This window comes from Leucopleurus acutus, assembly GCF_964270905.1.
Source record: "Leucopleurus acutus genome assembly, chromosome: 14".
NCBI lineage: Eukaryota > Metazoa > Chordata > Mammalia > Artiodactyla > Delphinidae > Leucopleurus > Leucopleurus acutus.
Window position 1 is genome coordinate 53,238,244 of NC_139156.1, and position 116,994 is coordinate 53,355,237.

The following is a 116,994-nucleotide window of genomic DNA, read 5'->3' on the forward strand; positions in this document are numbered from 1 at the left end:
AAGCCAAAAGCTAGTTCTTTGAATAAATTAACAACATAGACCTTTGGCAAGACTGATCAAGATAAAAGGGGGAAAATTAAAATAAACAACAGAATGAAATAGGAACTACCAACAGACACAATATAAATGAAATGATAATAAATTGAACAACTATACAGTAAAAAGTCTAAAAACCTAGATAAAAGGAGTAGATTTCTTACCGATGCTTCTGGCAGGGGCAGAGCGTGGCCCTGACCCAGTGAGCAGCATAGTCCCCCCCCCCCCAAACCCCTGCCCCACAGACTAATGATCTGAGGCCAGATACCAGCAGATACCCTGAGACCCATCTCTAAGAGGGCACCCACCTTCCATCACTCTAGAGCCAGAGTTTCCCAAAAGCCAAATCTGACCAGATTTTAAAATAATTTTTAGGGCAGATAGTAACGTGTGAACACCCTGTCCTTAATATTTTATTCAGCACTCTAAATAAATTTCACAATCCAAAAAAAAAAAATTCTGACCAGATAACACCCCTATTTAAAAGCCTTTGGTGGGTCTGAGAAACTCTCACAGCCAAGGGCAGCCAATGGAGACATGGCGACTAAATGTAGTGTGATATCCCTGATGGGATCCTGAAACAGATCGGGGACATGAGATAAAAACGCAAGCAGTCTGAATAAAGTATGGACTTTTAGTTAATAATGATATATCAGTATTGGTTCATTCACTGTGACAAATGTACCATACTATTGTATGATGTTAATGATAGGGGAAATTGGGTGTGGGGTTCACCCAATGAATCCTCTGTTCTATCTTGTCAATTTTTCTGTAAATCTAAAAACTATTATAAAATTAAAAGTTATTGAATTATGAAGAAGCTAATAGAGGAGAAAAAACCTCAGTGGTTCTCCATCACTTCTAAACCCAAATTCCTTATCTTGGGAAACGCAGCCCTTTGTGAACTGGCATTCCCAGGGGGGCAGAGACCAGTGACCAAACCAGCAAGAATGGAGAGAGACGGGAAGCCTGCTTCTTATCAGGCTGTGGAATAGGATGGAACATTAAACAAGACAGGGCCCAGCAGAGGCAGAAAAGAGAATTCTGAGAAACGGCTTGAGCTTGGGAGGGCCCTGGTTTTGATCAGCACAACAGCAAACATTCTACAAGGTTCCCCAAAAGTAGCTTTGGCATGCCTTGGGGACTTGTCACCGCTGGAGGGACCCCTGCTGCCCTGCTCCCTAATCTTGAGACCTAAGGAGGTGCAGCAGCCCTGGCTGGAACCCCAACATTGGCCTAACGGGGGTGCCCCCACCAACCAAACCATCTAGATATGGTCAGTCATGGTTCAGTCAGATCTAAATGGCCTGCCTGGATTCCTCATCATTGCAGCCACAGATCATTTTCAGATGTCACCCTCAACCCTTGGGTCTTACCAAGCACTGGACAGTAGCCTCAGGGGTCCTTGCCCAAGCTTGCCCCTTCCAGGTCAAGTTCCCAGGGCTCAGTCCAAACTAACTCAAAGATTGCCACAATGTTATAAGGGAAGGCTGGAGTAGAATTGATGACTTCTAAGAACATTTCCAGCTCTAAAAATATTCTCTGAATTTCTCCACCAAATCTGCACAGCTGGACTCTTAAATCCTCTTGTCCTTCCTTCTCCAGACTCCTTATCTTCAATTCCTCCATAGCCCTGCTGCAGATAAATAAAATCCCCTAAGAGCCTCCAGCTTTCTTACCACCCAGACCCCCATGAGAAGAGGATGTCTGTGCTTGAATACCCAGTGTGGGCTACAGAGGAAAAGCCAGGTGGTCACACACAGAAGCTACTTTGCAGGTTACAGACTACATTTCCATCCATATCCCCCCATTCATCTTTTGGCAAAATGCAGAGAGAAGGTTAAGAATGAGGAGGAGGGCTTCCCTGGTGGCACAGTGGTTGAGAGTCCGCCTGCCGATGCAGGGGACACGGGTTTGTGCCCCGGTCCGGGAGGATCCCACATGCCGCGGAGCGGCTGGGCCCGTGAGCCATGGCCGCTGAGCCTGCGCATCTGGAGCCTGTGCTCCGCAACAGGAGAGGCCACAACAGTGAGAGGCCCGCATATCGCAAAAAAAAAAAAAAAAAAAAAAAGAATGAGGAGGATTCCATCAAGTCAGGCAAAATTAATTAGCTGCAATTTCACTGTTGAGCTGCCAGGTAAATTTCACAGTGTGAGCACTCTGAGCTTCTGCATTAACGCGACAATAACTTCTTCTAAGCATTCAATATCCCATTTTACTCCATGCATGGGCAAGTCTAAGAATTAGGTACTAGTCCAGTTGCCATGCTTCGTTTGGAGCTGGGGATAATCAAATTTTATAGGCTGTTTCTCAAAGAGAAACACAGTAGCTGCTGTCGCTGTTTTTTCTCCTCCCACCTTTAAATGGGAATGATAATGTCTACCTCATTGGATTGTTGAGATACTTCTAACACAGCACCTGGCACATAATTAGTGCTCAGTATAGCTCTATGTGGCAACAACCTCATGGCACGCACCCAACTGCAGTGAAGACATCAGAAGAAAAACTTTAGAGGAGTGAGGGATGGTGGTATTTGGGTTACACTTAATGATTCAGAAAGCATGGAAGGAAACAAAGCTTGGACCCCACATATGAGGAGCAGCAGGGTGAACTGGAGAAAGGACACACGTCCACGCTCTGTGAGCATAGCTCACCAGCAAGCACATGTCCCACACCACCTGAGCCTGACTCAGAGATCCCTAGCCGCCGGGAAGTCTTCTCTGTGTCAAATGCAATCTTCTCAGTAAACCCAGGTGGACCCTAGCTCTTCCCTCTGCTGCTACATAGAGCAGTTTTACATCTACTTTCAAATGGTGGCCCTGCAAGAAAGCACCTCGTGTCCTCACTAAGGACCCCTCATTCCTTCCTCAGTCCCCAGTGCCCAGACTGAAGCTGTGTTGCCTTGTGCTTAACTGCAAGGGCTCTGAAGTCAGACAGATGTGGAGAGAATCGAGCTTGACGCTGGTCCAGTCATTTTACATTCGTAAGACTTAATGCCTCTTCTGTAAAATGGAGAATTAATAGAGAAGATACCTCATAGAGTCTTGTGCATAACTGAACACCAGTCTTAACTCATATTAAGCGCTTACTAAATGTTAGCAATTTTCATAAAATGGAGAATTTAAAGAAGATAAAGAGTTTTGTGCACAGTGCTAGCATAAGTCTTAATGCATATTAAGCATTCCATTAAATACTAGTAATTTATTCTTCCTTTAAACTCTCTTGTATCTATGATTCTGACACCTTTAACCGTTTTGCTAGGTAGGTAAGTAGGTAGATAGGTAGATAGATAGATAGATAATAGAGAGATAGCTATACCAGAGGCTCTCTGAAAGTGTCTAGTTTTCTCCTACCTCACTGGCTGATACCAATTGGTGTCCTTTGTTAATTCAGGCTCTTTGGATACTTCCAAATGGTGGGTGCCCAGGCTCTGTTCAAGGCCCTCAAATTTCCCATATCTACCCCTGGCTTTTAATAGCATCCCTGTGCTGAAGACCACCTCCCAACCATTTCAGCTCTAGCTCAGATATTTCTGTTGAGCTCCAGATTTGTACATCCAACTGTTTACTTCACATTTCTCTTTGGATGTTGTGAAGTAAAGAATTTAACCTTGCCCAGAAAGAGGTCTAGTCTCTGCCCTTTGCTTCTGGGAGGTTATCTCTAAGCCTTTGAAATGTCACGCCTGACACGAGTGTCTTTATTTGCCTGAGAGTCTTGGATCATGCAGAATAGTCTAAGCATGTGATTTAGGGCAGGGGATTTGAGTTCCATGGTATCAGTGAACCCCAGAGACTGGAAGTTAAGATCGGCCACATGAGCAATCGATCATGCCTACACAGTTGATGCCAGTAGAGACTCCAAACACTGAGGCTCAGATGAGCTTCCCTGGTTGGCGAAACTCGGTGCATATCGTTACACATTAATACCGGGAGAGTAATGCTCTCCTGACTGCGTGAGGAGAGGACAATGAAAGTTCCATGTCTGGTAGTTCTGGGCTCTGCTAGGAGCTGCTTCTCTTGGCTGATCTTAATCTGTATCCTTTCCTTGTAACAAACCATAAATATGAGTATAACAGCTTTCAGTGAATTCTGTGAGTCCTTTTAGTGAATTATCAAACAAGGCAGTTTTTGTTTCTTGTGGGGTTTTTTTGCGGTACGCGGGCCTCTCACTGTTGTGGCCTCTCCCATTGCGGAGCACAGGCTCCGGACGCGCAGGCTCAGCGGCCATGGCTCACGGGCCCAGCCGCTCCGCGGCATGTGGGATCCTCCCGGACCGGGGCACGAACCCGTGTCCCCTGCATCGGCAGGCGGACTCTCAACCACTGCGCCACCAGGGAAGCCCCCCACCAAACAAGGCAGTTTTTAAAGTCGCTGAGCTTGCAATTGGTGTCAGGGTGAAGGTGGTCTTATAGACTGTGCCTTCTAACTTCACAGTGGGCAGATTCTTGTGGAAGTCTAAATGGCCTCTCAAACCTAATGTATCCAAAAGGAATCTCGATCTGCCCTTCTAAAAAGTAAACTAAGTATATTTTTTAAACCTTCAAAACATGGCTCCTAATGTCACCCACCTTGCTCATTTCCATCAAACCAGCGGAAGGGACAAGGACATGGAGCAGGCATGGGGGATTTTCAGAGGCCAGGACTGGGCGGGGCGTCTGTTGCTTGCACTCACATTCTGTTGGCTGAAATGTAATCAGACAGTCACACCTAATGTCACGGGTGGCTAGAAAATATACAAGACTTGGGCACCCAGAAGAAGCAAACAGCTTGGTGAGTAGTTAGCCATCCCTGCCATATGTCACACTAATAGGACTAAAGCTCAGTTCCTTATTTCTGTTCTTCAAACACACTAGGTTGATTCCTGCCTCAGGCTCTCCACTGCTGCTCCCTTTGCCTGGACCTCCGCGCCTGGCTCCTTCTTGCCATTCAGATGTCAGCTCAAATGTCACCTTCTCAAAGAGGGCTTTCCTGGCCACCCAATCAAAAGTAGCCTCCACCCACCAGTTACTTTCTGGCATAGCCCCTGTTTCAATTTGGTCACAGACTTAGGCCAGCATCTGAATCAGTCTTGTCATTTCTGCATTTGTTTATTATCCGTCTCTACATTAGGAAATCCATGAATGCCTGACCCTGGCAGGTGCACACTAATATTTCTGAACGAATGAATGAATGAATGAATGCTTCTGTATGCATATTCCAATTGACCAAACATCATCTCAGCCATGCAGATGAGATCTCCACAGAGCAAAAACACCCATCTTTTCTCTGGTTCTGCTGTTTCTCCGAGTAGAAACCATGCTGTCATGAGCCCTAAGACTAAAACCCTCCAGCCTTTCTGAGGCGGGTCCTAAAGCTCCGCCCCTCTGACTTGTACTTGTCTACCTGATATTACGGTCCTAGTGGTGAACTCAGGAGTTATTCCGGTTAAAACTCATTTTATTTTATCCAAATGATACAGTTTGTCTCTGGGAGTCTATTTAATGCCCCACTGTATTTGTTCTTTCATCCAAATTGCATCGATACATGAATGGATGCCCCCCATAGAGAATGGGAAGGTAAACAGTGTTCTTTCATCTCCATCTATTAGCCTTGCCCCAAACTTCACATTTCAGATGCTGCCCTTGTCCAACTGCCTGCAGAAAAAATGAATGAGCCCTTGAGCCCACCTGTCCTTATTCACTGTGAGTCTCAGGCTCTCAGCAGCTTTGTTCCTCCTGACACTGCCTGGCAAGGTCGGCGTGCTGCCTGCGCACCCCTCCTCCCACCTCTTATGTACACATGTGCCCTGAAGAGCCTCAGGAATTTCTTCAGAGCCTTTGGGTGTCAGCCACTGGGCTTTGCATCAGACACGCCAAGATCTTAAGCACGGCTCCTTCACTTACTAGCTGTATGAGTCTGGGCCTCTATTTCCTCTTCTCTAAGATGGGGTGATCGTGCTCATTTGCAGGGCTGTTGTGAGGATTAAAGAAAATAAAATGTGTAAAGCACCGAGCCTAGCACAGAGCAGGACTCCGACAGAGAAAGTTCACAAAATAAGATGCCCCGGGCTTCCCTGGTGGCGCAGTGGTTGGGAGTCCGCCTGCCGATGCAGGGGACGCGGGTTCGTGCCCCGGTCCGGGAAGATCCCACATGCCGCGGAACGGCTGGGCCCGTGAGCCATGGCCGCTGAGCCTGTGCGTCCGGAGCCTGTGCTCCGCAACGGGAGAGGCCCCAACAGTGAGAGGCCCCCGCGTACCACAAAAAAATAAAAAATAAGTTGCCCCTTATGGGTTCACTGGGTCCTTTATGGTCCTAGCATCCAGCACAGCGTGTGTTGAGGAAGGACGGTTGACTGCCCCCTTCCTTAGAAAGGTTCCACGTTGGGCACACCTCAGCCATCATCTGGTGCACTCACTGCCTCAAACAGGGGCAGAGCACTTACACCCCATCAGGCACGGGCTTACGGTTCATGACAACGTCTAAAACCAGGGTTCAGTAGCCTCAGTCCCTGCCTGGGCGAGGGCCAGGGGTAAGGGCGCGGAACAGACTGCCTACCCACGCGTTCCTACTGAACTCTTCACCCCTCTGTCCTAAGGCCTGACCAAAATCAGGTTCCGAAGGCTCCCATAGAGCAAACGAGAACCCGCCAGCCGCCCAAGGCATGGTCCTACAGACAGGCCCATAGCCACCATCCCTGGCTGGAGGGGGCCTGCCCTGCAGGAACATGAACTGCTTTCTCCTCACTGACTAGAAGAGAGGTGAGAAGCCTGCAGGTGTGCGGGCTGCTTAGGCACAGCCGGGGTGAAACCAGCTCAGGCCAGGAGTTGGCATACAGCCACCTCACATCCATGTCCCCCCCAGCTCAAGGTGTCTCTGTCCTGGGGGATTCCCTTCTGTACAGGTTGCAGAGAAAAGACCAACACAATAGTGAAAGAAAAGGCAGCTCAAAGGTACTCCCTCCAGGAATAAAAGGAGCTGGAGAAGAATGAAAGAAATCTTACTCTTTTCACTGTGGCATTTTTTTTCTTATAAATCCTTGTATGGGAAGGATCACTCTTCGAGGTTGATGGCTTTCATCACAATGCGCTTTCTTAGCAGCCGCATAGCACAGGGAGGTCAGCTCGCTGCTTTGTGACCACCTAGAGGGGTGGGATAGGGAGGGTGGGAGGGAGAGGCGAGAGGGAGGAGATATGGGGATATATGTATACGTATAGCTGATTCACTTTGTTATACAGCAGAAACTATAAAAAAAAAAAGCTGTAAAGCAATTATACTCCAATAAAGATGTTAAAAAAAAGAATGCACTTTCTTCCCACTCAGTCGTGGGATCTGCAGGTCACAAGGTAGAGAGGCTGACAAGGTGGCTACTCTTCTAAAATCTTAAGCTGCAGCCATGTGAATAGCTAAAATAAAGCCTTCCGGGGCTCTGAGGTTCTGGCCTTTTTAAAAGTTGAATTTATAGGCTGCTCTGCTTCCAGATGTCCCTTGCCAATTCTAGCTTGCGCAAAGAACCATAAACCTTGAGTGAGAGGCTGGTATTCCAGAGCCTCTCAGGAGGCAGCGATTCCGGTTCATCCGTCCATGTACTCATCGTGTATCCACGCACCCATCCATCCATCCATCTAGGCATTCATCTGCTCTTGCAACAGTGCTTGGCTGAGTGCCAGCCTCTGGCCTGTAAAGTATCAGTATAGCAGGAAACTCACAGCCGTGGTCCCTGGTCCTGTGGAACTGGCATTGAAGGTAGATGGACAAGTAAACCAGTGTAGCAGGATGATTTGTTAGAAATACACTGTAACCTCGTTTAGAAATAACTGCGTCTTATCCCCCTGAAGAGATAGCCAGGGCTTTCATTCCTGAAGTTTTGGGCTTCCTTTACCTGTGGCTGGCTATGTACATGAATAAGCTTTTATTTTAAAAATTCTGGGTGAATGGTCCCTCACTGGCCACTGAGGGCCACCCTGCAGCCACTGTTTGCAGCCTGCACAGGGCTTTTAAAGACACTGGATCTGGGCAGGTGGGAGACCCCAGATAATCCTGTGTTGATGTTAACCACTCAGCCTCTCTGCAGGCAGCTGGGTCTGTGCATCTTCTCTACACGCAGTAAAGAGAATTGGGCTGGCAGTACTTCTCGATCTTGGCTGCAAGTCAGAGTCACCTGGAACTTTTAAAAATCACTATGCCCAGATTTTATCCAGACCAATTAAGTCAGAGAATCTGGAGGTGAGAGCCAGGCATCAGTTTTTACAGTTCCCCAGAGGCATCCAATGAGAGCAGCTAGTCTTAGGTGAGGCGTTTTCTGCCTTGAACATTGGGGATTGAAAGGAGTCTCGTTTCAGCCCCTCAGGATGGGCTGCAGAAGGGGACAGTCTGGGTTTCTGTTCCTAGTGGGAACCAGACCATCATCACAGGGTCCTCCCCAGGGAAGCAGTGACAGCCATTAACAGAAGGAGCAGAGAAAAGGAAACGGGCAGCCGCCGTGGTTCATGGAAGCATCAGGGCGCTTGTCTGAGGAGAACGCAGGAATGGCTGGGTGAGCAGAAGCTCAGAGCTGGATTTTATATTGTTTAGAAAAACTAGGAAATGTGTCACTTTTTGTACCTCAAGTATCACGGAAGTAATTCCTCCCTTTAGCCCACTCAGTGGTCACGCAGGGTAGCAAGCGCTAAGAGCGAGACAGACCCCTGCTTGTGGTGGCAGAGGGTCGCCAAGCTGGTTGGTGCTTCTCTCCTTTTACCAGCACCCCTCAGCCACCCACACCTGCCCCACCCGGCTCCCAGCCACGCCTCACTGGGTCATGTCCTCTGGGCACTTTAACTCCAAGGTAGAGGGAGGTGGTAGGTCGGGGACCTTAGGCTCCAGGCAGCCAAGTCCTTCTCAGACTGTGTTCGCCTTGTACCTATGAATCTCAAGCCTGATGCTCTTCCTTAGGCTCCCATTCTCCTGCTCACCTGCCTGCTGTCCCACCCCCCACCCCATGCTCCAGCCTCCTACCCCAAACAAGGAAGGTGAAAGCATCTGAAATGATTGCCCAGCCCCTTTCCCGTGTGCAAAAAGACCTCTCTTCCACCCCTTTGACTTTCTCCTGACGCATGTGGCTTTAAGAACCTTCCCTTGCATACTGTTGAGATTATTTACTGTATTTCATAGAAATAAAAAACGGTAAGCTTGTTCTCTCTGTTGGCACAGCCAACAAGGAACAGCTGGCAGCTTTGTAAATGACTCCGTTAAATCCCAGCTCTGTAGTGGGCCAAAGATTTCCACAGCCCAGTGCCTCTCAGCCTCGGCTGCAACTGGAATCACCTCGATGGATTTTTGAAAATAAGGTGCCTGGGTCCACACCCCATCCCCACAGATTTTGTTTTAATGAGTCTTCAAGGGATGAGCAGGGCTGTACATGAGGATCGACTTTTCAGCACCCCAGGGGATTCTACAGTGTGCCCCGGGGTGAGAACCCCTGCGGTGGAGCAGACCAATGTCTTGCCTGCCAGGACTCCCACCTCATCATCCAAGAGAGCATCTCTGAAGTGCTGTGATCGGGGATGGGACATGATGAAATAAAACCACATCCCTCATCCTCCAGGGGTCCTGCAGGTTCCCATCTGGTACTCTCACTGCCTCCAAACTCACCTCCAGTTGTTAAGGCACTAATGGGGGCACCCCATCTCTATGCAGATATACTTTCCAGGATAAAATATCTTTGCCTGGTGTGCTTTTCAGTAGCAAACCTTTTCTGAGCATGTAGAATAAGATGGGTGCAGCACACATGAGGCCCAAGTCTGGCCAACGGGGGAGATAAGCAGGTGACCAAAGGTGACCTGTACACTAATGCTTGTAAATTCAAGGTGTACAGTGGACTTTCAGAGAAGGGACAACAGTGGGTGCTGTGGTGGAGACAGCTTCCGGGAGCAGGCAGGTCAAAGGTAGGGTAGAGTATAGAGAAGGGTAAGGCCAAAAGGAGGGCTTCCTAAGAAGAGGCAACGAAGTAAAGCCCGAGGACAAGAAAAGGTGTAACAATGGGAGGAGATGATGGGAGAAACTGGGCAGAGAAAAATGGTTCTGTGGTTCATCCCTTCCCGCTAACCTACCACCACCCCATGGACTGAGGCCACTGCCATTTCGTCTTTGGATTTTTGCACCTGCCTCCTCCTTCCCCGTAGATCCCTCACGGTTGGGGACATGGGTCGTAGGAGAGGACCATGTGCTGAACCATAATCCAAACTATCGCTCGCTCGCACCCAACCAATTAACAAAAATTCCTTAGTATCAGCTGATTTCCAGACCACGTTCAAACGTCCCTACATGTTTCACAAATGTTCTTTTTATAGGTGATTGGTTCAAATGGAGATCCAAACAGTGTCCACACATGGCATGTGGTTGATATGTCTCTTAAGTTTCCTTTCATCCAGAAGTTTCTTTCCCACCCCTATTATTTTGTTCATGCCTTTTCTTTTTCAAAGAAGTCAGGTCATTTGTCCTATAGAGTTTCCCTCATTCTGAATTTGGCTCTCTACATCCTCATTTGAGGTTTAATTTAAAAACACAGACAAACAAAAACTTAGGCGGAGAATTACCAGCACAGGCAAGAGGCAGGGAAGCCTACCTAAGGAATACTCTCTAGAAAAAAACAGGAATAACCAAGCCATTAGCTTCCATTTAGGTTAATGTCTCAATTTGTGGTTTGAAGTGAGAAGGAAAAGTAGGATTCAGCTATTGAAGCCTACTCATAATTCCAGACTTTCGGAACGTGGTGAGAAAAACAGTGAATGGAAAGAAAGGACGCATCAGATAGGAGGAAAATGGCACTGAGGTTTGAACCAGCTCAGAAGAGGTGAAGAAAAATTAACAGCAGTGAAAGAAGTTTTTCTAGTCGCCCCATCCTCCACGGACACATTTCCGGGGCAGATGGGAGCAAAGCCTTGCCCAGCCATAGCCCGTGGCCTGCATCACTCCCACCCCCTGGCATGTTAAAATCCTTCAACAGCAGGGATGGGATCTCACCCCCAATGGAATCTCAGCCCCAGTTTCCTCCAGAGCTTTGGATAAAGCAGGAGTGCAGGAACGGCTTCCAGGAATACTCTGCACGGTGACTCGTTAGGCAACCTGTCATGAAAGTATAAGACCCCCAGGTCTGTCACCCCAGGAACATGTCCTACTGCACCTGGCACCAGAAGTAAATGGAGAACGGAGGAGATGCAAGGTTTAAGATGTACTGAGCCAGAAGTCAACCCGTGAAGAAGTCTTCAAGTCATCAAAGGTATACAATTGATGGTGGAGGCCAGAATTCTCACTGACGTTTAGTCAAAATGCAAGTTCTCTCCTCTCAAGAATAGACTCAAGAATACAGCGTATAAGTTATAAATGCACCATATATTTTCTCTGGGTTGACGGGTATTGGGTGAAATACAGTTTCTTCTGTTTTCCTGTTTGTATAGCACAATCCTGTAGCGAGACTACAGTATGTCTGTGTCTGAAGACGTATGGTTTACACATCCCAAATATCAAGATTAAAACATAAATTTTGACCAACTCTGTTAGAGGAAACAATAGCTTATCTTTTTAATTCTTTGCTTGCAAAATATTATCAAATGACAATTTTACAGAGATATGATCAAAGAGTATGAAGCCAAAAAATGTAGGAATTTGAAAGCACTATAGAGATGTGTTAGAGAGTTATTTAGTGAAAATATTATACCGTCTTTCTGAATTTGAGGCTGTTTGTGGTATTTGGCAACTTATTCAAATTTGTGTTTTGTCGTGATTTCTTTTCATATTTTAAATATTCACTTCTGTACCAGAAAAAAAAAAATCTTAGGCAGAATAAAAGTGAAAGTTATAAAATAGATGAATTAAGGAGTGATAATTAGCTTTGCACAGTTTGATTTAACAAAATAATTCTTTTAAATAGAGAGTGTTCTCGTGGGGCGTTTTAATTATGACTTAACAGAATGTTGCAGCTTGAATTGACCCGAGGTGATCTTATGCACCTTATTCCTCAGATAGCTGAGGGAACTGAGGCTGAGAAAAGGAATCCAGGCCGAAAATCACACTGGGAGTTCGTGGCAAAGGCAAAATTAGAACCCAGACCCCCACCCCCGACCCCCAAGCCCTGGCCACATGCTCCTGCATCCATGCGCATGTTTACAGGCTGCGGAGAGGTGCGTGGGCTTTTCCAAGGGGTTAGTGCCATCACTTACCCCGAAACGCACACGTTGAGAAAAGCTGCCTCCACCTCTGGACCACAGAGCTAGGTCCCCCAGGCTAAGCAAGCAGAGAGTAAGGCTTTTTCGCCGTAGTATGCCTACATTACACCCTTCCTATTGCCATGGTCTGAGCTTCCCACCCGTTTTTTCCTGCTGCCGGGGACGCTGCCTAGGCAGATACTGCAGGTGCCCCCTGCTGGCCAAACCGAATATCACAGGCCAGTCCGCCCTCCCTTTTACAGATTTCTGGCGCTGTCTCCAGCGGTTTAAAACCTGTTCATGGATATGGGGCTGAAGTAGAGCAATTCTCTACATAGAGGGCAAGGAAGATGCTCCATGAGACTTTGTCCTGTTCATGCTCAGTTGAGACTATGGCAATCAGAACTGCACCCACAAGATCCTGAAAATATGAAGCCCAGGTAGTGAAGCCCAGAGCAGTGCCTTGAAATTTAATGTGAACAGACATCACCTGGGAATCTTGTTCAAATGCAAATTCTGATTAGCCGGGTCTAGGATGGAGCCTGGGATGCTGCATTACTAACAAGATCCCAGGTCATGCCAGTGCTGCTGGTCCAAGGACCACACTTTGAGTAGCAAGATTGTAGATGGAAGTGCTTGGACTTTGGAGTCAGACAGAATGGTCTGAACCCCAGGTTTTCCACTTACCAGCTGTATGATCTCAGACAAATGTGGTTAAGTCATCTTGAACCTTGAATTCTATGTCTGTAAAATGGGCATGCCCACGCCTACCTCACTGGGTCTTGCGTGGATTGTATAAGTGCCATATACACCTACCTAGGATGGTATGCAGGACGTCATGGATGTTCAGTAAATAGTGTCTATTACCATAACGTGGGTTTTCTCCCAATAGGTTCACGTCCTCAGCAGCTTACTGCTCGTGGATACTGCTAAAAGGCTTTGATTTACTCAAACATGTAAACCATAGCATCTCAAACTTATGGACATCACAGTTTCATTTATTAGACCCTCACTGCCAAGGTTAGATCTACTTATAATTGTAAACCCTGAGGCTTTTGGTCAGTTAGAGCTGAATCCTTAACAGTCGTCTCAGGCGTCCCTGATGAATGTACATCTCTCACATCCAAACTGGAAAGATACAGAAGAAGTAAGATTGATGCCTCATCGCGATACTGGAGGTGAGCCGTATTTCACATGTGCTCTAGGCAGACACTGGAACGTGACCTGCAGATAAAATCTTAAGAGAAGTGCGTAGGAAGAGACTTAGTGCTGTGAGCTGGAGGGTCTTGATTCACACACTAGCATCAGTGTTCTGTCACTGAGCCACCTCAAAAAACCCTCTAAGTTATATGAGCCTTAGTTTCTTCATCTGTAAAATGAGGTGATGAAAATAATGCATCCAGATTAAACGCAGAATGTGAACTGCTTTGAAAAGGATTATCCCCCTTACCTTGGTTCCCCTTACGTGAGGGGAGTTAGAATTCAAGATAAATTGGGACCCTTTCTCCACAGTTAGTTCTGGACCCAAGGACCCAGGAATTTAGAAGCAGCAGATGTTACAGAAATATTTGTTTGTAATTAAAATGTACTATGGTTTATTTTACATCAAAGAGTTTAGGTCACGAAGCGTCAAAAGCCCATTCCCCCCATCTGGGTTACATTTTGAAGCAAAGAGTGATTGAACCAATGTAACCCCATCTCCGTAGCAGAGCCTGTGAAAGCCTTCTGCCCTGGCCCTCTCCATCCCGTCCCTGACTCCATCCCCAGGAACTCCAGACTCCCAGCTCCTGGTGCCCTTTTACCCCTCTGCACCTTTTCACATGCCCCTCCCTTGTCCTTTGCCTCAATCCTCCCCAAACTTCTGACTCAAGAACCAGTCAAGGATCTTGGTTTCAACAGAATCTTTCCCAAGTGACGTAAGCAGTGAAATCACATATCAGAGGCTATCAGGGAGCTGACAGAACCAGCTAGAAGGCGGGAGAGAACAGCTGGGCAGGTGGGGGGAAATTGAGGAAATCACAGTCAGAACCACAGCCAAGACTTCAGAGCAAAACAGCCAAGGGACGACCCCTCTGCTGCCACCAGCAAGCACTGGAAGCCGTAGGTGTGTGCATCACCCACGCCACCACCCTGGAAGGCTGGCCCTGCCCTGCACTGCCACCATCACCGACCCAGGAAATGAAACTCAGCAGCCGCAGTGCAAGTCCCAGACAGATCTGTCCAGTTGAGGGACTTTGCCCTTCTTACCAGGAGGGCAGGAAATGGGGGTATTGGGCTTTTCAACTTCTGTGGTGGAATCCTGTATTCCAGCCAGACACACTCAGGTAAAGGGCTCAGAAGCCAGGCAGCCAGATGGATGACAGATACAAGGCTACAAGTCTGGCATCACAGTGGTGCCGAAACTTCCCCGACACACTTTTCTCCATGTCCCCGAGCTGTGCTCCCAGCACCCCTTAAACTTGATCGTGTGGTTTTATATTTTTCTAACTAGGTTTCTGTGACTGCCTTAGGACAGACTCCCCAAAAAAGCAGACCTTGGGAGGGGAAATCACATACAAGTAATTTATGAAGAAAGCTCTCCAGGGAAGATATGTGAGGGAGTGGGGAAACAGGACAGGAGGAAGAGAAAGCCAAGCAAGGGGGAGATCTTGGGTGAAAGTGAAGCAGAGGTGCCTTCAAGCTGACCCCCACAGGGGACCTCAAGAGCACAAACTACACCTCAGAATTGCCTCAAACCAAGGCAAGGGGCTGGGTTCCCACACTTGATGCCCAACAGGCATGAGTTAAAGGCAGCCAGGGTTGAAGAAGGAAGGTATCAATATAAATCCAAGGCACATCCTGCAAAGTGGCTTCAGTTGCCCTAGCACAGCCCTCCAAGAAGAGCGGCAGGTGCGAGCTATTGAAAGCACGATGTTGACAGCAGCGACAGTAAAATGGGGTCTGAGGGGATGGGACGGAGCTCTGACGCCGTCTGCTCCAGTGACCCCACTAGACTGGGAGCCCCCTCGACGGTGCTGCCTGTGTCTGATTTGTCCCTACATTCCCAGCACCCAACACAGGCAGGAGCTTAGGAGGCGCCGAGGGAGTGTTCGAGAAGTGAATAAATGCTGGCTAGAAGGGGCATCTTGCTTTCGGGCTGCAAAATGAAGCAAAGGGACGAGTGCAGACCCTGATGGGAGGCAAGCAGGCAAGGGCCCGGGAATTCCAATCTGGGATTTATAATCCCTTCGTTATCTTGCAAGTCCTGGCCGCACAGTCTCAGACAAAGGAGAGAAAGAATTCATGGAGTTCGCAAGGTCAGAGGGCTTTGGTCGTCAGAAAGGATTCAATGTCGGGTGAGCACTTGTCTCCAGAAGGGGAACAAGCATTTGGAGTTCTCAGACACTGTGGCCCACAGCTACCCATCCCCTTGGGAAGAGGCTAGAAGCTGGAGCTGACACAGATGGCTTCTGAAGTCATGTGTGATACCCAGAGGACATGGGCGATTTGCCATAGCAGCTCACTTCTTGTCGCCTACTAGCAGGGGGAAGGCAGGACTGGACAGGCCTGTAAGCCCCTGACGAATGCGCTTTCACAGTAGAGTCCCCAGAAGAATTCATCCAGGCTGACTCTGGAGAGAGGGCTATTTTTAATCGTATGCATTTGAATTGGCCAACCTCAGAGAAAGAGGGCAGAGCCAGTGGGGCGGGGGGAAGGGGCAGTCTCCCTCTCCCATTTTAGGATAAGAAGAGGGTGGAGTGATTTAGCAAAGGCTTGATTTGTGATGCTAGAGAGATCTGGGTCCTTCCAGTCTGAGGCATAGATGGTAGCCCCGGGAATGTGGCAGGGCACCAAGAGAAGGGACCACCAAGTAAGGCCCTGCTTAGGGTCACCATGGCCCAGGTCGTGTCATCAGCAGGCCAGTGCTTAACACCACCATTGGCCTCTGGAGCTAAGGGCCACCGGGGTGGTTAATTTTATGTCAACTTGGCTGGGCCACAGTGCCCAGATATGTGGCCAAAGATTATTCTGGACCTTTTTGTCAGGGTGTGTTTGGATGAGATTAACATTTAAATTGGTGGACCTTGAATAAAACTGGTTGTCCATGATGTGGAGGGGCCTCATCCAATCAGTTGAAGGCCTGGATGGAATTAAAGCCTGACTTCCCCTGAGCAAGAGGGAATTCTGCAGCAGACGGCCTTTGGACTTGAACTGCAACATCAGTTCTTCCCTGGGTCTCCAGCCTGATGGCCCACCTTGCAGATTCACATATATAAGTATAAAGGCTACATGGAAGTGCCCAGAAGGATGGGGTCAGGCAGTGTCACAGAGTGTCCACAGACCTGGATAGAGAGAGTTCAGAAAGCAGGCAAACGTCTTCCTGTGTGGCTTACCTAGAGGGGCTCTGAAGCCAGGGCAAGACTCTCAGCAGGTACAGTGTGAACCTTATGGCTGGGAACTCAATGGAAATTTCTGCCAGGGTCCAGCAGGAAGACAGGACAGACCTAGATACACCAGTGGGTATTGACTAGGTCTAGATACACCAGTGGGTCTAGATACACCAGTGGGTCTAGATACACCAGTGGGTCTAGATACACCAGTGGGTATTGACTAGGATGGAACATCTCCTGAATGGTAGACCCCCAGCAGCCCCATCACACACCAGGGTAAGTCACAAATCCCCCAGTGCTGTAAATCCATCCTGGGAAGAAAAGGGACTGTGAATTGACTGACTTTAACCTGAAATAACCACGTTTTATTCAGAAAATGGGAACTTGATATAAATTAGGTTCAATTACAGAAAATTAAAGTGGCATCTCTTGCACAGCTACCTGAATTATGAAGGTTGTAAGTGTCATCCATCATCACAAAGACAGCACGTCCACACTGTCCTGTGCCCCACAGGGGGTGGGGGGTGGGGTGGGGACACTTAACCTCAGCAACGTAGACTCCATTTCCTTAAAATAGACTAATGCAGAGGCCCCAGCCCAGACCCAGGTGTCAGCATCTCTAGAATAGAAATATTACTGTCTATTTGTTTGTTTGTTTTTAAGATCCCTGGAAACTGCTTTAGATCTTCCTGTTCATTCCCAGCATGTAATTCTGTGCATAGACAATTTACTGGCTGGGCAGACATAAGAAGACAATTGAGGTCCTTTCCTCTCTTTGCTAGTTTGTTTCCTTTTTGTTGTTGCAAAGTTTCAAATACAGTCAAATTAGACTCTGCCTCAAGTCCAAACTGTAGTTGGGCTTCACTTCTTCCTTCTAATCTGCCAGAAATTACACTAGAAATTTCATCCCATACTCAGATTAACCAGTGAGGAAATGACAGCAGTCATTTTGAACGGCCATCCCCTCGTTCTGCCAAAACCATAAAATAACTACACAGAGAAACTGGACGGAGCTGCCTGGTGGGTGGGACCCAAAGTCTCCACAGTGTCCCAGCAGCAGACCCCTGGCTTCCAGCCCCAGAAGGACCCGTGCAGGAATGCTGAGCCACAGGTCCAGGTGAAGAACCCCTAGGGATGCTCAGAGTGTACTGACTCCAAGTGTGTGCTTTTCTGATGAATCTCCCATGTCACCTACTGTTACTTTGTCTTTGGAGACCCAAAAAAGGAGAAACTCTACACTGTGGGAAAAGTGAAGAAAGTTAGAAGAAGTGAAATAAACCTTTAACTAGAGACTTCAAATGATCACAGACAGAAATGTACCAAGAATGGGCTCATTGCTAAAAATGAAACTGAGATGCTGGAAAGTCCATCAAAAGCAGCATAACCAAGGAATGTCAGGACGTAGAGGATGTCGAGGTCCGCCATCCTGGGGTCCAGTGACCACCACCAGGCTGTCTACCTCCTCGGGCACGGAGGGAAATGTGAGGGTCACCTCGTGGTGGAGGCACTGAAACACTACAGCCAAGTTTAAAAGCTGGAGGTTGGGTAATGAGATGTGGCTTCTGTCTTCAAAGGAAGATAAAGAGGTCCATTAACAGACTTTGCAAATGGACCTAGAAAGGTGCCAGTGGTGGATGGAACAGGAGAGCAGGCAGAGACACTACCTCTGAATACGTGAGAGGACCCATGGCTGGCAAGAAGAGCTGGGACACCCTCGGACTAACTTTGCCCCCAACCCAATACACCCTTGGCCCTTCCACCCTGGGGGACTGACTTGTGTAGATTTCACCAAGCGTTTCAGACCCTCTGGATGTAGGCTGGTTCAGCCACTGGGGTGCCCAGCAGAGATTAGAAGGAGGGAGGAGGGTGAAGGTATTTATTTCTTGCCCCAGCTGCCTCCCTGCAAGGTCACCTGAGGCTGGCTCTGTCCCTGGACACAGTCCTGACCTGCTCAAAACGGCCATCTGTATGCGTATCTCCCTCCTCATGCCGTAACTGCTCTCCCACACACCCCACCATCCTGAGGGGCTGTGGGGTAACAGCTGGGACGCCACCAAGCCACACACAAGTCACTGCACTTTCCACTGTGGGTACCCTACGCCCCCCACTTTGTGAATGAAACCGCATCAAATGGCCCTTTGTTGAGGCCCCCTCTTCTTTCCTAGTGGGGCCCCAGCTAATATAGACACCAACAGCCCCTCAATCTTTTCTTGGCCATTCTCAAGTGTCTGTGGCAAAAGACAAATTACATATGCAATGGAACCAAAAAAAAAATGATTCCATCTGAAGAAGAAAAAGACAAGACAAAAAGCTTGTGAGAACCTATGAAATGTGTCTCTAACTTTTTATCCCTTTTAAGTTACCATTGTACTTTTGAGTACAATTGGTTAAAAATTAGTGTTAAGAGGCTTTTTAAATTGCTGGGAGAAATGGTACCTCCCTTAAACCAATAATTGAATTGCTTAATTGAGAACATAAATCTCATTGTGAATACTGATCGTTTCTCTTAAGGGCTCTGTGTGCTACACCTACCAGCCTGGGCTCCGTTGTTTTATAGACGTGTCAGGTAAGTGCTTTTAACACAAAGTATTCCTCCCTTGGTATTACTAAGTAATGAAAGTTAAGTTGTTCCTAAAATGATTTTTGCGTTTCTGTTTCAGCTATGAGTTAGCGTCTGCTTTCTAAGGTTAAGAATGTTTCTAATGCAGTTAACTAGTTTTCCAATGGTGCACATGTTCAGGGAGCCCATGCCTCTTGAACAAATTGCTGAGCGATTAATGGAAAATGATATTTTGTTAGGCAGACTTGGGGAAGTGTTAGAGTCAGGCTCCGGGCTACTAAATCACAGACGTTTTTATGGATTTTAGTTATTTGTTCGAATACTAATTTTTGTATTCAGCGTACTATTTTGGTTGTTCTGTTTGTTTTTGTTTGCTTGTAAGCCATAAATGGTCTTTACTTTTCAAGAGTCCTTAGAAACTGGAAATGAGGAGAGAGGTTCCATTAGCTCAAAGAACTTTCCGTAGTTCTGTTCAACAACCAGCTACCAGTAGAAACACGAGGCTGGAAACAATACACATGCCACATATAGAGGGGGGGCCCCCCCTTATTAAATTGCCCAGCAGCTGCTCAGAGGGAAAAGAATCACTAAAGGACGGCGAAATGAAAGGCGATAATTACAGCCAATCAGAACAAGCCAAAAGGAGAAACCCACCAAAAATCCATGAAGATGCGAGACTAAAAAGAAATTAACCAGAGTCATGCCAGCACAAACAGCAAGGTGTAATATCGATGAAAAGAGTCGAGAAAAGATAGATGAGGAACAAAACAAGTTATGGAAAGTCCAGGCAGAATTTTTGGGCAACACCCAAGTTATCGGTACAGATTGCTCTTGCCCCGTAGGCTCGCAGGAGTGTCCAAGACGCTTGGCGGATGACTGAGAATCTGGGCAGAATGTGTCCCTTATGATGAATTTGGTTGTGCAAATGTTCAGTTTGTGTGATAAGGGAGGGGTAGATTACCGTATGCTAGAGAGCCCCCCCCCCCCCCCGCCGCCATACACACACAGCCCCGAGTTTGGTTCTGAAGGACCCGGTGGATCATAGGGGCTTTTAAGGCTTTTTCCCTAGAACACACACACACACACACACACACTTTCATGCCTCCATACCTTGGCTTGTGCGAGTTTTTCCTCTCCCTGGAAGCCTCTTCTGTTCTTCTACCATTATTGGTGATCCCCAATGAGTTCCCCTTCCCTCTACACTCTGCTGCCACGTCCTGCCTGGGTGGGGGATGAAAGAGGGGGTGTCCACAGAGGGGAGAAGCCCCTTGGTGAATGGGTTAAGGGTCCACCATAGACCAGCTTGGCCATCTCCTCCTTCTACAGACCATGGGTGCCCTTGAGGCCTTTTCTCCTTCAGCTCCCCTCTAGGGGGTCCCTTTGATTGCTGGGCCTCTGACACTGGTGCCCCCAGGATAACAAATTTCCCTTCAGAAGAGTAGCTGGCACAACCATTTTTGAGTCTGGCTCTGGCTCTGCAACCTCACCATCCTCCACTTTACACAGTTTCCTGGAGTAAGAGCTCATAGCCCAGCAAGTCCACGAGCTTATCCTGTGGGATGACGTTATAAATGCACACGGAATATTGCCCACAACAGGGACTCACACAGCTGCTCTTAGCATGGTCAATGGAAAGGAGACATTCACCTCTTATTAAGTGTTTATTGTGGACCCCACGCTTTACAGGTATCATCTTTTTAAAGCCCACCAGCTAAAGCCCTCTTGGAACACACATATAATCAAAGTTAGATTTATTAGCTGGTTGCAGCAAGGGGGAGCACATACCAGGTAATCGTGGGAGCTAGGAAAGGTCACTTGTTGAGATGGGGGAGCTGAAGTTGATCACAGAATGACCTTGGCAGGGATTGGTCAGAATCTGTAAACTAGAGAGTTCCCGGAGCACCAAGGAGTTCTTCAGAACACGAGTCATGCAGATATGCACCCATGTTCATAGCAGCGTTACAACAGCCAGAACAGGTGTCCATCAACAGAAGAATGGATAAACAAAATGTATATGCATACAATGGAATATTATTCAGCCTTAAACAGGAAAAAATTCTGACACATGCCACAACATGCACGAACCTTGACGAAATTATGCTAAGTGGAATAAGCCAGGGACAAAAAGGCAAATATGATATGATTCCACTTACATGAGGTACCTAGAGTCATCACATTAATTCAGACAGAAAGTAGAATGGCGGTTGCCAGGGGCTGGAGGGAGGGGAGAATGGGGAGTTATTGTTTAATTGGTTCAGCTTATCTGTTTTGCAAGTTACAGAACAGTTTTGCCAAGATGGGATTTTTTTTTTTTCTTTTCCATTGTTTTATTACAGGATATTGAATATAGTTCCCTGTGCTATACAGACCTTGTTGTTCATCCATTCTATATATAATAGTTTGCATCTGCTAATTCCATCCCTCCCCCATACACCCTCTCCCTTGGCAACCACAAATCTGTTCTCTATGTCTGTGAGTCTGTTTCTACTTTGTGGATAAGTTCATTTACGTAATATTTTAGATTCCACATATAAGTGATATCATATGGTATTTGGCTTTCTTTCTGACTTCCTTCACTTAGTATGATAATTTCTCGGTCCATCCATGTTGCTGCAAATGGCATTATTTCATTCTTTTTTATGGCTGAGTAGTATTCCATTGTATAAAGAAGTTTTAGTATTATTATTTTCAATTTTATTTATTTATTTATTTTTGGTTGTGTTGGGTCTTCGTTGCTGCATGCTGGCTTTCTCTAGTTGCGTTGAGCGGGGGCTACTCTTCGTTGCGGTGTGCGGGCTTCTCATTGTGGTGGCTTATCTTGTTGTGGAGCATGGGCTCTAGGTGCGTGGGCTTCAGTAGCTGGGGCTCGCAGGCTCAGTAGTTGTGGCTCACAGGCTCTAGAGCGCAGGCTCAGTAGTTGTGGTGCACGGGCTTAGTTGCTCCGCGGCATGTGGGATCTTCCTGGACCAGGGCTCGAACCCATGTCCCATGCATTGGCAGGTGGCTTCTTAACCACTGCGCCTCCAAGGAAGTTCCTCTCCGGAGCGTCCGAAAGCCACATACCTCCCATTTTCCAAGATGGGATTTTTGTTTAAATTCTCAGTTCCCCCACTTCAGACTAGCTGTTAGCAGAGCTTTTTTGACTTTATCAGTCTCATTTGTTTGTTTGTTTATTCCTTGTTAACAACTGAAAGTAGTGGATTCAGGATTCCAACCCAAAGTAGTCACGATGCCCAGCCTGGGTCTGGGTTTTTCAACCGTAGGGCTCCCCTAAAGGTGAAAGCAGCCCTTTGAAATTCACACAGCCCATTTGTCCCCAACCCATAGCAAATGCAATTCGACAACATTGACTATTCCAGGCACCATAAAACACATAGGTAAATGGCATGACCTGGCCTCCAGGACCTCACAGGCTGAAGGGCAAAACAAATACATACACAGTTAAGTGCAGGGAAGTATGGTACATTCTAGAAAGCAAAAGATCCTGCGCCCTTGTAAAGTATCTGTATAACCGTGATAGTACTTGTTTACATTTGGTTAAAATTCTTTGACAAAGAAACCAGCCTCCTTTTTAACTACTAGAGATGAGATGAGTTTCAAATTTAAAATGTAACACATTTACTTAGGTTTCTCTGACATATAAATGATGGTGTCAAAATCTTTCCTAAGGGTAGAATTTAGATAAAGCAGAGAAAGAAAGCAAAAGAATTCCTCACCTATGCACCATAATTTAAAGCCAGGGTCGGCAAACTTTTTCTGTAAAGGGCCAGATAGTAAATATTTTAGGCTTTGCCGGCCGTATGCAGCCAAAGACTACGTAAACAAATAGCAAAGCTGTATTCCAATAAAACTTTATTGGTGAATGCTGAAATTTGAATTTAATGTAATTTTCACAGGTCATAAAATATTATTCTTTTTAATTTTTTCCAACCATCTGAAAATGTTAAAACCACTCTTGGCTCTCAGGCTGGAGAAACACAGGCAGAGAGGCCGGATTCGGCCTGCAGCTCTAATCTGCAAGGCTTGCTCCTCGGCTTGTGGCTGACAGTCACGCAGCGTCACAAGCACCCAGGAGCTTGTTAGAAATGCACAACTTCAAGCCCCACCCCAGAGCCGCTGAAGGACATTTTAAGAACATCAGCTGTGTTCGTTTGCACACCTCGGTGTGAAAAGCACTGGTGTAAGTTCTCTGCAGACTCCAAAGCCAGCCTGATGAATCCCAGTGCTGTAATACAACTTCCCAGAGAATTAAGTGGCCCTGGGAAAGTTCTGGACTTCTCCCTGCCTCACTTTCCCCAAAGGCAAGATGGGGATGATAGCATTGTCTCCCTCATGATAGTTGTGAGAATCACACACATGAGCCCGCGCGCACACACAGAACTGAAACAACATTTGTAGTTTAATCTCAATCATGTTATGTTATTTTCCCAGCCACGCTCTGAGACAGGCATTGTGGAGAAACTGTGGCCCAGAGAATTGGAGACACACGCTTAGCATCACAAAACAAGAGTCTTTCTGCCTCCAAATTTATGCTGAGGGTACAGGAGGGGGCATACTCCCCAGGCACTCAGGTCTTCCTGCCCCTGTGTCCCTTCTAAGGATCCCCTCTCAGTAGCCCTTTTCAGCCCGTGCTTCTTAGATATCCCCCCCACTCCCCAAGTGTGCAGGCCCAACTCTACCACACAGGGACCTCCCCGAATCTATACCCCAAGATACCCTTTCAGCCCTTGAAATTTATCTTCCATTAAGTTGCACAGTGTTTTTTGCACCTCCTCTTTCTGGTTATAGATTGTAAATGTTCCCTCTGCTGAGCCTTGTAGCTGCTGACTGTTTTTCGTTATATTTGTAGGGCCCAGGGAAAAAAAAAAAAAGACAATTCCTTTATTTGAGTATCCTGACATTTATTAGCATAATAAAACTCTCAAGATGAGATTGCAGTTTTTCCAGACAGTAATTTCATTTGCAGGACAACTTACAAGGAATTTATTTTAAAGCCAGGTAAAACCTAAAATCTGTGAGACGTGCAGAAAGTGCAGGCCCCAAATAAAAGGAAATAAATGTATTAGGCGTGGAAAAGCTCAGCTGTTGTCTCTCACATATTAATTAGGGGTGACAGGAACAGCGGCTTGGGGAATCAGGTTCTCAACCCATCTCAGTCTACTTTCAAAGCTGCTTTGGAGTGAGAACTTTCTTCTTGTTAGTTTCTTCTAACACCTAGAAAATCATCACATCACATCCCCCTGACACGTCCCTGCTAAGCATGAAACTGTTGCTGTTGTTAAAGCGGTCGTCATCAGCGATACCCTCCATTTGACGGAGCTTTCGTATTTATCATTTAACTGACCTGCCAAAAGGCCTAGTGTTGGCCATATAGAAAATTCTCTCCTCAGTTATACTGAACTTTAGTGAGGTTAAGTAACAGGAACAAAGTCACATGGTTGGTAAGTAGCAGCCAAAGCTCTAATTTGATTCCTCTGAGTCTAATGGAAAGAAGGTAATTTTAATAATAATAATCAGGTTTTAAAGCACTTTACAGTTCAGAAAGCAGGTTCCCTCCATCACTTTATTGCATTCATCCAGGGGCCCTGTGACGCAGGTAGATAGGAGAGAGGACATGGAGTCAGCATGCAAATTTGATAGTATTGAGCACGTTTGTATGATGGGTCCTTACCCTGGCTTCCCCAAAAGGCTGAGCCTGCAGCAGGTGCTTATGTGCTGCTGCTTCACTCAGGAGCATAGTCCCAGGGGAGCAGGAGAGGGAGAAAGGGGAGTGAAGCAGAGAGGGAGGAAGAGCACACAGGAGGGGGTGGTACTGATCTGCCCACTGCTTGGTTTCATCGTGACTAGTTGCTCAGTCTTGCAGGACTGTCTTGATACGTCTTGCATGTGAAGAACTGCCTCTCAGAACAGTCCCTCCAGAGGGAAGAGGAAGGGAGAAGAATTGATCACCATCCTCTGTCTCCCATTGATCAAAGGTTCCCCTCATGGGGAGTTAACCTCCAGGCTCTCCTTGGCTGCATGGCGTCTTAATGCCTCTGCAGTAACAGAAGAGAGGCCCATAGCACCACACGAGGCAAGGCACCATTGGCCGATCAACACGGTGGGAGAGCCGTGCAGATCTGGTTTCAGCGGTGGCAACTGGAGTGAAACAAGTGGCCAAGGTGATCTGAGGAACAGGTGAGGCAAGGAGTGGAGTAGAACATAAGAGATGCCTGATACAACTATCAAGTAAGGTAACCAGTTCATTGATGGCCACAGAGTCCATTCATCCTTTTACTCCCACCAAATACAATGCTGCCAGCATTATTATACTAGTCAGTTTCAGGGTGAGATTTGAACCCAAGTCTTCTTGATTCTAGAGCCTAAAATAATCCCATGATAACATGCCATATACAAATATATATTTTATATATATATATATATATAAAATCCATAAATATAAAATACGAGTATGCACAAATAGACACCATCGCTGAAAGTTACTGAGTTACTGGGAGAGTCTTCTTGTTAATATGAAGAACACACTCAGTATAAATGGACAGTAGAATCAAAATCAAAAGAAGTAGGAAGGCAGAGGTAATCATTTGAGTAACCTGCATAAACAGGACCACATCCTAGAAAGCAAAGGCCTTATCAGATGTCTACAAGCCATTCTTGAATTTATAATTCCCCCTGGGGCTTAGGCATATCTGTAGGAATACATGAAACCACTGCCTCAATATTGCAAAACCAGGGCCAAGATATGATTCCAAGACAGAAGAGGAATGGCAGAAGAGGGAAATACGAAGGCAGGGCAGTATCAGTCATCTCTTCTGGAAGCTGGGGCTCAGACACCTTAGGTAATTCCACTGATAATATCAATGAGAGTGACAATGAGTATCATTTAAAACACAGTATCTATGCCTTCCATATAAATCCTTTACAGTATTTCTTCTCTAATCCCCATGACTTTATAAACAGTGACAAATAGAAAATAACTTACTAGAAATCGTTGCTGATGAGTGTTGGAAAACTTTCAGAAGAAGTGCAGTCATTCAACAAACATTTATTGAATGTCTACCATATGTTAAACTCAGAGTTCGGCACTGGAATTATTTGTATAATTAGAACATGATCCTTGTATTCTAGGAATTCAGTTTAGGGCAGCCATGACAAAAAGGCTTCATCTTCTGAGGTTGTATCTAAATTTTTCAGGAAAGGGTTGCACCAGCTGTTAGCAATTTCTGTCCTGGGCACTGGGTCAGGAACCAGCAGCACGTACACCATATATTTCGTATTCCTTGAAATATGCTAATCTACTTGTCCCTGTGGATGGTGGTGGATCTTCCAGAAGGCCATAAGAATTTGAGCTGGGAAGTTCTTGAGTTCAAAAATAGGATGCCCCACGGAGTCCAATTGAGAAGGGGGAAAATATCATTCAAACAACAGATGGTAGTCTGGTGGGCTGTCCCTCTGTCCACAGGGTTCCTGCAGCAACTCTCCCCCTGAAACAGTGATAATTTCCTCCTAAAAGGAAAAAAACCCGGAAAATTCACTTATAATCAGAAAAAGGAAATAAAGGTCCACCAGAGAGAGACCAGTTCGAGATAGAAAGACTAAGAATATGTATCTGCCTCCTCTGCATTCAAATTTATAGAAATGGCAGGGAAAAATCTGCTTTTAAAAAGAAATAAATCCATAAAAGCATGGGAAAATAAGAAGGAGGACCACCAACAGAACAAAAATGTTGGAGAACACTTGAAAACCAAAGGCAATACAGGATGAGATTGTCAGAGGAGTGAATGTGGGGCAGGGGCAAGAACAAGTGTCAGTGGGACAGGCTGGGGAACTCCAGGTGGCAGAGGGCTCTGCCTCAGGCAGGTCAGGAAGTGAGGAGAGGCACGCAGTTCCTTGGGAAACCAAAGAGATCCAACTAGTTCAGACATCTCCACGCCCAAGGATGAACTACTCACCGTCAGTTCCGTCCCTCACTTCATGAACAGATTGGATTTGGGAAACAGGGACTATATCCACGGATGAATAAACAGGAATTTCAAAGTTCAAAGATCCCCTCAAAGCCCCAAATTTATAAACATTTAAGGAAGATCATAACCATAAAAGAAAGATGCCAAACTCAACAATCGAAATGACTCCCAAGAAAATATCAGGTTTATAAAGCAAACAGAAAGAGTCTTTAAGAGATGCGTATTAATCTCCTCACTGGAATAAGAAGATAAATCGTCCGTGAAACAAGAATGGACTATTATAAAATAGAAGAACCAGTTAAAAAACCTGGAAATGAAAGGGATGCCCATTTAAGTTAAAAAATTTTTTTCAGTGGAAGACCTGGAGAGCAGAATGGACGTAACTAAAGAGCAATTTAGTCGCCAGAAGAATTGACACATCAATAAGAAAGAGACATCTAAGTAGAAAAATGGACAAAAGACATTAACACAACTCACAGAAGAAATCCAAGTGGCCATTAAACATATGAAAAAATCCTCAGCATCAGTGGTAATCAGAGGAATACAAGCTAAACAACAGTGAGATACACTGCCCATCTTATGGGAAAACATTAAAATGACTGATAATCCCCAGTATTGGCAGCAGTGTGGGGAAACAGCCTCATATAGTTTGGGAAGAAGCATGAATTGGCGCTACATTTCTGGAGGGCAATCTGGCAGATCTTTTCAAAACAAAATGTGTTTAGTCTTCTATCCAGCAATTCCAGTTTGAGGGATCCATCCCAGAGAAAGATTTGCACATGTGCCCAAAGTGACACATGCAAGCAAGTCTCTGCAGCACTGTTTGTGATCACGAAAACCTGGAAGCTACATAAGTGACAAGCAAGAGGAGGATGGAGCACGAAACTGAAAGATACATCCACACCAAGGATGCGGTGCCTGCACGGACATGAAAAGATCCCACAGGTGTATGTCAATAAGAGCCAGCACGTCCTGACAGCTTACAAATGTCAGGTGTGTTGTTCTAGTGCTTTACACAGTGATATCTTATTGAAGCCTCCCAGTGACCCTGAGAGGTGAGTCCTATTCTTAAACCTACCTTACTGAGGAGGAGACTAAGGTCCCAAATTTGAATAGTTGCCCAAAGTCACACACAATAATGAAGTTGGGATTTAAAACTTGGCAGCCCGATTTCGGGGACCATGCTTTCAAAAAATACATTCTGTGAAATATTAAGCAAGTTTTAAAAACTCCAGTTGCTAAGCTCTTGGTAAAGGATTATCCAATTTGTGTGAAAAATAACAAAACTATGGACATACATTTTGTTATATGCATAACAAAAAAATTCATGTACATAAATCTCTACATTAATGCCCAGGAAATACCTGGAGAGGGAAGCAGCAGACTGGCAATTCAAGACGGAGGGTAAAAATGGGGGCTTGAAATGAACACGGCTTCCGCTTCGTGCTGCATTCGATTTTCCTTAGAATGAGATCAGAAGCTAATTGTGTAATTACAATGTTAATTTATAAAAGCTGACCACCAGATCTACACAGGGGCACAGACAAGACCTCTCTTCAGTGTTAGAAACTCAGCTGCCAGCCTCAGACCCTACATCTGGGAGAGGGCAAAGACCTCCCAGGACATCTGGTCTAGCCTTCCTGTGCAGGAACCTGTCCATAGCATCTCTGAGAGACGGACACTCACCCTTCCAGGGACAAGGGGATCATCACTGCTCAAAGCAGCTTGTATTGGACAGAGAGAGCACACAACGTGGCTTAGAGGAACAAGCATAAGCTTTAGACGCAGACAGCCTGGGGCTTGTCTCCTGGATCTAGCTGGCACCAGCCATGAAAACGTAGACAAGTTACTCAAACTCCCTGACCTTGGTTTCCTGATCTACGAAATGGGACTAATATGCCTCCCTCCCAGAGCCATGGTGAAGATTAAATGAGAACATGGATGAGAGCAACAGGCACAGCGATCGACACAGAGAAGGTACCAGTATCCACGCACCCCTCCTTCCTCTTTCCTATAGTTGTTAGAAGGCTCTTCCTGATGCAAGTAGAAATCTGCTTTGATCCTGGTTAGCCTAGTTTTCTGAGCAGTCCTCTCCTCCCAGCATCTAGGTATTTGTAATTGGGTGGTTTTCTATGTGCTTTACTTATAAGTTCAAGTTAAGAGCTGCCCTAGAGCCCTGGGGACATCCATGAAGAAAAAGTAATACAAATCCAAGAGTCTCTGTTATAGCAAAAGCCCAGTGAGGCGGTCAAGTAATGCTGTGAACACTTCTACGCCTGCAAAGGTCAGGGAGATGGGGGACCCCTGAGCTGCCACAGCTCTGTCTCCCGGAATCCTGAACCGCCCCCCCTTTCCGGGTCACTGAGCTTCACCTCTGGCTTTCTCCCAGTTACTACTAATGCCAACAGCCACGTTAACACAAAAGTTGTTTCTTTTTATATACATCGTTTGGAAGAAAACATCTTTCACAATGTGAGGTCCACGACAGGGGACCAAATAAGAAAAAGAGTTGTGGGAAACAAGAACACGCATACATACCACTTCACAGTTGGCGCCGTTATGTACATCCCCCCATTTAACACTCACAGGATCTGAGTTAAGTATTATTTACATCCATTTGCCCGGTTAGCAAACTAAAGCTCAGTGAGACTAAGGAAGCTGCCTGAGGTCACACACACACTAAGTGGCAAAGCTATCGTTGGAACAAGAGGCATTGTAACTGAAAAGCTTCTCTAACCACAGGGTTGCCTGCCCAGCTAACTTGACGAAGCTGTTGAAGGCCTGCCTAGAATGTCCTCAAGAGGGACACCCTGGAAAAAGCTGGGGGTGAGACATGGGCTGGGACAGAAGGCAGGTCAACCAGCCCCTAAGTGTTGACAGCAGGCAGCACTCAGGTACTCAAGGTGAGAAGCGGCTTGGAGACGGGCGTTTGAGGTGCCCGCATGCGTAGAGGGTCAGCCAGAGAAGAGCAGTGGCCCCAGAGCCTGGTCTAGACAACCTCTTGTCTCTTCTACCAGCATGGTCTAGATCCCTGTGACCCTGAGGGCCTTCTGGGGCTGCCTGCTCACTCTCCATCCCCATCTCTTAGAATGCCCACAGCCTGCCTCTCCCTGCCCACCCCCATCAGCACCCCTAAGAGGGATACCTTGTGGAAATCAATGAGATCCGTGAGCGTTGCATGGCGATTGGGGTCCACTCCCAAGAAGCTGTAAAAATCCCCAGAGGCATCCACAAGAAAATGCTTGAACCCTTTCTGCAGGCGGTAGGAGAGGGTGTAACCCCAGATTTTCTCACTGACCCGGACCAGAAACGCGCCCTCAGTCATATTCTCAAGGAGATCTTCAGCATCTTCTCGGCTGATAATTCCTGGTTTTTTAGAAAAAAGAAAAAAGTCAGCAGATTCTGCAACCCCTTCCCCAGCCAGCTACCCTCCCCAGATCATTCCTGCCCCTCAGCCTTGGTCAAAGGTCTAGAGAAGGGAGGGGCCTCAGGAGCTGTCCAGCACTTGACTTATTCTACTGGGGAGACAGCTTGGCCCGGAGCAACTAGCAGTGAGCCTGGGGGCAGAGCTGCTACTCGGACCCCAACTTAGCAAGCTTTCCCCCAAATTAAGCCACACTAATTTGGATTAATTGGGTAAAACTGGGTAAGCAAAGAATTAGTAATGAGCTGGAATTATAGCATCTATCGATTACAAATACAAGTCAACAAGAATTGCCCTGTGGAGAGCCTTAAGAGTACTGCTTTAATGACCAGACCGGAATGACTTACGATTAATGCCTCGGTTATCTCTCTGGTACCCATGAGTGAGCACCTGAAAACAGTATTTTCTCTTAAGAAGTAAAAAGACTTCCTCTGTCTACCTGTGGACACCAGGCAAACAGTTTCTTAATAGGGGCACATAATTAAGCTCCACTTGGGCTCAAAGAACAAAACGTCCTCAGGTTCTGCAGTCCTACACAATGTGATTTCACCACAGTTAGGAGAGTCAGGTCTGGCCTTGGAGGTGTTTGTACATCAGGGTCAATCCCTCAAAAGGCTCTTCAGGAGCTGCTCTCCTCTAGGGAGTGAACGAGAGGCCATGTGTCTGGTAGGTCAGGCTCTAGAGGGGGCGGCGGTGGGAAGAGGAGGGGTGTCAGGAGACCTAGATGACCTGCCCACCTCTGCCCTCACCTGCACATGGGACTTCAGCCAAGCCCTCAACTTCCCCAGTGTCCTTTGACGTTTACGTGGCAATCTTAATCTACCTACTTCAAGGGCGCATTACGACTTTCAAGTGAGACCAAGAATTGAAAATAATTTCATAAACAGAAGAGCTGTAGAAATGTGGGCTCCTGCTCTCAGCTGTTATTTGGGGGAAAGGTAAATTGCAACACAATGTCCTCTTACACACCTACTTGTTTACCATCTGCATTCATTCAGCGGGATTATTTATCGCCAGTCACATAGCAGAGGGCAGAGGGTAGATGGGCTGCTCATCATCATGACCCTGAAGGCACTGCACGCTGTGACTCCCCCGCACTGCACCCCTGGTGCCATTGCCATGCTTCACTGTAGGGACACTCCCTTCCCATATCCTTCCTACTTAACAGGAGGTGTGGCAGAACTTCCTTGTGCCCAAAGCAGAGGACACAGAAGCAACCACACTGTCACATGTCCCCCTTTTAAGACAGCCAACACAAATGGGGGCCACCTCTTTCCTCCTTGCCCAGGACTTACCAAGAGGCAATCAAGCCAGCCACCCGCTCCCCAACCAGGCTGTATAAGCAGAAAACCAGGGAGAGAGAAGGAGAGAAGAGGGTGGGAAGCACTCCCACCGCGGGGTGCCCGAAGAATCACACATACATGCCATGCAGGAGGGAGGATGCTCCTTGGATGGCCTCGGTGGGTTCAGCCAGAGAGGCAGGGACAGCCAAAAGAGGACCAACCGAAAGGGCACGCCCAGGGTTTGTCAGAAGACTCAGCACTGTCCCCCACCCACCTCCCTGGCCCAATACCCGAGGACCTAGACCCTAAAGGTGTCTAGGGCAAGGAGGTAAGTAAGGGGAAACAGAGATGGAGCCAAGGGCTGCGAGGAAGAAGGACCAGAAGATGTCACCTCTGTCCCAACTCCAAGTACCTCAAGCTGAAGCCCAGCCTAGACTTGGGAGCTGGAGAGGAGGGGAGTGTTACAGTGGGCGGGGGACCGAACAAACTTAAATATGACCTGACTTTTTAATATGCAAAAGTGACCAGTAACCCCAAAATGACAATGCCATGCATCTCTGCCATCTGAAACCCTTGAAGGGCTTCCCACTGACCTCCGTCTGGCAGAGTCTGGCTCAGGAACAACGGACACCAGGCTCTGAATGCCCGATTTGTCCCAGCTGACCCTGAATCCTCATTGAAGGATTCCTCTTTTCTCCCAGGAATCACAGGCTGCTGGTCACCTACACTCTACCTTTGTGTGGGTTAGAAAAAGATGTCCCTCTGGGTGACTGAACTAGAAAAAGGTGCCTCCCTGGGCCAAAATGGCTAAGCTCACTTTTCTGTATTTCAATCCATTCTCCCCCAAACTAGCCCCCTTGGCGTCCCTTTATTCAGTGTACAACTTGCTTAACCCCGTCAGGAAATCATTTTTATCCCAGGAGGCTCCTAGAACGTCCCACCTTTGGACTTTTATAACCTTCTGTCCAAACTCTACGGTATATTAGTAAAGTGGCTGGGAACAGCTCAAGGACAGAGCCTGTGATGGCCGTGGGAGTGTTCTGTTCAGCCTCCCTTACAGAGAGACCCTGCTTCAAGGAGCAGCAATGCTGGTGAGCTGACAGCCTCCAGCTGCTAGTCCTTCAGGATCCACTGTGCACAGGGGGTACTATGTGCCTGACTCGGACAAGGGGTACTATGACGGAGCCCAAGGGGTACCAGAGCTGCCATGCCTACCCAATGTGGGACTCCTCTAGCAAGCAGTCTTTCCTCAAGAGCTTCCCATCAGCCTGACCAAGATGTTCTCTGAGCTGCACTCCCATATCAGGTTCTTCCTCTCAATAATCTGTCCTTCCTTCCCTCTGCTCCTTCACAGGTGTCAGACCTGTACCATGTTCAGAAGACTCTCCCCATCTGTCCTGCTCTGTCTCCCCTTTATCCTTCACAGATATTTCCTCCAATAAAGCTCTTGGACTTCTGCTTCTGGAAGACCTGAACAGACACAGAAATCTTATCTTTGTATGCCAAGTGCCTGGAATGTTGGGGGCTTGTTTGGAGCAGTGATCGTGCACATGGACTAAAATCACAGCTCAAGGACTTGATCAATAGGTGGCTTTGGGAAGGTCACTTAAGCCCCTCTGAAACCCAGTTCAGTGACCTCATCTATTAAGTGGTACTGATTATAACACCTACATCATACGGTTGTTTGAGAATTCACTACGTTAAGGCATAAATGTGCTTATCACACGTGAATGTGCCTGAGAACATAATGACTACCCAATACAAGGTAACTCATTTGCACTGGATACACTGAGTACACTACACACATGCTAGTGTTGGATGTCACCTTGAGCTGGTAGCAGCAATGCCCATAGTACTGCCAAGCTGTGCTGCCCACTACCCGCACACACAGTCCTCTCAAACAGAGGCTGCTGAAGGTGACTTCCTCTGAAGGGGACCACTTGGGTCCCTGGGCCCCAGCCTGGGATATTCCTGGGAGACTCTCCAGGTATCTCAAATAGTAAGCATCTGTGAACTCTGCCCCCTGTTTGATACCTACCTGGGGATCAGAATTGTAATTTGGCCCAAGACCAAAGGTGATACAGCCTCATAGTTCAGGATGGCAAAGAAGTTCACAGAAAACCTGACTCCTAAGAGAATTAATTGGTGGCTGAGGGCCGTGTAGGATGATGGTGAGGAGAGGCTGTTAGGTTTTCCTGCCCCGTTCACTCTGCTCTCCATCGCTCTCTCTCTTCTGGATCACCTCGAAGCCAAGTGTACTAGGAATTAGCATTAATCATATCCCATCCCATCCCACCTCCTCTCTGAAATACTCTACAACCTCCTGGCCAAGGAAAGAGGGGAGGGCCTCACCTCACCACTTCTGGCTGGGGAGTGAGCTTACCGTTGGGATCATGGAAACTTTCTAACTCTGCTTGTGACTAGGATCTTCTGCTGAGGGGGATGGCCTTACCAGACGATGTTCCAGGGTAAGCTGCTCTGGAATGATTATTGGAGTATGCAGCTACACGTTCTTTCTGAGCCAATTCTCACCCCCAGACAATAGGAAATGTAGTTTTTCCAGAAACACTTTCTCTCCTTCCTTCCTTCCTTCCTTTTTTCCTTTTTCCTTCCTCCCTTCAATAAACATTCATCAAGAACTCTCTAGGAACCAGGTCCCATGCTGGGCACCTGAGAGTCAGTATTAAATGAGAAACAATTCCTGCCTTCCAGAATCTCTGACTCTGGACTGAAATCAAGATGAGCAAAATTTTTTTAAGAGCGGGCAGGGGAGGGGTGGTGCTCGCTGTAACTAGTGGCGATAAAGGCTACAGGGCGTGGGCTCAGGGAGGCGACCCACCCAGCCCTGGAGCCCAGGGATGGAAGCTCCAGTTAGACTGAAAACAGAAAGGTTAAAACAGAGAGGCAAGGAGAGGAGGGCAGTTTGCAAAAGGAACGAGCAGGCGATTCTTTGTGGCTGGAGGGAAGGCTAAAGTAGGAGCTGGGGGGAGTTCCCTGGCGGTCCAGTGGTCAGGTCTCTGCACTTTCACTGCTGAGGGCGCCGGTTCAATCCCTGGTTGGGGAACTAAGATCCCGCAAGCTGCGCAGCGCAGCCAAAAATTAATGAATTGTTTTAAAAAGGAGGAGCTGGGCAGTGGCCAGATGTGTAGAGGCTGGCAAGGGTCAGGCCCCAAAGTGCTCTCCATACCATTAAAAAGGATTATGGACTTAATTCTGAGGGCAATGGGGAGCTACTGATCTTCCCTAAACAGAAGAATGTGAGAATGTTCAAGGGTGGAAAATGGATTGAAAGGTACGGATTGGAGTCATACAAGCCAGGGATTTCAACTCACTGAGGGCTTTTTCACCTAAGTGTTGCTTCACAGCTCCATTTCCACAGTTGTGACATTGGTATCCAGCTCCCAAGCCACTAGGCTACCAGAAACGGTTTCTGTTTTGAAGCAGAAAGGCAAAAGGATACACCAAGGGTCACATGAGAGGCCTTCTATCAAAGCCAGCACTGGGCAGTATCTGGGGACTCAGCGGCCCTCATCTCATTTAGCCTTCCTAACAACCCTACCGTCGTCAGTTCATAACTGAGGACACTGAAGGTCAGCAAGAGAAGTGACTTACCCAAGGTCACAGAGCTATTAAGTGGTGGAGCCAGAATTTGAACTCAAGTCCTCGGACTCCAAGTCCAGTGCTCTTTGCTCTACACCAAGTTATCTCATGCAGAGGACAGCAAGTGCTGTGAAAGACACAAGAAGGAGGAAATTAATGAGGCCTGTAGAAGTCAGGGCAGGATTTATAGAGGCAATGAAGGGGGATGGGAAGTGCACCTTGAAGGCTGGGTAGATGCTAGGTGAGCAGAAAGGAGTGACGATGAGGTGAAAGGAGAGAAGAAGGGGTAAGTGAGTGAAGCGTCACAGTGAAGACCAAGAATGACACAACCATGGGACATTTATATAAATGTGACATAAGTTTAATCTACGTCTCAGGAGGTTAAGAGACATGGAGAATGGAATGAAAGGTCTAACACATGTATAAGCTGAATCCCAAAAAAGAGAGAGGAGAATGAAGAGGAGGGAATATTAGTCAAAGACACATAACAGTGAAATGGCACAAAGCCACTCAACGTCTCATTTTGTCAACCGGAGAGAAAAGGCAGATTACCTGCAAAGAATAAAAAATTAAACTGATGGTTGACTTCTCCGCTGCAACAATAGAAGCCAGAGGACAATGAGATAATATTTTCAGAGTGCAGAGAAAAAAATAATGGTGTTTAATGAAACTCTTTCAAGGTGAAGGGAAAAATAAAGACGTCTTCAGAAAAAAAAAAATTTGAGATTTGACTAAGAAAATTCTAGAGGATATACTTCAATTAGAAGAAATATAATCCTACATAGAGAATCTGAGATGCTAGAAGGAATGATGAGCATGGCTACTGTAGGTCAATTTAAAAATATATATTGACTTACATTAAAATTGTAAGTTCAACATTAGTGTATCTATAATTATAATTGGTAAAGTCAAGATTATACATGGTGTGAACAGAATGCTGTATAGAAACTATATGTAAATTATTTGTCAGCATTTCATGCAAGTGTGATTATTTTCTAAGGCCCTTATAGCTCTGGTTTTATGAAATATGTGAATGTAGTATTTTCATCAATAAAGTTTAATACGCTAAGCATTAGTTTAAAATTTGAATGAGAACAGTGTTAGGTAGATATGAAGTTATTTACCACATGTTGTAATGATCATGTTTTGAATTGATTTCAATATGCAGTATTTGAAAAATGTCAATACATAAAGAAAAGGAAATGAGTGCAATTAAGTCAATATATTTTTAAAGCAATTTTTATAATTTAGCAGACATTGCATCTTAATATAAGTAACTATTAAAATCGTGTCCTTGTGAAAAAATAAATAAAAATATATATTGACTTACAAAATAATAATAATCGGTAATTTGAGAGTTTGAATAAGATAGAACTATAATACTGGACAACATCTTATCAGTTGAGAGAAGGGTGCTTGGAGTTTAAAAAATCTGTTTGTTTAGGAAGAGGGTAAAGATGTATATTAACTTTATAATATATTAAGTATGCATGTTAAATCACCTGAATTAACCACTAAAAGATAGGCATTGTTGTTCTGTTGTTCTCCAACAACAGAAGTGGGAAAATGCAATGAGAAAAAGAAATTTTTTTTTCAATGAAGTGTGAAACAAGCCAATAACTGAAAAATAAATACACTATAGTTCCGTTTATATTAAATTGAAAAACTCACAAAGCTAAACAGTCTAGTGTTTGGAGATCAATATATAAACAACACATGAAGCAAAGAAATGATGGACAAAATACTGAGGACAGGGATCGTATCTGGTGGAAGGAAGAGGGCTGCCCTGGTGAGAAGCACACAGGGGCTTCCAAGGATTGGGATGTTTCCACTCCGTAAGTTTTCATTCTGCCCTGCTTTTCACCAGGGTCAGCGGCAGAAGCAAACAGAGGTGTAACCTGGAAACTGAGGCAGAATCCCAGCATACAGATGGAGGCCCTTGATGGGGACTAAGGGGAACAGGGCACTGGACCCGAGCGGGCCCACAGGTCCCTGATGTGCCCAAGGCTTCTCGGGAGGTCAGAGGCAATCCGACTAACTGCAGAGCCCTCTGTGGGGACACTGCCCAAAAAGACAGGGCCAAGGTCAGGGGACAGAGGCCCTTCAGGGCAGCAGCCCCCTTCCCCACGGTTGCATCAGGTGAGGGTGAAAAGGTGGGGCAGGCAGATGGGAGCATGTACGCCAGCACAGCAAAGAAGCCCAGGTTCCCATCACCCCCACATTAACATCACAGGCAGGAGTTTGCAGCCAGCACACCTGTGAAGTGCAGCCAGTGCTCCTGACTTCTGTCTGTTACTGCACCTCGAGCACAATTCCCGAGCATTCTTCCTGCCACCTCGCCTAATCATCTCCCTGGATTCCACGCACATGCTCTCAAACACCAACTACTCCACGTTCACTATCAAAATACTCAATATTTGCTCCATCAGTGCTAACCGGTGGCAGCCCCAGGAAAGGAAAGGCACTTTAAGCATACTTGCAAAAGACCCTCTGCTCTAATGGACCCATAAATCCACATGTTAGCAAATCCTAAAGCAGACCCGGGATTCAGTTCCCAACCCCTCTGCCACCTCCGTACCTCCGTCCCTGAAATCGTTAGCTTGGAATTGAACCTCAGTAACCAAATGAGCTCCTTTTATTTCTGTTAGCGCTTCTCCCTGAAAAGAAAGGCAGGCAGGCCAGACAGGACGTTTTACTTTTTATGGGCCTCAATTTATCTGACATGCGTATTTCTTAAAGCTTTCACCAAAGCTACACCTCACCGGCCAACAACTCCTCCATTACCTTTCTCATTCATTTTTGTGACTTTCCTTCCCCTTTCTTATTGCCGTACTTTCCAGATGGTATCATTAAGGGGGCTGGAATTATTAATCGCTTCATTCTCAACAGTTTCTCAGAGCATCCTAAAGCCACACAGATTGCGATGAATGAGTTCAAATGCCTCCATTTTTTATAACTCCAAATGAAATTTAGCCACAGTTAACAGCTGAGACGAGTGTTTCTCTGGACAAGCATCTTGGTTCCAGATATATTATGCACAAGAGGCACCATTCCACGCCCATGACTGCCTGCTCCAAGCTGACATGCCAGGTTCAAATCACTGATGCCGCTGTTCATGACATGGTTGCAACCACCCAGCAAAACGACTTCTGAAACTGGCTACACAAGGATCCTGTGTAGCACTAACCTCAACTGGAAGCATAAATTCATTATTTGATTCATGCCAGTCTCACTGTGAGTTCCACTAGGCCAGTTATTTTCCTCAATATGGTGGACATAATTGGTCTTGCCCACTCAGGACCATTTGCCCTTCTTCTGGCAAGGGAATGGTGAGCTTCCTTTGTGAGGCCACACCATCCCACTCGGTCTATACAGTTGCAATGGGATAGACTCTTCCCTGCTCTGGGGATGGTCATGTGACTCAAGCCTAGCCAATCAGAGAGCTCATCCCTCTGGCCATGGTGATTGGTTCAGGAGTGGGCATGTGACCAAACCAGAGCCAACAGGCAGAATAATGGGACTAATACCAGAAATTATTTGAGAGAAAAGTATGCCCTATCTTCTGTTGGATTCGAACCTAGGAGAATGAACGCACGCATGCAACCACAGGCTGATGCATTGCTTGAGAATAAAAACAACATGGAGAGCAACAGAGCTGAGCGATGGAGAGAGGCCAGTTGCTAACAACTTAAGCTCCCTGGATCAAGCAAAGCCTGAAGCTGGCCTGATGTTTGGGTTTTTCCAGTCACATAAGCCAATAAATTCTATTTTGAGGATACCAGCACGATTATTTTTCTGTTAATTGCAAGTGAATGTAAGCCATGAGGGGAGGGAAGTTGTCAGTTTTGTTCACCACCACATGCCCTGTACTTAGTACAGTGTCTCACAGACAACAGAAGCGTAATATTAATAATCAACAAATGATTTAACTGCCTTACACAGGGAGCCTGCTCCCTGGTGCCCCTGCCCAGGGCATTCAACAACCCCAAACTCTGACAACTCCCTGTTTTACTCCATTTACTGCATTTACTCCATGAGGACTCCATTTATTGCATTTATTGTGGAGACTGCGATAGCATCCCTCAGGAAGTCTATGGGAGGCGGCCCCAGCTGCACGAGGAGCAGACACTTGCCCCAGCCAAGAATAAGGCATGGCAGCTGAAACAGCTGTCCCCACGGCCCAGAGATGGCTGGATGTCTCCTAAAGGAACAGCCATCTCTTCATCCTCAAGGAGACATCCTGGACTGGAAAGGAACTGACTCTCCTGGGCACTGCGTGCCCCAGGGCAGTTTCTTAACCTTTGGAGCCTCTAGTTCCTTACCTTGAGATGGCAGCAAGGCTACAGTGCGTCACAGATAGGAGCGTGGACTGTGGAGCCAGACCACCAGGGTTTGAATCCCACCACCCCCACTTACTAACAGTGAACCGCAGGCAAGTGGCATCACTTCTCTATGCCTCAGTTTCCTCATCTGTGAAACGGGGCTAATGCTAGTAGCAAGCACGCAGTGTTAGTATGAGCATCAAAGAAGTTAAAGTATGTGATGTGCTTAGAAGAGGGCCCCACATACTGTAAGCACCATGGACCTAACTGCTAGTATTATTACCTCTTCCAGAAAGTTGTGCAAAGGGTAAATGAGACACTGGATGTTCGATATTTACTGGACACAAAGCTAGCACAAAGGAAATGGTCACTGAATTACCAGGTAAAACATAAAAGCCAGTGTGAGCCCACACGAGGCCAACCAACCACACTTCGTGGATACAGACCAGTGCACACCTGACGGAAGAGTGGTACCAGGTCAGGTACCCCCTGCCCAGGGATGCCACCAGTCCAAGTGGTGCCTCTGGGCACCTCCACAGCCCCACGCAGGGGACAGGGCCTGGAAGCAGGGAAGAAGGGGTTGGTGATAACTTCATAAGATCAGAGAAATTATAGAAAAATAAAAGTGCATTTTCTTTGTACACTTAACTAAACTTGAAATGTGGCTACACAAATGTTGGTAATGCCTTAACTGTCTGCAGGGGGCTGACAGCATATTTGTGCCGATTACAGGAGAAAACACACTTAATTGCAAGCCATGTTGATCCCCTGCAGGAAGTGTTTCCAGGAGGTTGAATCCTAAAGCAGGGGACACCCTCCTGCCCCGTGCAGTCCTGGGGGGCTGATGAGGGGGAGTGTGAATCACAACACCCAAAAGCAGCATCACTATTTTAAACGAAAGCTGTAAGCAAATGACGCTGACACGTGAATGTATAAAGAACTTAAGTACTAAACAGAAGGTAATTTGGGTCTAATAAACTTTTAATAATTAAGCATAAGTGTTACATAAGTCATTTCCAGAAAGCTTCTCAACTACTCTAGTGACCATACTTTATTCTCTAGCAAGTGTCAAAGCCGCCATATTCGTTTCTCAGATAAACAGAGAAAGCAGAGCTCACAGTAGGAAGGGGTGGGAGAGAAAAGTCGTGTCATCTGATCTGATCCCCATCATACTGGACAACTCACGCTTTCACTGTCTTGACTGAAGAGCCATCTGGCCTCTGTTTACACATCCCAGCAGTGGGTGCTCCCAGCTCCTGGAGGTAGTTTATCCCGTCTCAGGACAGCTAACTGCTAAAAAGATGATCAGACCGAACCAAAGCCAGCACCTTGTGATTTTCACCCAGTGTTTCATTGCTTGAGGCCGCTGACCTTGAGGACATTAGTGGTTTGAAGACACAGCAGCTGTGCCACCCACCCCAAGTCTTCCACCTCAACCCCATGCCTGTCGTCACAGAAATGTGAGGCCAAGGGCTCTGACATGAGCTGGAGCCCTGGGTGCCAGGGCTGGGATGAGCTTGGGGCTGGGGACTGGTGGGAAACTAGACTACAGGTCCCAGAGCCAAAGAAACCTAACGGCAGTTTTCCTGGGTCTAACCTATGATAGAAACTTCCCGGAGTTAGCAAGGTAGGAGGAATCTCTTGTAGCCACCAGAAATACGATGATACTGTCAGAAGTATATTAAATCAATTACATCAACAGAAATCAAGTTTATTGTCACTCTGTGCTTCTATTTAATCCCGATAGAAAATAAAAAATCAGTTCTATCAAATCCAAGCCATCTAGGTCCCCCAACCCCTGTCCCATCCCACACATTTTAGTTACCCACACCTGTGCATCAGGAAACAATCTCAGCAAAACATCCAAACTAAAAGTGTTAGGTAGACAAGGCACCAAGGGTCTGAAATCAGAAACACGGAATTATAGAGAGCAGAAAGGAAAGAGTTACAATCTTGGGAACACCATTACAGTCGATGCTTTCCTAAAGCAAAAAATAATTTCGCTCTCTTTGTAATCTTTTTTTTGATACCCTATAGCCAGTGCACAATTCTTTTAAAAAGAAAGAAAAAGATTCCTTTATTTCTTAGTTGAAACAGCTTAAGCAAGAACTTAAGAGAAAAGTAGGTCAACTGACCTACTTCTTTTCTTCTTTAGAAATGTTTGCATTTGGGATCAGAGTTGGTGGAAATTTTCCATTCCAAATTCTGCTCAGGAAAGGAAAATGAGCAATCTGACTTGACGAGATGGATCATGACATGCTAATCATCCTTCCAAATGACCCACGTGTTACCCCTCACAGCTTTTTAAAAAATTTCAAGATGGGTATCATATTTAGAATGAAAAAAAATTCAGACTTTTACTTTTTGTGGGGAAGGTTAAATATGTACCATCTTCCTTTTGTGCACAGTCGTTTGATGTCATCATTCTCTTTACTTCCAAGTGAGAGCAGTGGCATACTCTAAGGGTACGAAGCCACATTTACATGCTTCAAACCCCGATATGCGTCTCCAAAGGCTACCGTGTTGATTTATTCCATGTAACAAGTGGAAGCATTTAGTGCAAGTCCTGAACACTTTATAAATACCATACATGTAATCCTTATAACACCACCACTACTTTCTCTACCCCTGGTTTCTTCAGCCAGTCCTTGCTTCACATGGATGTGGTGCCTGGGTCCACACCACCCGGGTCCCCCATTCCGGCTGCCACCTCTCAACAGGTTCCAAAGCCTCACGTAGTTTCCTATCCTTCCACTGATCTTGAAAGCCGAGGACAAGAGCCTAGCTGGCTCACTCTCTCCATCTCAGCCCCAGACACTCTAGCCCCTGAGAATGACCCCAAAGACCAAACAGGGCGCTCCCAGATTTCCCCTCAAGCTGGGCCAGGAGACCAGTGGCAGCTCTGCTCTGGAAGGCCCACCGACTGAGGAGGGGTGAGATTTAAGAGAAAGAACTCGGGCCGTGCGTAACAGAAGTTCAAGTGAATATACAGTAAGGGATTGTGGATCCAGAGGAGGCGCTTTTTCGCCCCAAGCTCCCTGCCTGGCTAGCAGCATATTCCAGGGGCCACCAGAGTGGAGGAAGAAAACCTGGGGTCCAGAGGCCCTACATCTTGTCCCAGCTCCCATGCTTACTGCTGGGTGAATAAGGGTGACTTCTCAAGCTCTCTGGTCATCAGCGTCTTCATCTGTAAAGGGCTAACCATGACCAGCTCGAGGAGAAGTTGAGAGCACCTGTGAGACGGTGCACGTCAAACCACTCTGCACGTCTACACAGCCAGGCAAACACACAAGACCAGGGCAGCAGCCAGTGATGAACACTGATCAGCCAGTTCAAGCCTCTCCTGCTCTGTGCAGCTCAGAGAGGATGTGCTGTCCCGGTGCATGCAGTTGCGGGGAACCGGGGCCGGGGGCAGCGGGCGAGACCCCATTCCCACTCAGCCCCGGCCTCCCCAGGCACAATCCTTCCCACCTCCTAGGGGCTGCCGCCCTGCAGGACTCCTGGAAGGGTCATCCAGACGGGGTGCCCACTGCTGTGCCTCAGTTCCTGGACCGCAAACAACATCAGTAATAGGGACACAAATAAGGAGAAGAAGCACAACAGTCGCTGGGAGAAGAACACCTCGCTCCACAGCCCGCAGACTCCCGCCCGGGCGCCTGCTCTGCGGCCAGCCTCACGCCCTGGCCAGCCTTCCCCATTCTCCTGACCGCCTGAGAAAACTTTGGAGATCCTGGGGCAATGCCAGCAGAATCACACTGCATCCCAGATGCTAAGGAGAGAAAGCTCTCAAGGGCCCTCGGGCCACCCATCTGAGGAGTCCAGTAGCCATCCTGCTGCCCAATAGTGGCTGCAACCACCTTTCTTCTATTGAAGTGAAATGTGTCTCTTTAGAACTCCCAGCCCCCGAGCCCCTTTAATAATCTCCCTTTCTCCAGACAGGACTCCAGAGATTGGGGAGTAGTGGCTCTGTTCTCCCCTTCTGCAACACAAACATTGCCCCAAATAATCACTAACAATGCTATGACTTCTACATTCTCCCCACTCCCCCCTTCAAAGACATTCGGATGCGCTGTGGTCAAGAGCAAGGTGGACAAGGAACCTGAAGGGAGGGACCCAGCCTAGAACCCTGCAGCCCTGGGACCTTCAACAGTCCTCTCCTCCACGTGTGCCCTGAAGTCGCAGCATGGGCAGGTAGGAAGCAGTGCCCATTCCACTTAGGAGCTCTGCTTTGCACGGAAAGCCACCCCCGGCTGCTGGACCCCCGCAGGTTGCACCATCCACATGGTGCTTGTCAGAAAAGGCGTGATGGGAACACCGCACCCGAATGCAGGACAGGCCATCAGGAGATCCACTCCGGGGCCCCAGCTCCACCATCCACTGCGCAGCCGGGAATCTGCCCCATCCACTCCCCGCCAAGCCCTAACTAAGGGCCAGTCGCAGACAGCCAGTGGGTTGCTGCCAGGACAATGAACCACGGACCAAGTGTGACTGTTTTCTAGACTGTTTTCTTTTCTCAGGAAAAGAAGTGGGTTCTGACTGAGCCAGTGTTCAGACAGAGGATATTCTTAATAGTTTTAGATACATGTTGAAGTCCAAAAATAGATACTTTTTTCCCCCAACGTCAAGCTTATATGCACTAGCTTTTCCCAGGAGTATTTTTGTATACCAGAAGTCTCTCTTAGAACCACTGGAACATAACAATGAACCGAGGAGAAACGAGGAAGGACTTTAACATTTTCTCTCTCTCTTTAACAGAGGGGACTTTATCAAGAACCCCGTGGTCCCAGCGGGGAGCCAGTTCCTCCTTCCCTCCCGCTCTGTGCTCTGAGCCCACGTCCCCAAACTGTTTCCCCGGGGAGGTGGGGTCTCTAGTGGCCCACCTCAGTGCGCCAGCACTCATGCCAACGGCTCGTTATGGCGGACAGAGCGCATTGTTGGCTTGATCTTCATACGTATCCTGTGGAGTCAATGTTATCATCACAGAAGGGGAATTTAAAGGACATACCCCAGGCCACAGAGCTGCGAGGTTCTAGAGGGGCCCCAGATCTTCAGACTCCTTGCCCACATTTGCTCTTTGGATTACACCTCAACATATCCAAATAACATTTGATAGAAGGGAAGAAAGTAGAAGTCACAGCAGTCCTTTTTAACCTGCATCTAAAATCCATCTAAATTAACTAGGAATGCTTTCCCCAGGAAAGAAAAGATTTATATTGGGATTGCGATCGATGGCATTATCGGCTCAAATTCTCCTCCCCTCCCTGTCTCCATACCCTTTGACGCATGGCTTTGCAGTTCCTCACACGAAAGGAGCAGAAGATTTTTCCCAGCGCCTCAACTCTGACATATTGTGGCCAATGGCACGAGGTGAAAGTGACAGGGTGCTGGTTCGGAGGAGCCTAGCATGCTGCCACGTGCTCTCTGGTTCCTGAGAAGTGCATGCCTGGGCTAGCCTGCCAGTCCCAGGAGGAGCCTGAGAGCTACACGGGGCAGAGCCGCCCCAGCGAAGACGCCCAGCCTAGACCAGCTGAGAGCAGAGCCCCAGCCAACTGGCAGCGGACTCCCTACCAATTAGACTGTGGGGCAGAAGGTTTCTTCTCCTGGACAGATTAACATGGGGGAGTCCCACCAAGGATGCTGTAGGGAATTGCTACGTCGGAAGAGAAGTTGGACCTACCAGAAGTTCCAGACTTTGGGGTTTTAGGTATAGGTAAGAAGTGTGGAAACCAACATGGGGCCGCTCCCTTTTTGCTCTTCTGAGCAAAGGCCACATATAAAAAAAAAATACTGCTTACTATCACCATCAATTCATAAGACATAGGACATTGTAACACTAAAACTGAGGAGAGGATATCATCTTCGAGTACAACACAGTCCTTTTCAAGCAAAGGTAGCTGGCCACCCTCCATATGTGAGCCTTTTCCTTTCATCTTGTCACAGATCAATGAAAACTTCGACACAGCTCTCGTCCGTGGACTAGCAACGTTCCTGCACGCTTTATGGTGGAACTGTGAGAAGAACACGAAATCAGTTACGTAAATTTCGAGACTTAAATCGTGGTTCTGGGGCTTCCCTGGTGGCGCAGTGGTTGAGAGTCCGCCTGCCGATGCAGGGGACACGGGTTCGTGCCCCGGTCCGGGAGGATCCCACATGCCACGGAGCGACTGGGCCCGTGAGCCATGGCCACTGAGCCTGCGCGTCCGGAGCCTGTGCTCCGCAGCGGGAGAGGCCACAACAGTGAGAGGCCCGCGTAACGCAAAAAAAAAAAAAAAAAAAAAAATCATGGTTCTGTTTCTTCTGTGACAATATAAAAAGTACATGTCTTTTTCATCAGGATAGAAAATAAAGCTAAAGATAAATGTAAGCACCTCTGCCGTGCCTTCTCCGTTGGCTGCCACAAGTGCAGCAGAGCAGCCAGTGGTTCTGACAAACCCCAACCGCGACAGAACTTTTAAGTTGCACTGCGCAGGTGCCCAAGATGCTAGTTTTGTGTTTCCGTGATTATGATAATATACAAATGAACAGGAAAGCAGTGATGCAAATGGAACCTCTCACAGGGGCTACAGGGACACATAACAGGGACAGAAGTTAGAGGCAGGGAATCCCCGGGACCAGCTCCCGGGACACACAGCTAGGCCACACGTGAACGTCGACTGTCGACTTTCTGAGCCATAAAGAGCTACCCCATCCTTCTGTTAGATTTGTGGAGGCCCAGGAGAAGGAAGGGGTCTGAAAGTGGATGGTGGTCCCAACAGATTCTATTATCATTCCAAACTATCCGTACCACAGATGCCAGGCTGGCTCTGGCCAGAGGAATGTGAGCAACCATGGCACACGTCAGTTCCGGCCAGAAGCTCCGGGAGCCAGTGTGTCGCTGGCCATGCCCCTCTTTTTCCCTCTGTCATGAGATCACTGGCGTTTCCAGTAGAGGCAACTCCTTCTGTCTGAGGCCCAGATTAAAGTTCACGACCAACTCCCACGGGGCATGTCACATGGGTAAGAAATGAGTCTTGGCTGGCAGACGTCACTGAGACTTTGGGATCATTTCTCACTGTAGCATCACTAAGCATAACCTGACTGACACGATGGGGATGCTATTGAGGTGAAGAACTCAACATCAGTGGCAACAGAGAAAGAGGGTTCATTTGTCTTGGATGCGTTTCTCTACCCGATCCCTGAGCAGGTAAGAAGCGGAGGTGAGGGCTGAGTACAGAGATGCCTAAGACACAGGGCCCCGGCCCCTTGGAGCCCATGGCTAACCGGAAAGGCTAGCCTCACCTCTCGTGTGGCTGGGGTTTCTCATTGCTCCCAGATTAACCTCACTCATCAGGCCCTGAGGGGACTCACACACCTACCAGGCCCAAGGCAGAGACAGAAGAGGCCTCTGAGGAGCCCTGGACGGCCAAGGAGGCTGTGAGGTGAGGGCAGTAGGCAAGAGCCGTGTTCATCCCTTCCCAGCAGAGAGGGCAGTGCACGTCCAGAGCCCTGGGGCCCGCAGTCCCCTGGACTCGCGCTCACAGATGTTGTGCTTGGTCTCTGACCATCTCCATCAAGGTCACTCAGTGTTTCAGCACACGCCCTGGGGAAATCAAAGCTTGTGCCTTGAGCTCAACACACTCAGTGAGCAAAGAAAGGACAGACATGGGACCTCTCTCTACTCCACTCCCAGCAGGTGAGCCAGGAGCGCTGAGCCTTAGCCCTGGGAGACCGGCCAGTCTTCGTGGGGCCGGAGCGGAATTAGCGGAGTCTAAAGTCCTCGACTCCTCTGATTGTGGTGGCCCTTCAGGACCCCGCACCAACCCCAGAGGGAGGCTGAGATGTGGAAATGATCTGCCCCTGCCCCAGGGATCCGGAAAGCCACCCTACCGTGGAACCAGGGGGCGATGGCTTTGGTGCTCCTCTCAAAGCCCGCGCGGCGAGGCAGCTGCTCCTCCTTAAACCAGCGCACTATGACTTCTCTGGAGACAGGACACAGGGGCCGCTCCCAAGTCCTGCTGAGACAGAGACCGAGTGTGGCAGAGTCAGGGAGAGAGCAGGGGGCGGCGAGAGGGGAAGGAAGGAGGGGGAGGGAGTGGGGGAGACCACTGTGAGCGTGAACAGTCCCGACGCCCACACTCACGCCTGTGGACAGGATTAAATGAGTCCAGGTACTTGAAGGCGCTTTGCAGGTCATAATGTACCAGCTGTTATTGTTTTCCCCAAAAGAAAACTGTTGTCACTTAGTTTGAAAAAAAGCCACGCAGGTGCGAGTGCGAAGTAGGATAGGAGGGGATGTCAGAGGGAGAGAAAAGGCATATTTGCCCTCTAGAATGGCCAGGGCGTAAACAGCAGCGTCTATGAAGAAGGATCGTAATGTAATCGGAGCAAAATTATTCACATGTGCGTGTCCTCCGCCCTCCCCAAACCCACACTGAAGAGAACTCTCGTTTTGCCCCTCCCCGTCTCACCCACCGCTGCCGTCTACGGGGACACCTGGCTTGGCCAGCTAGCCTTCCATGTTTTATGAGGCAGAACCAGGACAGTGAACAGCCTCAATCTGCTCTGGAAACGGCTGAGCTTCACCACCAAGAAGTAAGAGGGAAAAGGACAGAGGAAAGGGAGAGGGGAGGAAAGAGTCGCTGCACGGGCTGACTTTTGATGGAGAAGCAGGTGTGGAATTGAAGATCCTGGGAGGGAGATGAAGAGGGGCACCTGAAGAAGGTCTGAGTAATAAATTAGCTGCTTTTTGATATTTTCTCATAAGTAAGCCCAGATTTTAATTGTTATACTGTGGCTCCTGAACGTATACAGAGACGGGGCCACGTGAGACCCACTGACATGAAGCCCAGTAAGGGTTTGACAGCACATTCCCCGTAACAACACACACCCCTGTGTGCTGAGGTGATATGCAGCAAGATCACATGGCACTGCTGTGTGGGATGAAAACAGAGCTTCAGCAGACTTTGGGCCCAGCATGAACAACCACAGCTTTCTCACCCTTCCCCCTGAGTGACAGCAACCTGGCACAGGTTCACACTGTCACTGCTGTCTGTCCGCCTCACAGCACTGGCATTTAGAATTCACCACCGCTGTCGTCGTCTCTTATGAAATAAACACCAGCACGATGTCCCCAAGTCTTTGCATTTCCCCTGCACCAACCAACACTTCGATGCTGAGCCCAGCACTTCCTGGCAAACCCCAGAAGGAGCCCCTATTTTTACCTGCCCTAAGATGAATCCACACACACACACACACACAGTAGTGAACACTGTAGATTTTAGAAAAGATGCAATAAGACAGAGGGTGAGGTTCCATTGAACAGCCTGAAGCCGTCATCAGTGGAGTCTGTTCTCCAAACCCCTTGTTTCCCGCTGCCACCTCTGCAGGCTTTTTATTAACACCCCCTCCAACCAGCTTTGCTCCTCTGTATCCGCCCTTGAGGATTTCCCTCTTCTCAGGAACCTCAGGTGCTCTTCCTCTTTATGAAGCGGCACACTGCAGCCCTGCCCCAGCCTCTTCCTTCACACTTGCATTCCCCAATAAATAAGTGTGCTCAGGGGGAAGAAATAGCCTCTGGTTTCTAGGACTCATTCTCCTTAGAAGGCAAGAGGAGGTTATAAATAACAGCAAGGAAAATTCGTTCACTCTTGTCCCTCTGTTTCTAAGCAGAGAATCTGATTCCCCAGAATATAAATGCCAGGACCAAGTGCTCCAAGAGGCCACCTGGCCAGAAGCCTCACTCCTGCACCTGGAACTCTCTCCCATCAACAACGTGTCTGCCCCCAGCATAACCGGGCAAGCGTGGGCTGGCCGCCGGTGCCAGCACCACAGTGCTGAGGGCAGTGAGGCCACGGGGACCTGTTCCATGGGGCAGCCACAGGAAGGAGGCTGAGGCATGGCTTCTGGTGCCTGGGTCTGCCGCTCCATCTGCATGGTCCCTGGTCCCCCTGCTCCACCCAAGGCGGCACACTGTGGCTGTCACTTCTTCTCCTCTACTGACAGCCACACACAGCGAGCCTGGAGCCAGACTGCAACACAGTTCATGCAGTTCTGTCTTCTGGGCCTGAAGGACAAATTATACGTCTCCTTTAAAAAAAAAAAAGCACAAGAGGAAGAAGGCTTTTCTAACTATGTCTCCAAATCCAGGAAACATAAAAGAAAATCTGACCTCATTAAAATAAAGAACTCCCACATGACAGAAAACATCATCATAAAAGACAAATGACAAATTGAGGGGAAAAAATGTTTATCACAAAGAAAAGCATCCCTAATATTTTCCGTAATATTTAAGGAGTTCCTAGAAACAGATGGCGAAAAGACCAATAACACAATGAAGAGGCAGGAAGGGAAATGAACAGACAGATAGAGAAATACCAAAGGCCCTTAAACATATACAAAATACTTCATCTCACACATAAACAGAAATGCAAATTTAAATTTTCACTGAGATATTATGTCTCACACAAAACAAAAGTCTGACAACGCACTGTTGGCAAGGCTAAAGGATGAGAGTGTGCATTGGTACCACCCCTGTGGAGGGCAAGTTGATGAGAACTATCAATACTATAAGTGCATGTAGCCCTAACCCAGTGGTCCCACTTTTGGGAATCTCTCTTGTAGATAATAGTTGCGTGTCTACAAGGTTACTCATTAAGGGCACTGTTGGTAATAACCAAAGATTTCAAACAACACCAATGCCCATTAATAGAGGTTTTGAAAAATAAATTAGAGCACAGCCAGGCAGTGGAATACTATGCAGCTGTAAAAAGAAAACTAAATAAAAATAATCAGGTAAGAATCGATATGTAAAGACCTCCAAAAATTATAGTTAAATGGAAAAAAAATCAAGATGCAGAACCATGTGTATGATAGGCAAACTTTTATGCAAAAAAAAAAAAAAAAAAGGAGATACAACTTTTCACCTTGGCAGTTGCAAAAACGAACTGGGAGGACACATAAACTAAGAACAGTGGTTCCCTGTGCGGGGAAGAGGGAACTGAGTAGATGGACGGCAAGGATGGGAGTCAGCCTTTCCTCCATGTATCTTTTTAAACTTTCTGGTTTGTGAATCATATAAATGACAAGGAAGGAGGAAAGGAAGGGAGGGAAGGAAGGAAGGAAGGAATGCAGATGTCAGTTCTCCCTAGGCTGCAGGGAGAGGGAGGGGGTTTTATGAATAATCCTAAATCCCAGTCAAAGCAAAACCCAGACAACCCTCTGTCATCTGGGGCTGAATGGACTCTTCTGCAGGTTTATTGTGGTTCAGGGAGCAGCAGGCACTCACCATCCAGCCTCTGAGCCCTCCCTCGGGCAGCAGACAATCAGCAATAATGAGGAGGGGAACCAACCTTAGGGCTGGCCTGAGGTGGGCACAGGCGGCAGGTCGAGAGGCTCCAGGCAACCTCTTGATCCTCCGTCCCAGCAATCATGGGCAGTCAGTCACCTGAGCGCCCTTGCCAAACCACTCATCAGCCCAGCGTGTAAGGACCCTCCTGCACTCAACTGCGTTCACCTGCAACCGGCTATCAGAACCCAGGATGCACCAGCATTGCCTGCGGTTACAAAAAGCAGCAGCGAGTTCTGTTTCCGGGCTGCTGGGCCACATTTAACCCATTTGAGGTCTTATATTACAAGTTCTTAACCTGGGGTCTACGGATCTTTTAGAGCTTGAAATTATATGCAAACGTTTTGGGGTATTTACATATGTGCATTTCGCAAAGAAGAGGGTACACAGCTTTCTTTAGATTCTCAAAGGAATCCTAGACCCCAAAGAGGTGAAGCCTCCCAGAACTCCAGAGTTGGTAGAAATCTCCAACCCCGACTCCTCTCCCCAACTCCTGCCCCATTACACAGACTAGGGCACTGAGGCCAACAGAGGGGAGATGACTAGCCCCAAATTAAACAGCAAGTCGGAGGCAGAGCCGGACCGTATCCCTGGTGCCCTACGCCCCAGCCGGAGGCCCTCCCCCAGACACACCGCGCATGCGGATGCGGGATGCGAGGTCCGCGACTCACCTGCCAGGCACGGCCAGGGGTGAAGGTGGCCCCGGGCCCAGGAGGTGGTGGTAGAGTCTCGCCTCCTGCTCGTGGCTCTGGCCGAGCTCTCGGAACCTGGAGCTGAGGCCAGCGACCGTGCCCTTCTGGATGGCGCGGAGGGAGTGGCGCCGGTACTCGTCCCGGGCGCGCTGGGCTCGGCGCCTTCTCTCCTCATCAGCCGCCTTGGACCGACGCACTGGAAAGGAATAGAGAGCGTGTTCACCCAGACCCGCAGCCCAGGCCATGCACTGAGCAAGCCAGTACATGGCCAGGAGCCCTGGGACTCACCCAGAATCCCAGGATTCATCCAGATGCACCCACGTGTGCTGCGTGGAGGCTTGGCACCCGGCAATGGCAGGCCCGACCTGAGCCAGCAGCCCTGGGTTAGCCTGTCCCTGTGGGGATAAAGACACTCATGACAGTTTGGGGTGGTCCAGCTGTTCCCGTGGCCCTGTTCCAGAATGAGCAAGCAACTTTTGGATGGAAATTTACGCCTCCATGTGTAGTTCTTCCTGGAGTGCCCTGCTCAGAGCAGCTTCTCAAACCCTGTGCCCTGCCTCAAGGACACCTGTCCACCTTGAAGTAGTGAGCATCTCAAATACCACTGCCACCACCCATGCTGATGACAGCTTTCTCTGTGCCAAGCCCTGAGCTCCGGGCCCTCCCTGCAATATCGCATTATGGACGCTTCCTCCAGCCACCAAGGGAGGAGGGCACATCACTATGTTTGCACAGAAACCCAGCCTCCGGGAGGTTAAGCAACTTGTCCGAAGTTAAACAGCTAATAAGGGGCAGAGCCAGGGTCGGAACCCAGGTGTGTCTGGCTCTGAAACCCATGCAGCTCTCCACACCACTCCACCCCACCTCTCAAGCTTCCTTCCATTTTAAAATCAGGTGTATCTGACACCAGCGCCCCTGCTCCTTCCTACAAAAAGCCACAAGAGCATTTAAGACCATCCCATCCAACCTCCTCATGTCATTCACGTAGAAACTGCTTTCCAAGGAAGGACGCTGACTTGCCCAGCTGGGTCAGTGGCCAAGCCTGGCCGGGAACCACCCTGTCTGCTACCACAGGATGAGTTGTTGGAAACTCTGGAGTCCCAGTTACGGTGCCCTTTCTCTTTGGTTTCCTGTGGCCTTGACAGCTGGTGGGTGAGTGTGTTGGAGGGAAGGGAGGGGATCCTTTGACAGGTGTGTCACGCCACAGGTTCCAGAATGCCACAAGGCCCCTCTCTCTGGCCTCTGTCTTTTCACATTCCTCAAGGCAGGGTGGACATCTACAAGTTCCTGCTTCTAAAACTCGAAAGGGAGCCCTGGGGCTGCGAAAGTGCCGAGAGAGGGGACAAAACCTGCCGCAGGTACGGTCTAGAATTAAAACCAATTATTTTGTAGTCTGATTGCATCGTGTCAGGCCCCTGTCTGCCTCTAAAATCCAATCCTTTTGTAGAGAACTCGTGGAGCTGGCCGTGTCCTTCTCGTTGTGCAAGACCTGGGATTGCCCTGGCCCAAGCAGGTCCCCCTCCCCCCGGGAGTAAAATCTTACCCACAGTCTAATTCTACTCCAATCTCCATCCAATACCTGTGCAGCGAGCACCTACAACCTACCAGTCAGAGAACTGTGTTCTGTTAGCATTTGGAGGATACAAGGCACATGGCCCTCATGCTGAAAGAAAGCGCTTCTCCTTCTCAAGTTGTCAAAGTCCACCCTCGAAACATAACATCCCCCAGATCTGAGGAAGGCAGCAGGAAGTCTGTCCCTCAGAAGGTATTTATGGATGTGGAAGTCACATGCAGAGGAGCTAATAAGCTGAGAGCTCCAGGGCAGGAGGGGAATTTTCTTTGGTCTATTCACTGATGCATTCTAGTGCCTAGAATACATATGTATCAGTCAGCAGGTGATAATATGCTTGGATGACTGTGCCCAATTAAGTACTTAACTCTGCCAGGCCCTGAACTGGATATAGAGACAGCAAAGACCAGACGCTTCCCTCAAGGCACTCAGAGCCTAGCTGGGAAAATCAGACAAATAAATATCTCTAGCACAAGGAGAACAGGGACTGATCAAGTACTGTCAGAGTTTAGGGGCGGTAGCACTCACATTCTATGAGGAAGCCAGGAGCCACCAAAGGAGATGGAGCATTCCACTGGGTCTGGAAAGGTCAATAGAAGTTCTTCCAGAAAAAGAAGGAGGAATCCACCCCAGGGGAAAAAAAAACCCTATATTTCCACTCTAGGTACTAAGAACACCATAGTGCCTGCTACCACAGGCTCAAACAAGGCCAGGTTTCCCAGCACAGGCTTTGCGGTCACTAGACTACAAACTAAACATAGAAGCTTGTGCCCTCTAAGGGCCAGTGACCTTTGAGTGTTGACAGCCCCTGAGAGACAGTCACACTCAGTGACAGAAGGAAGTCACATGCAAACTACGAAGACAGATTTTTGGAACTTGGCTAGGAGAGTGCACAAGCTGTGGGTCACAGAGGGACTAAACCCAGCCTCCTAAAAGCCAGCTCTAGTTTTGGCACTGTCTGCCTCAGAAGCCTTCAGTGGCTCCCAATGCACACAGGACAAAGGGCAAACCCCTTGGCCCCTAGGGAGCATCCTGCCCGCCCCACTTTCTTTCCCAGCCCAGTGGGCCTCTGAGCTCCTGCCCACACTCTGTGTTCAGGCGCCACCAAGCTCCCCACCATTCTGCGAACTCTCCCCTGTGCAGCTGTGTCCACCGACTCAGACCAACCGTGATGCCCAGGCAGAGGCCTGGAGGGCACTTGGAGGTGAGGATGCAGCTGAGGCTGCAACAGGAAGCCAGCCCTGCCGCCCAGGGGCTGATGTGGAGTCAGACAGGTTAACGGCAGCTCCGAGAGGGCTCTCTTGGGTCCTTTTCTTTTCTCGTGTTCTTTTTTTGAGACATACTTGACATATGTAAGCTTAAGGTGTACTATGTGCTGATGTGATACACTTAAAATATTACAAAATGATTACCACCATAGCATTAGCTAACACTTCCGTCAGGTTCCATAGTTAATTTTGTGTGGTGAGAACATTTAAGATCTAGTCTCGGGTCTTCTCTGGTGGCGCAGTGGTTGAGAGTCCGCCTGCCGATGCAGGGGGACACGGGTTTGTGCCCCGGTCCGGGAAGATCCCACATGCCGCGGAGCGGCTGGGCCTGTGAGCCATGGCCACTGAACCTGTGCATCCGGAGCCTGTGCTCCGCAACGGGAGAGGCCACAACAGTGAGAGGCCCGCGTACCGCAAAAAAAAAAAAAAAGATCTAGTCTCGGCAACTTTGAAGCATATAACGTATTGTTGACTGTAATCCCTAGGCTGTGCATTAGATCCCCAGAATTTATTCATCTTCTAACTGCAAGTTTGTACCCTTTGACCAACATCTCCCTAACTCCCCCCCACCTCCCCCTTCATACCCCGCCACCCCCGGCCCCTGGTAACCACCATTCTACTCTCTGTTTCTACAAGTTCGGCTTTTTTAGATTTCACATATAGGTGATATCGTGTAGTATTTTTCTCTGACTTTTTTCAGTTAGCACAATGCCCTGAAGGTCCATGTCTGTTGTTGCAAACAGCAGGATTTCCTTCATTCCCGTGGTCTTTATCCAATCATCCGTTGACAGATGTTCATGTTATTTCTATAGCTTGGCTATTGTGAATAATGTTGCAATAAACACGGGAGTACAGATATCTCTTTAATAGCCTGATTTCATTTCCTTTGGAAATATACCCAGAAGGGGGATTGCTGGGTCATATGGTAGCTTTATTTTTAATTTTTTGAGGAACCTCCATACTGTTCGCCATAGCGGCTGCACCATTTGATATTCCCACCAACAGTGCACAGGGTTCCCTCTTCTCCCATCCTCACCAACACCCCATGCCAGCTTTCTTAAGAAAGCTCTATGCCTCTAGGCCTCACTTTACACCTCTGTCAAAATGAGAATGACATGAATGTCTGCCACACTGAGTTACTATGAAGATTCAATGAAACATAAAATTCTATAAACTATGAAGTACTTTTTTTAAAGCAATGTCTTACTAAATCAGGCCTCTGAACTTGATCCTTTCTTCAAATTTCCCAAAGCCTGATTCTGGAACCTAGCTGCCTGGGTTCAGATCTCAACTTCATTTACCAGCTGTGTGACACTGGACAAGTTACTTAATCACCCTGGGCCTCCGTTTCCTCAAAAGTAAAATGGACATAATAAGAGTCCCTACCTCATAAAGTTGTTATGAGTTGTTAAAAGAGCTAATAATATAAACCACTTAGACCTGTGTCAGGTACCTTTTAAGCACCATGATAAGCGTTAGCTAAAACTTTTATTTTCATTAGCCCTGGCATTGCCACGTTCAAAATGTAGCCATAAACAATTCTTGGCCAGTCCAGGAGGGGGCACCCTTGATGCTCGGTCACATGAATTCTGGGTCTGTTTACAAGCAGTGCGAGATCTTAGTTCCCCGACCAGGGATTGAACCCGGGGCCACAGCAGTGAAAGTGCCGAGTCCTAACCACTGGACTGCCAGGTACTCCCAGCTTACCCTAAATTAAGCTTTGAAATCTTAAAAGGTTGCTTCTGTTCCTTCTCTGAATCCAGGATAGATTCGAACTGTATCATATGACTCTGCCATGGAAACCCTCAGCCAGAATCTGAAGTTTTTTCTTCTATCCCATTGAAAACAACCATAAGCATCTGTGCCCTGAAGCAGCAAGTATCAGACAGTCCTTGTCCCCGGAGGACGCACTGCAGAGACGAGGGCCCCAACCGAGTCACCGGCTTCCTCCCACAGCCCAAGTTCCCAGGGCCTGCACTGCATGCAGAACAAAGGGGGGCCACGGCCATCTCCACTCCTAAGGTGGGTTCCAGGGCCTCCTTTCTCCATCTCATCTCTCAGAGATACATAAAGACAGCTGAGCAGCATGAGAACACTGAGGACCAGAAGAAAAGCTGAATTTAGAGACTGAAAAAATGGACCAACCACAATAAGGTTCCTCTTCACACCTATTTGGATAGCTATTATTTTTTAAATTTTTAAATATAAAAAAAAGATGAAAATAGCAAGTATTGGCAAGGACATGGAGAAATTGGAACCCTTGTGCGTTGTTGGTGGGAATGTGAAATGGTGCAGCTGCTGTGGAAAATAGTACAGCAATTCCATAAAAAATTAAACATACAATTACCATATGATCCAGCAATGCCAATTCTGGATAGATACCCAAAAGAATTGAAAGCAGGAATTCAACCAAATATTTGTACAGCCATGTTCATAACAGCATGATTAACAATAGCCAAAAGGTGGAAATAACCCAAATGTCCATCGATGGACAAATAAAGAAAATATAGGATACACATACAAGTAACAGTATCCAGCCTTCAAAAAGGGAGGAAATTCTGACACATGCTACAACATGGATGAATCTTAAAGACATTATGCTAAGTGAATCAGCCAGCCACAAAAGGACAAACGTTGTATGATTTCACTTACACTCCACTTATTGCACTTAGAGTAGTTAAATTCACAGAGTAGAAAGTGGCGGCTGCCAGGGGCTACAGGAAGGGTGAAATGAGTTTTAGTTTAATGGGGACAGAGTTTCAGTGTGGGAAGATAACCAACGTTGGAGGTGGGTGGTGGTCATGGTAGCACAACACTGTGAATGCCACTGAACTACACACCTAAAAATGGTTAATTTTAAGTTGTATATTTTACCACAATTTATTGGGTTTTTTTACTTTTTGGGGGTGGGGGGAGGGCCGTGCCGTACAGGATGCGGGATCTTAATTCCCTGACCAGGGATCAAACCTGCGCCCCTGCATTGGGAGCACGGAATCTTAACCACTGGACCACCAGGGAAGTCCCCTACCACAATTAAAATGAAAAAAACAAAAGGACATTCTGGCTTGGGGAGCACCAGGCTGAGAATGAAGAGGCCAGAGCACAGCAGGGTGTCACCATTAGCTAGAAATGTCCCCAGCTGTGTCCCTGCTGCCATCCCTCCGTTCTCTCACCTGCAGATCAGGGGGAAAGATCCCTTCCATCTCTGCTCTCCTAGCACGAGGATGCACCCACATCTGCCCAGCGTGGGACCACCTCCCAGAGCTAAGACACCACCCTCCAGGACTGCCTGGCCTGCAGCCCTGCTGCGCAAAAGAAACCAAGTCCCACAGTCTGGGGAGTCCAGCCACACCCATGCCAGAGTGGGAGTTTCAGCTGTCCCAGGCTCGGGGGTGGGGAGACAGCTGACCATTCTGCTTGACTTTGCTCCTAACTCTCTATCTAGCCCAGGACAAGTTTTCATCTCTCTGGGTCTTAGTTTTCCCTCCATGGAAAATAGAGACCACCCCCCGCTTCGTCCAAGGGCTGCCAGAACGGCCAGGCTGCTCTGGAATCACGTCCTTGCCTGTGCCCCAGGCTCCTGCCCAGTTCTCCAATGCTGAAGAGAAACAGCAGGAGTTGGGTTTCCTCTTGGCAGCATCTCTGGGAGCAGTTGCATAGCTCCAGAGGTATGGCCAGGCTAGTCATTGCAAGAGGCAGGGTTTTTAACACTTTAACACATTCGGGCACTAAAAACACACTTATTCAGCACGTGTGTATAGTGCCTCCCTGTGCCAGCTCCATGCTGTGCAGGCCCGAGCTGTGCATTGCACAACTCCAGGGGGCGCTGTCGCCCATGACCATCATTGATATGTCCAGATGTAACAACTTCCTGGTAGACGGCAGTGTAGCGTCTTACAGGATCAGTGCCTTTTTCTAATTTTCACAAGGTCACCCTATCAGCTGGCTGCCTGGCTAGGGGGTGTGGATAGAGCAACCGGCAAGACGCAGCCCACACCCTTGGAGCGCTTACTGCCTGGGGGAGGGAACATGCCAGCAAATGGTGAATGGAGCTGCGCGGGGTGTGCACAGGGTGCCGCGGGGCCCCGGGGAGGGGCACCCCATCCAGGCAGAGAAATCCTCTGGAGAAGGACATCGAAGCTGATGCCTGGTGGACACACAGGATTCAACAAAGAGAGGCCAAGGAGAGGCTATCCTAGGCAGAGGAAGCTCAGGGGCAGAGGCCCAGAGGCAAGAGGGAGCTGGAGCATCCCTCTTAGAATGGCTGGGGGGAAGCTCCTGTGGGGAGGGGACAAGAGGTGAAGATGCAGAAACAGAAAAGGCCATTTAGGAGACCAATAAATACCGGCTAATTGATTTTAGTGCTTTACCAAAGGGTGATGGACGCCACTGAAAGGCTTTAAGCAGGAGAGCAGGATGCCCGTTCGCACTTTTCAAAGACTGACTTGGCTATGGTGTTGGAAATGAATCTGACAGGAACAAGAATAGAGGCTTGGAAACGAGAAACCTAGGCAAAGAGCAATGGGGTTAATGTCAGGACAATGGGAAGGAGGGGAGTAAATTCAGAGAACACTGAGGAGGTCAGATCTTTACAACTTGGTGGTTTGGGGATTGGTAGTGAGCAAAAAAGAGAGACCGGAATGACAGCCAAGTTTCTGCCTCTGACAGTCAGGTGATGAGGCAGGTGGGGGGAGAGGAGGATGGAGTTTTGGATGTGTGGAGTGAGAGGTGCCTATGGGATTCAGGGGGGAAGGTCCAGGGGCCACAAGGTTCTGGAAGATCATTAACTGTTGCTCTTCATGAGACCCGTCTCTAGAGCACTTGCCCATGGTTCTCCCTACCTCTGCCCAGATCGAAAAGAGTGCTGAATAGAATTCAGATGAGCCAGTTACAGCCTGCCGAGAAACCAAACGCTTCAAAGCAACATCAATTTGTAGTAACCCCTTGGGTGAATAGCACAATGTCTCTGAAAATTAGGGAATAATCCTATATACAGGAAAAGGCACCAATAAAGATTTAAATTGTGTATGTGTGTAGATGTGTTTAAATTCTGCTCCATTTTCTGCTTCATGGGAACCTTGGACAACTTGAATTACTATACCTACACTTTATTTCCTCATCTGTAAAATGAGGGCCTCGTAGGGTTACTTTGAGACATCAATGAGATTGTACATAGATGGGGCTTGGACAGTTCCAGGCAAATGGAGGAGGTTCATTAAATATTATCTATTGTTGCTGTTATGATCATGTTGACTGTGAGATAAGGGGACTGGAATACCACCTTTAGGATGGGTCCAGCCCCATTAAGGCACAAAAGGTGGGGAAGTGGTGTAAGAATGGGGGCTGGGTAGAGTCAGGAGCTCTTGTCAGGGAAATGGGAAAAATGAAAGTTCGTGAGAAGGGTACGTTTCCTGAGCCCTGGGAGAAGGGAAACAGGTGGTCCGGATGCTGAAGGATATACATACAGGCCTCTGGTGACTCAACCTGCTGGAGCAGCCGTCACCTGGGGAGAGGACGTGTTTGGTGCCAAGACAGTGAGCTCTGATGAGCCTCGGGGAAACCCAGTGAGGCTCACCAACAGCTAAACAAGGCCAAAGTAAGGGGCTGTCTCTACCTGCACCCCGAGGCTTCTGAGATCGCCTGTCAACCATCCTTGTTCTGCTTGCAATCCTGATTGCTGCCAACAGTGACCCCCTGTGGCCACCAGGAGGAACTTCAGGGGTTCCTTAAGACCAGAGCGCTCCCCATGCCAGCGTGAAGCTCCGAAAGACTTCACTTTGGGGACAATATAAAGCGCCCAGGGATTCCTGAGTAGTTCAAGAGGGGAGCAGGACATGAATCAGGCATGTGGGGACTCACGCTGGCATCATTCTGAGCTGTAAAGCCAAAAATCCATGGCACCTGGAGTTTGGGGATCAGTTCAAACTTACGTCCAAGGAGCAACTACACAATTTCCCATCCCGTCAGCAGAGAGAAAAAAAATCCTTCCGTGCTATCCTTCAGCTTTCCTTCAAGCCCAAAACTCTTCTCTGCTCACCCCGTCGGCAGACCCACACCCCATCTCCACAGGCCCCTTCAAGCTCTGCCTGTGTCAAGCGCACAGCATTTTCGAATCACTGACTTTAAACCCAGACTCCAGAGCACATGCCCTTTTATGAGCGAAGAGAACAGAACCAGCATAACTGGACTCCCTACCGGGCCCGAGCACATATTTTCTCAGCTCTGACCGAAACCCCACAAGGCGTGCGACACTAGAGTGCTAGTTATGGGTTAGGGGGGCCCACAACCGGGATCACACAGCTCAAAGAGGGAGGGGAGGAGTGAACAGTCACACAGCTCCAATTTTTGTAAATGATACCGTTAACCAAGTCAGGCCGGCTCATCTCTAAATCTCTGGATGACTAAAGGTTATCTAACTCGCACTCTACCAAATTCACAGTTGAGAAATTATTAAGTGAATTTCTGCCTGATATATTCAGAGCTTCTCAGAAGCCAGAGCCTGCTCCGCTGTTTGAACTGAATAACTAACTCTGTATTCAAGTGATATTAAAGGGAACAATTCCCTTTTTTTCTAACTTGGAGAATTTAATTTAGGTGTTTTATCAAAAACTGCTGCTCCCAGTAGATTAATGGCCCACTATATCTTTCATATTAAGTTAATTGAGTGCAGAATGGCTTTGCTGGATTTGAATGACAGCCTCCAGAGTTTAGCTCATCGTTCTTTAAGAAAGCATAAAATGAGGAACCCAAATCATGGGCCTGAATGATCACATCTTTTCTCTGTTCAGGGTAGGTTTTTCCATTTTCGGTTGCCACACAGTACATTAATTAGCAATCAGGCAGCACTGGGGCCAAATGATTTCCATCCTCCATCACCAATGAAACACCAGCCCAGCCCATAACTTTCCATCTCATTGTGTAGCTACAAAAAAGAGGGACACTTCGTGGGTGACAGCCCTTCACAACTTAGAGAGCACCTGTGCTTCCTCCCTCTCATTTCACCCTCAGCTCTCCGCGATTACCCTCAGCTCACAAATGAAGAAACTGAGAAACGGAGCAGAGCGAGAACTTGCTCGAGGTCACACACCAGGAAGTGGCAGAGCTAGGACCGAGCTCCCAGCCCATTGCTCCTTCCCCAGACCACAGTAGTCTCGTGTGACTTCACTCTGTGATCGTTCACTATTTTTTTCAGTATAAATTTTGTCCTGCCTTCTTTTTTCACCCATCTCTTCATCCATTCCAAATTTAAACAAATGAATTCTTCGTTCGCTCTTGCCCATCTTATCTTTCTGGCCTCATTTCCATCATTACCCACCATGAACCCCAGGCTGCAACCACATCAAAGCATGTGTCGTGTTCTATGCACGTTATGACCTTGCTTTTGCTCAGAACTGTTCCCTCGGCTGCGATGCCCTTGCCCGCCTTATTTACCTCCCCACATTTCCCCAACCAAATGCCATTTCCTCCAGGAGGCCTTTCCAAATGTACAAATATTCTGTAGCAAAATATTACAGGATTCTTGCATCTATGTTTATCAAGGGTACTGGCTTGTAATTTTCTTTGCTTGTATTGTCTCTATCTGGCTTTGGTATGAGATGATGCTGGCCTCCTAAAATGAGTTTGGAAGTGTTCCCTCCTCTTCAATTTTTTGGAATATTTTGAGAAAGACTTGTATTAATTCTTTTTTAAATGTTCAGTAGAATTCATCAGTGAAGCCATCTGCTCCTGGACTTTTCTCTGTTGGCAGATTTTTTATGACTGATTCAACATTCTTTTTTTGTTTTTTTCCAAGGCCAGTATGTTTCTTTTATTATTATTTTTGTTTGACTTAAGATGGTTGAATGATTTCATTTTCATTTATAAGCATTACAAGAATTCCCATGCAAAAACCAAGACCGTATATGCCTAATTCCAATCGGCCAAATTCCAACCCATGAGACTGGACATTCAAGATCAATATCAAAATGTTGCTTGACCTTTCCAATAGCAGACGTCACGGTCATCCTTTGAGAGATCGGCAGGCCCCTGAACTCCCAAACGCTACAGTTTGCCATGAGTTCATACCAAAACAGGGAGCCAGTCGATGCCTTGCAGCACCTAAACCTGGCAAGTAATTTCATTCATGAAGACAGGACACCTCTACACCAAGGCTGCCACCCACAGTTATCTCCTGGTTCCTGCTGTATAGAAAAACCTGCTTTTGAACAGGCATGGTATCTTCTATTTGGGGACTGATATTAATTTTTCCTTCCAGTTTTCCTCAAAACTCTCAGTAGAAGCAAAGAGACTTTACAAAAAAGCTCACCTCTATAATGTCAAAAGAAATACAGTTGACCCATGAATAATGAGGGGTCAGCGGCACTGACCCCTGTGAGGTTGAATATCCATATATAACTTTATGATTCAATATTCTTATTAGTAACTGGACGGTTCAGATTTTCTATTTCTTCATGATTCGGTCTTGGTAGGTTGTATGTTTCTAGAAAGTTATTCATTTCTTCTAGGTTATCTAATTTGTTGGAATATAATTGTTCATAATAGTTTCTTATGATCCTCAGTATTTTTGTGGCAGTCGTTAGGTAGCTGCAAATCAAAATCACGATGAGGTAGCACTTTCTACCCATTAGGATGGCTATAAAGCAAAACACCACGAAAAACAAGTGCTGACAAGGATATGAAGAACTTGGAACACTCACACACTGCTTGCAGAAATGTAAAATGGTACAGTCACTTTGGAAAACAGTATGACAGTTTCTCAAAATGTTAAACATAGAGTTATCCTATGACCCAGAAATTCCACTCCTGGATATATATCCAAGAGAAATGAAAATATATGTTCACACAAAAACATACACAAATACTCAGAGCAACATCACCTATAATAGCCAAAAAGTGGAAACAACCCAAATGTCCATCAACTGATAAATGGATAAACAGAAATGTGGTGTATGCACACATGAGAATTTTATTCAGTCATAAAAAAGAATGAATGACTGATCCATGCTACAATGTGGATGGACCTTGAAAACATGCTAAATGAAAGAAGTCAGACACAAAAGGTCACATAATGTATGATTCTATTTATATGAAACATCCATCACAGGCAAATCCATAGGGATAGAAATTAGATTAATGGTTTCCAGGGGTGTGGGGGCGGGGGGAAGTAACAGCCAGTGGGCAGAGTTTCTTTCTCTGGTGATGAAAATATTCTAGAATTAGATAGTGGTGATGGTTGCACAACTCTGTGAGTCTACTAGAAACCACTGGATTGAGCACTTTTAAAGGATGTATTTTATGGTACATGAATTACATCTCAATTTTTTTAAGTCTGTTTAATGAATCTGGCAGATGACTAAGAAGTGCTGAGGACCAGAATGCTGGCCAGCAGAAGGCACCTCACATCTCTGCTCTCCCTGCTGTGGCCCGAGTTCCTCTCACTCCCAAACCCAGCCTGAAGCATGTCACTCACCTTTAGAAGCTTCCAGTGTCCACCCATATTAATCATGCCTTTTTATTTTCTGTATTTTTCGAAGTTTTGACATCTGGGGCCTTGCCGATCCTTCAGAGACTGCCCCTCCAAGAGCTAGCCAATTCTAGTAAAGGACTCAACGGCAAGCGTGCCTTTCAAATGCAAACTAACCAATGCAAAGCCCACCTTCCAACCATCTCTTTTATCTAGTTCTTACACTCCACAATCTATCCATCTGCCGTAATCACCCCAGGGCCAGGTATCAGAGAACTAGAGGCAGCCCCTGGACCCCAGAGCCTGCTGAAATTATTCATACTAGCCAATCCTAAGCCTGTTTACCCTGCCCTACCTTACCTTTTCCAAAGAAACCACAGTGAAGGCTCTTGCCCACTTTTTCCCCTTGCTCCCTCTGTCTCCTGACTCACCCTCGTGCTTCCCCATGTGGCCCTGCCCGGCATGCCATGCTCTCCATGTCTAGGAATCTGTGAGGAAAAACTTCTTCCTGCAAGACAGTCATTTCCATGTCTGAATGTCTAACCATACCTGATTAAAGCAAATCTCAAGAACATATTAAAACACCACCCTTCAAACCTGGCTCCACCCTCTCTTTCCCACCTAACTTCTTACCACCCCTGACACGCTCCAGGTTTAAGAGTCACCCCATACACCTCTAAATTCCTAAGCACACCACATTTCTTTGTCACATTCTGGGTACTCCTTCCCAAGGGCCCTCTCCAGCTTCTTTGTCTGTTATCCCTACACCGCCATTAAGCCTCACTTCATAACTCAACTGGAACAGCACCAGGATAGCCACCATGTGCCCCAACAGAACGTGTGCATTTTCCCTCAAAGCCCTTAGCCTGTGCGTCTATCTCCTGTCTGGCCAGTGAGTTCCCCCAAGATAAGGACCGTGATCCCTCATCTCTGGATCCCCAGGGCTTAGCACAGAGTCAGAAAAATATTGGTAACTCAGTAAATGTAGGGTTTTATTCTTTAGTATAAGAACCCTCCCCAACAGGCAAGTAAATTCCTTGAGGATGGAGCCCGTACCCCCTGGGTCCTTAGCAGGACCACACACATGGTTGACCCCAGGCAAAGGCTTCTGGGCTGATTGAGTGAACTGGAATGATGGCTGAGCAAATAGACAGGTGGGAGGAGAGTGGGTGAAGAAGGCAGGCCGGCCCCCCAGTCCCCAAGAGACAAGCTCTACTCACGCTGTTCTTCCCACTCGCGTTCCTCTTTCTCACTGGGGTGGCTCTGCAGCTGGGCCTGCTTCAGGGTCCAGTAGAGTTCCTTCGCCCTCTGCTCTTCCTGGAGGCGAATCTGCTCTTCTCCTCGCTTCCTCTCCTCTTCCTCTTTCCTCTAAGATACCACGGGGACAGGATGACGTTAGGTGGCGGTGACAGGGCACGGGCAGGGAAGGGCTGAGCTGCCACGGGAAGAGGTGGGCCAGTGGCGCCCCTCCAGGCTCTGTCTCTACGCACCTGAAACGGCGATGCTTAACACCCACTCAGGCCACAGTAAGGACCAAGTGGCCTGAAATACGTGAACGATTTGTAGACTCTAAAGCTTTCTGCAATAGTAAGAGGACTTTGGGCCACCCTTGGTCACACTTCCATTCTGGGGGAAGAGGGGAGGGGAGGCATGGGGAGGGGCCCCTGGTCTTCCTGGAGGCCAGTTAAGCAGGATATGATTATATCTTAACCTTATTTTCAGCGAAGATATTTCAGAGAGAGAGCAGGTTTGGGGGCCCCAAATCTCCAGTTATTGTCCTGCTTTCAAGCTCCAAAAAGGCCGTGTGTGTATTTTCCTCTACCTTTGTTTAATCAAAGCAACATGCACATACATGTCAATCATGCATTATATGCCAAAAGGCGTGTTGTAAAAAAAACATCAATTCTCCAATCCACTTCACCCCAACCTACCCCGCCCTCATCTACTGCCCAGAGGTCACCATCCTCGATTATTTTAGCTTTCCTTCGTGTGGTTACATCCGTGTCTGAATAATGCTGCTAATTCTTGATTTATCAACTCTAGACATTAACTACTACCTTTCTTTTTTGGTACATGAGTATTTAGCACTTATATTTCCCACACAAGTTCATACCCATACTTTTCCTCTCCTTTACCCTCACAATAGATTTACATCACAATTTGTGGTTAAATCAAAGATGGGTGCAGAACTAAATATAGTTCACTGTAACGCCAAATAGGGTGCTATTTCCACCAATTCTAAGAATTACATTTTTTAACTTTCTAATATCTCTAAAATATGTATGTCTTACAACTTACTACTTGCCTTTTTCATAGCCAACAGTTTTTTTCTTTCTTCTTAAAATAATCATAGATTTTACAATTAATGGCATGTGAAATTCAGTAAAACATGGCAGTGTGATGATTTTTTCTTTCGAATAATTTTCTTTCCTGAGTTACTAGTTGCTTTATCTTGAAGTAGAGTGTTGAATTTTTGCCAAACTTCTCTAAGATCTGCAGTAAATCTTTCTCTGTGTTTAACCAAGTGCTTTTTTTATAACAGGCAATACAGCAGTGATCTTTTCCAAGGGACGCCCACCCCCTAGATGCACCTCTCCTTCCCCATCTCAGCTGGCTGCCATCTAGGTCTCCTGTCCGTCTGTCCTCTCAGGACTCGCCTCTCAGCCTCCCGTGAGTTGAAGCCCCTGTTTCTTTGTTCCATGTTTTCTTTCTTGTCCACGTCCTCATTTTGCAGCAACATAGCTCACAATACCTCTCAGAAAAGGATGCACAGAGAGACACTTGTCTGAAAATATATTTTTATATATATATATGTATTTATTTATCTATATATATCTATAGATAGATCTATATATAATCTATACGTCTATATAGAGTCTTGTCTGAAAATATCTATATGCTACCTTCACATGTAACTTCTAGCTAAGCATAGAATCTGATTAAAAATAATTTTCCTGGGCTTCCCTGGTGGCGCAGTGGTTGAGAGTCCACCTGCCAATGCAGGGGACACAGGTTCGTGCCCCGGTCCGGGAAGATCCCACATGCCGCAGAGCGGCTAGGCCCGTGAGCCATGGCCGCTGAGCCTGCGTGTCTGGAGCCTGTGTTCCACAACAGGAGAGGCCACAACAGTGAGAGGCCCGCGTAAGGCAAAAAAAAAAAAAAATTTTTCCTGCAAAAGTTGCAAGACTTTACTATCTTGTCTTCCAGCATCCAGTACTGCACTCGGATTCTCATTCTTCTGCATAAGGCACTAATTTTTCTCTTTATCACTGAATTCTGAACCTTTTTTTTTTTTTGGCTGCGTTGGGTCTTCGTTGCTGCGCGCGGGCTTTCTCTAGTTGTGGCAAGTGAGGGCTACTCTTCATTGCGGTGTGCGGGCTTCTCGTTACAGTGGCTTCTCTTGTGGCAGAGCACAGGCTCTAGGCGCGCGGCCTCAGTAGTTGCAGCGCGTGGGCTCAGTAGTTTTGGCGCACGGGCTCTAGGGCACGCAGGCTTCAGTAGTTGTGGCACATGGGCTCTAGAGCGCAGGCTCAGTAGTTGTGACGCATGGGCCTAGTTGCTCCGCAGCATGTGGGATCTTCCTGGACCAGGGATCGAACCCATGTGCCCTGCATTGGCAGGCAGATTCTTAACCACTGCACCACCAGGGAAGTCCCTGAACCTTTTTAATAGATGTGCCTTGATGTAGATTTTCTTTCATTGATTGTGTTAGGCAATCAGGATGCTTTTGATTGGAGTGTCAGGTTCTTCTAGTCTAATACATCGCTGCCTAGAATTTTTGTGATAATTTCTTCTCCTCTCATTTTGCTTTTTTCTTTTTAGAACCCCTATGTGTCAACTGCTAGACTGCCTGATTTGACCCTATAAGTGCCTTATCATTTCTCTTTTATTTTCCGTCTCTTGTCTTTTTGTTCTACTTCCTGGCTGATTTCACTGACTTTATCCCCCAAACCTTCTACTGAATTTTTTATTTCAGCTAGCACATTGGTAATTCCCAAGCCCTCTTTCTTATTCTTTGGTTGTTTCTTTTTGCTTCGTTGCACCCTGAAATTGTGTCATGAATGCAATAGCTCGTCTCTGAGGATTTTAGAGATTTTTCTCCCCCATATTCTGATTTAGATCTGTTTCCTCTCTTCTTTGCTTTTTTGTTTTCTTTTAAGTTTGTTTTATTTGGCGCCTGTCATTCGTGTTGGAGGCTTTCCTCTGATGTCTGATGTTCCCTGACTGCTCACATTAAAGAGAAAAAGTAAGTATGTATCTGAAACAGAGACTCAGAGTGTGTAGTCAGGGTTTCCTTGAGAGATGGGCTTAACGCTAGGAAGATTGGATGAAGGATCAGCCATTTCATTGAGGACCCTCAAATGTAAGTATCTGGAGGTCCTTCCTCTGAGATTATTCAGTGTCTTCTCTGTCCTATCTGGGTGGTATGAGACCACCAGCATCCCAGGAGTCTGTGGTGGGATGCAGGCTGCAGGTAGAACAGCCCTTAGACTCAAGCAAGCAGGACCCCTAACCTAAGCCCCACACTTCATGGGAAACCGATGCTTTGAGGTGTCTTTTTGCAAATTTCCCTTGCAAGTTCCCCCAAGACTGGCCAGAGATAGTACCCCCAGGACTGGCAGGGGCAGCAGTGTGGTCCAGGTAAGATGCCCCAAGCCCAGACCAGGGCCCACATGAGTCCTAGTGCCTGCTTCTCCCCTTCAAGGTGCTCTCTGACCCTCTCCTCCATGCAAGGAGTTAACCAAGTGCCCCAAGGAGCTCCAGGATTTGTATTTATGGAGTCATCCTGGGGCCCAGTGGCCAGGCCCTGGTTCCAGAAGGATGGCCCAGTAAGCAGATGAATCCTATTGGCCAACACAATATTTTTATCATAGGATCACATGAGATTGGGCCACCAGAATAGAGCTAATAGGCTGATTTTATGTAGTTCAAGTTCTTAATTTGCTATAGACAAAACTACCACCACCAAAAAAAAAAAAAAGTTGCCAGCCCTGTACACCCTATAGGCAACCCTGGCTGCAGGTCCCACTGTTCAGAGCTCAGACCTTTGCTTGCTCCCCTGTTTCCCACTTGGCCCCCATCTGCTCTCTCCACTCAGCCTGATATGCTGAGCCCCAACCTTGCCCTTGCAACTCCCCATCTCCTCCTGGTTAGAGGAAGGGATGAAGTAGCCTGGAAGAAACAGGTGAAAGCAGGGACCTGAGGGTCCAGCCACTCCACATAGAAACTTGCCACCAATCCCACATTCTCAGCGCCATCCTTCATGTATCTGCTGCCCCCAAGTCCCGAGCCTGTGGGGACTCTGGACCGAGTCGGTTCAGTGCCACCAGCCCTCTTCCTGCAGGAGCCCCGCTGACCCCCGCACCGCTCTCCCTCTGTCTTCCAGAAACCAAACTTCTGTGGACATTTTCTCATCTGTTCTTCCCTTCTCTCATTTTCCCTGTTTTTGTGGCTCATAACTTTTTCAGTCCACTGATATTTTAATGGATCAAAAAAAAAAGAAGACAGTAACTGTGAGTTTTGAGTCCCTCATTTAAAAAAAAAAAAGGCAAGGATTTTGTTGCTTCTTAAATGGCACAGATTGAGGACTTTTCTCCAATTCAACGATTTTTTTAAATTCTAAAACATAGACAAAATTCCAACTTCCTATTGACCCACTCTCTAGGAGTCAGGAATTAAGGGCTAAAGAAGTTGAGCGGCTTCATCTAGTCATTCACCAAATCCTCACTGAGCACCCAGGAGGCTCGGCCTGCTCCAGGCACTGGGGATGTAGCCATGAACAAGGCAGACACGGCACCACTCTCTCGGAGCTTGCCTTCCAATGACAGAAAAACACTCATCAAGTAAAATAAAAAATATATCAGAAATAATAAAGCGTGCAGAGAATTAAAACAGGGTAAGTGATAGAGTCTGGGAGGCTACTGTAGGCTGCGTGACCAGAAGTCCTCTCAAAAGGGACTGATCTGAGACCTAAATAATAAGAAGGCTGATGAGTGAGTCTCAGGGGGAAGAAATTTCCAGAGCAAGGGAACCACAGGTGCAGTGGCCCCAGCACTGGAAACAGGTTTGGCATGTTTGAGTAGAGAATTATCCACTGTGGCTGGAAGGAAACCAAACAAAATTCTATCTTTAATGAGTTTGAGACGCCATCTGACATCCAAGAGGCCTGCCGTGGGCAGTGGGACGCGTGATCCCAGGACTTGAGGGTGAGTGCAGGCTGCAGATGTTGACTGAGAGGTCCTCTGCTCGGGGGTGATGTTTCTCAGCCATGGACTTGATGTTATCAATGCGAGAAAGAAGGTAGATCAAGAGAAAAAAGCCAGGGTGTCTTGGGGCGCTGAGCCATTTTAAAGTTGGGAGAAAGAGCTGGAGCCAGAAAAGGAGACTGAGAAGGCAGACCAAGGGGTAAGATAAAAACCCAGAAGGGGCGACGTCCGTGGGGGAAGCCAAGAGAGGAAAGCATTTCAAGTAAAAAGGGAGTTGTAAGCTGAGCTCAGGCTGCTGAGACATCACAAAAGATAAGGATAGAGAAGCAACAAGGGACAGCAGGACGTGGTCTCAGGACGTGATGGGAGATCTTGTCAACAGCAGCCCTAGTGGTACGATGGGCAGCCATCCAGGCAGCGTGGCGGAGGCAGGGGAGTGACTGCAGACAACCCTTTCAAGACATTTCCTGTAAAAAAGGAGCAGAGACAGGAAGTGGCAGCCGGAGGGGATCGTGGGGTTAAGATAGAAATGGGGAGGGATGGTGTGTTGGTTGGCTGGTTTTAAGATGCGAAATACTAGAACAGAGAGTCAATGACTGATGCAAAAGTGGAACCAAGGTCTGTCTGACTCCAAAGCAGAAGTTGAATCTTATCCCAAAGCTGTATTTCACCTTCATCAGTCATAGCATCTCAGAAGCACAAAAATGAAGCACCACACTGGCACGGCACTTCACAGCTTATACAGTAGGTTTCTATTCCTCCCCCAGGAATCCCCAACCTGACTGTGGTCACCACATCACGCAATACACAGGGCACCAACCAAGACAGCTTCCACCCGGGGACTATAGATGCATCATCTGCCCCCAGGAGTCTTCCAGACAGGCGTGGATTTCAGGGAAAATCCAGGCAGTCAAGGCACGTCAGAGCCAGAGGGGCTTCAACCCCCTAGTCCTACTCCCTTGTAAGGATAAGGGGTGTATAACAAAGTACTTATAGATGGCCATCTCCTCCCTGTGTCTTCACATGGTCTTTCCTCTGTGTTCATACATGTCTGTGTCCAAATTTCCTCTTCTTTTAAGGATACCAATCATAGGGAATTAGGGCCCACCCTAAAGACCTCATTTGAACTTAATTTCCTCTTTAAAGACCTTAGCTCCAAATATAGTTACATTCTAAAATACTGGAGGTTGGGACTTCAACATATGTATTTAAGCGGACACAATTTAGGACACTGAAGGGTCATGACTGGCGTACCGTAGATAAATAGCATTTGACCAACCACCTCAAATTAAATGCGGTGTTCCTACTCCAACCAGCTGTGGTGACATGAAGCAGCAAGGTCAATGGCAGTGCCCACTCCCCCGACCCCAACCCGGCAACCTCCATTCTACTCTCTGCTTCTACGAGTTCGACTTTGTTAGACTCCACATTTAAGCGAGCTCATGCAACATCTGGCTTTCTGTGTCTAGCTTATTTCACTTAGCATAATGTTCTCCAAGTTCATCCGTGTTGTCACAACTGGCAGGATTTCCTTCTTTTTTAAGACTGAATAATATTCCACCGTATATACATATATACTACTTCTTTTATCTATTCTTCTGTCTATAGATACTTAAGCTGTGTTTGATGAAAAGGCGCAAAGTTTCAGTTATGCAGCATGAATAAATTCTGGACATCTAATGTACAGCACGAGGACTATAAATTAACACTGTATTGTATATTTGAAATTGTCTCAGGGTAAATCTTAAGTGTTCTCATCACACACACAAAAAGTAACTAGTTGAAGTGATGGATATGTTAATTAGCTTGACTGGGTAATCATTTCACAAGGTACCTGTATATCAAAACATCACATTGTACACTTTAAACACATACAATTTTGATTTGTCAATTACACCTCAATAAAGATGGGAAAAAATTACTCCCAATAAATAAATAAATAGACAGATAGATAGACGGATGGCAGTGCCACTGTTCACTCAATCCTTTCCTCCTGAGATTGAGACAACACCTAAGAGCCAGAAACCTGCACCAACCTCCATCTCAAAGGAAAGCAGCTGGTAAGTTACCGTGACAAAGGCAAGCTCTTCACGGGGAGGCGTCGACAAAAGCAAATGCTTTCAATTACAAATAAGGAGTACTATATATTCTCGCCCTGGTTTTGCTAAAATGCTCAACCTTCACAGCTAAAACTGCCTGAAAACTTTCACTGCTGCTGCTTTCAGAGTCATTTGGCACATCTGTGATGACTGAAGAAAAGGCCATCTTTCTTAGGCTTGGCAGCCAAAGGCCAATGCAGCCAAAAGGCAGATAGGCAAAAACACCCGCCTTCCACCTTAGGAGTCGATTGCTTTTTTCTGGCAAGCCCAAAGCCCTCTGAGCTGTCCAGCTTATTCAATCCCCCTTCTCCTGATAACCCATCAGTAACAGCACACCGCAGGAGCCCACAGAGGCCTGGCCCGTCTCACCCCAATGGAAAATGTCACGGAGACAGATGCTTTTTCTGGAAGGTAGAGTCGTTTTCGTTTTTAGCCTGGCCCCAATGATACCATTGTGCCTTGTGGGATGATTACTCCCAAAGGACAGGGCCAGGCCTGTGTCGTTTACTCCTCCATCGCCAGTTCCCAGCACAGGGCCTAGCAGATACTGGGTGCTCCACAACACTGACCGAAAGAGTGAGTGAATTAACGAATTGATGAAGAGAGGGTTGTGATGATCCGTGATGGGGAAAGGGTAAACCACACCACGCTGTCTGGTTGATGCCAGCCTTGTCCAAGAGAAACTCAGATAAAGCCTACAATTTTCGAGAGAAAATGGAAATTGGAAGGTTTTCCCACCGGTTATAACCTGATTGGGAATAAGGCAGCGATATTTTCTCTAGTTGTGGAGGATGTCACGAGGTGGCCAAAATGAACTCCAGCCTTAAAGGAGAAAAAACAAAAAGAGAGTGGCCTTGAATAGAAAACAGAGAAAAATGAAAGGACAACTTAGCTGTACGCTGTCTTCCTCATCAGGGAAACTGGGAGGAGGCGGGGGGGGGGGGGGGGGGGGGGCAGGAGACTTGGAGGTGGAGAAGGGAGGTCACAGGCCCTGCGGGGCGGGGAGAGAGCGGGATCCTTAGCCCACGTTCTGTGGTCGGAAGCAGAGGGAGGAGCATTCAAAATCAGTCTTATGGGTTAAGAAAGCAGGGGAAAGAATGCAAATTTTATCTGGCCTCATGATCTCCTTTTTTCTAAAAAAAAAAAAAAACTTCTATGTAAATCTCATTCAAATGGTACCAGCCACAACAGAATGGTTTTTAAAACATGTTTTTAGCTGTCTGTAGCTCCTATTTTGAAGTTCCCTCTTTAACCCTACACAAGGTTCTGAGATTGCTTTCCCCCCATTTTCTAAAAGGAATTTCCTATGACCAGGAGAATTCGCAGAACACGTCTACATCCTCAGCACAGGCTGCCCAAAGTGAGCCCAGCCAACCTCCCTCCACCACCAGGCTTCTCATCCAGCTTCTCTCCTCTCCTCTAGCCCCCACCCCTCTCCCCCTTCTGGGTGGTAAAAAAATAAAATAAAACTAACAAACAACAACAAAAACCCCCTCAGCACAGCCATTCCAAGCACATTCTCTCTCCTCCATGCCTGCACCTCCTTCCCAGGTCCCCACGGTTAGAGGGTGGTGCCCTGTACCCATCCCTCAGCCTGGGGCTCAGACACTTTGCTCTCTGCTTTCCCTCATCCTGACATCTAATTGATGCCAAGCCTTGTTGATTTCACGACCACCGTTTCTCTCTGCCCATCCCCTTCTATCTCTCCATAGTCACAGACTCTGTCCAGACCCTTATTTCCCACTTTGACCACTGCAAAGATCTCCTAATTGGCCTCTCTCTCCCTGCAAACTTTCATCACTTGAATCACACCATCCCCACCAGTTATCCTCATAAAACTTGATCCAACCATGGCCCTCTGTATCCTCGCAGGTCTGCTTTGCCCACAGAAAACAGTCCACCTCCTTAGCGTAGCATCCAAGGACTCCACAGCCTACCTTTCCACGTTTACATCTGGCTCCACCCATTGTGTGCTTTTTTCTCTGCCCCCAGCGGACCATTCATCGTTCCACAGATCTCCTTTCCATTTCCTGTCTTTGCTCCAGCAAGACTCCTGGAGAGACCTTCGCCCTCTATGGTCCCCTGGGCGTGGTTAGGGCTGAGGGCTGCTCATAGAGTTGTCTCTCCCCTGGCGCCCTGTAAGCTTTTTGAGAGCAGGGAGTCTATTACTACCACCACCACCTTCCCCCAAACAACCTGCACTTAGGTTCTCAGGGGGAAAAAAAGTATTAAATTAGATGAATGTTATCGCTGCATTGTTGCATGCAAGACTCACATTATGTTAGAATCTTGGTGTTGAAAGACACATAAAAACTATCTAAACCAATTTCTAGCCCGATGCATAAATCCCTTTGGCAAAGCTGTTGTAGTTATCTATTGCTAAGTAACAACAAGCTATCAGCAAATTTAGTGGCTTAAAACACAACCGTTATATGTGCTTGTGATTCTGTGGACTATGAATTTGGGCGGGGCTTGGCTGGGTGGCCCTTCAGCCCTACATTGTGTCAGCCAAGGTCAATCACTTGGTTGAGGTCATTGACTGGAACAACCACGAAGGCTTCACTCACGTGCCTGGTGCCTCGGTGTTCCTCCACGTAGCCTCTGTTTGGCTCTAGCCTGGGTGTCCTTGCAACTTGGCAGTCTAGGGCAAGGAGGGCTTCTCATAAGGCAGCTTCCAAAAGTGAGCATTGCCAGACGGGCAAAGGTAGAAGCTACAAATCTCTTACAGCCCGTCCTCAGAAGTTACACAGAGTCACTTCCACTGCATCCTACAGACCAAAGCTCGCCACGAGGCCGGCGGAGACTCAGAGCACGGGAAGCAGACCCCACTTCTCAAAGGGAGGTGAGGCCAAAAACTTACCGAGAGGCATATTTAATCCACCACAGAAACCTTTTCAGATACTTTCAGCCTACACATAACCATTTCCTGTGATGAAGAGCTCGTCACAATACACGGGTAGTTCATTTACAGACAGCTCTGACAGAAAATATCCCAGCTCATAAACATGGACTGTCCAATGCCAGAGTCTGATGTGATGTTCCTTAATGAGCCCCTCCAGGGCCTCAAAGATGCTACCTGCATTTCTGAAGCTCCTCAAAATGCAGACATATCCATCAGGGTTATTATGTATATTAAACACATCCACACTTAGAAAATTAATTTTTAAAACCCAAACAAACACATAATAACAACAACCTTCTTTGGAAATAACACCAAAGCCTGCATTTGGGTCCCTCAGTGAACCTGATGCCTGGCCACAGAGCTTTATGATCCTTCCATGAACCCCGACACAGAGCCAGCCCACAATTTATATCCGTCGATCACTGAGGTCCTCAAGAACAACATCAACCAGAAAATCTCTGCTGGGAACTGAGCCCCAAGACCCCAGCTCCACTGAGCTACCCTCTCAGCATCTGGGACTCAGCTCACCTCTAGGGAGGAGGGAGTCCAGAGATTGGAAAAGGTGACTTTCGCTGTTGGAGACATATAAAAAGTATTGTTTTTCTTCCCCAGTAGATTTAAATAATCATATGCAAAATCCAACAATACAACCTAAATACCTCTCCACTGTGGCTTAGATCTGAGTTACTATTATTGAATCATATTGTGAATTTCAATCAGTGTGATAATGATTATTGTGGCTGTGACAGGACATGTCCTTTTTCGTGGAAGATCCTTGCTGAAGGGTTTGATCAGGAGGCAGCAAACTGAGGCTCCCAGGCCAAACCTGGCTGACATGCGTTATCAAAAGCCTCACTGGACCACAGCCACACCCTTTTGTTTACATATTGTCTGTGGCTGCTTTTGTGCTATGATGGTCTGGGTGAGTAGTTGTGACAGAGGCAGACCCAAAAAGCCCAAAATATTGATTATCTGGTCCTTTACAGAAAATAGTTTGCTAACCGTTGGGTTAGAGTTACTATGTCTGCCACTTTCTCTCAAATTGTTCAGCAAAATGACAGCAACAAAACAGTGCATACGTGTATCTGTATGTGTGTGTGTGTGTGTGTGCCTGCGTGCATAGAGAGAGAAAGAGAGTGAAAATGTGGCAAAATATTAATAATTGGTCAATTTAAGTGGATAATATATGAGTATTCATTTTATTTTTCTTTCCACTTTTCTTCAAGTTTGAATTTTTTTTTTAAATAAAGTGTTTTAGAGTAAATATTGCTTCACTTAAAAACTCAAAACATGGGAATTCCCTGATGGTCCAGTGGTTAGGACTCCGTGCTCTCACTGCTGAGGGCCCGGGTTCAATCCCTGGTCGGGGAACTAAAATCCCACAAGCTGTATGGTGCAGCCAAAAAAAAAACACTGAAAAGAATCTCCTAGAAAAAAATGCAACTCATAGGAAAGTTAACTAAGGAGACCAGTAACAACACAAATATATAACTAGCAATTGCAATAAGTTTAAAAATAATGAGCACAATCACAATAGCAATGAAAAATATTAAACCTAAAGTTTAATTAGAAAAGAAATGTAGGGCACCTAAATAAAACAATAAATTTTACCAAAGTCCAAAAATTAGAAGCCCACAGGTACGTATGTCATTGAGAATGTTTGGGATTGGGTGGCCAGTGCATTTACAGGTGTTTAAAAAAAAAACCTATATCAAAGACAAAAAAGAAGCTTTGAATAAAAGGAAGAACATACCACATTCCTGAACAAGAAGATTTACTTGTTCATATTATAAAAATGTTCATCCTCCACAAATACAGCAATAGCATTGATGCAATTCCAATAAAAACCACCACGTTGCTTTTTTGATGTTGGGGGGAGGGGGATAGTGAGAAAATATTTCAAAAGTATCTCTAACAGGAAAAAATGGATGAGATTAGCCAAGGACATTTTAGAAATGAAGAGTAATGATAGACTCTGACTTTAATAGATGGTAAAATTTATGTTAAAGCTGCATATAATTAAACAATTAAATCTGGCTCAGGAATAATCAGTCAAGGAAGAAAAATCCACGAAAAGATCCCAAAGTAAGTAAGAATCGAGGCAGCAAATCCAGTGAGAGGAGAGAGGATGGTTTACACAGTAAATGATGTTAGGATAACGGGCTAGCCATTTGGAAGAAAATAAAGTGAGAGCCATACATCATACCACACTCCAGAGTGAAGAAAAATTAAGTGCAAAGAAATGAAATAAGGAAAGATATATAAAACAGTGTAGATTAGTATTGTTATAAGCTTGTGATGGCACAGATCTTTCTATGCATAAAACAAATAATAAAGAAAATGATTGATATAGTTGGCTAATAAAAATTTTAACCCTCTGTACATCCCAAACCACTATAACCAAAATTAAGAAAATAGCAACAACAACACTGAGAAAAAATATTTGCAATAGAAATGATATTAAGGGGTCAATGTCCCCATTATCTAATCATTATGGGGGGAAAGGTTTTTAAAAATTCAAAAATGAGCAAATGCCATTAATATACAATTCACAAAATAATACAATTGTTGAGATTCAGCATGATTATCATTTTTTTCTTTTTGTTTATAGTATTTTCTGAGCTTTCTATCCCCCCAAAATGCATTATTCCTGTAGAAAAAAAAAAAATCTCAAAATAGGAACCAGGAAAAAATTTTTTTCTTTTTCAGGAAACCTAAGCTTCTTGCCAGAGGACAGTAAAGCTCCTTTAACAGCTCCAAACTCCCTCAGAATGAGTAGATATGCAAGGTTACAAACAACCTCCTATCGTGGGCAAAAAATATACATTTTTCATCTCCTCGAATCCTCCAAAAATCTCAGGTAGGGTGTTGTTACTACCCTAATATTACAGACAAGAAAGTGAAGACTCAGAGAAGTTCAGCAGCCACACCCTTTTGCTTCCTAAGCTTCCTAAGGTCACACAGCAGTAAGCAATAGAGTTGGAACTGGATCCCAGGCTGGTCTGACCACAAACTCAGCTCTTTTCAGGCCTTGTTTCAGGACCCTTGGGTTGGGATGCAGAGGGATGAGTTCTGATCCTGGCTCTGTCCCCAACCACCAGTACACACAGCCTTCGCAAGTCTCTTCCCCTGTCTGACCCTGATTTCCTCATCTGTTCAAGGGGAAGTGGATTGGCCCAAATGGTGTGTCAAGTTCCTTCCTGCTCAGACATGCCAGATTTTTGTTCTCATAAAGCACTCATTAACCAAGGACCGGTCGAAACCAGAGATCAACCCCAGGGGCCTGGGGGCTAGAACAGGTGGCCTCACACAGATGCCCAGGCACTGGCCCACCTTGAATTCCTCATGGATGCGCTCCTCCAGGATTTTGGCAGCCTTGCGGTCCTCCGTCTCCACTTTCCACTTCTCCACCAGGATCCGGGCTTTCTCATTGGCCAGAGCATCCCGGAACTTCTTGGTGATCTCTGCCTCCTTCTGTCTCCTTCCAAGAGAACACCAGCAGGTATCAGGAGGTATGGGAAACTGAAGGACCACATGCCAACAGAGCTTCAAATAAAAACCATGCGCAATCATTCTTGGTCTATCAGAACGGCCAATATCTGAGGTTCACAAAACTCAGTGTTAGCAAAGGTGGGGAGTATAAATCACCAGAATTGCTCTGGAAGCCAGAAGATAAAACCTCAGAAACCCCATTTCTCACTCAAGTTTACAAAGGTGTAGGGAAAAGCTCATCAGAGGGTTTTTATAACATAAAAAGTGGCAAACAACCCAAATGTCCCTCAACAAGACCAATAAATTGGGTTTCTCACGTAATGGGATACTATACAGTAATCTTAAATAACACTGTGGATCTATATTAATCAATTCATGAAGGTGTGACTAAAGCAGCTTACAAAGCATGGATTGCCCAAATGCTCACCATGGTTATCTTAGGTGGTGGGTACTGAGTTGTTATTTAATTGATTCTTTACAGTTTTCAATGTCGTTTACACGTTACAATTTTATGATTAAAACACTGTCATTAAAAACTGGGGGGAAAATGTTGGAGTCAACTTCATACAAATTTCCAAATCTGGCAAAAAATATGTCAAATGTGGTTTATGAAAGAAGTCTGACCCCCCAGTATCAGTAGGGGCTCAACTGTCCATCTTGTGTGAGAAATGGAGGTAACATGACAAGGAACAAGCAGATTTTAAAAGTGAATTCAAATTGCTCTGCTGTCCTTGGGACAACTCAGTGAGGAAAGAGGCAAAAGGATATCATACGCATTATCTCAGTAAATCCAACTACATCCATATAGAAAAGGTGTTGTGATGCCCAAACCACAGATGTGAAAACTGAGGCCCTGGATCAGCTCACCACGAATTAGTGGAGCCAGGATTTGAACCCAAAAGGTCTACCTGATGTAAGACTAGTGCTTTGGTCCCCTAATCTTAGCAGAGCTCCAAACAGCCAGCCAGCTGCCTGGCGCCCCCTCCCTCCCACCCGTAACCTATTGTCCTTAATGTGAACCCACCCCAAGCCTCCCTGTTCAGGACCCGCCCCAGTACCCATTGGCACCTCTCACCAGAGCTCCTCCGCCTCCCTCTGTGCCTGCAGCCGCGCCCTCTCTGCAATCAGCTCCTCAGAGATCTCTTCATAGGGCTTGTCTCCAGGGCCTTCTCCCATGACCCAGACCCAGACTTCGCCATCTGCCCCCAGGAGCCACTGGATGTGCTTGTCACTCGCTGCCTCACAACACAGGAAGAACAAGGAAGGAAGGAGAAACAGGTCTGAGTTGTACTGAGTCAGGAATGACCTGGGCTGGCCAGGGGTGTACAACCAACATGCCACCCTACAAAACGTGGTCATCTGCAAAGAGGATGCCAGAGAGACATTGACCTGAGTGCAGGTCCATGGCCATCTCCCTCTCCCACTCCCTCTAGGGAGCAATATGTCAGCCAAGTCAGTCTGCTGGAGCAGGTGTTCAAAGCTGGAACTGGTGTCCGAAGCCCAGAGACACTGAAATCTTCAGCACAGAAGACATCAGGTGACAGCACTCACTGAAGGAAGACTTGTGTCACTCCCAACCCAAGGCAGTTAGAGCCCGGGAGTCTTCTCTCTCTCTCTCTCTCTCTCTCTCCCTCTCTCTCTCTCTCTCTCTCTCCCCCTCCCTCCCTCCCTCCCTCCCTCCCTCCCTCCATCTATCTCTATCTCTATCTCTGTCTCTATCTCTATCTCTATCTCTCTCTCTCCTGTCCATTGGCTGGAAATAAGGAATTGGAGATGGTGTCATTGCAAGATGAAGCAGCTGGCCCCTGAGTCTCCCTGACCCACATCAGCCTGTAACCTGAGCAAGAAATAAACCTGTGTTGGATTAAGTCACTGAGATTTTTCAGTTTGCCTGTTCTAACAGATTCCATTGATAACCATGACTAAAATGGAAATCTAAAGTGGGGTACTGGCTGAAACAGGAATATCAACTAAGTGTCACTGCCTTACCAGTGACGTTTAGAGGCTGAATGGCTGGAGATCCACGTGATGCAGGAGCAAAGCACCTGGTAAAGTTATCAGACACTATCACTTAAAAGGCAGACCCTCCTGCCTTCTGAACCTGTCCCCGCTAAGGGAAGATACTGGAAAATAGAACTTTGGTAGTGGGTTGGTTGCTAGGAGCTGTGTTTGGCAAGATGTTAAGTTCAAGGAAGAATTGAGCATTTTGCAAGTAGAAATGAAAGGGAATAAAGAGAATATAGAAATCCGGGACTTTGTAGGTTTGGAAAAGCCATCTCTTTCTAGGGCCCAAACTGCAAGAGATGGGATTTTTAAAGGTTTTGCATGAGTGGCCCAGTAAAACTTTTAAGGTGAATAAAGGGCCCTAGGACACAGATCTCTGTGATGGTCATGAGAATGTGCTCCATGGACATCCCACAACAGGGAGCATAAGTGACTGTGCACTCCAGCTCCTATGCCCTTGTGTTTGCCCAAGGCCATGCTTCCAGAGGAGGCTCCCAGCATTTGACTGAGCATGGCAGGCTGGTTCCTGGGAGACATGGGACTCCACTGATGGGCAACTCCCCGGAGGCCTTGACAAACCTTCCCTGGACTGCGTGGCTGCCTGGAACACCTCCAGCCAACCTGCCGTCCCCCTCTCCTTCACTCAAGGTCACGCCTGCACTGCAGTGCCACGGCTCTCCCAGCCTGCTCCTTCTTCTCTCACGGGCATTTCCTGAACAATAGCCTTGTGTGATTTTCTCCCAACCCTGTCTCTGCCCCTCACAAGCACACTCAGACTGCAATCTCTCACACTTATTTTTCAAAGAGCCTAACGTAGATGACCTTCAGTCGAAAAGTAGAGGCATCAGGGTGAAGAGGCAAAGGAAAACAGGCAATTTGCGAAACATGTCTAGAGAAGAATCTTCGATGTTGCTCCCGGCACATGGAAGCAAACAGATCAGAAGCTTCCCAAGTCTCTGAGTCTGGACTAAAAAAGCCTCTGATTGTTCAAGACTTAAACAACCATTGGGCACCCAGCCTCGATGACCAGGGGGCAGGTTTCAAAGGCTATACTGGTCCAAGGAGGATGCGACCCTCAACACTCACTCTGGATGTGGACAACGGGAATAATGAACAAGAGGAGCCTCCAGGGCACAGACAGCATCCATTCAAGGCCATCCCTTCACTGCCAGGGCAGGGGGACCTCGCAGAGCCTGACCTGGAGGATTGCAGGATGCTATAGACTAGTGACTGAGTGGGGCTCACACTCCCCCCTTTTCCATAGCGGATATTCTGACCCTGCTCCCCCACTGTACATCGTGTCTTAAAGGTGGGCCGTGTTAGGATGACATGTCTTTTTAGCCATATCAGGACCTTAGAGTGCCTAACGCAGAACACGTGTAGACTGTGAACTTCGGGTTGATGCAGTGACTGGGTGAGACTTGCGGGCATCCCCTTAAGGAGGTGGTGAGTGTATTTATGCAGAGAAGAACAAAACAAGTGAGTAACCAGAATGACAGTTTGTGACAGTGACCACGCTATGTCCAGCACCCCAGCTCCACTCCCTGAGCCCACCAGATGACCACTTTTCTCAGGTTCCCTTCGATTCCATGGGGCCACGTGACTGAATTCTAGTCTGTGGAGCATCAGGGGAAGTGATTTGTGCCACTTTCAGGCTGAGGCTGGTTGCAATCTGAGTGCCTTTCCCACATTCTCTCTCGCATCCCTTCAGTGGGAAATAAACGACTCCAAGATGGTGGAGCAAAAAACAGCCTGATCCATGAGTCAGTGTTCGAAAGCAAGCCAGGCAGACTGCTGCTACCTAATCCACATCAAACTGTGACCTAATCAGAAATAAGCCTTCCTTATGTTAACCCACTGGAATTCCAGCGTTTACCTATTGCAGAAGGCAGCATTAATTCCCCCGGCATTGGCATATTTTTAGTATGTTAAAGCAATATAGTAATAGAGGAATATAAGTTTAATTATGACTGATAGAACCAGGGAAGCAACCACTACTAGAATTGTAGAACTTCCAAATTAATAGTGGGCAAAAGTAAATAAGAGGCTTACCAATCCTGCAAAAATACTTAAAGGGAAGAGAGAAAACAACAGAAAATGTGTAGTTATTATAGCAGGCACCGTCAGTTACTTCCTCATCACCCACTCCAGCCACCTTCCTGCCTTACTAAAAACCCCAGTTTGTTTTGGGGAGTAACAGAGATCCCTTGGTTTCAGGAGAGGCAGGTGTCTACCCCAGCCTCAAAGGACAAATAAAATTAGTCTAAACCCATCATGTAAATTTATTCTCCTTGGCAAGTAATCGATCTAGGAGTGACCAGACATCCCCGTTCTTGACAAAGGAGATGCAGGCAGAAGTCCCAATGACGGGGACTCATTCTCGAAACAAAAGGTGAAGACTTCTTAAGGTTGCTGACAAATACTGTTTGATTCCACTCATACAAGGTACCGAGAATAGTCAAATTCGTAGAGTCAGAAGGTACATTGGTAGATGCCTGGGGCCGGGGGAGGGGAGGTAGGAGGAGTGGGGAGTTAGTGTTTAAAGGGGACAGAGTTTCAGTTTAGGAAGGTGAAAAATTCAGGAGATGGATGATGGTGACAGTTCCATAACAATGTGAATGTACTTAGTGCCACCGAACTGTACAGTTAAATATGGTTAAAATAGTATGTTTTATATTATCTGACTTTTACCACAATAAAAAAAAACATTAAAAAAAAAAAAAGGTGAACACTTCTTAGGAGAAGCCCCTTCACTCTTTACTCGTTTACCTCACCTCCTTCTTCCTGCCTGGAATGAAGAAGTGATGCCAGGAGCTGCTGCAGGACTTTTGCAGCCATAAGGAGAAAAGCCACATACTAAGGATGAGTAAGCGGAAGGACTGAAGGAGATGGGGCCTCGATGATCTTGCTGAGCAGCTAAACTAATCTATCCATTGCAGTACACCTCTGGAATTCTTATTATTTGAGAAAAATAAGGAACTCCAAGGAATAAAGTTCTGTAGTTATTCAATGAAATGTGGTAATATAAATAAATATGAAAGATTTATTTAATTAGGCAACTATTAATCGTGCATTCTGTTACTTATGGCCAAGCACATCCCTAACTGATACAGATAACAAATAAAATATAACACAGAATCCCTAAACCCTAAGTATATTAATTAACACAAAAATGGGAAGAGAATTAATTTCCCTATTAAAGATCTGAGACTGTCAGATGTAAATAAAAAGTAAAAGACAAACACTGCTTTGGGAAAACCCTAGATGTTCTCCTTACTGGCTGCAAATAATAATAAATCCTTCCTTGGGGGTAGTGGGATGAATCGGGAGATTGGGATTGACATATATACACTAATAAGTATAAAATAAATAACTGATAAGAACCTGCTGTATAAAAAAATAAAATTCAAAAAAAAAAGAAAGGTAAAAACACACTATTTAATGTCATTAATTAAGTCATCACTTTTTGACCCTACTTCTAACAAGGCATATTTCATTATAGCTTCAGTGTCAATTTTCTCTTCTTTTACTAAATTAAAATTCCACTAGAATGGTCACTAAATTAAATCTCTACTGGTGAACATTCTAACCCTGTAATTCTGGGCATAACGGTGTTTCACATGAGAGCTGTCCTTAGAAAATGCTGCCAGTTATATATATATATATATATATATATATATATATATTTTTTTTTTTTTTTTAATTTTTTGCTGTACGCGGGCCTCTCACTGTTGTGGCCTCTCCCGTTGCGGTGCACAGGCTCCGGACACGCAGGCTCAGCAGCCATGGCTCACGGGCCCAGCCGCTCTGATCTTCCCGGACTGGGGCACGAACCCGTGTCCCCTGCATCGGCAGGCGGACTCTCAACCACTGCGCCACCAGGGAAGCCCCGCCAGTTATATTTTTGAATTTAGGTTAGATAAAGTATTCCCAAGTTTTCTCCATCATGGAAAAACAATAATAATAATAATAAATCCTTCCTTCTCTTGATGGAGGAAAAAAAGTAAAATCCAATTCTGTACTATTTAAATAAAACACACATGTAAAAACGAAAAACTTCAAAAATAAAGATCTAGTTAACAACAGACCATACGAAGGCAAGCAAAAAGAAGGCAGAAGTGGCAATGTCAGACAAAGTAAATTCAAGGACAAATGTGTTAGACAAGACAAAAAAGTATATTACGTAATTATAAAAGATGCAACCCACAAAGAAGACATAACAGTCATAAAACTTTATACAACAAACAACATAGCAGACAACTGCATAAAACAAAAACTCCTAACAACACAATGAGAATTTCAAAATGTATATATACTCATGGTGGAGAGTTTCGCTATATTTATTTACGAGGCTGGTAGACCAAATAGATTTTTAAAATTAATAATATAGAGGATTTGAATAATATAGTCAACAAATTTTACTTAAGAACTACAGAACTTTACTCCTTAAACATTGACAACATACTTTTCTTCTTCTGATCTTGCAATTATGAGAAAATTTTATAGACCGCATCCTCAAATAATAATACAAAACTTAGAAATCAATGGAGTAAAATAGCCATCAAGAAAATATCTCCTAGAGGGCTTCCGGGAAGATGGCGGAAGAGTAAGACGCGGAGATCACCTTCCTCCCCACAGATACACCAGAAATACATCTACACGTGGAACAACTCCTACAGAACACCTACTGAACGCTGGCAGAAGACCTCAGACCTCCCAAAAGGCAAGAAACTCCCCCACGTACCTGGGTAGGGCAAAAGAAAAAAGAATAAACAGAGACAAAAGGATAGGGACGGGTCCTGCACCAGCGGGAGGGAGCTGTGAAGGAGGAAAGGTTCCCACACACTAGGAAGCCCCTTCACGGGCGGAGACTGCGGGTGGCGGAGGGGGGTAGCTTCGCAGCCGCGGAGGAGAGCGCAGCTACAGGGGTGCGGAGGGCAAAGCGGAGAGATTCCCGCACAGAGGATCAGGGCCGACCGGCACTCACCAGCCCGAGAGGCTTGTCTGCTCCCCCGCCGGGGCGGGAGGGGCTGGGAGCTGAGGCTCCGGCTTCGGTCGGAGCGCAGGGAGAGGACTGGGGATGGCGGCGTGAACACAACCTGCAGGGGGTTAGTGCGCCACGGCTAGCCGGGAGGGAGTCCGGGGAAAAGTCTGGACCTGCAGAAGAGGCAAGAGGCTTTTTCTTCCCTCTTTGTTTCCTGGTGCGCGAGGAGAGGGGATTAAGAGCGCTGCTTCACGGAGCTCCAGAGACGGGCGCGAGCCGCGGCTAAAAGCGCGGACCCCAGAGACGGGGATGAGACGCTAAGGCTGCTGCTGCCGCCACCAAGAAGCCTGAGTGTGAGCACAGGTCACTATCCACACCCCACTTCCGGGGAGCCTGTCCAGCCCGCCACTGCCAGGGTCCCGGGATCCAGGGACAACTTGGGAGAATGGGAGAACGCACGGCGCGCCTCAAGCTGGTGCGACGTCACGACGGCCTCTGCTGCCGCAGGCTTTCCCCGCCCTCCGTGCCCCTCCCTCCCCCGCCCCGGCCTGAGTGAGCCAGAGTCCCTGAATCAGCGGCTCCTTTAACCCCGTCCTGACTGAGCGAAGAACAGATGCCCTCCGGCGACCTACACGCAGAGGCGGGGCCGAATCCAAAGCTGAGGCCCAGGAGCTGTGAGAACAAAGAAGAGAAAGGGAAACACCTCCCAGCAGCCTCAGGAGCAGCGGATTAAAGCTCCACAATCAACCTGATGTACCTGCATCTGTGGAATACATGAACAGACAACGAATCATCCCAAATTGAGGAGGCGGACTTTGAGAGCAAGATTTATGATTTTTTCCCCTTTCCTCTTTTTGTGAGTGTGTATGTGTATGCTTCTGTGTGAGATTTTGTCTGTATAGCTTTGCTTCCACCATTTGTCCTAGGGTTCTATCCGTCCGTTTTTTTTTCCTTAATTATTTTTTATTTTAATAACTTTATTATATTTTATCTTACTTTATTTTATTTTACTTTATCTTCTTTCTTTCTTTCTTTCTTCCTTCCTTCCCTCCTTCCTTCCTTCCTCCTTCCCTCCCTCCCTCCCTCCTTCCCTCCCTCCCTCCCTTCTTTCTTTCTTTCTACTTCTACTAATTCTTTCTTTCTACTTTTTCTCCCTTTTATTCTGAGCCATGTGGATGACAGGCTCTTGGTGCTGTAGCCAGGAGTCAGGGCTGTGTCTCTGAGGTGGGAGAGCCAACTTCAGGACACTGGTCCACAAGAGACCTCCCAGCTCCACATAATATCAAACGGTGAAAATCTCCCAGAGATCTCCATCTCAACACCAGCAGCCAGCTTCACGCAACGACCAGAAAGCTACAGTACTGGACATCCTATGCCAAGCAACTAGCAAGACAGGAACACAACACCACCCATTAGCAGAGAGGCTGCCTAACATCATAAGTCCACAGACACCCCAAAACACACCACCAGATGTGGACCTGCCCACCAGAAAGACAAGATCCAGCCTCAACCACCACAACACAGGCACTAGTCCCCTCCACCAGGAAGCCTACACAACCCACTGAACCAACCTTAGCCACTGGGAACAGACACCAAAAACAATGGGAACTACAAACCTGCAGCCTGCAAAAAGGAGACTCCAAACACAGTAAGATAAGCAAAATGAGAAAACAGAAAAACACACAGCAGATGAAGGAGCAAGATAAAAACCCACCAGACCTAACAAATGAAGAGGAAATAGGCAGTCTACCTAAAAAAGAATTCAGAATAATGATAGTAAAGATGATCCAAAATCTTGGAAATAGAATGGACAAAATGCAAGAAACATTTAACAAGGACCTAGAAGAACTAAAGATGAAACAAGCAACGATGAACAACACAATAAATGAGATTAAAAATACTCTAGAAGGGATCAATAGCAGAATAACTGCGGCAGAAGAACGGATAAGTGACCTGGAAGATAAAATAGTGAAAATAACTACTGCAGAGCAAAATAAAGAAAAAAGAATGAAAAGAACTGAGGACAGCCTCAGAGACCTCTGGGACAACATTAAACGCACCAACATTCGAATTATAGGGGTTCCAGAAGAAGAAGAGAAAAAGAAAGGGACTGAGAAAATATTTGAAGAGATTATAGTTGAAAACTTCCCTAATATGGGAAAGGAAATACTTAATCAAGTCCAGGAAGCACAGAGAGTCCCATACAGTATAAATCCAAGGAGAAATACACCAAGACACATATTAATCAAACTGTCAAAAATTAAGTACAAAGAAAACATATTAAAAGCAGCAAGGGAAAAACAACAAATAACATACAAGGGAATCCCCATAAGGTTAACAGCTGATCTTTCAGCAGAAACTCTGCAAGCCAGAAGGGACTGGCAGGACATATTTAAAGTGATGAAGGAGAAAAACCTGCAGCCAAGATTACTCTACCCAGCAAGGATGTCATTCAGATTTGATGGAGAAATTAAAACCTTTACAGACAAGCAAAAGCTGAGAGAGTTCAGCACCACCAAACCAGCTCTACAACAACTGCTAAAGGAACTTCTCTAGGCAAGAAACACAAGAGAAGGAAAAGACCTACAATAATGAACCCAAAACAATTAAGAAAATGGTAATAGGAACATACATATCGATAATTACCTTAAATGTAAATGGACTAAATGCTCCCACCAAAAGACACAGATTGGCTGAATAGATACAAAAAGAAGACCCATATATTTGCTGTCTACAAGAGACCCACTTCAGACCTAGAGACACATACAGACTGAAAGTAAGGGGATGGAAAGATATATTTCATGCAAATGGAAACCAAAAGAAAGCTGGAGTAGCAATTCTCATATCAGACAAAATAGACTTTAAAATAAAGACTATTAGAAGAGACAGAGAAGTACACTACATAATGATCAAGGGATCGATCCAAGAGGAAGATATAACAATTGTAAATATTTATGCACCCAACATAGGAGCACCTCAATACATAAGGCAAATACTAACAGCCATAAAAGGGGAAATTGACAGTAATACATTCATAGTAGGGGACTTTAACACCCCATTTTCACCAATGGACAGATCATCCAAAATGAAAATAAATAAGGAAACACAAGCTTTAAATGATACATTAAACAAGGTGGACTTAATTGATATTTATAGGACATTCCATCCAAAAACAACAGAATACACATTTTTCTCAAGTGCTCATGGAACATTCTCCAGGATAGATCATATCTTGGGTCACAAGTCAAGGCTTGGTAAATTTAAGAAAATTGAAATTGTTTCAAATATCTTTTCCGACCACAACACTATGAGACTAGATATCAATTACAGGAAAAGATCTGTAAAAAATACAAACACATGGAGGCTAAACAATACACTACTTAATAACGAAGTGATCACTGAAGAAATCAAAGAGGAAATCAAAAAATACCTAGAAACAAATGACAATGGAGCCATGACGACCCAAAATCTATGGGAGGCAGCAAAAGCAGTTCTAAGAGGGAAGTTTATAGCAATACAGTCCTACCTTAAGAAACAGGAAACCTCTCGAATAAACAACCTAACCTTGCACCTAAAGCAATTAGAGAAAGAAGAACAAAAAAACCCCAAAGTTAGCAGAAGGAAAGAAATCATACAAATCAGATCAGAAATAAATGAAAAGGAAATGAAGGAAATGATAGCAAAGATCAATAAAACTAAAAGCTGGTTCTTTGAGAAGATAAACAAAATTGATAAACCATTAGCCAGACTCATCAAGAAAAAAAGGGAGAAGACTCAAATAAATAGAATTAGAAAGGAAAAAGGAGAAGTAACAACTGACACTGCAGAAATACAAAAGACCATCAGAGATTACTACAAGCAACTCTATGACAATAAAATGGACAACCTGGAAGAAATGGAAAAATTCTTAGAAATGCACAACATGCCAAGACTGAATCAGGAAGAAATAGAAAATATGAACAGACCAATCACAAGCACTGAAATTGAAACTGTGATTAAAAATCTTCCAACAAACAAAAGCCCAGGACCAGATGGCTTCACAGGTGAATTCTATCAAACATTTAGAGAAGAGCTAACACCTATCCTTCTCAAACTCTTCCAAAATATAGCAGAGGGAGGAACACTCCCAAACACATTCTACGAGGCCACCATCACCTTGATACCAAAACCAGACAAGGATGTTGCAAAGAAAGAAAACTCCAGGCCAATATCACTGATGAACATAGATGCAAAAATCCTCAACAAAATACTAGCAAACAGAATCCAACAGCACATTAAAAGGATCATACCCCATGATCAAGTGGGGTTTATTCCAGGAATGCAAAGATTCTTCGATATACACAAAACAATCAATGTGATAAAGCATATTAATAAATTGAAGGAGAGAAACCATATGATCATCTCAATAGATGCAGAGGAAGCTTTCGACAAAATTCAACACCCATTTATGATAAAAACCCTGCAGAAAGTAGGCACAGAGGGAACTTTCCTCAACATAATAAAGGCCATATATGACAAACCCACGGCCAACATCGTCCTCAATGGTGAAAAACTGAAAGCATTTCCACTAAGATCAGGAACAAGACACGGTTGCCCACTCTCACCACTCTTATTCAACATAGTTTTGAAGGAAAAAGCAATATTTGCTTAAATTTTGGATATGAGTTGTGAAAGAAAAAGAGCAAGAAAACTCTAACTTTTCAGCTTAAGCAATGGAATGGATGGTCATATTACTGAAAAGAGTAACATGAAAGAAACTGCTTGGATAAATCAACATTTCTGTTTGGGCTAAATTAAGTTTGAGACGTCTATTAGACATCCAATAGGCAGTTGAATAAAACAGACTTCAGAGGAGAGGCTGGAACTAAAATATAATTTTTTGAAGGCATCAGTGTATAGATATTTAAAGCCACAAAACTGGACGAGAGCAGGTAGAGAGTGAGTGTAGACAGACAACAGGAGAGGTCGAAGGACTGAAGCCCAGCACACTCGAACACCTAGATAGGAGGAGGACCCCCAAGGAGATGAGGACAAAGAAGCCTGCGAGGCAGGAGAACAACCGAAAGACAGCAGTATCCCAGAAGCCAAGTGGAGAAAGAATTTCAGGAATTAAAGGGAGGTCAACTGTGTCAAAGGCTACTGATGGGTCATTGGGATGAAGACTTGAGAATTGACCATTGGATTCAACAACATGGAAGTCACCAATGACCTTGACAAAGGTGGTTTTATGAGTCTGTGAAAAGGAACATTTGGACGCTTGGAAACTCTTAGAGGAAAATATAAATGCATATCATTATTACTTTGGGGAAGGGAAGAATTTCTTCTATGAGACATAAAAAAATAAACTATGAGAGACAATGTTGATATATTTGAATACAGATTAAAGCTTAAAATTTCTACACACAAAAAATGCCATAAAGACAATTAAAAATCAAGTCACCAACTGAGAGAAGATACTTGAATACACATAACTGTCAAACGATTGCACCAATTAATAAAAGCAATAGTAACAGCTAACATATACAGAAGGCTTATCTGCTAATCATGGTTCAACATATTTTACATGTATTAACTTATTAATGTCTAGAACAATCTTTCTCTACTAGGGTCCTGTGAGAGAAATAAGCCCTATAAAACATAATTAGAATGGTCATTTTTTTTTTCTCAGTTCTCCCAAGAATGGAATATAGATAGTACTAGTCTAGATGCATTGTAGAAAAGCTAACTCATTGCATACAGTGTATCCTTTAAAGCATCTGTTATCAAATAATTTGCTCTCAAGACCCCTTTATATTCTTTAAAAATATTGAGTATCTCAAAGAATTTTTGTTTATGTGGGTTATATCTATCAATATTTACCATATTCAAAATTAAAACTGAGAAAATTTTTAATATATATTTACTTAAAATAATAGCAACTTGGGACTTCCCTGGCGGTCCAATGGTTACGACTCTGTATTTCCACTGAAGGAGACGTGGGTTCAAACCCTGGTCGAGGAACTAAGATCTCACATGCCACAGGGCGTGGCCTAAAAAAAAAGTTACTTCAAAATAAAAAGTTTAAAGATTTTTAAGCAAAATAAAATTAAAACCCAGGGGCTTCCCTGGTGGCACAGTGGTTGAGAGTCCGCCTGCTGATGCAGGGGACACGGGTTCGTGCCCGGGTCCGGGAAGATCCCACATGCCGCAGAGCGGCTAGGCCTGTGAGCCATGGCCGCTGAGCCTGCGCGTCCGGAGCCTGTGCTCCGCAACGGGAGAGGCCACAACAGTGAGAGGCCCGCGTACCACAAAAAAAAAAAAAAAAAAAACCCATTGGTTTATTTTGCACTTTGAATGGATCTTTTACTCATGTGTGATTTTGCAACATTCCTCATTGGTCCTTGGAAAATACTGGTTCACTGAATCAAGCAGATCTTCCAAATTTATGATATTATAAAATAAAATACATATTTTATTTTATAATATCATAAAACTGTTAATATTACTATGAAACTCAGAGAAAAGCTTTATGTATTGGGAATCTAATAAGTTCATTGTAGCTAATACAAGTTTTCCAAAAATTCTAATTTTTGCTTGAAACCTGGAATTTTATCACTGGAATAAATTTTATCCATTGTTTTCCTTGAAGTGACAGATTCACTTTATTCATCTGAAAATACCCAAGTCTGAAAAAAGACATAGTTTGTCAGTCTTCTTTCAAGTAAAAATGGCATTCCATGAGTAAAGAGGCTAGTTCAGCACATAACTCAAAAAATCACACAGTGCCTTTCCTCAAGACACCCATCATTCTTCAGAAATGCTTTATGCATCCTTCCATTTTGTCATACAATAAAATGAATAAGGTTTACTGTTTCATCAAGGAGTGAAACCATCATTAATTTTACTGTGAGTGTATGATGATGAAAAAATACAGTCATTTCACTCCTACAAGACTGGAAAGAATAAAAAAGTGTGATGACAAATTCTGATTGTTGAAAAGGATATGGAGCAATGATAATTCTTATAAATTGTTGATGGCTGAAGGCACTGATACAACCACTTTGAAGATATTTGGCAAATATTTAGTAAAGTTGAACATGCTACTCATTATTAACAAGGAATAGCACTTCCAAGTACACACGTTGCCCAGAGAAACCTGAACAAGAAGGTTCATGGAAACATTGTCCAAAATATTAAAAATCAGGAACAACATAAATGACTAATCAAGGAAAACAGATAAATAAATTATCATATGTTCTTATAATGCAGTACTCTATAGCAAGAAAAATAAATAGGTTTGAACAACACAAACATATCTCCTTAAAAAATGCAGAACCAAAAAAAAAAAAAAATGCAGAACCAATAAATTAAGTTAAATTCAGATTGCATACAGTATAATGTCATTCATATAATAATTAAGCAACATATTGCTTACAAAATATATATTAAAGTATGGAAAAGATATAAGGATGATACATGTTGAATTTATAATAGGCTTGCTTATGGGGAAGGAGATGGGGAGTGAAATTTTAGAAAGGCATTAAAGTGGGTCTCAACTGTATATGACGTACTTAAATAAAAACAAAGAAGGCACTAAGTTAACACTTAATAAAGACATTATGGGTCCATAAGTACTTATTATATTATTTTCCATTTTACCTATATGTTTAAATATTTTATAATGAGAAATTTTATAAGCTTTATTTTTAAAAAAAGATGTGGGACTTCCCTGGTAGTCCAGTGGTTAAGACTCCGCACTCCCAATCCAGGGGGCTCGGGTTCGATCCCTGGTCAGGGAACTAGATCCTGCATGCATGCTGTGACTAAGACCCGGCACAGCCAAATAAAATAAATAAATATTTTTTAAAATATGAAATAAAATTTTTTAAAAAGATGTAACATGAATAAACTAAGTTCTCAATCTAAGACATAAAAAGAAGAACAATAAAATAAAAGCAGGAGAAAATAATTAATGAAAAAACTAATATTAGTGAATGCAAAGCATATACATTATAAATACAACCAAACATTTGTTCTTTGAAAAATGTAATAAAGTAAGAAACCACCTAGCATGCTTAAATTAAAACATATATATATGTTATATGTCATATATATGCCATATATATGTTTATATATATATATGGAATGTGTATACAGTATATATAATATATATGGCGTTAGGAATAAGAAGACAATGTAAAACAAGAACTGATTAAAAGAGAATATCATGTGCTATTCTGTGTTAACAAATTTGAAAATATAGATATAGGTATAAATCTTCATGACCTTAAATTAGACAATGGTTTCTTAGATATGATACCAAAAGCACAAACAACAAAGAAAATATATATCAATACAATTTGGACTTCATCAAAATTTGAAATTTAAAACTTTTGTGTTTCAAAGGATGCCATCAAGAAAGTAAAAGTGCAATCCGAAGAGTGGGAGTAAATATTTACAGACCATATACCGGATAAGGAACTTGTGCCCGGAGTGTATAAAAATTCTTACAGCTCAATAATAAAAAGACAACTCAGTCTAAAAATGGGCAAAGGATCTAAATATACATTTCTCCAAAGAAGATATATAGATGTCCAATAAGCACAAGAAAAGACGCTCAAAATGTTTACTCATCAGCGAAATGCACATCAAAACCACAATGACAAAAAAAAAAAAAAAAAAAAAACCACAATGACATAACACTTCACATCTCCCAGGATGGATTTAACCAAAAACATAGATAATAACAAGTACTGGTGAGAATGTGGAGAAATTGGACCTCTCATACGCTGCTGGTGGGAAGGTAAAATGGTGCGACTGCTTTGGAAGACAATCTGCCAATTCTTCAAGTTATTAAACATAAAGTTATCAAATGATCCAGCAATGCCACTCGTAGGTACACACCCAATAGAAATGAACACATACATCCACACAAAAACTTGTACGTGAATGTTCATAGAAGCATTATTCATAATAGCCCAAAGTGAAGACAACCCAAATGTCCATTAAGAGATAAATGGACAAACAAAATGTGGTACATCCATATAATGGAATATTATTTGGCCATAAAAAAGAATGATACTGATACATACTACATTGTGGATGGACCTTGAAAACATTATGCTAAGTGTAAGAAGCCAGCCACAAAAGTCCATTACTTTATTAGTCCACTCATATGAAAGTCCAGAATAGGAAAATCCATAGAGACATAAAGTAGATTAGCAGTGGACTTCCCTGGTGGCGCAGTGGTTAAGAATCCATCTGCCAATGCAGGGGACATGGCTTCGATCCCTGGTCCAGGAAGATCCCATATGCCACGGAGCAACTAAGCCTGCGTGCCACAGCTACTGAAGCCCGCGTGCCACAACTACTGAAGCCCGCATGCCTACAGCCCGTGCTCCGCAACAAGAGAAGCCACCATAATGAGAAGCTCACGCATCACAACGAAGAGTAACCCTCGCTTGACGCAACGAGAGAAAGCCCACTCGAAGCAATGAAGACCCAGTGCAGGAAAAAAAAAAAAAAAAAAGTAGATTAGTGGTCGCTAAGGGCTGGAGCAGGGAGAAAGGGGTCTGGCAGGTACTTGTCAAGGTGTATGGGTTTTCTTGAGGTGATGAAAATATTCCAAAATGGACTGTGGTGATGGCTGCACATCTCTGTGAATATATTAAAAACCATTTAGTTGTACACATTAAATGGGTGACTTGTGTACACTTTAAATGGGTGACTTGTATGGTATATGAATTATATCTCAATAAAGCTGTTTGTGACAACAAAAACTCTCCTGGTAATTTATATGATAAGGTAATTTATAGGGGAAAAAATCAGTTAGGGTATAGGGGTCTAAATAACATATTGACCAACTTAACCTAACTGACGTCTATAGAACACTCCACACTACAGCAGAATACTTTCTTTATCAAGTGCACACAGAAACAAGGTTGACTACATTCTCAGCCATTCAATTTCAAATGTTTGAAATCAGTTATGGTATGTATTGAGAACCCAACCGTGGTGGCCAGACAATAAGCACATCTGTGAGATGATAGGATAAAAATAAATGCTCCCTGAGGTCCTGTCATTTTGAAAGGACATGAGGGAAACAGGTGTGGAAATGTACCCAAAGAATTTAAGCCCCAAAGTTGAATGCAAAATCTGGTTCCAAATGCAAGAATCCTAGGAAGCTTTGCTAGTTTTTACGTGAGAAAAACCTTGAAAGCAGCGATGCTACTAGCCACTAGGAGAGATAACAGAGGGGCAGGCAGCCGCCTGCAACCTGCTGCTTCAGCCCAGCTCCCCTGAGTGGGGCTGAGACCTGGCGTCAGGTTACAGGGAGTCAGGAGATAACCAGCTGGTGGCCTTTCTCAGAAACTGCCCCTGCTGACCTCCAGGTGCAAAGGGAAGCAGTGAGGTGGACAGTTAGGGAAGGAGGGAGGTGGCAGACATGATCACCCCTGAAGCAAGGGGAGGAAATTACACCTGGGCAGCTCAGCCCAGTATCCCCAGCTGGAGCCTTGCAACAGGCAGGAGAAGGGTTTCCCTCCAGCCAGAGCTGAGCAAAACTCCATCTGTTTAAAGAGCCCATGGGCTGTAGAAAACAAACTTATGGTTACCAGGGGGGAAAGGGGGAGAGGAATAAATTGGGAGATTGGGATTGACATATATACACTACTATATATAAAATAGATAACTAATAAGGACCTACTGAACTGAACTCTACTCAATACTGAACTCTACTCAATACTCTGTGATGACCTATATGGGAAAAGAATCTAAAAAAGAGTGGATATAAGTATAACTGATTCACTTTGCTGCACACCTGAAACTAACACAACATTGTAAACCATCCATACTCCAATAAAAATTTAAAAAATAATAATAATACACAGCCCATGGGCTTTTGGCAGCAGCCGGGAGAAAGTTGCAGGGACAGGAGAACCCCATCCCCGTGGGCCCAAGCTCCTCGGGAACCTGCAGAAAATCTGTCCCTCCACAGCCATGCAGGAGAGAGAGTATCTCTTTCTCTGGATCCCCATCAACATTACTACTAGGAAAGTTCTTTAACTTTTGCTAGTATTATTGTTTTAATTTGCACTGCTGTACTGATAGTTCACTAGTGAGGATGAACACCTTTCCACATGGTCATTGTGACTCGAAGTTGCACTCCTGTGAATGGCTTGTTCATGTCTATTCCCCACTTTTCTACTGTTTGTCTTCTGCTAACTGACTTAGGAAGTTTCTTTATTCTCTGGATACAAGTCCTTTGCCTGTTATAAATGTTGCAGATATTTTTCTCTCATTTACCTCCTGCTTTGTTCTATTTTTAAACTCCGTTCGGTGTCTTTTATCAAGAAGATTTTTAAAATCTAGTCATTTATCTTTATTTTTCCTTTTATTTTTATTGCTGTATCTTATTTTAAGAACACCTTCGCTCTCCCCACTATTCTCTCATATTTTCTTTGATTACTTCTATGATTTTGTTTTTGCTTTTTCTGCACTGGTCTTTAATCACCTGGAATATGTCATTTCACCATGGGAGCAGCTGTGAGGAGGAGGAAGATGTGTGCACTGCAGTGGGGGGAACTGGAGCCCCAGCAGGCCTGGACCCGATTCTAACTCCACCTCGACTCAAACGGAGATAATAACATATTTCATTAATTTGAAGACACACACCTTAACATTTCTGAAACCAGGACGTATCTTACAAACAATGGTGTATCATGGTTTAATTTACAGCTTTCTTAGTGATATATAAAAATAGTGTGTCTTTCCAGCTATGGCATCTTAGATTTCATGAAATACAAAGGACCCAACCTCAGGTCCCTAAGGGGGTGGGATAAACAGGTACTTAAAGGGCCCAGGACAGGTCAGACACACAGGAGGCAAGGCGTTCCATCTGGGTGAGTTCTCCTTCATTCCAAAGAATGCAGCTGCTCTGAGGCTTCATTCTTCCTGCAGCCCTGGCCCTTCCCCCTTAGCTTCCAGAACCTGAGCCTTCTCTCTGGGAACCTCTCCAGGCTCCCCTACCAAAGGCCTTCAGCTGGACAAGGCCACACCTTCAGTTCTCTCCTTCTAGATACAGGATGCTAAGAGCTGACAGTTAAGGGCTCCACATAAGGCTGATCTCCCTCCAGAGCCAAGAAAACTGCACTCTCACCCCTGGGGACACCCACACCTGCTGGGCACCAAGAGCCCCACATGCTCTCATGGCAGCTTCCGCCTGGCTCCTCCCACTGCCTGCCTGGTGAGTCTGGGGCTTTGCTGCTTCTGCAAATGCTGGCACTGGAGACGGGGAGCCGTGGATGCTGGCAAAGCTGCCTCGGCCAGAACCACAGCGCCGGCTGGGGGAAGGCAGGGAGGAAAGGAAGTGAGCTGGTGGGCTGCAGAGGCCCCCAGCCAGGGCCAGCGTGGGAACTTGCACAGTGGCTCCTTCAGTCTTACAGCCACCCAGAAAGCCCTTCCCTCTTCACGGAAGAAGGAACTGAGCTGCAGGGGAGCAGGGTGACGCCCCTCAGCGATGCTGAGACTGTAACACGGAGGACCTCACTCACCAGCACTGCCGCCCCACCCTTCTGTCCACCATATGGAGGCCGAACAGAGCTGAGGAGACAGAAAGTGGGCTCTCCCCCTCAAGGTCAATTCCACACACCTGGGCAGAGTACCAACTGCGTGCAAGGCCCACACTGGGTCTCGGAGTCCAGGCGGGGGTAGTGGTCTGGCCCCTAGCCCCTCTCTCCACGCCCTAAGGGGTCCCACACCCAGCTGCACAGTCACAACCAGGGTGGTCCCAGGCCATACACTGTGCAATTCCCCACGGACTAGTCCTCCCACCCACCATAATGCCACATCTTTGCTTCACCTGTAGGAAAGTTTATCAGCACCCAAGAACCAAGAGTCTCCTTTTACTGGAATAACTGAATTTCTTGCAATTTACCCTAAAAAGTAACCACACAAGGAGGAATGATTTGACAGACACGGGAAAAGTCCCATCCCCACCCTGAGACTCCAGAAAAACTGAGGTTGGCCAAGCAGTGGTGGAGCTGGGCCCATAGTCTGGGTCCCATGGGAACATTCAGGAAGAGGCTGCACAGATTCCAAGGGCATCTGCCACCAGAGGCAGACGGAGGCAGTGAGGAAAGGAAGGAGGTGGACGTGGCTTGGCTCTTATGTGCCCCGCATGGTGGCGGGAGCTTTCCCACTTGTTGAAGAAGCTTTTTGAACCCTGCCAACAACTGCTGGGGAAGGGTTATTATTCCCATTGCACAGGTGATGTTCCAAGGTCAACCCAGTAGACCGAAGATGACAATCCAGGGGACTTGCTTCTATTCCATCAAGCTAGAGACATGTTGAAAATAGCATCAACCCAACCAAAAGGTGGAGAAGTGATCTGTGACACTGTCATTTCCCACCCTTGAGCCCCTCAGGAAATGAGCTAATGGAGCATCCCTTCGGGTGTGGAAGTCTGGAAGAGCAAGCAGGATCTGCCTGCCCCCCACATACACCCTGAGAGCTGCAGTGCCTATCTACAGGTGACGGACACTAGGACACCTCTCTGGGGTCAGCTGGATGGCCTGGTGTCACCACAGATACACTTCTCATGACGTTCCTCTTGCCTGACTCCAGGGCTCTCGCCGGGAAGCTGGCAGCACCCCCATTGCTCATCTGTTGCCTTCACTGGTCCCTCGGACACACACTCAGCCCCAATTTACCAATTATCATGCCACAGGGGACTTTTTACCTCTTGTCTACCTTGCACAGGACTCTGGACACCCTCCTGCACCGCCAGACACCTCTTTTTCTCTCCCCATCACATATACTCTGTGAAAAAGATCATTCTCCCTCCCCAAAGAATTGTTCTTTGAATATTTGCATATGGACAGGAAACATCTTCTTGACAGAAGGGATGGGACACTACTGGTGGATAATCCGGAACCGTAAGAAAACAGGGGGGCTAGATTCCCCAGCCCCCTCCCCCCATGGCACTGTCCTAGAAGCACTGTTCCACTGTGCCCAGGAAAGGGGCCATGAGCAACAGCTCCAAAGAGCTACAGTCCAGAAATCCAGGGCATCCATGCCCCTGATTCCCCAATGTTCCTACACAGTCACCACCCTCTAAGTGGATCTACTGGAAAACTGTTGGAACTAACAGAAAAATTCACAAAGGGAGTTGAAGAAAATCAGCATGCCTACCACCATATGACAGCAAGAACAGGGACGGTGCAGGACACGGCTTCAAATGTGGATTTCCCTTGATGTTTAATAACTTCTGTGTGACGTGCTGAGAATCCGAACAGCAAGGGGTGTGCTGCTGGGTTGGCCAAAGCATTCGTACAAGGGGGCAAAGGGGGAATGAAATGTTTCTCACTTTCCCCTCGGAGGGAAAAATGTGGGGTACGAGTAATACAAAGTGGAGTTAGTGTCCAAGTAATTACTGTTATTATGATTTGATTATGAAACCACCATTGGCATAAAAAAAAGTCTTGAAAGATAAGTAAACAAAAAAATCTAAAATTCTTGATTATGCTAACAAAATCATGGAGACGGATATTAAAATATCCTTAAGTTTCTCATCTTCAGTAGATAATGTTTCATTCCTGATAAAGGTAAAGAAAATGGGTTCAGCTCTATCTTTAAAATAAGTTCTAAACTAACATATGCTATTTAATATACATGTTTCAATAGACTCCCTTAAAACAAAATGGTATCAAAAGGCAGAGTGAGGGGGAAGAAAAGATACAGGGAAATGTACACTAAGTGGATGCAAAGGAAAAAAGTAGCATTGGTCAAACTAAAATCTAAGTCAAAATCCTAAAAGAAGAAATGAAAAAGAAATGAGTTGTAAGTACGAATGACAAGGTGACAGAATTGCCATTACTTACATATTATAGATTGTAGTTCAGCTTCTACAATATATCCCAAAACACAAGTATACTGGGATTTTTAGACTTTTACTGAAGATTTTCAAGGTCTAGGGGAGGGGTCACACTGCGCAGCTCACAGTCTTCTACTCAAAAGGGAAATCCTTTGATACCCGTCTCTTCTATCAAGCCCCACTGACACACCACACATGCAACGGTCTTAGCAGCTCCCTGCCCACAGCTGCCCCCCAACCGTATCCCTCAGCCTTGTTCCAGACGCTGGGATGGAGGCAAAGCAGCCGCAGCCATGGTGTCATGGCACGTGCAGACTAATGGAGGAGACAGACCATAAACAGGCAAACAGATACATGAGAAAAGAGGAAGGTGACGACGACAAAGGCAAATTCACAGAGACAGAAAACACATCAGTGGTTGCCAGGCGCTGGGGGAGGAGAGGATGCAGAGGGACCGTTTAAAGGATACGGGCTTTCCTTTTGGGGTGATGGAAATGATAGAGGTGGTGGTTGCACAACATCTTGAATGTACTAAATGTCACTGGATCGCACGCTTTAAAATGGTTCAAATGGTAAATTTTATGTTGTGTTTTCTTACCACAAACAAACAACAACAAAAAACACGATACTTTAAGATGTGGTAAGTGCTTTGAAGGGAATCAGGCCAGATGTTGTCAGAGAGAGAGACTGGGGTGGGGTCCTTGAGAGCAGGTAGTTAGTGAAGAGCTCAACATTTAACTGAGAAACGAATGAGGGGGAGGACCCAGCCTCATGAGGATTTGGGAAAAGAGCATTCCACACAGAGGGACCCAAAAGGGTGGAAATCGGGTTGGAAAGTAGGCAGAGGCACCCGAAAAGCATTCGTGTTTCTTTGAGTGCAGTGGAAGCCACGGAGGCAGGGAGATGCCTGAGCTGATCAGTGTGTTAAAAGGACACTTTGGCTGCTCTGGGGAGAAAAGTCATAGGACGTGAGCCTGAGGCAGGGGACCACTGAGAACATGGGTGCACCGGGAATGTCTGCAGGCAAGTACTGCTTCCCATGCCCGGAAAGGAAACACACCGAGGCTAGGAGGGCCTGGGCCCAGCGGGCAAGGTTGCCATGGTTACTGGATGGTTCCCAGGAAACAGAGAGAAGGCAGATGCCCAGTGAGAAGGACTGTGTCACACAGCTTTCATTAGAGCATGGACCAGGCCCACCTGGGCACCCAGTCCAGGGCAGACGCCCAGCGGGAGTGGCTGAGAGCCGAGACAGGATGCTGGATCGGGTGTCTCCCTCCCGCCCCAGGTCAGGGCTGCTTGGAGCGCCACAGGCTGGGCTGGCAGAGAGAGGCGGGCCTAGCAGGTGGGAGGTGCCTCTTGACCCCAGCTGTGGGGAATGGAAGCAGTGAGGGCTGGACAGCTGGACTTAGAGCTCTCCACTGGCTGGACTGGGGCAGGCACAGGGCTGGCTGTGAGGGTGAGAATAAGGCACCTCCATGAGGCTGCAGGTTTGGTTTGTGGCATGGCCAGTGTCAGCCACGTTAGAGAAGAAAGCAGGAAGGAGGGTGGGGAAAGAGGTCTTGTTCCCAGGCAGATGACGTCCAGATGGATAAGAAGATGGTCACCGAGGAACCAATTTAACACTGACAGAGACTGCCAATCACAGCGGAGCCAGCAAGACCAGGCAGGGAAGCTTCCTGGGTCACAACAGCAGTAGGAACACATGTGTCCTGAGTCCTGTGTCCCAGGCAACACCCAGCTCCAGCCCCAAAAAGCTGGGATAACTGGGCCAGCCCAGAAGGGGCCAAGGGTTGTAAAGGCTGCAGCTCCTCACACGGGGTGTGGGTTCCTGCGGTGGCAAAAGGGCACGAAAAGGGGAACCGATGTTGAAGGTCATGGTAATGCTGGATGGGCGTGGCTTAAATCTAGCGAGAATGTAATGTGATAACCGCCTTCCCAGAGTCTCAACAAACAACGCAAATTCCCACTGGACCTCCAGTGTTGTCAGAAATGTGACAAACAGCAACCATGACGGCAGATGGGAAAACAATGTAAGCTGAGGGTCTGTATCTTCCATGACGGGGCAGAACACCAGAAGCTTCTCAGCAAAATATAAGGTGAAAACAAAAAGACACACCTGCATGGTCAGGGGAGTGACGTGTGCTCAGCCACGACCGTCATCTTTCACCCCAGCTTACTTCTGTGGACCCCAAATGTGTGTCCCAGGACCAATACAACCCCTGAAGTTCTGTAAAGTGGAATAAGCCCTATCACCAGTGTTTACACCTACCCTCTGCAGGAGAAGCAGAGAAGTTTTCAGGGACAGGGTGCACCTTGCCCTGCTAAGCCCTCAGGTCAGGCCCGCTAGGAGCTGGGAAGTGTCCTCAGAAGAGAGAGGGTGGGATGGAGGTCTCAGGGGACAAGCAGGACTGGGGAGATGGATGGACAGGAGGAGGTGCAAGGTCGTTCCAGTCTGACCGGAACCGAGTAAGTTGTGCTCAGGGATCCCAAGGGGCTGGCACACACATCAGGACAGCAGATGCTTCCTTCAGGACAGACTGGAGGGAGGGAGGCAAAAGCTGGGGAGGAAGTGCCTGTGCAAGGAAGGAAGAGAAAAGATCCAGCCCACGGAGTCTGTCCCCACACACCCTGTCCTGAGCTGCTGTGCGGCTGCATTGCCCCAGGCCGCCCTCCTGGCACTCCCGTTGGCATGTTCCCTGGGATCTGATCTGTCTACCGGCGGCGGACTCAAGGGCCAAAGCTCTGTCCAGTTCACCAAGGTCAGCGCTTAGTAACGCTGGCTAAGGGACTGAATGAATAAATGAATGAATGAACAAATGAACACATGAACAGATCGTCCATCGAATGGAAGTCCCAAGTTCAGAAGTGAATGACTAGAAAAACATCAGCCACTGGACCAAGGTCAATGTCACGGGGTGTACATCCCGTCTCCATTCTTAGCAGCTAGGTGACTTTGGATGGATTGTGTCACCTCTGTGAGCAGTGGCTTCCTCATCTGAGATGGGGTCACAGGGCTATGGGGGCATTCAGTGAGGACAGGCACAGGGTAAATATTAAAGGTCACAGACCAGGTGGAGGGTTGTTGCAACCCTTCATTGTGATCCTAGGACAGGAAGCGGGCACTGTGCACCCCAGGCCCACAGTAAGAAGCTCTTCAGCCTCTGGGGCCGCGCCTGCCCCTCAGGGCTTCCCCATCTGCCCAGCTCCACACCAGGACTGAAGCAAAGAGCTGAGATCGGAGCGGGATCCTGATCTGGAATACACACACTCCTCCTCTTATCCATGCTTTATAAATCAGAAAATTAATTATCTGGAAAAGAGTCTTCTGCACCAGAAACCCGAATGAGTTTAATGTATAATTTATACACGAAAATGTAGATGTCAACGGTGACAAATCGCTGTAAAAACATTTTTGCAGTTAAAGCTTTAGGCGTCTGTCCTCCTCGCAGAAGAGCCACCTGACAGACAGCATGAGGCCCCAGGGCTCAGGCCGGGTGGGGCAGGAAAGGCAGCCTGTCATTTTCAGTGATGCAGCTGCCAGTGCAGCCCCACCCTTGGCACCAGCCACACGCACTCACGTCATAGCTCCCCCTCCTTGGGGTCCTACTGTGTCCTGTTCAAAAGGGGATTCCGCGCTCTGTGCCAGTTCTGTGCTGGACCCAAGGATGGAAGACAGAATGGAGAATGTGCTCACTCCTGTGGCTTTGAGTCCCCTGGGAGAGCCAGGCGAGCAGACGATGCATGACACTGACAGTGTGGCAAGTGCTAGGGCAAAGACGGGTCCTGTGTGCCGAGGAGCAAGTACTTCCCTATGCCAGAAGCATCCCCAAGAGACTCCAGGAGGCAGGGGCTGGAACTGAAGGAGTTTGTCAGGAGGACGAAGGCGGGAGAACATTCCCAACGGGAAGACTCACATGTGTAAAGACAGAGGCTAGAGCAAGGTGTCCAGATGGGTGCCAGAGTGGCCTACGGCACATGGCAGGCGCTGTCTAGCAGTGAGCCTGGAGTAGAGAGAGGGAGCCAGGTCACCAAGGGGCCTGTATGTCCAGTCCAGAAACAGGACTTTTTCCTGGACTGAAAACTTACAAACAGATCAAGTCTGCACTTCATTCTGGTCAACAGTATGGAGACCAAGAGGAGGGTTGCTGTGGGGAATGAACGAGAGAGATGAATGGGCTTTGCAAACTGTGAAGTGCAGCATCCACGTAAAGTGCCCTTCCCGGCAGGACCTTGAGTCCCGCAGCAACTCAGCAGCCTGCCTGCGTCAGGTGCGCCGTCACTCACAGGCGCCCCGGCGACGGCCTTGACTGGCATGTCACTGCAGAATAACCACCGGAAACGTGGGTTGAACCCTTGCTTCTTGTCTGCAGTTGCTATTGCCATTGGGGTTGGTCACTCTTAGCGCGGGACATTCCCTGACACCCTCTCTCCAGAGGCCCGCTGGGGCTCCAGCACAACCCAAAGCATCCTCGCACACAAGGACAGGGAGGAGGGCACAGGCACTGTGCTGGAACCACTATGCCACACACGCAAGTGAGGGACGGGCGATGTGTCTTTGCTGCACCCTGGCCTTCTGTCCGGAACCACCGGTGAGGTTCAAGAACATGGCCTCGGGCTTCCCTGGTGGCACAGTGGTTGAGAGTCCGCCTGGCGATGCAGGGGACACGGGAGCGGCTGGGCCCGTGAGCCATGGCCGCTGAGCCTGCGCGTCCGGAGCCTGTGCTCTGGAACGGGAGAGGCCACAACAGTGAGAGGCCCGCGTACCGCAAAAAAAAAAGAACATGGCTTCTACCCACCAGGCAGTCACCAACAGGGTCTGAGCACAGTCTGAGATCCCAGTGGTGTCTTCCCAGAACCTGGGCCCTCCACACCAAGACAAAGCAAGCAAGTCCCCATGCCCCAATGCCATCAGGGTCCCCAGGCAGTTCCCTGTGCGGCCTTGGAGCCCTACAGACCTAGTCAAAAGATAGACGCCCAGGCTAATGGGAAGGGATGCTCACAGAACAAGGGTTTCAAGCCCCCAGCCCTCATCACACCAGTGCCCATTTTAAAGAACATAGCCTGACATCGATAACTTTTCTACCTCCCGGGAGGCCAGGGGTCAGCCCCTTGGTGACTCCCACCCACATACCTCGCTTGACCTTGGGGGGCCTGAGTCCCTCGAACTGGGCCAGGGCCTCCCAAGCCTCACGCTCCCTCCAGCGTCTCAGCTGCTCCTCTCGCATCTTGTAGAAGAGGATGTGCTTCTGCACATCACTGAGCTCGGCCAGGAGCTCGGGGTCGATGTACATGTCGTGCAGGATCTGCTGCAGCATGGTGTCACCTGGGATGCACACGCCAGGAGGGACACCCCAGGCCGCTCCTCGCCCCTGGCTCCTCACGCCAGGGTCACTCCCAGAGCCACTTCTCTGTGCAGCATGATCGCTCGGCCTCAGCTCCCGGCCAGCCACGAATTCATCTCCTCTGCCCAGGACAGCCACAGGGATCAGGCAGCAGGAAGCCAAGAGGCAGCCAGGACCTGCAAGGGGGATCCAGCACAGGAGCTGTCCAGTCCTTCTACTGGGTCACCAAGAGCCACATCCCAGCAGAGCCTGTGTCTTGACCTCCCCTGGGCTCTGGGACAATGGGAGAGTGAAAGCCTCCAGCTCTGCGGGCAAAACCCAGGCCCGGCCCTTCCTGGCCCTGGCAGGTGTCGAGTGATCTGTTCATGGAAGGTAACGATGACACCAGCTATATCAATGACACAGCCCCAGCCAACCGGGAACCGATCTCTCCTCCACAGGTAAGAGGAGGAGGAGGAGGCAGCTTTGCCTATTAATTCCATGTCTTTTGAGCCAACGTCAAACAGGCCAGAGGAGCCAGCCAGGAGCTTCTAGGCTGCCCGGCCTCTCGCTCTACCTGCTCCATCATTGCCAAGCTTCCTCTTTTCCAGGACGTTGGGCTACTGAGGTAATGCTTCTAACACTCGGCCTTGGAGGAGAAAAGAGCTTTCCTTCTTTCTGTGTTGCAGCCAAGGAAGAAAGCAAAATAGAACCAGTAGGGCCACCCGAGGGGCTTGATCATGGAATTCAAGGACATGAAGGAGGCAGACATCCTCTGCCTTCTCCCTATAATGAGGTTCTAAGGCTATGCGTGTGCTGACAGATTAACCCTCAATTTGGGGTCAATTTTCGTTGTTGCTTATCTTTTTGTTGTTGTTGCAAGTACCTGGAGATGATCACAAACAAAGAATGCAAGTGCGTCTTCTCTGTCGTCTCCATGCCCTGAATGCGAAGCACCCTGGACAGAGCAGGATGTTGCTTTCTGCTTGGAGGGAGCCCACCTGTCTTTGGCCGTGAGGATGGGCAGGCGCTGCTCGTGCTGAGACCCAAAGTTCACCCTAACAGCTGCTCAGAGCTACTTCCAGCTGACCCTGTATTCAAACTGGGGTTCAGAGAAGGTAAGCAACCTGCCTATGGCTACCCACCCTGGGACTCCATCCAACTTTCAAATATGACAACCACTGGGTACTGTGAATCTTTTGATGGTTTGTAGCACTGTGGCCTAGTTGGGCTGGTGACCTTCATGTCCCCTTCCCTCCCCAGGAGGACTAAAGGTGGATCAGGCACCCAAAACTGATGGAACCCGGGTGTGAGTGGGCGGTCTTCTCCTGCAAGGTAGACCCACAACAGTAAGGATTAAGCGGGTTCAGATGAGCTTTAATCCCACGGGGTCACAAAAAGTGCGGAGGGCCAGGCTGCCCCTCCCCCAGGTCTGGCTGGCTTGTCCCCGGGTGACCCAGACCTTGGAGACTCCACACAGAGGCTCTTGCCATGCAGCGCTGTGGCCCTGGACCCCACCCGCCCTCTTCTCTCTCCTCCCCACCGAAGACCTTTCAGGGCTCGGCGTCCCGGCTCGCTCAGTTTCTTAGACTGAGGCCATCCGAGCCTCCGGCACAGCTCTAATCTCCCTTGTCCTAACTGTGGCTGGGTGGGAGCCCGGCGTCCAGAGAGGAAACAAGGGGAGGAAGGGCACGAACGGCACGAAGGGAGTCTAGCTTCCCGCGGGCAGCTTCTTACTTTCTGGGTCCACCAGATGCCTACAAGAAGAGGGGAGAGACAGCACAGTACGGGGCCGTAGGGATGGGACGACTGCTGTGGGTGTGAGGTCCAGTCCTCTGGCTGAGCGGTGATGGTGTCATCCTTGCGGTGGTGACACCGTTGAGAGAGGGTGGGTGGCGGCCGGCTGGGAAGGGCCCCGCTAGCTGCCCGTTTTGTGCCGCAGCCGGCGGAGCGCTCCCTGGTAATCCCAGGTCAGTGGGGCAGGAGGCCGAGCGCGCAGCGCAGCCGGGGCGCGGGCTGGATCCGGTTTCCGGAAAGACGCTCTAGGGCCGGCGCCGGTGGGAGCTGCCTGGCCCTGATCGGCGCCACCTCTGGGCTGGCGTCCTCCCGCCCGTCGCCCTCCCCCGGCGGAGGAGGCCGCTCAGCCCGGCCTGTGGCACCCCCTGGCGGCCGATCCGAGCGGGAGCGGCAGCACGTGGGAGAGCCGGGCGCCGGGAGCAGCACAAGGTCGGCTACGCCCGCCGGGATGCGCCGGGATCTGGGTGCGGGAGGACCGGCGGTGCGGCGGGTACACGATGGCCGTCCAGGGCCCGGACCCCGGCCCGGGAGCCGCGCAGACCAAAGGAGCCCACGGCGGTTCCTGCCCAGGCAGCTTCCGGCGACTGCAAACGAACGAGATGAGGGGCCCCGGGGTATTCACACACGCTTTTCTGCCGCCTTCCAACTGGTTTTATTTTGTTTTCATTTTTTATTGGCCGATGTGATGTGTTTAACTTTGTATGCTAAAGCAGTTCCCTCTGGGGGCGGGGCACACGCACGCAATGTTGTTATGAAAGTGACTGGAAACCACCTGAATGTCCCTCAGTGGGGTGGGGCGGGGAGGGCCCCTGGGGAGGAACACTAACATTTGTCACAGAGAATGAAGTCCATCTGTCTGCTTTGGCCGGGGAAAATGTCCAGGGCAGGAAAATGAAAAGGCGACACGCAGAATATTGTGCACGGTGTAATCCATTTTTTAAATTCTATGTTTGATTATTTTTGTATGGGCAAAGGAAAAAACATGGAAGAACACACACATGGTTTCTTTCTTCTTGGAAGGGTGAGGAAGCCCACTTTAGACAATTCTGTATTGCTTTATGCAGTGACTAAGATACATAATTCACGTGGCTGAAATAAATGTATTTCAGAAGTTCTACAACGTGACCCAAGAAAATTGGCCTCTGGAGTTCAGTACTCGTGGGGCAGGATGTGCACAGCCTCGTCCACACTGGCACCCACCCCCAGAGAGGGACATGCAGACAAAGCCAGACCTCCGTAGCCTGGGAGGCTACAGCGTTGGCAGGGATAAACCGTTCATGTTGCCAGAGTTCCTAAACTGGAGAAGGACTTGGAGACATTTCTCTGAGACAGGGGAGCAGGAGGCGGGGAGAAGAGTCAGCAGAGTCTGGCCAGAGTCTAGGAGGGAGGTGATGAGGACTGTAGTGGCATTGCCAGTGGGTACCAAGAGGGCAGAACTGGGGGACATTTCCTCCTCCCAGAGCCTCCTATCAGGTGTCTCTGCGTCCATCAAAAATCATTTTAAAACTTAGATCATGTTACTCCTCTGCTCAAAACCCTACAGTGGCTCCCATTTTACTCAGAGAAGCCCAAGGCTCACAGGATCTGCCTTCCACGCCCTCAGATAGCCCCTGGCGCCACCACTCCCGCTTCCTTGTGCTGGCTGTCCGTCTGCCCAGAACCCGGCTAGCTCGTTCACCCCCTTCAAGTCTTTGCTCAAACGTTTAGCTCCTCCGTAGTCCTGATCGCCCATTATTCGGCTCTATTTCTTCCCGTGTCACTCACTTTGTAAAATACCATTTTAGTTTCTTTGGTTTTGTCTCTCTCTCCCGACTTGTAACAAGCACCACAAGGGCAGGTGCTTTGCTGATGTCCTCAAGAGCACTGTCTGGCGTGCAGCAGGTGCTGGATAAATACTGTAGCTACTGGAAACAAGAACGGATGAAGGAACGTTCATACCGGAGTTGACCAGAGCCTGTGCAAATGCTGGGGAGGCATCCGGAATAGGGCTCTGGAGAGAGGTTGCTGGAGACTCGTACCTGGAAGTCGTGGGCAGATGGGCTAAGTCTGTGGAGCATTAGGTGGACTGGCCCTGCCACAGGCCGCCTCCCCTGGCTGTCCCCCCATGCCCTGACCACAGGGCTCCCTCGAAGGTAGGGCCACGTGTTGGCCAGAGGACCCTGTCACCTTGGCCTCAGGCAGCCCGGAGCACAGGCACCGCGAAAAGATAGGCTGCAGGAAGGCCGTCCTTATGTTCCCCCCGCCTCCCTGGCACACAGTCACTTGAGGAAGCCGGTCCCAAGAGCACATTTAGGATCTTACCTGGTCTCAGTTTTGCGATCCAAGGGCTCAGTGAAAGTCTAGAGGAATTTCTGCTTTGTCACCCGTTAAGCTCCACGGAAGAATCATGGCCATAAAAAGCAATAGTGTCCCTGTATGAGTGCAACAACTACTTAGAAAATACAATGTGAAAGAGATCCCGTTCACAATAGGAACCAGATATAAAACTCTGGGAATAAATTTGATGAATATTGTGGGGGACCTATATGAAGAAAAGTAAAAATCCTCATTGAGAGCATACCTAAGATTTAAGCTGATATAGAGACACACCACATTCACAATCAGGAAGACCTATTACCATAACATGTTCAGTTCGCCTCTGTGTTACTTAGCCTCCAAGATGGTTCCCGATGATCCCCGCCACCTGGCAGCTGTGACCTGGCGTGGCCCCTCTCACGCATATCCGGGTTGGTCTGTGTGATCAGTAAGATACGCCAGAGTGATGATCTGTCACTTCTGAGATTAGGTTATAAAAGACTTTTCTGCTTCCCCCTCGGTTTCTCTCTCTCCCTCTCTCTCTTCCCCCCCCCCTCTTTCTCTCGTCATTCACTCTGGGGAGACCATGTCATGAGACCCCTATGTCAAGGAACTGAAGCCTCCTGCCAACAGTTACGTGAGTGCGGTTGGCACAGGACCTGGTCAGGGGAGACTGCGGCCCCAGGCGGCAGTTTCAGTGCAACCTCATGAGAGACCCTGAGCCAGAATCCCCCAGCCAAGCTGTTCCTAGATTCCTGACCCTCAGAAAGAGTGTGCGATGTATGTGTGCTGTCATGCAGCAATGCATAACTAATACAACCTCAAAGAAGTCATCCGTTTAATACAATTTCGAGCCAAACCTGAAATTTAATTGGGACGTGGAGGAGAAACTCAATAAAATGATCCACAAGTTAACTGAAAGAATGAACGAACGAGAACAGCCTAGAAAATATTGTGGAATATTGAACTCCATACTGCCAGTATTCAGACTTCTAAAACAAACATTTCGGTTCTGACAAAAACAGGTAGATTGAAGTGAGAAAGTCCAGACAGTGATCCAAATACATATGTAATTATTTCATATGTGATCAAAAGAAAGTTAATAATGGGGTGGGGGCTTCCCTGGTGGCGCAGTGGTTGAGAGTCCGCCTGCCGATGCAGGGGACGCGGGTTCGTGCCCCGGTCCGGGAAGATCCCACATGCCGCGGAGCGGCTGGGCCCGTGAGCCGTGGCTGCTGGGCCTGCGCGTCCGGAGCCTGTGCTCCACAACGGGAGAGGCCACGACAGTGAGAGGCCCGCGTACCGCAAAAATAAACATAATAATAATAATGGGGTGGGGGAGAATGGATATTTGTTCAATAAACAGAGTTGGGTTAATAGATCCTTGCCTATCACTTGTGATTCTACTATACAGCCATTGGAATTAATGCTGAGAATATCCGTTGGCATAAAAGTGCACTCATGATGTATTACTTGGGGGAAAGCGTGTGTAGGATAGTCCCAGTTTTACGTATCAGGAAAAAGAGTATTTTAACCCTCACTGCCTTCTAAGGAGAGTAAGCAGGTCCTATTAAAAGAAAAGGCCTGTGAACTTCTGCAAACCATGCTAGGTTTGGGTATGGACATTTGGGAGGCCAAGCTGGGGTGAACTGCGTTACTCCATGTAACACGGGACTGAAAATCAGGGTTCCTGAGCCCAGAGATGGCAGTGGAAGAAGCGAGGGGCACAGCCACACACCCGAGACTGTGGACCACCTTGCCCCAGGTCTTTATCAAAACGATTTAACTCACAAAACGCTTGCTGTGAGGTTTCTTATTTAGAAAAGAAAAAAAGTGAACTTTATTCAATTCTGCCAGGACAGATGAGGGACATAAAGGGGACCATTAAGGGACACAGGAGTGGGAGGCAGAGAGGCACGAGTGCCAGGAATTAGCAGAGTTCGTGGGAGAGGGCTTGGGGCTTTCCCCAACATGGAATTGCTGGGATCGGAGTACTGTGCAGGGTGAGGACACCAATGCTGACATTTGTAAACAAAAAGACAAGAGCACGAACACACGAGTTTATGAGCTCAGCTTCAGAGCCCAGGGTTGCAGCCAGCCAGGTCTGACCTCCTGGGCAGAGCTTCTCAAGTAATCAGGGTGCTGCACAGGGCTTTTGTCAGAATCATCTGGCCAGGCTCACGGTAGGTAACAGTGGGAGTTGTTTCCTGCTCCTTCATATGGGACCTGGTTCCTCACTAACTTGGTGAGTCAATATATTAGGCAGGGGTTGTGGGTGCCGGTAGCTAATTCTGTGTCCCCAGACTCCTGGTTTAAAGGAAAAAGTCCTGAGTCCCGCACAATCCCTGGGCCAGGGATTGATACACAAACACTGGCAGAAATCGGCTGATTTTCTGCTACGGTTCTAACTTGGGGCTGCTGGCTCTTGCGTCTCCCCACAGGGGTGAGGGTCTGTGTGTAGTAGGGGAGATGGGCCAAGCTGAAGAGAGGCGGAGACACTGATGGAGAGAAGAAAACACTGGGCAGTGTGAAGTCTGTTCCAGCCCCCAATGCCCCTCTCCTCTCTGTGACTGTCCCACCCTCCCTCCCTGTCATAGGAGTCCCCTTCTGCTTAACCTTGTCTGAGTTAAGGTCATTGCAACCGGTGTGTCCTGACCCCCGCAGTGGCTTGGCTCGCCCTCCAACTGTCTTGCCAAGGATGCTGCGGAAGTGGACGGGACGTGACACTAAGGACCTGGGCCAGGCCCTCTCTCAGGGCCCCTCCTGCTGGCCCATTTCCCACAGGAGGTCCTCCTGGGCCCCGATCTCTCTCTGATTGCAGCCACCCCATCTCCTTGCTGCCCAGCACCCCTTCCATCGCCTCCCCCGGGAAGCCAGTGACACAGCAAAGAAAAGGAGGTTTCCAGAGAAGGCCAGTCCTCTGCTCACAGGATGCTGAGTCCTTTGGCCTGCACACAGCTGGTGCAGTAGGCAGCTCCGGGTCCTCAGGTGGAGGGAGTATTGAGCCAGCCGCCCCCCCTCCATCAGCCGGCACTCTGATGCAGACAGATGACCTATACTCGCCTGCACCCCTGCCCCCAAAACCTCTCCAGGAGCCCCAGTCCTGCTAATTAGAAAATACTCTACTCCGTCCAAATTCCCCTGGAACCAGGCCACTCAGCACAAGTATAACAGATTGACTCAGTCTCAGCCCAGGACGGATTCTTATTAACTCAAAGGGCAGGAGGAAACTCTGAGGCTGCAGACGGCAAACAGGCTTCAACGCTGGCAGCCCCCCCCCACAGCCCTCCCCAGGTCCCCTGGCACCTACTAAAGACCACACAGTCGGCCAGCCCTGCCCGCTGCCCCTCTCAGCTGCAGAGTCACCTCCAGACCACAAGCCCAGCCCCAGCAGGCCCCAAGGCTGTCCTGCCCGGTAGAGAGGAGAAGCAGTGCCCTTGCCCTGTAAGCAGCTGAGAACTCCAGTGAGCCCTGGGCCCCCCATCCCCAGGCCCTCCTCAGAAGAGCAACCAGAGATTACTGCTAATATTTCCTACACACCCACCGTGAGGCAGCAGGCACTGTGCCAAGGGCTTTCTTCTCCTAGCTTACTTAATTCTCAGAACAAGATTATGAAGCAGGCAATTTTATTATCCCAAGGTCAATTTTTTTTTTTTTTGCGGTACGCGGGCCTCTCACTGCTGTGGCCTCTCCCGTTGCGGAGCACAGACTCCAGACGCACAGGCTCAGCAGCCATGGCTCACGGGCCCAGCCGCTCTGCGGCATGTGGGATCTTCCCGGACCGGGGCACGAACCCGTGTCCCCTGCATCGGCAGGCGGACTCTCAACCACTGCGCCACCAGGGAAGCCCCTGCCAAGGTCAATTTTATTGTCAAGGTCAAACAGCTGCTAATGCTCCAGGACTTAAACCCAAGTCTTACTGAGCCCTAACAGGTTCCTGCCCTCCCATCCTCCACTCCCACCCCGTGGACTCTTGTTCTGAGCTGGACAGCCCTTCTGGGGCCACGCAGCGGTGCCTTACCTCCCCAGTGGTCACATCTGGAGGGCACAGACAGGAGTTCGTGTGCCGTCTGCCCCCTCATCTGCTCACAGACCACATCTCTAGCCCCGTGGTATCCCACACACCCATCCACAGGCTGGGCCCTCAGTTCCCTACAGAGGGGGATTCCAGTCCCACTCTTCACATCCCTAAGCTGTGGGTCTCGGGGCACAGACCACTGGTGTCCTCCGATACCTGGCCTCGCCTCTTCCTCCTGCACACACAGCGAGGCCTTTTCCAGCCCTGGTAGTTTGACATGGCTTCTGAGTTGTGGCCAACAGAACGTGAGCACAAGTGATGTGCAAGCCATCCAGGCCTCTTTCCTAAGATTCTCCCTCCTGGGATCTTCATCCTCTTCCCCAGCCACCAGCTGACTAGACTAGAGACTTCAAAGACTTACCAGAGGGTGGAGTCACAAAATGGAGGGAATCTGGGTCTCTGAAAGACTGCGCAGAGTGTTTGCCAACCCAGCCCCTCAGTCTTCCACCAGAGACTGTGATGTAAGCAAAAGACATTTATTTTTCAAAGCCATCAAAGTTTAGGGGACGTTTGCTATAATGGTTAGTCTATCCTGACTCTAATGCAATGGTCCTCTAACTTGAGCTTGCATTCAAATCATCAAAGGGCTGGTTCAAACAGAGACTGCTGAGCTCCCTTCCCGAGTTTTTGATTCCACGGGCCTGGAGTTGGACTAAAGAATTTGCATGTTTCACAAGTTCCCAGGTGACACGGTGGCTGCCGGTCCAGGGAGCCACACATTGAGAACCACTGCACTTTTAGCCAAGCTGCAGTGTAAGAATCACTATGCCCACTTTACAGAGGAAACAGTCCCAGGTTCCTGGCTCTTTCACTAGCACTGTGCTGCCTTCACACTGTGCCACATCAGTGCATGTCCCCCCCACACACCTGCCCGCTTCTGTGCTCACTGATTGTGTCTTTTGAGTTAGTATCCTCAGAGGGAGAGAGAACAGTCCTTGGAGTAGACATCCTGGGCTGTAAACCCAGCTCTGCCCCTCACCAGCTGTGTGGCACCAGGCAAGTCCAGTTTCCTCTCGTGTCAAAAATACCACCCCCCTGCCCAGCAGTGTTGCCCACAGTAGGTTTTTTATGAGGCTGTCTGACTGTCGCACTTCAGTAGCAGATACTTGGAACAGCAGGAACAAACATGGGTCCTAGATGAGCCCGTTCCAGCCTCACCTGTATTGCGACCTCCAAGGCCAGTGGCTGACATCTATCCTGGCACAGCCTTGGGGTGGAGGAAGGGGGGATGGGGGTGTAGGAAAAAAAAACCCACACACAATCGAAAACTTTAAATGCGACTTTGCGGGTGTAAGAATTGTGTTGCAGGGAGGAAGGAGGGGAGTTCACCAGCTGGGGGCTGGGCCGCACACCCTAGTTTCTTAGAACATCATTACAGATTCATTTTTATATGAGAATCCTACAAAGACCCCCAGCCCCTGCAGCTTCCAAGAATGGTTTTGAGATCTGCAGAGAGGGGAAGTAAGCTCACTTCAAAATGCAGTTATTCGAATGCACACAAAAGGTTTAACCTTTAGAAGAGGTGACCGGATGTTCTGTTGACTGTGGAGGAGCCGATTTCATCCTCAGAGCCCAGGTGATACCCACACTCCTGGATTTGGCCCCTGGGTGGATGGTGGTGCCCTCAGCTGAGATCGGCGAGACGGGGAGGAGCCGGCTGGGTGTGGTTGGGATTTAGGGTTGGAGGAACAGAAGACAAGTTCAACGCGTCTGCTGGAGCGTACGGGGACATGGGGCTCTGAATAAAACCCACATGGTCTTAGACACAAAGATTTTCTCCTGGGGGCCTGGGCTAGCACAGCAGGGCTCCATGCACATGTCTTACTCACACACACACACACACACACACACACACACACACACACACACGTGCTTCCAGTCCTGCTGAGGCTGCCCTGCTTCGGGGATGCACACCCTCACTCGTCAGAGGTGGGAGATGCACAGACCACCTCCTGGACTCAGCGCCTCACTCTGAGGCCTCGGGTGGGTCCCAGCACTTCCCTGAGCCTCTGTTGTTCTTACCATGAGTGGGACCAGATGGGGTCTCCCCAGCCAAGACCCTCCCCATCCTGTCCAAACAGGTCATCTTGCTGGTTTCAGAGCATCTATTCCGGCCCTTTCTTCTTTCCTATCCAAGCTCCTCTAACCCCTGTTCTCCCCCAGATCATCCCCCCTGGAGCCCTTGAAGACAGGCTGTGGCGCTCTGCTGGCTCCCTCGGGCAGCCTCTGCAGATGGCCTGGCCCCCTCAACAGGTGAGGACCACTCTGCTTCCTCTGGGGGCCTCAGGAACGACTTCTCAGGCTGTGTTGATTTCTGGCAGGATCCACACCCCAGGCAAGAAGAAACCCCTTCTCCCCCCTCCCCACCCCCATGACACAGAGAGCAAACAAACAGACCTTGAACCCCAGATGCCTGCTGAGCTCCCCACAGATCTAAGCCTTGCTCCTGAAAGGACAGGGAAGTGGGTCTTTTCATTTCAGTCTGGCTGGGAACTTGAGCTGTATTTCACGTAACCCAGGCAGCTAAGCCTGGTGGGGACTGGTAGTTACAGATAAAATTTCTTCAATCATTGCATGAGCAGTAGTTTTGGGGGTGCCCACTAAGTAATCTAGACCTATGTCAAAACGCTTTACCCACCCCAACCCATTTAATCCTTGAAACAACCCTGTGTTGGGGTGTTTTTATCCCAAGTTTACAAAAAAAAAGACTCAGAGAGGTTTAAGTAACTTGCTAAAGGCCACAAGGCTAGTGAGTAGTAGGTGGCTGCGGAGTCGATAACACCTGCCAAGTTTACCAAGCTCCCATCTACACGAACTCATCAAATGGTTCCAGAAACTTCGTGAAATAAAGAAATAAAATGATCTCCACTTGACAGATGAAAAATGGAGGCACTAAGGTGTTTTGGGTTTGCGCGTGTGTGCGCGTGATT

General features: G+C 47.2%; 1 protein-coding gene across 3 annotated transcripts; it reads right to left on the reverse strand.

Moving 5' to 3' along the window:
• Nucleotides 1-26,394: 26,394 nt before the first annotated feature.
• Nucleotides 26,395-105,903, reverse strand: SH2D4B (SH2 domain containing 4B; the record flags this gene model as incomplete). 3 transcript variants are annotated; one of them, XM_082854092.1, is made up of 8 exons in its annotated part: nt 26,395-26,632; nt 30,236-30,456; nt 47,586-47,710; nt 51,714-51,930; nt 65,256-65,403; nt 78,576-78,723; nt 79,810-79,969; nt 105,705-105,903. In XM_082854092.1, 8 exons carry the CDS (start codon nt 105,886-105,888, stop codon nt 26,540-26,542), a joined length of 1,296 nt encoding a protein of 431 aa, XP_082710218.1. In that variant the 3' UTR covers nt 26,395-26,539. The 3 variants fall into 3 exon arrangements, with proteins under 3 accessions (XP_082710218.1, XP_082710216.1, XP_082710217.1); XM_082854090.1 differs by having other exon boundaries at nt 47,586-47,713; nt 105,705-105,888; XM_082854091.1 differs by lacking the exon at nt 30,236-30,456 and having other exon boundaries at nt 105,705-105,888.
• Nucleotides 105,904-116,994: the final 11,091 nt, after the last annotated feature.